At 36.0% G+C, this 144,179-nt stretch overlaps 2 protein-coding genes across 12 annotated transcripts; one reads left to right on the top strand and one right to left on the bottom strand.

Moving 5' to 3' along the window:
- Window positions 1-24,670: 24,670 nt before the first annotated feature.
- On the bottom strand, window positions 24,671-114,795 carry LOC131072990 (uncharacterized). 11 transcript variants are annotated; one of them, XM_058009325.2, is made up of 17 exons: window positions 114,658-114,790; window positions 114,016-114,168; window positions 108,520-108,945; window positions 101,619-101,806; window positions 101,325-101,353; window positions 96,565-96,667; window positions 95,839-95,916; window positions 95,531-95,633; window positions 73,811-74,005; window positions 71,612-71,769; window positions 59,423-59,702; window positions 45,773-45,987; window positions 45,569-45,667; window positions 44,883-45,454; window positions 43,791-44,596; window positions 43,498-43,696; window positions 24,671-25,178 (listed from the first exon to the last, which is right to left on the bottom strand). In XM_058009325.2, exons 4-17 carry the CDS (start codon window positions 101,770-101,772, stop codon window positions 25,017-25,019), a joined length of 3,153 nt encoding a protein of 1,050 aa, XP_057865308.2. In that variant the 5' UTR covers window positions 101,773-101,806; window positions 108,520-108,945; window positions 114,016-114,168; window positions 114,658-114,790; the 3' UTR covers window positions 24,671-25,016. The 11 variants fall into 11 exon arrangements, with proteins under 11 accessions (XP_057865308.2, XP_057865309.2, XP_057865301.2 ...); XM_058009326.2 differs by lacking the exon at window positions 95,839-95,916; XM_058009318.2 differs by lacking the exon at window positions 95,839-95,916 and having other exon boundaries at window positions 95,531-95,714.
- Window positions 114,796-139,209: 24,414 nt separating this feature from the next.
- LOC131072989 (uncharacterized) lies at window positions 139,210-143,679 on the top strand. The gene is made up of 6 exons (XM_058009317.2): window positions 139,210-139,347; window positions 139,436-139,720; window positions 141,346-142,332; window positions 142,415-142,494; window positions 142,836-142,907; window positions 142,999-143,679. The coding sequence occupies exons 1-6, from the start codon at window positions 139,306-139,308 to the stop codon at window positions 143,420-143,422; spliced, it is 1,890 nt and encodes a 629-aa protein (XP_057865300.2). The 5' UTR covers window positions 139,210-139,305; the 3' UTR covers window positions 143,423-143,679.
- Window positions 143,680-144,179: the final 500 nt, after the last annotated feature.

Raw genomic sequence — 144,179 nt, forward strand, 5'->3', positions numbered from 1 at the left:
TCTTGATTCCTTGTTGTTGAATCATTTCATTAAGGGTTTGATCGAGGAGAACGTGACCCTTGATTGACAAGTTCTTAAATGACATCTATAGACACCATTCTTCTTCAAATACGAGTATCACAAGTCAACATTCATTTCCACATGTCAAATTATTTTTACACTTTTAAAAAAACCTTTATAAATATAGATCTAAATTGCAATATAGAATGATCATTTTATATATTTTAATATGTTCATCTAATAAAACCATAAAATTCTAACATAATGACAAAACAATTTTTAATAACATATTTAATTTTTAATTATAATTTTTAATCCAATTTTGACTTTTCAATCTAATAATTGATTAAGAATTAAACTATTTTTTATTTATTCCATCAGAAGACCATAAATACATTTCTCTTTACACATTGAATACATAATTTTTCCTCATTTTTTACCATGTATAAGCATTGTGAGTATGCACCATTACTAAAGACAATTGGGGGACAAAAGCTGCAAGTGTAGAAAAATGCAATAATAAGATATGAATGTAGTGTACGCTCCATGTGCTTGGAAGGATAGGATCATATTCGTTTTCTTGCATTTTTCAAAAGATTTTTCTATTACTTTTGACTAAGAAGCTAGAAGGAATGATTTCCTTTTGGCCTGAAATTATTAATAAATGCTTTTAATTTTTTTTATTTTTTTTTGTTGTAAATGATATGCAATTGGGCACTTTTTGTTCCACAATATAAATTATTTACTTGTTTCATGATATTTATTTTTTCACAGTAAGAGATAAAGAGTCATTTGTATTTATGTATTTATGGATTAAGGATCTCTTTTGTTTCAACCTTATCTAATCATTTGTCTTATAGATTATATAAGATTTGGTTGGTATTTATTTTGTCTTGTTTTTATAGTTTAAGTGGTTTAAATAAATAGAAGAATTATCTTTTAGTTTTGAAAGTTGGGTCAGATCAAGTAATTATATGTTTATCTAAACATGTTTATCTATTGTATATATGAATTCATATGAAATAGTTAATTTTATGACATTTTGATGAATTTGAATATGATTACAAGTACATACTGTTCAAACAGAAATAAGTAAAATTAGATCAATAAAGTCTTTTCATAATTTTAATCAAATAAATTGCAAGTAGTAGCTAATGAAATTATTCTATTTTTATATATATTTAGAGCTAATCATGTGTTTGTCTAAGTAGGTCCACATATTAAATGTGAGTTCAAATCAATTAATCAATTCACCAAATCTTTTATTAATACGAGTTTGACTACGAGGCATCATAACAAAGTTCAATCATTTAAACATAATCAAGAAAAATGGACCTATAAAAGCCTTCTAATAATTTCAATTATATCAATTGCAAACAAGTAATAAAATAAAAATATTTTCTTCCATGCAAATAAAAAAAAATTTGCAAAAGTTGTCCAAGTTGTCATCCATGAAAGTGTTTACAACTACAAGTTATAAATAAGAACAAGTATATTTAAAATGGTATAATTATTGGCAAAAAAAATATTTAGTATAAATCTCTCTTTCATAATCTCTACAAGAAAATTTGGCAAGATGCAAACACTAAAATATTGTCATGACTATAATATTCCATAGCCAACTAAAACCAAGAATGTACAAATTAGAAATAAAATCAATTATTAAAATTGTTTTTGTACAACACTCTCAATTAATATCATATCCCTCCAACTGTGACAATGGCACAAAACTTGCAATACTAGAGGGTCAAGCCACTCAAAATAATCATGATAAAATTCTAAGGTAAATTCAAATTAGATCAAAACATATTTGGCAACATTGACATCATTATTGCACATATGTGTGTGTATGTGTTTGTGGATGTGTGTGTGTGTGTGTGTGTACACATACATACATACATACATGTATGTGTTGCCAGTTGTTGTCATTGATGACTGATGGTATGATGAAAGAATAAGGATCCGGTCAACTACTGAGAGGGGGGGGTGAATCAGTAGATAGAAAAATGATATAAACTTTCACCAATCTCATAATCAACCTCTCAAAGCAAACTCTAAACTGAAAAAGTAAAACCACTAAACTATAAATGCAATATCATTGTCAAGTTTAACCGATTGACTGTTATAGCAGATTAACAGGTAAACAACTTGAAACTTACAAACATCCAAATACTTTACTGACATAAGTAAAACCTCATTTCAGATTGTTGTCGATTAACATAACTTATCAAAGTGGATTAAGCAGTTAAGCAATTCAACCATAGTAAACATAGCCACAAAAACATTCACCACTTGACACAATTTTTTTTACGTGGAAACCCAAATGGGAAAAACCACAGTGAGATGAGACTCACAAGTTAACTATCTAAACTCTTCTGAAGTTCGCCCTATTAGGAGCCAAGCCTGTTAAAGCTTTACAAAAAGTCATGTTAAGAACAAATCATGTTAGGGACCACCCAGTTAAAGGATTGACGATAATGCCCTATTAGAAGCAATACCCTGTGAAGAGTAACCTCGGTAGAGGATTTGAAATCTAAGCTAATGGACCACCTAGTTAGAGGAATTGAATAACACTAAGCTTGTTAGAGCTTACCCGGTAGGGGATTTCAACTGTTGTAATTCTTAGAAAACAACAGGGGTTTGTTGATTTGTTTGAATAGCACTACACTTGCTTGTTCAGATCCTTTTCATGCTCCTATCTGTCTTTACACAAACTACAGATACATCATCCGATTCGGCAACCACGCTCTCACTCTCAACTACAAATTTGCCAACTCTAAAACAAAACAACTCATCGACCTTATAAACAAATCACTAGGTCGGTAACACAACAAAAATCTAATTCTCTATAGAGATTACAAATAAGTCGGTTCAAGTATGACCGTTGGATTACATAACAATCTCTGCACATCATTCAAGATAGCCTCAGCCGCTCCTTGATCACCACTTCATCGGACTCTGTAACTCATCACGTATTTTGAGTTACATGTAATATACTTGCTCATTCCCAAGACAAAAACCATTATCTCAACATGCCAAAAATACTTTGAAACTCTTCTCATACAACATGCATATGTGTCCTAAGCATTACCACTCATCATCATATCATAAACCAATACAACCAATATAACAAACTTAATTGGTTAGGGTTTATCAAATCAACAAGTAGGGTTTACTGGTTCAACTCTCCAATACTTAGCAATACCGGTTCCCTCCACAAACTCACCTACCGGATATAGTTCCCTTCACTAGCTCTTCCTACCGGTTACAAAACAACATTATAACAATATCATTATTGGTTACAATTAACATCAATGACAACATAACATTTCATTAATGCAATCTTCATGCAAATGCCAACAATGACTTGGTGTTGTCATTGATGTCAAACCTCAACTTCTATGCTACCATTAATGAAGAATGCAGATGGAATGATTAGTTGTTGTGGGAGAATTCTAATGGAAGTACATGTGTTATGTTGCAAATTTTTGATATTGATGTGTTGCAAGATAGTGCTTATGGATGTCCACCTTCTTGGAGTTGATGTCTACATTCAATATGTTGTTATTGTTAAAACTTGGTGAATATGTAGAAGATTGATGGAGATTTAGATGTTATATGTGCAATGGTACAGAGCCCGTGTTGATGATAGCATAGATGGTTTCGTGGTGATATCATGTTGAGATGAGGATTAGAAGCATGTTGACGAAGTGATCTTTTCTAGATGATCTTTTGCATGCTATAGGATACTGTAGTATCTTCTTTGTTGCTCCTGAGTGAGGAAATGTTGTCACAAAGTATTATGTTATTCTGAAGTTAATGGAAAGTGAGAATTGCAGAGAACTCTATTTAAGATAGTTTAGAAGAATTTTTTGCATTCCTTCGCATTTGGTTCTTTGGTCTTCCAGTTATGGATATATTGTCTATGTTTTGTGGATGTTGTACTCCTATTATTTCAAGTCCCCGATGTTAACATTAATGGTTCAAGCTAAGGTAATTTGTTGGTAGTACAGTGACTGGTTAGGTTTGGTCTGAAGAATGCTCTGCATTGATGTTTTCATTTCGAGACATGTTCATAATGTTTGTGTAGTGTATCAATTTAGATTTCAAAGGTTGATGTGCTATACAAGAAAATTTGTGATGTTTTGTTTCATGGCTCTCCGGAAATGAAGAATTTAGTATCATTTTGGCTTTGCCAACTTGTCTTGCCTTTAGAATGTGAAAGAAGTGTATGAGGATATTGTTAAGGGTTTATGGAACACCTCTATATGGTCAGCATGTCATCGATTGATTGGTTTGGTGCTAGATTATGTCTCGTGTTGGTTTTCAGGGTGTTTTGTAGCTATTTGGCCGACATGGCTTGTTCTCTTGCTTAGATTCACTTCTTGTCCTCTATTTCAACTGACCTAATTGATGTTTTGTGATAATCCAAATTATATATAGAAATGTAGAGACCTAAAATTGTCCTGGCGAAATTAAATAAATATTTTATTTATTTAATTATTTTATCATAGGCCTTCTAGCCTTTCCTTATTTAAATAAATATTTTTATTTATTTAAATTAGCCTTTCCCTAAATTAAATAGCTATTGTTTATTTAATTGGCCCTACTTCCCCTATTAATTAAATAGATCTTTATTTATTTAATTAATTAATTAGCTTTTCCCTCCATTACACTTCTCATTTATCTCTTGATTTTATCCTAACCACCTTTCTAATATTTTATCTTTTTCCCTACCTACCCTTTAATCCTAGCCGACCATTTATCCTTTCACATCGTAATCCTATCCCTCCATTTTCTAAGGTGTCTTCTATATGAGAGGATTCCTTCATCCTTGTCAACCCTAATTCAGCAATCTACCTAATCAATGATCAATCAATCTTGATACTATCAAGTGACTTCACAGCCACAATCTATTCTTTGTTGAGCTCTTGTGCACACATAAAATTTGAGAACAATCATATCAAACAAGATCAATGGAGATCTAACCCTACTAAGCATGTGAATGGTATAATCTTTCTATTTTGTTGTGAATTTGCATGTTTTAGGTTCTTCATTGGTGTATGGTGGATTCTTATTTGTAGAACTAAGGATTTATGTGGTTGGATCTTTATTGGTTTTACAATAGTTTAATCTTCCAAATTTCACCGCATACAAGAAGATCAAATTAGTGTGGAAGTGTGTGGATTAAGGATGATGTCAAATTGAGGTAGTAAATGTGTGTGCTGAAAGTATTGGTATTTAATTGTCAAATGGTTGCTTGAGGAAGTGAGTCAAGAGCAATTTCATTCAAGGGAGACTGCTAGATGTTGTGTTGGTGAAGTCCTATACTTTGTAATTCAGTTCATCTTTGTATCTTGTCTTGAGGCAGTGCATCTTAGCTTGCAAGTCCTTTGTATCTTGCCATGAGGAAGTGATCCTCGGCCTGCAAGTCCTTCTAGGAGCAATAAGTCCTAAAATAAATATTATATAACTTATTCATATAGTGTGAGTAAACTCTCACTATGGTTTTTCCCTTCTTGGGATTTCCACATAAATATTGTGTTCTCTTGTGCATGAGTGTTCATTGCTTATCTTTCATTATTGCTAATCATATTAAGGTTTAAAATTGATTTTGAATTATGGTATGAAGTGTTAAAATTTGTTCAAGACCGATTCACCCCACCTCATCCTTCGAGATTCTTCAACAATTGGTATAAAATATAAGTTCCTTTGTAGGAGCTTAATTGATTGAGGAAGGTCCAATATGACACAAGATGGATCTTACTAGATTCCTAAATTTGATGGTACAAACTATACCTTCTAGAAATTAAGGATGATTTCACATTTAAACTCTTGGAATTTGGAACTTAGTTAGAGATGGTCAGACTCTTTCGTTTGCACCTCCAACAATTGTGGATGGGCTCAGGTTGTATGAGAACAATGGCAAAGAAAGTAATGCAATCATAAGTGGCTTAGCAGATGCATTGAAAGTCTGCTAAAGGTGTTTGGAAGAAGCTTAGTAGTATCTATGAAAGAGATGACAAAGTAAGGCAGATCAAGATGCAGAATTTTAAATACAAATTTGAGAGCTTGAGAATGTCAAAATATGAACACACTAACAACTATATGCTTTGGGTAACTGAAGAGGTAAATGGAATCAAAGGTATTGGTGGCAAATTGGATGAATATGAAGTTGCGAAAAAGGTACTTAGGTCTCCACCCAAATCATATAGATCTAAAGTGTCTGCCATTGAGGAAAGAAATGATTTGGATAAATATACAATGGATCAACTGTATGGTGCTCTCATTACATTTGAGATGAGAGAGTTTGAGTTAGATGCCCCTAAGATGGAAGTTGTGTTCAAATCTAGTTAAAAATTAGAGGTTCAAGAAGTTGATTTGGATAATGATGACTTTGACAAAGTACTTTGTGACAAGCTTCAAGAAAGACACCAACAAATACAAAGATAAGTTACCTTTCAAATGTTAATTGTGGAAGAATTGGTCATTTTGCTTCTAAATGTGCTTTCAAAGAAGATATAAATATTAGAGGAGAAAGTAGTAATAGGAGAAGTGAAGAGAACGAAAAAAGAGAGGAGTTCAAAAGAAATCTATATTCCAAATATAGTAGCCATTCATCTAAAGATGAGGATTGTGATGATTCAAATGATGAAACATTATTTATGGCTATCAAATTTGATAACGCTAAAAAAATGAGTATGATACCCTACAGATTGGTAAAAACAATGAAAACCCAATGATTGTATGGACTGCCTTCCATGTAAAACAAGAACCAAATGCTTGGGTGATTGAAAAAAATTGTTTTGATCACATGACTGGTGACAGGAGAAAGTTCATCAATCTTAAGAAGTGAAATGGTGGAGCAGTTAAGTTTGGTGGTGTTGAATCTACCCAAATTTGTGGAAAAAGAAACAATAACAATTGATAGAAATAACAAGACAAAGAATCTATGTTAAAGGACTGAGGAATAATCCTCTTAGTGTTAGTCAAATGTTCAGCAAAGGATACAAACTCATATTTTATAAAGGTGGTTATAAAACCAAAAAAGGTAACTCGAGAAGATAGGTTACAAAAAGAAAGGACTAACAAAAATTTATATCATCTAAAAGAGGCTAAAGGAAGCAGTTGTTTGATGGCACATTCTGGTGAAAGTTGGCTATGGCAGAAGAGGATGGGACACAAAAACTTGACAACATGGTGAAGATCGGCTCTACATATGTTGTAAGAGATATGTCAATTATTATAAAGCCCATAAATACTTTATGCAAGGAATGTGAAATGGGAAAACACACAAAAAGAACTTTAATAACGAGTATTCAGCTATAAAAACTCTACAGCTAATACATATTGACCTATGCGGACCTACCAAGACAAGAGGACTCAATGGTGAAAGGTAATTTATGTTGTTTATTGATGATTATTCTAGAATGATTCCTTTGAACATGCTTTGTTCATAAGACCCCAACAAAGTATGTTCAAAGGAATCATTCAAAAGATCATATTATTGGTGATAAGAAATAAGGTGTACATACTAGGAGAAGAATTGCAAAAACAAGTGAGCAAGTGAACCTTTGTCCTCTCTCAAAGGTACATCCCAATTATTTTGCAGATGCTAGCAAAGATGAAGGATGTTTGAAAGCAATGAATGAACTTGGTCAGATTGAGAAGAATCAAACATGTGAACTAGTCCCTAGACTTGTACACAAAAATGTAATATGAACAAAGTTGGTGTTTTAGAACAAGCTGAATTAAGATGGAGAAGTAACAAGGAATAAATCAAGACTAGTTTGCAGGAGAGAAGGCATTTATTTTGAGAAGATTTTTGCTCTTGTGGTTAAAATGGAGGCAATCGAAATTTTTCTTGCATTTGCATCTCACAAAAATATTAAGGTATATCAGATGGATGTCAAATCAGCAATCTTAAATGGGGATCTAGAAGAATAAGTCTACATTAACAAGCCTTATGGTTTTTTAGTTGTTAGAATATTTAGAAATGGTGTGCAGACTCAAGAAGGAATTGTATGGTCTCAAGAAAGACCCCAGGGATTGGTATGCAAGGTTGGAAGAGTATCTACTTCAACATGGATTCAAGAAAGGTACCATTAATAGTAATCTTTACTTTAAGGTTGAGGAAGATAAGAATTTGATAGTTGTTGTATATGTTGACGACACTATCTTTGGTGGAGATGACAGTGTATGTAGGAGATTTGCAAAGGACATGCAAAAAAATTTGAGATGTCTATGACCGGTGAGTTGTATTTCTTTCTTGAACTTCAAATTTCTCAGCTAGAGGATGGTATCTTTATTTCACAAGTTGAGTATGTCAAGGAGATGTTGAAAAAGTTTAATATGGAGGATTATAAACTACTGAGTACCCCCATGGTTACTGGTTGTCATTTGAGTACAGATGATGAATCTTTGAGAGTTGATCAGACTCTCTATATGTTATGATTGGAGGACTATTATATTTGACTACTTCTAGACCTGATATTATGCATGCAATATGTTTGGTTGCCAGATATCAAGTTAATCCTATGCAATCTCAATAATAGATTGTTAGAAGAATATTCAAATATTTGAAGGGGACTCTTGATTATGGGTTGTGGTATAAGAAGGATGATGATTTCTCCTTGAAAGCTTTTATTGGTGCTAATTGGGCTAGTTGTGTGGATGACAAAAGAAGTACCAATGGTAGTGCATTTTTTTAGGGAAAGATATTGGTTTCCTGGTTCAATAAGAAGCAAGTTTTATTATCTTTATCAATAGTAGAGGTTGAATATATCATTGCAGCATCTTGTTGCACTTAAGTAATGTGGATGGAGCAAACATTGCAGGATATCAAGGCAGTGATCGATGAACCTATTCCAATCACGTGTGGTAATACAAGTACTATAAGCATTTCAAATAATCCAATGATGCATTTAAGGACTAAACACATTTTTATTCAATATCACTCCCTAAGGGAGAAAGTTGCAAAGAACAAGTCAAATTGGAGTATGTTCCCACAAAGGATCAGATTGTAAATATTTTAACTAAGGCACTTTCAAAGGATACATTTGAGTATCTCAGATTGAGACTAGGGGTTATTGCCCGCCCTTCAAATTAGGTGCATATTTTGGTGCATCTATCCAAGGGGAGAAATACAAGATACATATTTTTCTCCTAGATTGATTTATTTGTTGCTCTCAGGGGGAGCAAAAAGTGAGAATATGTGCAAGTGGGAAAGATTGTAGGTAAGAAAAATATAATCGTTTGTTTTGTCAAAAATAGAAACGTATTGAATGCAGAGATGTAAGCACAAGAAAAGTCAAGTGTAGGTGAATAAAGAGAAGGGGGGGAGTGCAAGAAGAATGTGAATGTAGATCAAGAGAAAGTAAAACTAATACCTTTGACCTTTTTCATCGATGTAAAAGGTAGAGAGAAAATATTGTGTTGTGTGGGTGTTGTCATCAATGACAAAGGAGGAGATTGTTGGCAATTGTTATTATTGATGACTTCATGTTGTCATTGATTTCAACCCCGAGCTTGTATGTTGCCATTAATGAAGAATGTGGATGGGATGACCAGGTTTTGTGGGAGAATGTTGATGGAAGTACACGTGTTATGCTAAAAATTATTGTTGTTGATGTGTTGTAAGATAGTGCTTGTAGATGTCCACCTTATTAGTGTTGATGTCTACATTCAATATGTTATGATTGTTGAAACTTGATGAATATACAGAAGTTTGATGGAGATTCAGATGGTCTATGTGTAATGGTGCAGAGATGGTATTGATAATAGCAGAGATGGTTTCATGATGATATCATATTAAGATGAAGATTAGAAGCATGATGATGAATTGATATTTTTTGGATGATCTTGTGCATACTATAGGTTGTTTTAGTATCCTATTTTTTCTCCTAATTGATTTCATAAAGTATTTTGGTATTTGGAATTTGATGGAGAGTGAGAATTACAGAGAAGTGTATTGAAGACATCTAGAAGAATGCTCCACATTTGGTGCTCTGGTCTTGTGGTTATGGATATATTGTCTATGTTCTATGGATGTTGCACTCCTATCCTTTCAAGTCCCTAGTGTTGTCATTGATGGTTTTGGTTAAGGCAGTTTGTTAGTAGTATGATGACCAGTTAGGTCTGGTCCGAAGAATGCTCTGCATTGATGTTTCTATGACCACAACTTTGGGGACATGTTAATATTGTTTGTGTAGTGTCTCGACTCAGATTTCAAGGGTTGATGTTCTTTGAAATAAAATTTGTGATGTTTTATTTCATGGTTGTGTTTCTTGGCTCTCTGAAAAAAGAATTCAATATCAGTTTGTCTTTTCCACCTTGCCTTGGCTTGAGATCGTGAAAAAAGTGTATGAGGATGTTTTCGAGGGTTCATGGAATGCCTCTATGTGGTCCATGTGCTAGTGATTGATTGGTTTGGTGTCAAATTATGTCTATGTTGGTTTTCAAGGTGGTTTGCAACTATCTAGCTGACAAGGCTTGTTCTCTTGCTTGTGGTGTATCTTTGGGGGTCTTTGTCAGCATGGGAGTATGTGTTGAGTCATGTTTGGGTCCTAATCTTCCATGTGGGGATTTGCATTGATTCATTCTATTTGGAAGATGTGGTTTAGATGTGATTGGCCATGTGCTACATGTTTTTGCCTACATCTCACCCTAATACCGACCTTGGAGGTTGTGCCCCAACATGTGTGATGTTTGGGAACACTTTGGATGATGTGTTATGATATTTTAGGTCCCTTCTATCTCCTAGGTATGACCACTTTAACCACAGTTATGTTTTGGTAGACGACTTGTTGGGATCAATCTTTGTTCTTTTGTTATGGTCAATCTTACAAATGTTTTGTGATAATCTAGATGATATATATATTGGTGTTGAATTGTCAAATAGTTACTTGCAGCAATTAGTCAAGGGAAACTTTATTCAAGGGAGACAGTCAAATGTTGTGATGTTGAAGGCTTATACTTTGTAATTCAATTCATCTTTGTATCTTTCCTTGAGGCGATGTGTCTCAACTTGCAAATCCTTTTTATTTTGCCTTGAGGAAGTGGTCTTCAGCCTGCAAGTGCTTTCAGGAGCAGTGACCTTCCTTGGGTAGTGATCTCTAAAACAATATTGTATGTTGTTCATATAGTGTGAATTAACTCTCGCCATGGTTTTTTCCTTCTTGGGTTTTCCATGCAAATATTGTATTTTGTGCATATATGTTCATTACTTATCTTTCATTATTGTTGATCAGATTAAGGTTTTAAAATGATTTTGAATTGTGGTACGAAGTGCTAAAAAAATTTCAAGATTGATTCATCCCCCCTCTCAATCTTGGGGATTGTTTATCAGTATGCATGTATGTGTGTATGAATATGTATGTTTTTATGTATATTTATATTAAAAAAATTCATTTTAAGTAATTTGAAAAGAATAGGGTTAGTTAAGTAAATTAAAATTATATTCACATTTACCTCATAGATGAAAATTGTCGTTATTAGTAGGATTGTAAGGAAGGGAGTTAGTCACAGTCTCACAAAAATTTTGTATGTGTATGGGTTCATTGTCCCCACCTCTCACGATATAGGTGGATTTGTAGGATAAGATGAATTCCTTCCACACAAAAATAACATCGTAAGAGCAACAAATTGAGGAATTGTTGAGGCAAAAAGAGAAAGGTACCAATCATATTAGAGGCATAGGAATTGAGGAGCCAATTAGAGATCTTGATGAGTCTACAAATTAGGTTTATGAAATCAATTCCAAATTTCCCACCTTTATTCATTTGCTAGAAGGGCATCAATGGGGAGTGGGAAAGGACCAATTGATTAGAGAACTGAATAAAATGTAAGCTTCTAAGTTTTATAGGACAAGGGGTGGAGATGCAACCAAATAACTGTTGATTGGGATGAATAAGTATTTTGGGTTATTGGACGTTAATTTTAATACTAAAGTGAGAACTATCATCTATGAATAGAAGGAGAAGTAGCACTATGATGGGATAACCTAATGGAGATTAAAAAGTATAATTTAAGAAAATACCTATCGACTTGTCATCAAGATCAAAATATGTTAGAATTTCACTTGTTTCACCAATGGGGAATGTTCGTAATAGAGTGTAACAATAATTTCATGGTTCTACTATGTAACATCCACTGTATGAAGGAAGAAGAGGATTATGTAAACAAATTTATCTTAGGGTTGGACAAGAACCTTTATTTGCAACCAAACTTACTCAACCCAAAAGCTTCAACTAGCTCATTGAAGTGCCTCTAGTTAACAAAGAAAATTAAAAAGAAAGCCTAAATAAAAGCAAAAGTCTCATTCAGCCAATTACTTTGATAATTAAAATTAAAAAAATTAGGAACCCACATCTATGGAGAAGGCTTCTTGATAATTTAAAAGAGGCCAAAACTATTTAAGGAATCAAGGGTCAAAAAGTCCAAGAAATAGGAAAAATAAAAGCCAAAAAACATCAAGGCAAGTGGCATAGTTTGATTCCATAATAGGAATCAAAGTCAAAAGAGTAGATGTGGTGGATGGATTTTGGATAACATGGCCACTAAAAATTGAGTTCCCACCCTAATTTATTCAATTTTTTTAGATAATCATCAAGCTGAAAAATCAAGCTTCACTCAGAGAAATTCAAGGCACTCTTAATGGTCACCCCATTTATATTTTGGAAGACTCATGAGACACAAATATGTTTATTTATCCCAATATGATATTAAAATGTAACATTAATCATAAAACCTAAGTTGAGAGGAGATGGAGGTAGAATTTAGGTCTAGTAAGACTCAAAAGATCAAATTCTACCTATGAAAAGTTGACTAAGGAAAAGCTAAGGATAACTCAATTTAGAAATAGGAATGGATTGGTTCCAGAAGCACCAAATCAAGTTATATTGTTACTATAAAAAGATAGTGTTTAGATGATCAAGGGAGATTAGTGATACTTCAGGAAATTCAATGATCAATATTTTTGAGAATGATATCTACCACGAAATCTAAGAAGGTAGTGAGGAAGAGAAGTAAACTTTATCTAGTAAAGGTAGAGGAGGGTAGTCAATACCCAATTCCTAGCATAGAAGATCACCCAAATCTCCAATAATTCTAAAATGTCTTTCTCGAAGAATTGCTAGGATTACCTCCTAAGCGGTGAATGGATTTTTTCATTGATTTAGTTCCAAGGGCTCAACCTCTTTCATTTAGGCCCCCTATAGAATGAATACTACCAAACTACAAGATCTTAATAAAACTAATGGGGCCTTGAGATTAAGAACTGACTACAGAAACTCGCTGGCAAAGCTCTTAGAAAATCCCTCAGGATGAAATCAAAAGTGGGTACCATAAAGGATCAATCCAAAGATGAGAAAATGTTAATCTAAAACTAGCAGTGAAAGAGAGCACTTGTTTAGGAAAAAGACACTAGGAGGAGGGGATGATATCTCTTTTGACACCAACATGGAATCCTTTAATAGGCCCATAGAAGACTAGCTAGAGGGATATACGAAAGCCTCAGTTGAGATACTGCAACAAGACACTAACCTAGATAGATTGGCAGAAATAGCTACCAAAGAATCTAAGAAGGTCATTGGGCAGATTATAGAATCTCCCCATGGTACTAGTGTCCCTCATGCCTCTCCTATACAACTTGGCCTACAATTGCAGTCAAATTGTGGAAGAAGATTTGGTAGTTGCAAATGTAGGAGAAGAAATGGATAGAAGAAAAGGCATAGTTGCAACAAAAGTTTGAAACAGAAAAGAAAAAATAATGAGATTAATAGACTAAGGAATAAGGCATATGTCATGAGAAACATGGTACCCTAGGTTATCAATTGCAGACCTCCAACTAGGGTATATACTCTTTTTAAGAGAGTAGTTCTCAAGTTTTCAACTTATGCAAATCTATTGTGATCTATCATTCTTATCGATGACTCAAAAGAGTTTTTCAATATTTTTAGCTCATCCACCCTTAATTTACAAAGAAAAAATGTGAGTTAATTTAGATGATTTTTTTCTTTCTTATGATCCTTATTGGAATCCCTTGTTATACATTGATGACTTGCAAGTAAGAGCATTATGTTTTTAACTGAAAAATGAAGAGAAGTGAGGTAAGCAAATTAGCAGCTAGATGGAGATAAAAAAATCAATGGTCTTGTCTCTAAGGGTTGAATCCAAGAATCTCGATGTCATGTTAAACAACTAGGTCATCCTAATGAACATGCTGCTTGTTCAACAACAAGTATTGAAAACTAGGTGGGATAGTTATGACATGTATGACAAATTGGCAAGCTCTATTGATAGAAATGTGTTTGGATTTCTTGCAAAAAGGTGACGAGCTTATAGATGAACTAAAGGAGCTGCCATATTAGATTAAAACAAATAACTAATAGTGTAATATTCCTAACACCCATCCTTATTACATCATTTTCTAAATAGGATATGTGGACTAACAACAGTGGATGAACACATTTAGTAGTTCATCAAAAACACAAGGTATGAGTAAGGACACAAACATCTACTAGTGACAAGCAATATTGAAGCTTACCTCACCATGCTTCTTCAGTAGGATTAACCTTCTTACCTTTATCCAATGATAGAGACAAATGCATTTACAAATGTAACCAAGGATATAGAGAAACATATCTGTTCATCATCAATTATGAGCAAGGATGCACACTTATATTTGCAACAATTATGACCACAAACTAACACATCTAATCGCTAATAAATCTACGATGGACCTTAATTAAACCATAGAAATTTTGAACTTTCATTTTTTACCATCAACATCCCTATCCCTATGATAATCTTCTCGTCCTACTGAATTGCATGGATTATCAATTGGTGCAATCACGAAGTGTAATAGACTCAAATCATTACTTACAAGGTTCACTTTTTTTTTGTTGACTTAAAGTTTTTATTTTCTTTAATAGCCTATGACAACTCAAAGCGTCTTCAAATCTTGAACCAAATGTACATCATGTGAGAAAAGAATATATTCTCCTCCCTTAAATGTTAACTATAGTGTTGAGTACCATCGATGTAAAACACTATTTTATAGAACTTTAGATGATAACTTTACTAAAAATGGCCATACATTTATCTGCCAAATTGCAAATGGTTGAAAAATTATACCACCAAAATGTGTGGTCACTAATCAAACACGCAGAAAGCCTCGCTAATAAATTTTGGAATCATGGGGGCAAGTTGATTAGTAAAAGAAATCTACGTCAAGTTTCACCAAATCGACAAAATATCAGAAGAAAATCCTTCTTCTATCCAACTAAAAATGGCACGTTGAACTGATGAGATAGATGTAGCATCAACAAGATAAACGAGAGCAGAACCCTTGGAGCAAACCTACTACTTATCAAAGCCCAAGGGCCCTTCTTTGCTGAGCAAGTGATCAGCAAGCATATCCATGGGAACATATTTTTTGTATATTTTTTGGCAAATACGTCAATATAGGGCTAATTGTGATGAGAGGAGCCAACAGAGGCTACGTGTTGACAGTCATGTGGCCACTAATCTCTTTTGTGTTGTGCTCCTTGAGGGTGTTGAGAGCACCATCCATGTGCTTCAAGATGACGAAGTTGTAGACCTTGCTCTTGCTACTGTTCTTGTCCATGATGGCAATCTCAATTTACTTCTAGGTTTTATTTCTTGGATTGTTTAAAAATGGAAAACCCAAAACTATATATATGTTGCTCACAGATAATTTCCTCATAACTCGGTGAGAGGATAATCTCACCAACCCGTATCTGTGCCTTCAACCAACTCTGATGTCATATCAAAGAATACAATGCTCCGATTTTATTATTTTGTTTAATAATAGATAATACAAACTTATGGGACTTACACCTCCTATGTTATAGGTAATCTATATGAAGCCTTGTAATATAGTCCCAACCAATCTCTCACATTACAAAATAATTCTTCACACGTGTTATTTTAATGTTTATACTAACAAACTTGTTGGTGTAAATAAATATTCATTTTGGATATTATTACACTTACTTAAGTTAACTTAGGATAATGCATCTCATCGTATTTTGGAATTGAGACACTTAGGGAAGTGTGCACTCAGGGATAGAGCCTGTAGGAGAAATTCCACCTTTTGTGGTCTTATTTTGCTGTTATACTCCACATTCGGTGGGTCATCCACCTCTTGTGGAATATTATATTATTTCTCCTACCTACCCTTAGTATTTCTTACCTACCCTTGTTTTTCATTGAGCCACATGTCATATTTGTGTGCTCATACATCCATATGGCCTTGCCTATATAAGCAGGCCTCTATTCATTGTATTGGTTAATCCAGTTGATCATTTTGTATATTAATGAGAATACAGTTTGTTCTTGTCATTCTATTGTCTCTTTTATGCTTTTCATTGTGCCTTTGATCTTGGCAAAATCCAACATGGTATCAGAGCTATTGGGGCTTCATTGATCAGTTTTTGGAGACATCGTGGAAGGCTTCTACTTTCAGATTTGGGGATCTTCATTTTTTGGGGGCATCATACAGTGATTTGGACATCACCGTTGAATCCGGGAGGCCATTTCCATAAATTTCGACTATAAAGTCGACCTACTTTGGTGAGAAAAAAAAATTTCCCCATTTTGGGTATTTTCGTACGGATTTCAAAAAAAAATTTACAAAAAAAAAAAATTATTTTCAAAAAAAAAAAATTCAGAAAAGAAAAAAAATTGAAAAATAAAAAAAAAAGGGGTTTTGTTTAGGGGTCCGCAAACCCCCCCGTACACAGTACCCGCTGTGCGCAGGTTTGCAGGTACGTACCTGCATTGTCTGAATGTCGCCTGTACCTGCAGGTTCCGCCGTCGCCGCCGTGCTCGCTGCTCGTGCCTGCAGAGCCACTCCGACGCCGCGCCACCGCCTCGGTTCCCGGTGCCTCCCTCGCCCACCGGCTTCGGCAGCTCCCGACCGCCACTGCTCCATGGCTCCGGCCATCTCCACTGCCCCAGCGATGCACAGACTCCCGCTGCCGGCCAAAAGACTTCCGACAGTGCCACGCTGACGTCCAATCAGCAACGGGACCCCACCACGTGGCCCAAAACAGCCCTCTGTACGCCACATACAGCGCCACGTAGACCGTACCGTCTGCCACGTCACTGCGGCACACAGCCAGTCCGTACAATGCCACGTCATCCGTACGGCCTGCACAGTCACTTGTACAGTCAGCAGTCCATCCAGTACGAACGCCCAGTCAACAGAGAGGCGAAGTTTTTACGACGGTCATACGACCATCAAATTTAACACAGTGACTTGCTGACGTCAGCGCCACATCAGCATTTTTTGAAAATTTCTTGACCCCTCTCCATTGGGCTTTTCAGTTTTGCAGTCCAACTTTGGAAGGTCATATCTTGCTCATTTTTGCTCCATTTTTGGTGCAATTTTTTTTGAAATGGGCTAAAATTTCGTGATCTTCGCAGTGGTGTGGTTATTTTCGGATTTTGGTGCACAGGTTTTTCGGAATTTTCGGATTCTCTCAGCTGTACCTGTCCAATCCTCAATTTTGCAACTTCAAAGGCCTCGTTTGAGCTCATACGACCTCCTTTTCAGGTGCCGTTTTTTTTTAAAGTGCTTATTTTTTCGTCTACTTTCAGAATCTATGATCAGAATTCAAAGATTTTGAGTGAAAATTGTACTTTCAGATATTGGTCTTATTTGGCCTATTAGGTACTTGTAAATTGCTGGATCTTAGTTAGATCTCTTGCATTATCAGTTTGAGACTCTTTTGGCCTTATTGAGGCAGTTGTAAAATTGTAAATCAGAAGTCCACTTTGCCATCTTTTGCAAGTGGCCCATTGTATACGCACTAATTATAAAGTGTCAAATCATCACATTTGGGGGGGGTTCTTTGATTGAGTGAATTTGGGGGGGTGTTTTGTGTGATTGTGCCTCTCTTTGTGCTTTTTCCATTCTTGTTGCAATGAGTCCTAATAAGTTTCCACCATTAACTCCACATAATTATGCATCATGGAAAATTAAAGTATGGAGTAAACTAATGGAAAAGGGTCTCACACACTACATAGATGGAACAATAACAGCACCACCTGATCCTAAGGCTGATCCAAATGCTCAATTAGAATGGCTCACAAAGAATTGCATGGCTCTTGGAACCTTACGCAAGTATGTATCAGATGACCTCATTTTCCACATTGAGAAGTGTAAAACAATTAAAGAGGCTTGGGATATGTTTCAGAAATTGTATGAACAAGTTGATGAAATCAGAGGCTATCAGATTGATAATGAGCTCACCAACTTAGATCCCAAGAATTTTGATACAATCCAAGATTATGTAACCAAAGCAAATGAGCTAAGAGCAAAGCTAAAGGATTGTGGAATTGACAAGAAGGATGCTCAATTGATATTCAACTTGTTGGACAAGCTTGCACCAGAATATGCAGCATTTCTATCTAGCTTCCAAACTCATCGTTTGACAGTGGGGAGTTCTTATGTTATGCCTTCTTTTGATGCTTTCACAGAAATGTTGATATTGGAACAATCTAAGTTGTTGAACATGGAGTTTCTCAAGTCTTCAAAGTCCAAGGCTTTGGTAGCAAATCAAGGAAGTCAAGGCAAAGATTCCAACAAGAAGAAGCAATCCAAGTCTAAGCCACACCAGGAAAAAGGACAATCATCCTCTCCATCACAAGGCGATTTTACATCCTCTTCCAAGAAGGGGACACCACCTAAGAAGGATAAACCAACTTGTGCATATTGCAAAAAGTATGGTCATGATGAGCATCGATGCCACGCAAAGCAAGTTGATGAGTTAACCAATCTTCTCAAGAAAAACAACATCAACTTGCCATCCGCCTACACAAAGAAGGATTCAACTCATTCCTCTTCCTCACAGTCTAAGGGAAAAGGGCAAGCATTTGTGGCTACAACAGGTTCTTCACAGCAATGGATACTTGACTCAGCTGCCTCATATCACATGGGTTCTACAAAGGAGCAGTTTTCTTCATTGGAGCCATCTAAGGTACCTCACATTTACATAGGTGATGACACACAAGTAGAGGTTGAAGGGAAAGGTTCAGTTGACATGGATGATGGAACATTTGAGAATGTTCTCTATGTTCCTAACTTGTCTACCAACCTTCTCTCCATCTATCAAATCACTCACTATGGGAATGGGAAAAAGGTCGAGTTTACCCCAGATTCAGTTGTGGTAAAGGAACTTGATGATGATGTTTTGGTAGCAGTGGGACAAGTCAATGACAACTCTAGACTTTATTCATTCTCCCACTTTGTGCCAAGTTCACCTTCTAGGGCCTTGCTTACTCATTCAAATTCAGAAAGTAAGCTATGGCATGAGCGGTTTGGTCACCTCAACTACTGCTATCTTCAGCAGCTAAGCACTAAAGACATGGTCACAGGTCTTCCTCGAATCAGTTTTTCAGAGGGTGTATGTTCAGGTTGTTCCATGGGCAAGCATCCCGAAGAGAAGTTTGATAAAGAGAAAACTTGGAGAGCTTTGGAAGTTCTTCAACTTGTTCACAGTGATGTAGCAGGTCCATTTCCAGCACCTTCATTCAGTAAGGCCCGCTATGTTCTTACCTTCATTGATGACTACTCCCGCTTCACTTGGGTCTACTTTCTCATTCATAAGAGTGAAGTATTTGACAGATTTCAGGACTTCAAGACTCGTGTGGAGAAGTAATCAGGGAAGGTGGTTAAGATTCTTCGCACAGATAATGGAAGGGAATATGTGAACAAAAGACTTGAGGATTTTTGTACATTTGAGGGGATTGATCTTCAGCATTCTGTTGCATACACTCCACAGCAGAACGGGGTTGCAGAACGCAAGAATAGAACTCTCAAAGAAATGGCTAGTTGTATGATACATGCACGTTCTCTTGATCCCGCCTTTTAGGCAGAGGCTATCAGTTGTGCCACACACATCCAAAATCGGGTTCCTCACAAAGCTTTGCAAGGTATTACTCCTTTTGAAGTTTGGGCTGGTAGGAAACCGATTGTGAGACATTTCAGAGTCTTTGGGTGTCCAGCATGGGCTCGCATACCTCCACAGAAATGCAAAGCATTGGAACCTCAGAGTTGACCTTGCATATTTGTTGGATATCCTGAGGGTGTTAAGGCATACAGATTGATGGATCCAGAGACACATGAGGTATTCATTGAGAGGAGTGTTCACTTTGAGGAAAGCTCTCCTAGCTTAGCCTCTCTACCTCCTCCACCTTCCTCCATTGTGGATAGTGATGTTAGTGATTCTGATGATGAGACTACCTCAACTCCGACTTGCAGGGTTCCACCTCCGCAGGGTCCACTTGCAGTTGAGGAGCCTCGTTCTCCACCTCCACCTAGACCTCGTTGGGCTCGACAGACACTTGAGTCCGCGGGTTCTCTTGTTGGGGATCCTTCGGATACACGGAGAACTCGATCACAACATCAGGATCTTCCACATGCATTCATTGCTACCGCTTCCGATCCAAAGACATTTAGGGAAGCATCAGGGGTTCCTGAGTGGGACCAAGCTATGGAGGAAGAGTATAGTTCCTTGATGAGGAACAACACATGGGATCTAGTCCATCTCCCTAAGGGGAGAAAGATGGTTCAATGTAAGTGGATCTATCGGACCAAGTTTGCAACGGATGGTAGTGTGGATAAGTATAAGGCTCGGCTTGTTGCAAAAGGTTTCTCGCAGGTTGCAGGTGTTGACTATACTGAGACCTTTGCACCCGTAGCCAAGATGAACTCCATTCGTTTGACACTTGCTATTGCTACAGCTCATGGTTGGGTTGTACATCAGATGGATGTGAAGAGTGCTTTTCTTCATGGTGATCTTGATGAGGAGATTTATATGGAGCAGCCACAAGGTTTCATCCAGGATACTTCCTTGGTTTGCAGACTAAGGAAATCTCTCTATGGCCTTAAGCAAGCCCCAGGGCTTGGTACGCCAAGATGGATTCCTTTCTTCTCTCCGTCGGGTTCACCAGGTGTCATTCCGATCCGAATGTTTACATTTTGCGACAGGATGACTCTCACTTGATACTTGTGCTCTATGTTGATGACTTGATCATTACAGGGAGTACTTCATCCATCATTAGCAGGGTCAAATCTGCTTTGCATGACATATTTGCTATGACTGACTTGGGTCTTTTGCACTACTTTCTCGGGATAGAGATTTCACAGTCACCTTCCGGGATCACACTATCGCAGCCCAAGTATGCTCTTGATCTACTTGCACGCTTTCATATGGCTGATTGTAAGCCTGCTCCGACTCCCTTTCTTTCAGGAGTCAAGCTTGAGGCTCAGTGTTCTTCTCCACCAGTTGATGCCACTTTGTATCGTCAGCTTGTGGGTAGTCTCATCTACTTGACTCATACACGCCCTGATATTTCATTTGCAGTTGGCATGGTTTCCCGCTTCATGCAGGAACCACATAAGCCTCATTGGAAAGCCGCCAAACGCATTCTACATTACATCCAGGGTACACATCACTATGGGATTCACTATGCAGCAGGCACAGGACTTCGCTTGGTTGGTTACACAGACTCCGATTGGGCTGGCGATCTAGTTGATCGTAAGTCTACTTCTGGTTACAATTTTCACCTTGGTTCGGGCCCCATTTGTTGGCAGAGCAAGAAGCAACATGCTATTGCTCTCTCTTCGACTGAGGTTGAGTATCGAGGCGTTGTTAACGCAGCGACTGAGACCATTTGGCTCCAACAGATTCTCCGAGAGTTTGGTTTCACCACTCCATGACCGACAGTTCTACATTGTGACAATCAGAGTGCCATTGCGATCTCGAAGAACCCGGTCCAGCACCAGCGAACCAAACACATCAAGATTCATATGCACTATATCTGAGAGCTCATCCAGGTTCAGGTCATTGATTTGCAGTATTGTCCTACAGCAGAGCAGGTTGCTGACATATTCACCAAACCTTTCACCGAGAGTAAGTTCCAGTAGTTGCGAGCTCTCTTGGGGGTGCGGGATGTGTCATTAGGGGGGGTCAGCTGACTTCTCCTTCCTCTCTTATGGGGGGGACTTTTTCCCCTTTGAGGTTTTGTCTTTCTTCTTTGAGAGTCTTTTGTACATTCATCTCTCTTTTGGGGGGGAGTTTTTTCCCATTGGGTTTTCTCCCTTTCTCCGTTTGTGAGAGATTGCATTGCATAGTTTTGCTTACATTTGCATATTGTACATGGGTACCTATCATGGCCTAGTAGCCGGGACCCATCTTGCATTGTTGACTTGAGTCTTCATTCCCCTAAATTGCACTTAAGGGGGGGTGTTGGTGTAAATAAATATTCATTTTGGATATTATTACACTTACTTAAGTTAACTTAGGATAATGCATCTCATCGTATTTTGGAATTGAGACACTTAGGGAAGTGTGCACTAAGGGATAGAGCTTGTAGGATAAATTCCACCTTTTGTGGTCTTATTTTGTTGTTACACTCCACATTCCGTGGGTCATCCACCTCTTGTGGAATATTATATTATTTCTCCTACCTACCCTTAGTATCTCCTACCTACCCTTGTTTCTCATTGAGCCACATGTCATATTTGTGTGCTCATACATCCATATGGCCTTGCCTATATAAGCAAGCCTCTATTCATTGTATTGGTTAATCCAGTTGATCATTTTGTATATTGATGAGAATACAGTTTGTTCTTGTCATTCTATTGTCTCTTTTATGCTTTTCATTGTGCTCTTGATCTTGGCAAAATCCAACAAAACTTATCACAGATCAAATAACTAATGATTTAATATTCATTATAGTAGCAAGCCACACAACTTAAATTGCAATTAGAACATCTAAAAATGATGAAAAACTTGTTCTAGCGACAAGCTTTCCAAAACAGTTACAAAATGTATATGAAATGCAAGAATGCTAATACAAATGTTGCTAATATTTGTTAATATTCAAACTTTTGAATGTTAATATATCACAAATAATGTTCGGACAACTTACATGACCAATGATTGGAGCCATTTTCTTGAGTTTGGACATACAACGACATAGAATAAGCGTATTTCAGTAGAAGTGAAGATTTGATGGTATTGATATTTTGCAGTCAACTCTTTTCAAATAGTACGGCCAATTCCCAAATGTTATATTAAAATATTCTCAACAGCTACCCAAGTTGTACAGCAAGCATAACGAGCATGGTAGCTACTAGTTGGATTCCGAACACTACCCTGCCCTCCCTTTTTACAACACCCAAGTTTAGTAAACTTCCTTTGAACGTGTACAACAAGGTTCCATATTTCTCCCAAGCTGCAAACAAGACTAGCTAAAGTATAACAACATTTAACAATTATATTCTACAGCAATGAAAATTGAGGAAGGCATAGTAGGATAATGGAGAGTATGACCAATGTCAAAATAAGCAATATAAATGTATGGCACCCAAAATCTCTTCAATAATTAACATTCAAAACCCTCAATAGCTTCCTTTCAATATATATTTAATAGTATAAAAGAGCATGGTTGCTACCAAATGGTATGGCCTATAATAATAGATGATTTACCACCGAACAATAATATGAAACTATAAAATTATCACAAATTTAATAACAAACATGAAATTCATAAACTCAGTGACATCTGCAATCACCAAACTGGAACTTAAGAAAAACTCCAGCCTTCCACACAGCTGTGATCTCTGAATGAAACTACCATGAAGTTGGAAATTTTATCCTCCAATCCAAATACCTCAAGTTCAGATACGTGAAAACTTAGCCTCATATTTCCACAACTTTGAGAATTTAATAAATCAGCCAATAAGTAATCACTAATCAAAAAATAAGGACCAAATATCCCAAAAAAATGTGAAAAATTAGCCATTAGACCCACGAGAAGTCCTAAAAGGCAAATTCTCTAGTGGTGCCCAAGCTAACTCAAGAAAGGCACGCTGCTGTGCTCATCTCAAAAGTCATTATGACAATGCAGAAAACCTGGACGCACAAGAAGTTAATGGAGAGAAAAAAAGATGAAACACAAAATTGATGGGAAATTTCATAAGCAGCAACAATCGTCATATAGACTGTGTACGTCCACAATAAGTACTGATCACAATCTATGCCAGATGCATCCAGGAATGGAGAATAGGAAGTATAACTATAAGTACTGCACAAAATGGCCATTATAATTGAATTTTACAATGTCTCCTCTCATTGCAGGATTAGCACAGAACCTATCTACATGGCAATATTTGCATACAAATGAGCCAAAAAGCTGAGGATAAAGAGGTGTCATGCTGTAATTAAAGTAAGCTCTGATTTTTTCTATCTCAATGAAGTGTCAACGGTATGCAATAAAAGGAGGCCTCTAGCTAAAAAGGATACATCATGAAAAATGAGGGCCCTATTTTCACCTAATTCAAGAACACTTAGTTGGATGACCAAGTTATCATCGTCTTGACTCTGCACTATAGATATATGTGCAATAATATAAACCATCTTTGCAAAAACATAAGTGCAATTTACCGAGAATAAATTAGGCACCTTTAAAATGGCAGAGCCAATGGGCGGCACAACATTTGTCACCCTGCTCATTTAAGACAGAATCCAAATCATTGGCTTCTTGAGAAAATTAGCATCACTTTTTGGCTAGTACTCTCGATTGGAAAATAAAATCAACAGCAAAAGAGTAAAATGCACAAATGACAAATGTATAAGCATTGAATTATATACACAATCAATAATTTTGTGCAAAATGAGCTTTACATTATAATTCCGAATAGCAAAATCTCCTATACTGCAGCACTAGAAGTTCAATGCGACCAAATATTGAAAATATTGTAATATGCTGCAGACCAAACTGCAAGTAGCATGTCAGAAAAATTTAAATTGCTCCGAACAATTGTACATGTACAAATTTGGCGATTCGTGCAAAGAACAAATGATGTGACTCACATGAATAAATTTGCAAATGCTGCTAATTGAAACTCCCATGAAGACACATATGAGTAAATATTAGAATCATATTGTAGATTGCAAATCAAAGCATGTTCAATAGTGTCACATTTGATTGGATATTTTAAATCCTGGCAGTATGACAGAGTGTTTTGGTACATTATTAGATATATTACCACGACCAACCATAGATTCATCTATAGATTTCATTGACCTGAAGGTTTGAAAAGCCATCTCTGAATGAAGTTCTACACATGCCGTAGCCATCTGCAAAAACACAATTCTTTAGATACCATCACAAAGTTGAAAAATCTATTTCAGAAACTTTAGGTAAAACCAATACCAATCATAATAGGAAAAAGTAATAAACCAGTGAACCAAAAGATTTTGAAAAAAAAAACAGGACTTAGTCGAGAAATCAGGAATCCAAAAAATGTAGAAAAAACTAGAAAAAAGGTGAAGAAACTGTTATTTTTTAATCTAAAGGTGATGTCATTGCATATAGATAGAGAGGGTGAGGAGAAATGAGAGTATGGTTTACAATTTATCATCTAAAAATAAATTTTATTTAGAATCTTGAGTGTACTTCCCTTGACTTAGGAAGACTTCTCTTGTACCCTACCACACCTCAAGACCAAAACAAGTAGTACATCTCAAGACTTGATTTCAAATGCCAACTCCTCCTTACACCATGCTATGAGTTTCTCACTGCTTCTTGTAAAGATCAAGTGATCCACATACAAGACTAAAACCTAAGTTACCGGTTTGGGTTCGGATTCAGGTACGGATTCGCGGATTCGGAAAAGAAAAAAAAAAATCTTGGGTACAGGTACGGGTTCGTCCGTACATATATATACTATGTCACAAGGTTCAAATTTGAACTCGCATTCGACAGCCATGAAATTCGGATGAAATTTGACAAGGGAAAAATTCGAAAAAAAATTCGGATAAAATTCGCCTTCTATAATTTTGTTTATTTTTAAATATATGTATACTTCTAATAAATTATCAGAATAGCGACCCTTATTGGAGAAAATCCGAGGGCGACCCAGCAGTTGCAGACACCCATGACCCAATAGATACAAAGCATATACAAAGAATACCCACGACCAGCTGAGTTGTGTTTAGAGGCGGATAGCAGTGCTTTATAGAGGAAATTCGATTTTTTTTTAAATTCGATTAAATTCGAAACTCATCCATGAAAATCGCCGTATCCTGTGACTTAGTATATATATATATATATATATATATATATATATATAGAGAGAGAGAGAGAGAGAGAGAGAGAGAGAGAGAGAGAGAGAGAGAGAGTAATTATATATATATACACATATATTATATATATGTTGAATATATACAATCCATACAAAAATAAAATATGCAATGTGACTTTCCATACATAAATCATAAATCATAAATCATAAATCCATAATTGCTAATGCCAATAAATATTCATATATTGCAAATGTAATCAGTAAACTATTAACTAAAGTCTAATATCATATTCATAATTTGCCAAAAAGATAATATTCAAGTTTCAACTGATTGAACTCTTTTTTTCTTGTTTTTTATTCAAGTTTTTTATTGTTTTTACATTTTTGTTGTTTTTTATTCAAAAAAGATAATTTGCAAAAAAGATAATATTCAAGTTTCAAGTCTTTTTTTATTGTTTTTTATTGTTTCTTTTTACCCGTGGGCCCCGTTTTTGGGAACCCACAGGCCTGGGTTCACGCAGGTCCTCCTAGGTTCACCCGGGCCCTCCTGGGTTCGACCTGGGTTCCATCTGGGTCCTTCCCAGTTGGCCGGGTTCCCTGTGGGTCCCAGGAAATTTATCAGATTTATCAAATGAATAATAAAGTTTAAGATTTGCAACAAGTTTGGTGAAGCCCAACTATAACAAGTACTCATCATTTCATGAGTACCAAGCAAATGATGTTTGCTTCAGCCATACAATGCCTGCTTCAACCTGTATGAATGGGTCTCTTACTCATGCATCTCCAAACCTTCTGGGCAGATTTATATGCGTGGCTTCCTCTATATTGCCATTTAAAATTGTTGTCTTTATTTGCATCTGATATAAAGACCAACCAAAAGAAGATGGAACTAGAGAAGAAGTCTCACAATAATCAACTTCCTCTTTTTGAGAGTGCAACAAAATTGGTCTTGTACTTTTCTATACTCCCATATGCGGACGCGTCTATTCTGGCTCCAAAACGGCAGTACGGATTGACTAACATGCGTGTTAGTCGTGCTTTTTACACCGTCAATTTTGCAATAAACGGCTGCGATTGACTAACACGACACTATCACGTTGTATGAAAGGTCTGTTTCGGAGCTAGAATAGCTTCAGCCCCCATATGCTGCATGCTTCACCTTGTACAACAATTAATTATTGACTTTCCAACTAGTCTTGGAACATCTCCTAAACATCAATCAATATAATGGAGTTATACTCCTCTGTCATAGCATCTCACCACACTTGCCTTAAATTTGCCTCTTGAAAACTAGAAGCAGTTGCATTAATGATGGACGACATCAAAACAATATAACTTGGAAACTACTTCAGTAGATGACTCTATTTAAAGTTATATGTGCTATTTATTCTTGTGCCTTTTATTTAGCTAGCACTAAGGAATTTGCTATCTACTAGAACTTTGTTGATCTGGAGTTGGTACTGCTGTATTTTGCAGAAACTTTAAACGGCAACTTATTCACGTTCATCAACCTCCATGGGAGACTCCTAAAGCTTAAGAGGAGCAAACATCTTCATGAAATTTCACATCTCGGCTAACATCTATCTTTTGTTATGACTAAACATAGATCTTATAAACCTTGGAAGACTCATTGTATGCCACAAAGACACCACTTTGGGGTGGAGGATTCAGCTTTTGTTCTTTTCTCCTCTAGAAATGATGTAAATTCATGTTCTACGAAAAATCCAGGACAGAGCAGCAGGAGATAGTAGAACACATTTCTGGGAGAGCTGGGATGGAGGACCTTTTTTCAGGGTATGGCAGGGGACAGCAATTAAATTAATAGGGAGAATTTTTAAAATATAGGAAATTTAAATTATTCATATAAAATATAAGGTAATCATCATGTACATTATAGATTCATGGTCTTGTGCCCAATGCATGAAATACAAAGCAAAAATAGCCTTGGGATAGAGTACTTTTTCAGTGATATATCTGAGATCCAGCCTAATCCAAACCTCCCTAAACAATTCCATATGCTGAAGAGTGACACAAAGCAGTCCACATTGGATTGTGAGTTTCCTAGAGAGATCCTAATCTGCCCCATGCTGTCTATTGCAGTAATGCAGACTCCAAGTCCACATACTGCTGCAAGAAAAAAAAGATCCATGAAGCCAAGCTCGTCAGAGCCTCCATTACCATGTGATCTTCAACTCAAGGCAATGACCTTGGTGGTTTCAAATCTCCATGGCCTTGTAGTTCAGGTACTCCATGTGCAATATCATGGCACGAACCAATATTACCTTACTCTTGGAGTCAAAGCATGGTGTAGGCCTCCTTTCAGAAGATTTGATGCTATTTATAGGAGAATTAGGACGTTGTAACGTAAATTCACACCCTCTTTCCAAAAATTGGTGATTTTTCCACATGATGGTATAAATTGATACACTTTTTCAAAATTTCTGACATGTTGTAAGATCAAAACTTCTACGTTGTTTTACAGACCTAACCACCACTCTCAAGAGCAGAAAGATTATGGCAGTGGTTATAAATGTCAAAATGCTATTCCCAAGAACATGAACCCAAAATTCTCAAGCAAACTGACTTTTTCTTTTCTTTTTCTTTTGGTAAGAATTTTCCTTGGCTGGGCCACAGGGGATGACTGGTTATCCCTGGGATGTCAACTTATCCCAAGGATGACCAACTACCCCCTGCTATTCCTTACAATTTTGTTAAGTTTCCTAGCCATTTTTATGCAATTTTTATTTCCTAGCAGCTCTTAGGACATTTCCTAGCCATCCCTGTACTCCCAAAACATCCACAATATAGGGACAACTGGAATTTCCAACAAGACACATCCATATGGAAAATATATGCAAACAAGACTCCCAAAGGCCTAAAAATGAAAAAAAAGATCAATTGCTCTCCAGTGAAAACTTCCTCTAGAGTCTTGTCATTTAAAATCTTGAGTGGATACTTGTTTAACATGTACACAACACAATTGCATGTCTCTCCTGCAAGAAACACGTGTAAATGAAAAATCTAATTCATCAATCACAGCCTTGTTGTCTCTATAATGGACTTCTTCTTCCTCTCTGCAACCCTATTCTGCTGATGGTTGTAAGGCACAGTTAGTTCCCTCTTGATCCCTGCATCTTTACAAAAGGCATCAAATTCCTTGGAGATATGCTCACCTCCACTAACGAACCTCAAAACCTCAATCTTCTTACTTGTCTAATTCTCCACAGGAGATTTAAACTCTTTAAATTTCCCAAAGGCCTCATCTTTGATCTCCATTTAAGTAAATCGAAGTTTTCCTTGAAAAATAGTCAGTGAATGAAACGTAAAAAATGTTTCCTACCACTGAAGCTGCTAACATAGATCTCAATACATTTGAATAAATTAGATCAAGAATCTCTCGAGCTATGCTCACTAGTAGGTCAGGCAATCTCAGTGTGCTTGTCAAATGCATAGCGCTTGCCCAATTTTTCAAGTACCGAGTAAAGGTAAGCTTCAAGCTCATGAACAAGCCAGCTTAAAGGGAGATTATCAGTCCATTGACCACACCTTCACACTCTCAGCTATGAGAGAGCTTGTAATTGCTATTCCACAATATTTTGTTGTTTCATTGTTGTTTAATTGCTATTCCACAATATTATCAGTCCATTGACCACACCTTTACACTCTCAGCTATGAGAGAGCTTGTAATTGCTATTCCACAATATTCTGTTGTTTCAACAGTTGCACGAGGTCAATATTTCCAATTCTCTCACTGCCATTGCATGGAGACTTTAGAAGACAATTATTGGACAACCTCATACTTCTCATAGTCACTCTGACTTTGTGAGGCTAGCATTGGGGTTAAACAAGGGTATTCTCTTTTCAAGCCTCTTTAGCATCCACATTAACAAATTTGAGGAGTTTCTTTGGCTACATACAATGATAGATGCAATTTACATGAGGTGGTTATTGATATTCTAATTTTTGCTAATGATGTTGTTCTCCTCTCATTCTTCCAAAAGGTTACAACTGCAACTTGATGTCCTTGCTCTCTTTTGTTAACATCACCAACTTGTGGTTAACCTTATTAGTAAAACTAAGGTCATAATTTTCAACATCTCCAAATGTCTTCTTTCTAGATTCCAATTCTTTTACAAAGAGGCGGATTTGGAGATCACGTCCACTTACAAATACTAGAGGGTCCTGTTGATGGGTGTTTTATGACCACACCAACACAGAATAAAAATGCCAAAGACACTTTATCCTCTCTTGAGCAAAATCGCCTTCTATGCTAAGATTGCAAAAGTTCATAAAAGTGATTCCAAAGTTCCTACGCGAACTTGTGACTTTATGATGGATATAGCTCGTTTTGGCTGCTTGTTGTGACCATTTCACACATCGCCCCATTAAAATGGGGACCCCCTCTTTTTCGCTTTTGTTTTGCCTATTCTTCTCTCTGCTTTTAGGGTTTTGAGTGAGTGAGTTGTCTGTCTGGGCTAGGGCTAAACCTTAGGGGTTTCTTTTGGACATTATTCAAGCTGAGTCCAGTCAAATTTTTGAAAGTTATTAAGCGTCCTTCCGAGGATTGATTATTGAAATCAGGTGAGTCTGTCAAGAGGTCAGATAGGTCTCAGGTTAGGTCTAGATTCAGGAATTTTTTGGGGTAAAATCAAAATTTGTCTAAGTGTTAGCATTTTGAAGATGAAATTGTGTATTCTTGCTTAGGTAAATTTTGATCAAATTTTGGAGGCAAGATGATACCTGAATCAAAGAAATCGCCCCTGTCCTTCACTGGAGGCCCAGGGTGAATTTCATTCTAAGTACAATTTCTTGTTTTGTGAGGGCTTGCTAACTGATTCCTGGCCTTGAAGATGACCTAACTCTGCCTTGTGAAATGTTTGGAGACTTGAATTTTGAATATTTTAGCCAGAAAGGACAAAGGCGCTCCTGTCCCTCACCCAGGGACCAGGGCGAAAATGTTATTTAATGCATATTTGTCACTGACTTTTCTATTTTGTTTTGTGCAGGGTCTCCTGGAGTGATGATCGAACGTGACTTGATGTTTCTGAAGATGTTTAAGGCATGAAAATGGTGAATTTTGAAGGTTAAAGGGAAAAATCGCTCCTGTCCCTCACCCAGGGTCCAGGGCGAAATTTTGAATTCCCTCATCTTGCAGTGAAAATAGGCCGAGTGTTGGATATGAATGGAAAACAAGTGATTTTCTCCACCCACCTGAAGAGGTTTTAGCTTGGAAAGGTGAAGGATTTTGTTTGAATCATCAAAAGTGCTCCTGTCCCTCACTGAAGGACCAGGGCGAAAAGACTTATTTGAGTCATTCCTGGACTTGTTTGGTCAAATTGAAACATCAAAGGCATGGCGGACGACGAAATGAACATGATAAAGCATCCTGACTTGATTAAAAACAATGAAATGATGGAGTTTTTGCCTAGAAGGTCAAAAGCGCTCCTGTCCCTCACTGAAGGACCAGAGCGATTTTCTTTATGTGCACAATTTTAGACCTTTTTTTGGACATTAACTCTTATTCATGGCGTGTAACAAGATGATATCTTCCTTAGCCAAGGCATTTCATGATGAAAGATGAAGCATTTTGGCCTAGAGGGCAAAAAGCGCTCCTGTCCCTCACTGAAGGACAGGAGCTTGATTTTCAAATTTGCACTGTTCTTGCAGGATCAAGACAATTTTACGATTTGAAGAGGTCAAGGGAAGCATGTTTTGTCCATTGAATATAATTTAAGTGGTCCACAAAGGAGTAAATCAACCCAAGTGACAATAGGCGCTCCTGTCCCTCACTGAAGGACCATGGCGATTTTTTCAAGTTTCTCCTCTTTGTTTGAGATTTTATGGCAAAACTTGACTTGGATGGGAAGGACGAATGATGTTTTATGCCTTAGATGCGATTGAGGGTTTAAAAGACAAGGAAATATTCCATGAAATAAAAGGCGCTCCTGTCCCTCTCCAAGGGTCCAGAGCGATTTTCCAAAAAGTGTAAATTTCTTGCAAAGCCAAGGCAAGTTTGTGATTGAAATGAATGGAAGAAGACATGATTAGCCCATTGAAGATAATTTGGAAAGCTAGCAAAGGATGGATAAGCTTGAAATTGCAAAAAGCGCTCCTATCCCTCACCAAGGGACTAGGGCGAAAAACATATTATCTAGCTTTTCTCTCCAAATTTGGACAAATCTAGGCCAAGGCGCAAGTTTGAAATAATGTTTAAAATGCTTCGAGGTGGAATTGAGATGCAAGATTTGCAAATTTTGATGGCAAATGGCAAAGGCGCTCCTGTCCCTCTCCAAGCGACCAGGGTAAAATTTCCAAATATGCCCATTTACCTTATATTTTGAGATGCTATTTTTGTTTCCAAGGCTCAAGAAGGAATGAAATGTGATATTCTACGCCTGGAGGGTAATTTGAGGATCGAAACAATCAAGAATTTGCACAAGGACTCAAAAGCGCTCCTGTCCCTCACTGAAGGACCAGGGCGATTTTTATGAAATCAACAATTTCCCTCCGAGATTATGCTAAGGCAAGGTTGTGCGAGATGGGAAGGATCTTCTAAAGCATGATGAACAAAGATTTGACTTCAAAATTTGAGAATCCTAGCCTAAAATACAAAAAGTGCTCCTGTCCCTCTCCAAGGGACTAGGGCGAAAATCTTTGGAAAATCAATTTTGCCTTGCAAAAAACAAGTTAAGCATGCATGGAACAAGCAAAAGAGATCATTGCTTACTCCACAACCAAAATTGGCGATTAAAAGATGAAGGATTGAGGACAAAAGTGAAAAGGCGCTCCTGTCCCTCACCCAGGGTCTAGGGCGAAAATGTCCTAAGGCACGTTCCTCCTAGAGATCAAATGAATTAAACTCAAGACTCCAATCAAAAATGCCATTTTAAAATGCCTAGATGAAGTTTTGAACGTGAAAATGAGGAATGCAAAGCCTAGATTGAGAAAAGCACTCCTGTCCCTCTCCAAGGGACTAGAGCGAAGTCATTGGCATTCATTTATTTTTACATTATTTCAACGTTAATATCCTCCAAATCGCATTAGATGCCAAAATTACCAACTTCGAAATATTTGAAAAAATTAATTAAATTGGCATTTAATAAAGGCGCATGGCATTTAATAAATTAATTTTGAGCCTCAAAAAATCGAATTTTTTATTATTAAGGCATTTAAAATTAATTTTTTATTAAATTAAATTGAAAATGGAGTGCTTGAGGTATTATTTTTATTATTTTATTAAGTCGGCCTCTCTTTTTTTTGCAAATTTATTTATTTTTTGGCCTATTTTGCCAAGTCGGCCTATGGGGAGGTGAAGTGGTGAACGCCCTATATAATAGGGGTGTTTTGAGCAATTTTAATCAATCATTCATTCATTACTTCAAGTGCGATTTGAGGAGCAAGAAGAAGGTGCGAAAGCTGGTCTACTTAGAGCGAATTTATCTCAAGTGTTGAAGACTACAGGTGGTGGAGTTGATGCTTGTGAAGACTAAAGGAGGCTCCTTGCTAAAGGAGGGACTTCGATCTACATTTTGCCTGGCCAAAATTCACCTTATTTTTGCATCATTTTTTAGAATTAATTCTCAATTGGAGGTATGGCGAGATCATCCTAGTCCCAATGTTGAAGTTTTGAATTTTGAACTTTAAGTTTTGAAAATTGCGTAGTTAATTAGGAAATGATAACTCAAGATTTATCATAAAGTTTCCTAATTAAAATCTTAAATCTTCCTTTCTACTCTATATTTCTACGTTGCAAAATATATTACTCATTATGAAATGTTGTGTAGGTGTCAAGATGGCGACCCCAAAGGCAGGAGCATCTACTAGTCGTCCAGCTCTCATGAAGGAAGATCAGAGGAATGAAGAATTGGAGACCAAGATCGTGTCCAAGTGGAGCAACATTGGAGATACCAACTTGGGAAACTTCAGTGTGAAGAAGTTTCGAGAGGTCCCTTACATTGGAAAGCCATCACCTATTGCAAAGAGAATAATTGAAAGTGGCATCATCAAGGCGGTTGGTTTCCCTCCAGCAGTCCAGTGCCATGAGCTGATGATCGAATGTGCTCGCCATTATGACCCACAGTCAAGATCAATCGTATCCAAGGAAGGGAACACTTTGGCGTACCTTTCGGAGGAGGCTATAAGTGAAGCTCTCCATCTTCCAGAGCATAAAGATATGATTTACAAAAGCCTAGAAGGAGCCAGGTCAATGTATGAAGATGATCCAGACACTTGCTTGAGCATCATCAATAAAAATTGGTTACTCAAAAGTCATCCTCGCCTGAGCAAGATTCCCAACACACCACATAGGATCGACTTCCAGGAGGAGTACAGAGATTTGATAACTTTGCTCAATCGAGTTACAGGGGCTCCTCAGGCCTTCTACTTTGAGAAGTGGATGTTCTACTTCATCCAAGTGATAGTTCAAGGAAAAGGAACAATTCATTGGGCTAGAATTATTAGCCATTGCTTGGACGTGCAGTTAAGAAGACTAAAGCCTACCAAGTCATTTCACATGAGCTCATACGTCACATATGCCTTGATCAGGAGTTTCGAATATGCAAGACTACCTCACAGAGGAGTGATCGAAGGAGGACCCAGAGAAGTGAGAGTTTGTGATTCTTATGTTCATTTGCATCATCCACCTGGGAGTAACTACAAGTTAGTCAATGATACCTTCACGATGAACATCACCAGGATATTGCAAGGTGGGATTCACAATCGACTATCTCTGGATGCGCAAGAGCTTGTAAAGAGGTATGGTGCTTGGTTCATCCAATTTCAAAAGTTTACTTATATCAGAGTTCATGGGTGTCCTTCACCTCCCTACATGTTGCCGAGGTATCCGACAGACAGGATAGTGCTACTCGAGGTGACTAGGCAGTTCGCAGACTATGCGAAGGCATTCAGACACAGGCATAGAAATGGAATTCCCGTGCCCATCATATTGGGGAATTCAGTTGAGGTATGTCCTAATGCTCTAGCCTTGGATGATGCAGAGAGGGAGTTGGCCTCATATTCATTCATGTTCTTTGCCTTAAGGGAGAATTTTGATCCTTATGGGTATATAGAAGAGACATATGGTAGGAAGTACAAGCACGAATTTCAGGTAGAAGACTTTTGGATGAATCTCTCAAGTGATTTAGAAGTGAAAAGAAAGATGCATTCCAGATTACCTTTAGATTTCATCAGGAAATGCAAAGTCTATAGAGTGGCCGATCAAGCTCAGGACAGTGGCAGACATCTCCAGTCATCCTATGACAGAGAAGACAAAGCAGTGAAGATAGATTGGGACAAGCCTGAGATTTCAGACTTGAGAGCTTTGATGGCCCCAGTTTTGTCATGTACTCGCAGATGGGTAGATGTACAACATCAAAAGTTAAGAGAACATAACGTACCAATGACTTTTACTTTGGAGGAAAGACCAGAAGAAGGAGGAGCAAGCGCAAGTGAAGACAATTCTCATCCTAGAGGCGCAAAGAGGAAAGAAAGACCCGAGAAAAGGGAACCCTCCAAGAAGAAGCAAGAGGCCAATAGAGATCGCTCATCAGGCACATCTTCTCGACATGAAGAAAGGACAAGTCAAGTTGAAAGACAAGAGAAGAAGATACCTGAGGTTGATGAATCTATGGAGTCAATGGTACAAAATGATAAACCTGAAAAAGGGAAGGCCCCTCAGCATTCGTCAAGTCGATCTCCCCAAGCCAATGAGCTACATGAAGACAAGAATGATGATGAAGTGACATCTCCTCTCCGAGAAGACGAACCATTGCCTACAGAAATACAAGTTAGAGAGACGAGATCTGCCATTCCAGATTGGTTGAAGGAGAGACTGACAAGGGTGATTGTGATTGAGGATGAAGATAATGTAATTGACTTAGAGAGCCTTGTGGGAAATTCTCAGGAAGTAACGGAGAAGAAGAAGGCCACCAAGATGTCCAAGATGATCAGAGATGAGACAGGGTCCAGGAAGTTGCAGATAGCTACACCAATAGTGGACAAGTATGAAGGTGAAATTCTCGCAGAAGAGTACGATGTAGAAACATTTGAGCTTGGTCCACTCACTGTTGAGTAGGCACTGGATGAGGCAACCGAGTCATTTGAAGTACTTAAAGACAAGCTTAAGGAAGAAATGGAAAAGAATAGAAAGCTTGAGAGAGAGAGAGGTGCTTGGAGAGGCTACTTTAGCCATCTCAATCAGCCCTTGGGACGTCAGGATCCAGCAGTGTCTCCTGTGCAAGCACTTCCCCTTGAATCAGTTGGCGAGGCAGAAAGAGTCAAGAGCTTGGTTCAGCTTATGAGCTCTTGGATTGACAAATCCCACACAGTAGCAGTTGAATTTGCAACAAGAATGATGCAGACAATCCACCGAGCTATTCAAGTCCTTGAGATCGTCCACAACCTGATGATAACGGTAGCCGCTTTCGCTCACACTAGAGATGTTATCATCCATGTTCTGCAAGTAATCAGGCAAACATCAAGGAAGATCCTAGCACAAGAAAAAATAATGGATGGAGGAGCTCATAATTTACTTCAGTGGTCAACTCTACTTCAAATGAAGGAGGTTCTTTTCGAGGACATCAACACCAAATGCAATCAAGTTGAGGGCGTCATCCATCCAATTCAGGACAAGGTGTTTGAGGTGTTATGTACCATTCTTGGCAGGAGGATCGAAGTTGAGACAGATGTAGACCTTCAAGAGTTGGAAGAAAGAGTCAAGGTCATCTTTTGCAAAGATGAGAATGTCATCACAGATGAACAACGAGATCTAATGTTCACTACTATGCTCCTGATTGAGAAAATCAAAGAACTCGAACCTGGATGGGATGCGGCTCTTCTCAAGGCCTTTGATCAGGTTATCCACTTGGAGGAACGCATGAGGAATCTTCCCGAAATTCCTATTGCTGAAATTGAAGGAATTGTGTCCAGATTCATTGCATATGCTAAGAAAGAGCATTGGAAAGGGAATAAGGTTCTAGAAGAGAGGTTGTTATAAATGATGTGGCATCTTAATTATCATTGGTCTATGTTCCCTCGATTTTTGTGCCAATTAAATATTTGGCTATGCATTTAATAATGTTCAACTAAAAGGGGAACTTTTTGTAACAAACCCTAATTAGGGTTTAGGTGTCAAAATCTCAACCGTTGATCTTCTTTTGATCTGGGTCGTTCATTGTAATTGAGGATGCTATATATACCCTCACTCATTTTCATTTTGTCATTAGATAATTAGATATTAGAGAGAAGCAGTTAGAAATTAGAAGATTAGAGCTTTTGAAGAGAAGAAAGTTATTTTGTAGCAAGATTGAGCATTGAAGAAAGAATTTCAAGCAATTGTTGTCTATTTTGGCTTTGAGATCAATAAAATATTGAAGTTATGGTGTTTTATTGCAATTCTTGTGGCTATTTTCATGGTTGTTTACCTTCTTGAATCATTCTCGGTCGAAGTAGCATTTTAGTTTGAAGGACTAAGTGTTGGGCTTGATCTTTGGTGAGATTCACGTTCCAAACCACTAGCTTCTTATTGATTGTAAGGACGCCTTGTGTGGTCAACTGGAAATATCCATATTGCTTGAACCTTCAATCATTATTGAACTATTGATATGTACCTTCATGGTAGTGTCTATAACTCTTGATGGTTTGAAAAATCACTAGTCACCTTAGAAGATCGCATCAATTCCAGTAGAGTTGTAATTCCTTGGCAATACTGAAATTAGTAGAATTTTACCAAGTCTTGCCTACATTGAGTCATTCTTAGGATTAGATTAGAATTCATCTCTTGCAAACCCATCTTTTGATCCTTTTTTTTTAAAGAACTTGTTAGTTTTAGGAAATTTCTGTTCCTGCAATTCGAAAACGTAAGGCCCCTTGAAGAAATAGCATTTACAACGACCACTGGTGCTTATCCACACGTAGAGATCCTACATCGAAGAACCTTGGAGTCATCCTGATTGATCCTTTTTCGCGAAATCTTCAGCAATCAGAGGCTTTACTCAAGAAAGGATAAGGTACCCTTGGGTATTTTATTTTGTGTTTGATAGTGTACAAAATGAAGGAGGCATGGAGGATTCACAAATTTCATTGAATCCTCCACCAAGTCAAAATTTCGCCCAAGAAGAAAAATTCCAAGAAAGTGAAAAAAATTGGCATTGTGTCGGAAATTCCTTCCTTCAGGACAGAATTCCAGGAAAGGTAAAAAAATGACTAAGTGTTTGAAATTTCTTCCTTCAGGACATAGTTCTTGGAAATCATGAAAATTGGCTAAGGCATGAAGAATTTCCTTCCTTAGGGTAAGGAACAAATTCCTTTCCAAAGGATAATTCCTCCACAACAAATCACACCCAAGGATGAATTGAAGATAAAATTTCTAAGGCAAGGAAGGAATCAGGGATGAACTGAACAAGAAATTTCCCCCAAGGGAAAATTTTGAAAAATCCATTTTTAGGGCTCAAATGAACTCCAAATTTAGAATTTTTTGAAGATATGGATACGTGAGAGAATTCTCTCTCTCCTGGACCAAAACCCTAAAATTGTGGAAATTCCTAAAAAATAGGAGATGGTGGAGAATTGTTTAAAATCTCCTCCAGAGCAAGGAGAGTTCGAGAAACTTAAAGAAAAATTCTTCATGGATCAGATTCTTCTCTCCTGAAGTTCTCTCTCCAAAGTTTTCTCGCCAAGTGGCAGCCGAGTCAACGGACGTTGAATTAATGAAGCATCTCTCTGCATGCAGCCGTCACATTTATGGCATTATGACATATTCCTTTTGCATGCAACCGTCACATTCAGAAGATGATGGTGCATTTATGGCATCACGGGTGATTTTTGCATGAGGGTACATTCATTGCATAGTGGGCACTTTTGGAATGTAATTAATTGTAATGGGATGGAATTAATTGTATATGGGCATGATGGGTTATTAATTGGAGATTCCCACCTTGTTGCATCTTGAGTGGAGAATCTTTAGGGCAAACCCTAATTAGGGTTTTGCATGTAATCATGGCTTGAGGCCTATATAAAGGGTTGACCCCCTCATTTGTAAAAGGGAGGGAAACTTGTATGAAATTGTTGCAATGTTTTGAGATAATAACAGTGAAACATTGTTCTCTGATGGTGTCCACTTAAATTATTTTTTCAAAGCTTGCATGGTTTCACCTTCCTCACTTAGATTAGAAATAGTAAAGTGCTTTGATTTCAATGGAGAATGTAATGGTGTCTGATGAATTTCCATGGTTCATACTTTTTGCATCTTGTTGATTGTAAGTTGCAGTGTAAAATTAGTCTGAGCCCCCCTAAATTTGTGCTAAGTTCGATTGTGGATAGTCATTTGGATTGCGTCGTTTTTGGGTATTCAAATGTACTTTCTCGTTTTGAAAATCCTCTAGCATCCCCAAAAGATTGCACCGGTTCTTGCGGAGTTGTAGTTGATCTTGGCGAAGCAGAGCTTGGTTTATTTGGAATTTGTCCACCAAAGCACTATTCATTGTTATCACTGCCCTTAGGAGTAGATTTAGATCCTTCTAAACCCTTTCCCTTTTACTTTCAATTCATTTTAGTCCATTCGAAGCGGAAGCATCGCAGAATTGCCATATCAGATGATGGAATTCCAGCCAAAACAGAGAAGTGAAAGGCCCCTTGGATTACCAACAATCACATCAGCCAACTAAGTCACGTCCGTAGCATAAAGGAACCTTGGAGTCGATTGTTTGAACTTTTTGCAATCTTAGCATGCAATCATACTTTGATCAAGAGAGAGTGAAGTGACCATTAGGCAACTTTATTCTGTGTTCGACGTTGTCATAAAAAAACACGTCAACAGGTTGCAACTAGCATTAGTGATAAAAGGTTAGTTGCAAGGAAGTCCAATGAATACATTGAATGCAATGCATCCACTCTCAAGAGAAAAGAATGTCTTAAAACCTATGCTACCCCGAGTTTCCGGGACGAGGGGACGGGGAAATGGGTTTCCGGGACAGATTTTTTTTTCCCAGAGTAGGGGACAGCAGGGGACGGCAGTGGGGACAGCTATATAAAAAATAGGGAAAATTTAAAATATATAGGGAAATTTGAAATATTCGTATAAAAACATGGATAAAGCATGCTTATAGACACTATAAAACCTTAACATATGACATTTGTGTTAAAAAAATTAAATTCAGAGTTTGCATGAGAGTGGAAGTCAAACAAATAATGAAAATTCAATCATTAATTTTATGGGACAGCCAGAGTACAGGTTTTCGAGTTTCCGGGACGTCCCCGTTTCCGGGATGGGTCAAATTATGCCGGAAACGCATCCCCGGGTAACACTGCTTAAAACCCTTGAGCTCTCTCTGGCTCATATGAGAAGTTGTATTCAGCAGTTAGTCCAGTTTGGGCTCACTTCTCCTTTTCTCTCCAATTGGACAATGTTGAATGAAGAACAGATAAGGCAGTTGCTGGATCAAAGGCAACAAGATCAATCATACTTGCAAGCGCTAAGTTCCAAACCCACTATGGCAGAAATTGAGCAGATATTGCACCCCCTCGCTCAACTAAACTTTTGCTTGGAAGCTTCACTTCTTTCTTTAACAAGCATCTCCTTTCAAGAGATGATTGATCTTAATCAAGCTTATGAATCTTTGTAACTATTTCATCAGCCACCTGATGAAGACTGGGCACCATTGCAGTCTGTGTTTCAAAAATTATAAGCTTTCTCTTCCTCCCATTTTTGCAGTTTTGGTGCAGAACCAGAGATCTTGAGTTTTTCTGCCCACAAGCAGGGAGCCCTAGAAAGTCGCCAAATCTATAGACTCATCTACAGTGGTTGCAGGTCATTCTATAATTTTATCTATTGATTCTAAGAGTTGACCAGCCTCCCTTTTATTTCTACTGTCCTTGTGCTTTATTTTATTTTTGAAGTGATTGGCAACTCGTGCTTCGAGGACACTGGGCAGTAGGGCGGAATTTTGGAAGGTCTGCAGTCCCTTCCCTCTTTGAAGGCGCACGGAGCCGCCATTTATCACCTTCGCACATTTTCATCTGGAATAGGTTCTTGCTTCCAAAGTCTCTATTGAAATATGCCACGTGGCAAATCCGCAGAATTCTGAATGAGTAGAAAGTTGAAGTCTCGAGAAAAGCCAACGAAGTGGCACGTTTCGAAGGCGATGAAAGCTAAAAGGAATCAACAACGCACACGAAGATTATGAAACATTTTCAGAAACAAGCAAAAAGCTTTTCACGATATCGGTTCAGCTGTGACAGGTGTTGAAAGGGAAGGTTTGCTCGCAAAATGAGGATTTGCATTCAAACAGTTACAACTGAAAGTGATGGACAACCAGGTGGCACTTTTTCTTGCCTGAAGGAGAAACTAATGATGGCGTTCAATCATGAGCTCAAACCGTTGCAATAGACGCCATGATGATTAATACATGTGGCTAATATGCTAATGTTTTCTTGTTACACTCATTGATTGCAGTTAGTGCTTCTAATCTATATAAGCCTACAGGTTTTAATTTGTAGGGGGTTCATCAATTTTATCAATTCTATGGGGACTTTGTTGTTTTACTCAGAACTTTAATCTTAAGTTCATGAATAAATGAATAAAACATATCAGATTGTGCCAAGTTCGCCTTTACTATGTTAGATTTCATTAATGAATGATTTAATATTCTGTGTCACAATGAGTATAACACATGGTCTTAATTTCTAGCTCTTATGATCCCAATTCAATTGCGTAAATTTCTAAATCATGTGTAGTTAAACTCCTTTGGTAATTTGTGATGTTTTGATTTGATATCATATCATGCTATTTGATGAACTAAAAGGTCAATTAGATATACTGAAGCTGTTGAGAAGTGAGTATTTTGCTCAAGCCTTAATAGATGCATCTCATGAAAGGATCTGAATATTGTATCTTGTCTGCTTGACCTTATATGCTTTGCTCTCTTTGCAAATATCAAGAGATAGTGGCGTTATGTGTTTATTTGTTGAGATATCATATTTCTCATCTTCTAATTAATTTTCAAACATTTTTGACATATCGCCTTAAGGTTAGATTGTTCTGAATTAATTTTTATTTCTATCCCTTTTCACCCCCCCACCCCCCAATATATGAAGAGCCGGCTTCTAAAAGCTTGGAGGTCGTTTATAAAGTGCAACGTGTGTCCCCATTCATTAAACTTCCCATAAGGTTGTTCTTTCATACGTGCAAACCTTAAGATCAACAAATACCATGTTAACTTTCAAACCATGGTAAGCAAACTCTACTCAAACAAATAATCCTAACTGCAAACTGAAACTATAACCAAAACAGACACTGCTCGAAGCATTAACACTTACAAAACTGCTGTGTGCTTTTTCTGCATCTTGATTGTGTGTTTTTTAATGTGTGTTTTTTAATTGCATTAAAAAAACACACATTCAAGATCCAGAAATAGCGCACAGCAGCATTATGGATTGTGGAAAACTGATATCATTACTTTTAAAACTGTTGTTTATAATAAATGAAACTGAATTAGACTAGAATACTGTTCTTCTGTACTCTGTTATTTTTCCTTGCTGCTAGTTATGTACCCAGGATTAGTTATGCACCCACAAGGTCATATACATGTTTACAAACCCCAACAGACATATATGCATTTGTAAACATCAACACAAAGGCCACTTTAACAAGTGTCAGCCCCAACCCAAACATGTGGGTTTGTAAACATGCAAAGGATCTAACATGTTATACTTATTTTACAGTTTGAATAGGAAAGCTAGGTTTGCAAAGATGTATATGACCTAACATGTTCTTTTACAACTTTGTTAGGAAACTACAATATAGCAAAACAGCAGAATTGAATAATACAATATCACAGCAATGTACAGGAATAACAGCAATTGATAGAATATACATGCACCACTTATTATAGCATGATATTGTCAAACCTAAATTGAGCATGCCTATAGATATTGAATACCAAGGTTATTATTGAACGTATCATCGCCATTTGAATATGGATGACATCAAATATGATTTTGCATGCAGCTCACTGTTCTGGAGTTTTTTTTCGGTTGTCATCCCAAAAGATATAAAACAGTAAATACAGAGTACATATTTAATAGGTATTATTCTCAGTCGCTTTATTTCTCAAAGGATTAAGATAATAAATGCTAAAGGCCATGCGATTCAAAAAAGTTTATATTTCAATACATGCCATTAGTAATGAAAGTCCTCCTTTATACAGTTATGTACTATTTAAAATCATTAAAACATTTTCTTTCAGTTTGTCAATCAACAGAAAGTGAACTAGGCAAAGATTGTCATGAAATATAAGGTGTAACTTATACAAAAATTATTTAGAAAAGACTAACTAATAATTCAAAAACAGTATACTGAACTTAGTAATGGTACATACCGCAGAACACTCAAAGTCGGAATCAACTTCAGCAACACGAAGAGCCCAATTGCGAATCCATTCCAGCCCTTTTGCAATTTGAGCATCACCTCCACTTAAAGATGCTGCTATAAATGATGGATGGAGAGATATCAATATGCGAGAGGCTGCAAAAAGAGCCGATCTTCTAACATATGCTTCTGGGTGATTAGAAATCTCCCTGCACATGCAAGCAACCAATTAACACAATATTCATCACAAAGAGCATTATAATTATTAAATTTATAGAAAATCCAAAACAATGTAATCCCTACCGAGAACTCAGCATATCCAGAAGAACGGGAGCCAATACTGATGCTTCTGGATGCAATGCCACACACTCCATACAAACTCCAAGCATGTATATCAGTTTTCCAAGAACCACAAAGTCTCTTCCAAGGAGATCAACACCATGTCGCTTCTTATCATATCCACTCATGACTGGAAGCATGAAAGCTGCAGCATAGGAAGGGAATCTGTTTATTGACCATGTTTCAGACTTCTGAAGTTGCCTCTCCCTAAGTTGCATGGAATGGTGACCCCATATCCTAGATTTCCCAAATTTTTTCTTTCCAGATATTGATGGAAGCTCTCTCTCGTAACGACTAGACCAACTTAGCATTCCTTTTGAATCAGAAACTTTCCTCCAAGGACCAGCCCCAGGTGGTGATATTTTACTACTAGGTAAGTACCATGGGTTGCTGCCAGATTTAGTGGGCAGCTCGGTAATTGTAGATAAGCTGCCCCCCTCACTTAAATTTTCTCTTTTAAGATCTCTACTGTTAGAAAGCTCCTGTGCTGCATCTGCCATGACATCAAGTATCAAAAGCCGTTGACTGACATCAACATTTGGTGAGTACAGTTCCTTTGTAATGACCTCCACAGAGCTTAACGGACATGATACCAGCAATGCAACAAGAGAGCAATGTCTTTTTCCTTCTGCAGATTCCTCTTCTCCCTCAACAGTTACATCACTACATCGAACATGGACAAGTGCTCTAACAAGGTCAACCGCAACAATGCTAAGTTCATCTGGAACTGCTCTTACAAGCTTTTCAATGACCTCAAGTGCTCCCTCAACCTGAAATTTCAGATTTAGCTAGTTTAATAGCTAATCAGACTAAAATAGTACTCTCCTTGTCAAAACATGAGAAATAAAATAAATCTGAGGTATAAGAACAGCCACTGCAGTTGATCTTCTAGATCACCCAAAAGAGCTTAAAGTGTTCTTCAGAAAATAAGATAGAATATAAAACCTAAAATTTTGTATTTACTCTATTCTGAATGGGAATAAAACTAAACAGAAAGATTCCTTTCTTCGAATAAAATTGTAAAAGATTCGGTCTTCAAAAAGTAAAATGACTCACAGCATCTGGGTTGTCTGTCTTCCTCAATGAAGCCACACATTCACTTAAATGTGAGGGGAGTGTTTCTCTTTTCAAGTCAGATTCATCATCTGACATATCATAAGGCTGTAGAGAAGATTCACTCTGATTTTCGGACTCCACACTTTCATTGTCATCTTCATCAGTCCAGTCTTGTCTGTTTAAGGTCGCTAGGTCAATAACTTCATCAGGGTCATCCACCTTAAGTTCATTAGATTTCCTTCTATTACTTTTGATATCCAAGGAGTTTGTTCCTCTATTGTCCTCACTCAAGCTGGTTATCTTCTTGTTATCATTGCCATTATGAACACCAGCATTTTGATACTCCAGGATAGGTATCTTAGCATTATTGTCCTCACCAACTGGAGGATGAACAGCAATATTTGCCCTCTTTTTTCTTGTTCCAGCTGCTCCAAATTCCCAATCAAGAATCTCTTCTGCACAGTTTTCATCATCCAGAAAGAGAGGGTTCTTTGCATCAATAACTTGAGAAAAAACCAAAGCCACACAACTTGCCATCCTACGCACTGGAGAAATTGGGCTTTCTAGCCTGCCTGCATGCAGTATCCATGTACAAGGTTAGCAGGTATCATTTTCACATATGTGAACCTCAGGAAAGAAATATCTGAAATTGTCTAATCTTGCTTCATGTGTACAAGCAACCATACAACTAACTCCTTGAAGAAGTGAATGCAACAGCTCTCCAGATGATTCCAGTTCTTTTTTGGTCATTTTCTGCAGTGACATACCTATTGCTGCTGTAATATCTGTGCGAGGTAAAAGAAAACTGAATTCTCATGAATTAATATGACATAGAAATGTAGGAATGCATCTTAGAACTCACGACGTTTAGCAATTCACCAAAAGGATACATGACTGTTGTTCCATGGAAGTCGATTGAATAAAGTCCCTTTTGGCCCATATTTGAACAAGATGTCTCACAATATTAAGTTGAATATTATTTGTGTCCTCTTGGGAATGCTCTTTTGATGCAGGTGAAGAACGGAAGACAGAAAATTGTAATATCCACCTCAAGCAAGAAATAGGAAACACTTTCCAAAGTAAAAATCTCTCAGTAAATAGCGCCCTGGAATGCAAATATAAGAACAAATCAAATAAAATCTACTTTTGCTTGCTGGAAATATTCAGCCATGTTCATCTCCCTCATTATCACATTTTTCACTCACAGATAGCATTTGACTTGACATTGACGAATTGCAACACAACAGCTTCTCAGACTTTCCATTACATTGTGGAAATTACAAAAGGAAATTATTTGAAAATGTGCACCACACAGTTTTAAGAATTATTTATCATAAACAATTTGCTTGGTATGTGAAAGGAATGCAATTCTTTATGAAGCAGGGCACTCTCTAAAATTGCCACAACCAAATAGAACAATTTATACCAAAGCTAATATCGTCCAGCTTACTCTGATGAGAATCTCCTTGATAATTCTTTAATCAACTCCTTGCTTAAGTTAAATAGCAACAAAAGAAGAGACTTTCAATATACAGCATAAGTCCAAAGTAGGCATTGTAGAACACAGAGGTACTATTGAGAGGGGAGGTTGAATCAGTGTTGACGTGGCTAAAATCGTATTACTACAACTCTATCCGGCCAATGCAAAATAGAATGATCTCACCGAGTATCCTATCCTCTCTTGTATAAGGAAGCCCTAATGTTGTTTAGTTGATCAAAGGGGACAACCTCAAGGTTCCAAATGTCAGTTCTTGACTGCAGGATAACTCAGTGATTGATGTGTTTTGCTGGAAACACAAGGGGACTTACGTTTTGCAAAAAGTTGGTCTGCTGCAATTCTCAAACTGGGAAATAAAATCAAAGGAGAAGGGTTTAGGAGACCTAAAACTAACGAGATTTGTATGCAGGTAGACGGATTCAACATAACCAATCCTTGCTTGGCCAGAATGGCTCACAACCTCACAAGAACGGTGCAATCTTCAAAGGGACTTGGAAGATTTTCAGACTGCAAATGCATGACTAAGCACCCAATTCTGGCGCAGCTCAAACGGACACCTGCAATTCAACTAAACGCAATTAAAGGCTCAGGCTAACCATACACAAGAACATACAATCAGTATATCCTCAATGGTATGAGCCTGAATCCATCAAATACCTGCACACCCAAAACAGAAAGATCTATCTAAAATGCTGAAAGAAACCATGCAAACAGAAGAAAACAAAGACAATAAACACCATATTTCAATGTTCATATATTTGCTTCAGCTGCCATTACAACAATTTCTGCAACATCTCTATGCTACTGCTAAAATTTAGCCTTCTACAATCTAACCTATTCTAACAGCCTAAAAATCTAACTATATTCTAACAATCTAACTAGAGTCTAACTATCTAACAATCTCTAACCCTTTACAAAAAAAAGGCCTCTGCCTTTTATAGAATTTAAAATATGAACCGGTGGTCAAGATTGACTGCATCCAAGGGTTGCAATCTGCCTTCCAAAAGCTTGGCAGCCTTAACCCATGCCCACTCAATTTTCAGTTATCTACCCAACCACTATCTCAACTGCCTACAATTGTTTGGCTTCAATTCAGTCCTCCTGGTGGTTGGGAATAGCTGTCCACAACTGACCTGCGTTCCACTTTGTTTCAAAATATCTTGAGCAGGACCCACAAGCAGCTTTACATTTAAACAATTTCAGTTTTTTAAACCGAATTTCTGGAATTAAATCCAGTTGTGCATTTCTCGAGAATGCATACTTGCTGCATTCTGAATGTTCTTCGGTCTTTGGTCTCGGTAGTGGACTTCAACTTGGGATCCAGCGGCACTCTACCCAATGCTCGAATCTGATCTCGCACTCCTGCATGTTCTTCTCCATCTTCCAGCGCCTGGCTTTGATCTTGCGCTAAGCCGTCACTTCAGCTCCTCTTGATGTCGTTCTCCTGCGAACAATCAATTTCACCTTTAATCAATCAATTTGAAAAATCAATTAAATTAATTTGACAAATATCAAATTTTAAATGTCCCCTAGAACTTGTGACGAAATATCGGCCACTGTGGTCGAAATGCGAACTTTCATTTTGACTAAGTGAATTCGACTTTGCACTTTACCACTTTGTTGGAGGAAACTCGACCCTTAAGGTGAAAATACAAACACCTTTCAAAAATTCGGCTTATCATGCCAAAATGCAAGAACTTTAAATGCCAATGTGAATGTCAAAATCGGGTCTCCTAGGCAAAGTGATAATAAGTCGACCCCCCCCCCCTCGTATTCATTTCATCCTATTACTTTGTCCTGAAATTCAATCGTCCTTTTGGGAAATTAACGTCTTTTCTGATCAAAAGATGTTTGGCGATTTTCGGGGCTAAACATCTTAACTTTTTCGGCCTATTGAGCCTTTTGGCAGGACTTTAAACTCATTTATCCTTTTTCGATCTATAAGCCGAATTTGAAAGGTTTTGATTTTCGGGTTTTATTGAGCTTTTCGGCTTAAAACAATATATTGTGCGAGTTTGATCTCCCCTTGAATGATTTCGTGAACTTAAAAAAGGGTTAATGACGCGATTTCTATTGTTTATTTTCGGCTTGAAAAGACATTTTGTTAACTTTAAACGCTTTTCTTTTGTGGGCAAGTTGAGCCTTTTGCAATACACGATTTTGGGGAAGAGAATGAATTTCGGGCCTTACAAGAGAAATGCCCAATTTAGACTTTTGTAATTTTCGGCTCAATGAAGCCATGCTAGCCAATTTTGGGAGATTGGTTTACTTTGTGAGTTTTGTAATTTTCGGCCTAAATGCCGATTTCGCGAGTATGGGGGTTTTCGGCTCAAAAAGCCTATTTGCACGATTCTTATTTTTTCCTTTCGGTCTTAGATGACACTTTCGCGATTCTGATTGATGCCATTTTCGGGTAAAACTTGAAATGCGCGATTTAGACTTTTGTTTTTGGCTTAGAAAATGGTTTTCGGCCCGAAGGGCCAGAATGCACGATTTCTCCCTTTGCTTCTGCGATTTCCAAGTAATGAGGACGCGTTTTGAACTTTGCGATTTCTCTACCTTCTTTATTTTCGGCATAATGGGCCAATTTGAGGGCTCATGTTTCATATTTCGGCCTCTTAGGCCAATTTGAGAGCTTTCAGTTTGCATTTCGGCCTTAGAGGCCAAATTTGGCTTTTTGGCTCACGTTCTTGCTCACGAAGCTGATTTGAGCTTTGTCAATGATTTCATTATTGTTTAGCATTTTGCAAGGCATTTGGAAGGTCCTCATTCTCCTACTACGCGGGCAGACTTAGGTCAAAAATGGGGGTCCCTGTCCAGGACGGGGATGGATGTGCAATACGCACAACAATCAGTAGTACACAAAACTTAACCAACCTTAATAACTTTAAAATGTTAAACTGAAAACTGAAAGACGTAACAGATGCAGCAACAGAAATGAAAAGAAGCACCAGGAAGACCACAATGCACAAGATTTTACGTGGAAACCCAATGTGAAAACCACAGTGAGAAATGCCACTAGGATCTACTGTCCTAATCCGGCCTCACAAGGAAATCTGATTACAAAGCACCAAGGGCACCAACCCTTTCAACAAGAGCACCAAATCTTACAACATTAGCACCAACTCTTCAATATTCAGGGCACCAACCCTATCAACTTCCAAGAACTTAAACTTCTTAAAGAAGTAATACAATAAAATGATTATCAATTTGACAGTTTAAGCCACCAAATTCATATATTCATTTATAGAACAAGTATACAATCCAAGATTATATGATATTAACCAAATGATCAAACTCTATCACCAAAGACTTATGTATATCTTCCAGAATCTGAGTTACCGGGTTCGCCTATATAGGCCCCCGTATTGCAACTCCTGTAGCTATACGCTACGTCACAGCATTTGCCTAAAATTCGTAGGGTTTTAAAGAGTTTTTTCTGTAATAATATATTTGATAAAAAGCCCTTATATTTGCGTTTTTTTCCACGTCAGAGGAGAAGAATTGCTGGAATGATTCCTAAATTTCTTGTGGTGGCCAGTAGCGAGGCTGTTCTTTATCCACAAACAGCAGTAGTTGCAAGTCCAATTGATTCGAGGGGGAACAATACACAATCTATCTACTCTGTCTGCTCCAGCAACAGAGAAAATGAATGCCGTAATAATAAACATTTGGTTTTATTTAATCTTTAGGTTTGCTTTATTTTAAATTTTTCTTTTTAAAATAAAACATCTTTAAATTTTATGTTTTATTTTAAAACTATGTTCATTAGTTATTAATTTTCAAGTTTTTAAAATCAAAATTCAATGATATATGTTGTATTATTATAATAGATATATTATTATATATTGTATTATATTATATTATATTAAAATATATTTTATATGTTATATTATTATATATTGTATTATATTATATTATATTATATTAAAATATATTTTATTATGTTATATAATATTATAATATTATTGATTTGTAATTTTATTATAAAATATAATATATATTTATTATTAATTTTATATATATATATATATATAATTTCTACATTGTTTTTGTACTAACAAACACAAACCCCTTTTCACAATTTTGCCGTACCGGCGTACAGGTTCTTCAAACCTGAACCGGCAACTTAGTCCAGAATAATATTCTGATATCAACCTGAGATGTCTGTATGTCAGAATGAATCTACAATCATCTTCATATGAACTTTCCGAACACTATTAGAAAAGCTCACAACACTGCTGTTAGCATATCTGGTAACATGCATGCTGTGTCTGAAAGTAATATAAGTTATGACAATAACTGTTACTTTGTTTCAAAACCTGAGACTTCAAAAATACTATGAAGTGTGCATCTATATCTGCAAGTATAAATGTTTTCTGAATATACTTATTAGTATTCTTTCAAAAGAGCAAACTTCTGAAATAAAGATATTGTTACTGATTTTTCAAAACACAGATTTCTGAAAAAGATTTTTACCCAATATTATCCTTGTCACACGATGATATAATGCTTGTTCCGGTAACACCTTGTAGAATAAAAGTCTACACCACTTTCTGCACTGATCTTCCCGACATTTCACGTCTTTACATTTCAACCTTCACACTGATAACTCTTTTTAGTTCATACGTATTATTCTCTCCTTCTCGCCAGATTTTCAAAGAAAACTCTCTCAAAATAACAATCTCCAAAAAGACATCTTATAAGAAAGCATATAGTTCGAATTGGTTGGTAGTTATTGGTTAACTTCTTAACAAAAAAACTAATCTTCTTTCAGTTCAAACTACTTATCCAACTGATTTGTTTACAGAACAAAAAAACTAATCCTTTCCAGTTCGAACTACTTCCAATTAAAGCAACCAATTCTGAAACTTTTAGTGTGCAATCGAACCAATTCTGAAACTTTTTAATAGCAACTGGCTTTACAAAAAAAATGCTATGCAGATTAATTAAGTGTATGAAAAACTATCGCTGTGCATACATTTTCGTAAAACCAATCATTATCACTATAGTTAAAACCGATTGCAATTCTGATAAAGCTGTTCTCCAACCCAGTTATGCACAGAGAAAAACGGATTCAGGATGTAAGCAGATTAGAGGTAAATTCGTCATTATTTCTATCGAAAACTGTGTATACTTAGCATCCAAATCTGTGTATGCTTAGAGGTAAATTCATCATTATTTCTATGCTTCTGTGTATGCTTATCACCAAATCTGTTGATACTTCTGTGTAGGCTTCTTTGTGACAGCGAGAACTACTGGAGACATCAATGACAACTCTGACACTAACAGGCATCTCTCAATCAAGTCTCTATCCAATAAGCTCTCAAGGTCAATAACCACACTACACAGTGATATCACAAACATTCAATGATAATGCTTAGCTAAAAGATGGAACTCCTATATACAGAAACAGTTACCATTATTCTAAAAAAAAACACACAAGGCCTCTCAATACAGCAGTTTCATCAGCTGTTTGAATGATCCATGAAATTAAGATTTTGACTCAATCAATGTAAAGATATTAATCTATCCAAAAACTAAACTAATATTGCAACTAAAATTTACTCTCTACCGGCATCTCTACTGCAGCAATGTAGCAGCATAACAAATGAAACTTGATGTCTAGCGGGAGCAATAAATTGACTTTGAAAACAACAGGAGACATGTCTAGTATATATAGTTACGACTAATGTTGAACCCAACTCTTGATCCATGAAAACTCCTACCCTGAATGTTTAGAGTCTAGTAAAAACTCGGAATTGTTTGTATTTTTCCTCAAATTTTTTTGATATATCATATAATTTTCTAGTGTGAAACTACACCAGATCTGCACAAGATTGAAGTTGGTCTAGAGGATTGGCATGGAGCAATACCTTGGCACCTAACAGGGGTGCTAGTGCTTGGATAAAAATGTTACAAGACAAATCAGTACTCCTTCCATTCACTCAGTCAGACTTTTGGTGAAGCAACATTACCATGAATGCAGCATAAGAGCAAAGGCTGATGCCAAAGTTGAGTTTCGAAGAAGAGGTTGCACTAATATTGCAGTGTGCTACTCAAGAGCTCAGCACAACACATTCCAATAAGATTACCATACCATTGAAGAGCCTTGTGCTAACAAAGATGTTGGCCAAAAAAAACCACATAGGCCCATGTATATATAATACACCAACTGATATATAATTGTTGCATGTACTCATGCATGGACTGAAGCCTGATCAGAATGGACTGATGACAACTTTGTACTGAATACCAAGCACTGAGAAAAATCATTATAAAAGACAGCTATGCAATTGTCCAGTTCCTGTTAAATGATTTGTTGAATCAAATTACTTGTACAAAATACTTCACCAAGATAAGTCCCATGTCAAGCTATTACTGGATGCCAATCAAGCCAATAAATGTGGGTAAGACAGCATTCAGGACGAATGAAGGACCATTCAAATTGTTGCTCATGCCATTTAACATGACCAAATACACCCATGACATTCATGAGAATGATGAACTATGGCCTCCAACCCCTCACACTCACAGTATGGGACGAGAATCTATGGTATTTCAATAGGCCTTTTACACCTTACATTGAAACAAGCTATCATCCTTGGCTTCCTTCACATTGCATAGCTCCCAAACCAGGTGACAATGGCACAAACAAGGGTTCAACAAGCTTAAGGGCCAAGTCTAGTCAAAATCATTCCTCATTCACAAACAAGATTTCAACTTGACCCCAGACATATATAAGTAATCTTGACTTCACTAAAACATAGCAAACATCGGCTAATGGCATAGTTAAAAGGAGATGGGTGTCGCTAATATAATCTTTAAAGAATGTTAAAGAATATTAAATACAGAAATGCTTAAAATTAAAAATAAACTAATATTTAAAAGTATATAAATATATTAATTATATTTATATTTGATAATCATCATCAAGATAGGAAAAAAATATATTTGAAACCATAATTATTTCAGATGACAAAGAAACTAGGAGGGGAATCCTATTATTTTTTTAAAACATAGTATGTGCCATGAGAGACCTTGGAGATGACTGTATTTTCAATTTTTTGATAAAATTCAATACATGTACACCTCTTAAGCCTTATTATTGTTTCACTTCATATTCTTATATATTTGGGATTTAATAAAGAAATTTTCTACCACCAAAAAAACTTGTAAGCTTTATGAAAATAATACAAAACTACAAGTCTATTAGTGAATATGTTCAGTTCTTTTAACTTTTGTCAAACATATATTAGCACTTTAAGAAAATCCAATGTAATTTATGTGATAAATATCTAAGAAATCTCTATTGCAATTTTCCTTGTTTTCAAGGGATGCTTATAGGAGACGTACAGGAAATGCAAAGAAACTTCATCTGAAGCCTCCTAATGACTCCATATGGGTCTTCGAGATGGGAGCAGGTTTCCAATATGGGAGACGAGTACCAAGGTTCAGGGTACACATCGTCTAGTAAACTATGGTTAATGATAAACAACATTCTAAATTTTACTGGCTGAACTAATTTCCATCATAGAAATGTCTATATATACCAACAGCCTACAAGTGAGCATCAAAGATGACATGAGGTTGTGAATGACTAGGATAAACGAACATGACTTTTTGAGGAGGATTTGTTTTGATGAGGTGAATGCAGGAGATAGTTCCCCCTTCAAGATTGAGAGAAGAACCTGCATCCTATAAATTTGCCAAGGATGCTACAAGTCAGCTACTTGTGGTACCTGTTGAGACATGGACCAGCTAAGACTCGAACCTAGGACCTTCCATACGCTGCTGGAGTGCTCTACCACTGAGCTACTGGCCCAGTCCATCGTCGGTCTGGGTGTGGCTTATTTCCAACACCAACAGTACCACAAACAATTTTCTAATTTCCCAACTATGCCACATGTTACCAACTAAAGACCATAAATCAAAGTTTGCATTCATTAATATCCCCAACTTGAACTAGGGAACTAACATGGAAAGTATATGCAAACACTGATATCTCCCCTTCAAGTTGACTCAGGAATACAAGATGGAATGTTTATATACACATCAACACCCGCCTCAAACAGAAACTCCAGAAATAAGATGCAAATATGTAACTATAAAATCTACCCTAATGACAACTTTCCTAACAACACAATTTCCCAAAATATAATGGTGATGAAAAATGTTAGAGCCAAATTGATCTGATGATGATGCGTAAGAAAAAGACAACTCAATAATCCAAGCAAGTTTGGAAGGCCATCGGCTCTTCACAAGGGGCTTAAGCCCCAACAATTTATTCTGCAAAAAAAAATTCAACCTGAACATTTTCAGCCCCCTGAATTAGCAAATCAGCCCTGGCATTATAGTCAATCTGCATGTCAATATATGTATAAACTAAAATTTGTAAGAAGGGCTATAGTGTTTATTTATAAAGATTTATAATTGAGTTCAGGAATTTAAAAAAGTCTTGGGTAAACACTTCCGATGAATCTGTTCACAGTTTGTATAACAGAGGAAATCCCTTCAAACCTGTTCAAAATCAAATTAATAAAAAAATATTCAATCTGTGAAATGAATAAAAATAATAAATAAAACTTGGAAGATGTAAGCAACCCAAGGAAAACTATGCCATCTTCTTTTCGACTCTCTGGTTTTCTATTGGTTTCTGTTGATGTGTTTTTTAGACACATCTAACACAGAATAGAATACCAAAAGTATTCTATCCTCTCTTGATCAAAATCACCTCGGATGCTAAATGATGTGATCAACCGAGACGACTATAAGGTTTCTATTGTCAAGTCATGACGTATGGATAGCTCAATGGTTTGATTTGTTTGCTGGTAATCCAAGGTGACTTACGTTGAATGCTTGAATGTTGATCGTTTAGATGTTGTTGGAACATGAAAATTAACTTGATTAAAAAGGGCAAAAGGATAGGGTTCAGGAAGACTACGCTACTCCTAAGAATGAAAGAGACAATGAACGATTGGGTGAGATTCAACTAAGCTCTTATTCGCCATCAACAAACAACTCCACAAAGCTAGTGCGATCTTCTAAGGTAAGCATGTGATGTTCTAATCACCATTAACAACAAGGATTACCATCAAGGTGATGCATATCAAGGTATGAATAGCAATTGAAGTTAAGCTCATTTGAGGATTTCAGTTGACCACACAAGGCAAACGTACAATCAATATATCACTACTGGTATGGATAACCATTAATCATTCATAATTCCTTTCATTCATCTAATCAACATAAAAGCCAATCAAGACGTATATATACCATGCAACATGTCGAATTAACATAGAGAATTCACAATATCTTCAATGAAAACAATATGTCTATTACAACAAGATCTGTATAGATACCATGCAACATGTTGAATTAACATAGAGAATTCACAATATCTTCAATGAAAACAATATGTCGATTACAACAAGATCTTAGCAACAATCTTTGCCTTCTCCTCCTACTGTACACTAATTGCTAACTGTTGATTGCTTCTATTCTCTATTGCTCTATTCTTGTTAACCTTCACAAATGAGAGATTTGAGCCTTTTATAGTGCTCTCAATACAATTCAATGGCTCAGATTGATTCACAAATCAATGGCCAAGATCTTACAGTAAAACCCTAATTAGGGTTTGTTACAACAAACTCCATTCTGGCCAATGAAATAATTACAATATCTGGACACATGTCCATCTTTAAATGTGAACCAATGAAATATGAGGTTAGATATCTCGAGGTTTGTGCCTCCATGGGTGAGTCAAGTACATTGCATCTAGACATCCTGATGTGGAACCCTTTGATTGGTTGAGTGATGATTGGGATGCCACCTCAACTTGCTTGTACTTGGTAGATCAACACAAAGTGTTTGAGCAATATCCCTTGACATTCAGCATCTCCAAGCTTGGTGTAATGGTGATGAAGGCATCACCTAAACATGGCCAAGCAATCCTTCTAACTTTGCTTAGTTCTTCTATCTCCTTAGAAATGAAAACTATTTCCTCTTGATTATCTTTCTTGCCTTGATCTTTCTTTCCATCATCTCATTATACCTCGGATGTACTTGACCTTGACCTTTTGGATTTCAAAGAAAATCAAAGCTAACTAATCGTTCTATTTACTACTCGAATAAAAAAAATTAATGAATGTAACTAATTTTCAGAATCAATAGATTAAATTAATGAGTGGAGATTTAATAAAGAATTAATGTTAGCTAAATTAGAACAAGTGATTATTTAAATACAATTAACCTAATTGAATAAACAATATTATTTGCTACCTCTCATCTTAAAGACTTGACCATTTATTTTCCATATAATAAATCTATAAGGACGACCTTTGCAAGGTCCACCATTCAAGGTATCTCACATAGAGACACCAAGTCCCACTTAAGTTAACCCTCATTGAAGAGTGTGCAGAACGGATTTCGCAACACCCATTCGTGTTGTATCTCTTCACTTATCTTTGGGCAGCCTATTTGTGATGGTGTTGCACGCGCAATGTCTACAAGTGCACTTTATTATGCCATGTTGACCATGAAAGAGACGGCGATTGAGTACGTCAAAAAAAAAAAAGAGTAATGTGCTCATGTTCATATGTGAAAATTGGGCATGACACAAGCTGCATGTAATCAATAGCCAGGCACAATCCAAGGGAAGCCATCTACAATCACATACCAATATTGAGCAAATAAGTGATGAACAAAGCTGTCATCGAGGAGATATTGCAACAAGAAGCATGACCAATGATATTCCTCCAAGAATTATAATAAGTCAACAAATGCTTTAACATGTCACCATCAATGCATGTGTCTTCCATAGTGCTCATGTGTGACAAACACAAAACAACCAAAAGATATCAACATTATAAAGAAGAGTCTAGTGTAGGTGGTAGCAGCAATGTGATAAACATGAAACAACCAAAAGACATCAATACTGTAAAAAAGAGTGGAGTGTAGCAATAATGGAATCTGATGCATGCATCATCTACCTTGGTAGCTAAGTGACTATATTGTTCAATATTCATAACAATATGATGTCCTCAAACAAGAGCTCAAAAGTTGCTGTGACTGATTATCAATCAATGTAATCCATTCATATCAATCTTGGCAATGGGCACATGTCCAAGATTCTATAAACTATCCTTCTTCATCACCAATCAATTAGCATAGTGGCAGCCATACCAAGATGCTTGATGACAAGAATGGTGGTAGCCAGATTGAGAGCAAGAATGCTTCTATCTTGAGAATACAGATGTCAATATGGCTTTGCTATAGCTGGTACATGCTGATTTATGTGAATGATAAGTAAAACTATTTAGTCTTCGAATAAATAAATATTTTTCATGGATTGTGTGTGGACAATTCATTGAACTTCAACTGCATCTTAGGCTAATTAAGACCTACCATCTGGACTTACCTCAGACTGAATAGGAACAATAACACATCCATGTTTTTCATGTCCACCACAACCTGTATAATCCTTTTGTTGAAACAACATCAAACAAACACCCTATGTTTTTTTCTTAGAGTCACTAACGCCAAAACAAAGATTGCTCATTAATAAAAACCAAGGTAATCTTGAAAAGGTGCACCAAAAGAAGCAAAGGAAATATCATCAAGAACTAGAACTTCCTATTACATTTTAACTGGAAGAGAGAATTAAATCAAATTCCCCTTGTGATGAAGTGGATTCTCCACTATATCCTCCTACAGTTGCTCAAGAAATCAATTAAGCTCTTAATTTTCATCCAAGTGCTTCTCAGATACAAACTCGGTAGTCTATTTTAAACTACTACTATCACATTTATTAGCTGCAGTTCATATTTTTCTCAACGATTGACATGTTCAGAATTTCAATCTTAATCATTCCTTAATTGAACAATTTACTTCACAAGACATCATTTAAGTTCTTGGAAACCTTAGATAGACTTGTCCTTCTCAACCAAGGCCAAAAAACTAAGTAGATTTGTCCTTCTCTACCAACTAAATTTTTTCAAAGGCCTCACATTGCCCACATTTCTCTTACAGAGGAGCCTTCCAAGAGTATCTGCAAATCTTTAGGCAATCCTAATTTTTGGATAATAAAAATCAATGGCAATGTAGTCTAAGAAATGTAAATTATAGATGTCAAAAAGATTATTTGAACTCTTAAGAGTTAGAGAGATATTAAATGATCAAAGACACTTCCTTGCAAATTATCCTTCTTCAGTCATAAATTTTCCTAACCTGTAAAAACAAGAAACAGTTCAATCTAGGTGATTGAAGATCCTGACAATAGTTCAAGGACCTATAAACGCTTTGTAAAACTTTACATTAGCTAATACCCTTTCTTGCACATAGATTGAATCTGAAACTTTTCTGCAAAATGTTTCCAAAAAACACCAGGCAAAAAAAAATGATTAACTTGACTGGTTATAGCAATAGAGGAAACCTTGTTTTGCTTATAATTTTGTTATCTGAAAGTGAAATTTCACAGACAAATACTTTCTGGAAAGCTCTTAGAAAAACTAAACAGTAGTGAAGAAAAATCCAGAAATAGATAGCAAATTGTTCAGAATTATAAACAGAAGTTGTGCTGCCCTAAAATTTGAGAAGCTAATAACTTTGTACAGGGTTCCTGGTGATGGATGATATTCGTAGAAGTTATGATAATATGATGCTCAACAACCATCTCTTTGTCAATGTTGATTGTCATAGACCTAAATTGGGAACCTTTGAACCTATCACATCAAAGTTCCCAAGGTAAAGCACTAGAGAGCTTAATTTTCACAATTTTGTTGAAATATAAAAATGGGCATAAATGCATTTTTTTTGCGCAAGAGTGAGTGATAATTGCACTGTTTCTTCTCTGTGGCTACGATAACGGTGAATCCTTGACTAATTTTAATTTCAATGGATACGAAGACAAACTAACTTAAGATTATGTGTCTCAAAGTCCAACTTCACAAGCAAGGGGCTATAATACCAGTAAATACAAAAGCTGACAGGAGAGGGAAAAAGTATAAAAAATATTCAGTTAGAAAGAGAGTAAGACAGATACCTGATACTTGCTTGATTCATAAATATCTTGTCAAATAATGTCCAAATCATCCAATAAGCTTCTTTGTCATCAAGATTTAAAGCAGCCATATGTCGTAGTAAAGCTTCAGTCCATCTCTCCATTGCATAGGAATCTTTTATAGCTGTAGTGATAGCTTGCCAAAATGTCAACCCACAACCTGTCTCAACTGATTCTGTTGAAGCATGCATCACATCTTCTGCATTTATGCATTTCCTAACATGTTGAAGAAGTGTCGGAACCATTTCAGATGCAACAATATCTGTACAAAATAGTTTAAGTGTAAAAATGTCTCCCACGTTACATCATATTAGAGATAGTGTTTAAGTGAAACCAAGAAAAAATCCTTATCGAATCTTTAGAGGTTGTTCTGTATAGAAGACCTATGAATCTAAATAAAAGACAAAAAAATGATTTATTCACTACAGAATCACAATTAAAATGTTTGAAATTGCAGGATTCTTTTAAGGAGATCAAAATCTTACCAAGCTCAATCATTAGCTGTCTTGGCAATTGTTAAACAAAGTCAATGCAAGAGACTAATCACACTGTAGGCATTGAACCCCACTTTCATGTTCACCTTTAGCATGTACTCAATGAGCATAAATCAAAACTAATATCGTATATTATTCATCTTATGTGATTGTGTCCCTTATAATAATCATAATGTGTCTGCATCGTTTACAAGATGTAATTGCAAAAACACCTAATTTCATCACGTTTGTTTTAACTTATATACATGCTCATTTTTTGCATCACCAAAAATATTCCACTACAGTTGTATGCAAATGTCGAAGCTCACGCTGTACATCAACACCAATTTTCCACTACAGTTGTATGCAAAATAACTCTATTACATGTTTCTATACTGCTGATCCATTCTTAGCGGTGCTGATCCTTCTCCCCCTTTTCCTCATCATGGTCCTCACTCTTTTATATCTTGACAGTCCCTTTGAAGAGAGACAACTGCTTTGGAGATGGCTGCTCTGCTAGAAAGGTCATACCCCTTTCTTAATCGTTGTCCCCATTCATTCCTTAACCTGCCTAAGAATCTGTAACCGCTGAGTTCATTAGTTGATGCTTATGCAAATTGCTAGAATGACTTAATTGTTGAGTTTATTAGTTTCTGCTTGTACGTTGGCTAGTGTTAACCCTTGATCACTGGCTCCTAAGAATATAAAATTTATGATGTCTTATAAATAAGACAAATTTTCTGTTGATTAGAATAAAGTTTATATTACTTCTTGGGTGGGGGCATGACAGTCCACCCTTCCCAAGATTGCTTGCCCTCAAGCAATTTTGAATTTGAAGATTTCACCTCCTTTAATTTGAATGTGAGTTATAACCAATAGTTAGAAACTGGCAAGATTTAATTTACGACAAGTTTTCTCTCATCAATTGTAATCGTAGGAACTGTTTGGTTGGCCCTAGGGATATCTAATCGAGACAAAGCAAGGGCGAACTTCCCATATACTGAGAAGAGGATTAGAACCATGACACACATCTATGATCTCAATTGTGAGATCATCATGTTGACTATACCTTATAAAATGGAGACCTTTATGAATTAGTTCACTGAATCTCATTGTTTGTATGGTAGTCGTACCCTAACACAATTGTTCGAGAGAGGGTAAAATGTTATAACATTTGTAAAGAAGGTTGATATCATTCCGCACGACTATATTCAGTCATGCTCTGTACAATTCCTGAATATGATTTTAGTGATGTTTCTCAACATGTGATAAGTATCGTTACTTATGACTGCAGCAGTGAGGAAACTCTAAATGATGTTTTATTACATACGGTACATGATAAGTATACATATATGTCTAGGTTTCTTGCTTTATGAGTTGTTGGATGGTTATGTCTAAGTCAATAGATCTTTGACAATTGGTGAGATAAATTTCGCAAAATTGTGTAGGGTCCGCATCATTTATAACAAAAGTTTGTTCCAAATAGGTTTAGAAGATGCTGTGTGTGATAACTCATTTTGATAACAATACTGTCCATATAAAGACTGTTTGATACTTACTGAATTTCATGTTGATACCTATAACATGACAGAATTGCCATCTAACTTGGAGACTAAGATGTCTAGCTATGGAGAAGAGTTTGGAAATGCCCAATAACTTCCCTGTATGTATGACAACAAATTCTATAAGCTTAAGGTTTCAACCAGGGGGGTTTCAAGAGGGGACTACTAAGTCCTGTGTTGTAAACTTGTCACGGGTGTTCTCAAGAGAATGGTACTGTTATTATAGCCTGCCCCTCACATGATTTTATGGCTATTGCATTGTCTATCATGGATATATTGTGAGTGGTTATTATTCTCAACACATCTACCTATTATACTTATTAAGTTCTTACACCCTCACTTTATGGTGCTTGAACATTAGTATTTTCTACATTCTACCTTCCTATCCTCTGGCATACACCCTATATTGTCTTTACTAGTGTCTTCTCAATTTTATTTGTAGACAGAAGTGTCTTGATAATCCAAAACATGCAGCCTATTTTAATTTGGATTGCACAAATATATCCTTTGAAACATTTATAAGCACTCATAAAACACTCGTGGAATAATCTTGTTGGGAGACGCATCAAGCATAAAGTGTATACATAGTGAAGCAGCCATGCTAAAACACATTAGACATGAATCAAGCATGTAAAGCATGAGGTATGCATAAGGCACAAATCATACACACGAATACATGTAGAGCATGAAGTATGCACACGAATACACATAAAGCGTAAACATAAGGATTGAATCATACGCATGAATATATATGAATACATGTAAGGCATGAACCATATACGCAATGCATAAAGTAGGAAGTATACATATGAATACACTAAGGCATGAACCATATACACGCAATGTGTAAAGTAGGAAGTATACATATGAATACACTAAGGCATGAACCATATACATGAATACACATAGTGTATGAATTTACTTAAGGCATTAAGCATACATGTGAATACACAGAGCATAAAGCATGAATTCACTTAAGGTGTGAAACATACACATGAATACACGTAGTGCATAAAGCATGAAGTATAACATGAACACACTTGAAGCATAAAGCATACATGTGAATACACGTAATGCATAAAGAATGAAGTACACACACAAATACACTCGAAGCATGAAGCATACATGTGAATATACGTACCACATAAACACACTTGAAGCATGAGACACACGTGAATACAAGTAGTGCAGACATATGAATTCAATTAGGTCATGAAGCATACATGTAGCACATGAAGTATACACATGAATACACTTAAAACATGAGGCATACATGTATAAAGCAAGAAGTATACACATGAATACACTTAAAGCATGGATCATACATGTAGCACATAAAGAATGAAGCATAAAGCAATATAGATACATGCAAGACACAAAGCATAAATACATGTAAGACGTGAAGCAATATGTAAGGCATAAAGCATCCACATAAGGCATGAAGTATCAATTCACATAGGGCATGAAGCCATAACAATAGATTCAATACACGCCAAGCATGAAGCATACATTTGAAAGGCACACACATATGGGAGTGCAATGTTGACCTATTTGATTTTAATCCTCTTAAGAATAGTTAACCCTAATTGTATGGTGGTTAAGTAGGTTTGTCCTACAGGCTGGCAGGAACGGTGTTGTGATACCATTCGTAATGTCCCCTTACTGAATCACTCTCTATTTTGCCCTAAATTCACAAAATCAAATGAAACAAGGCATATAATATAGTTAAGGATACATTTCTTTACCTAGGAATAAGATGAACCAATTCTATTCTAGAAGCCTGCAATCAATTAGGTAACATTGCAAACACAGTTCATGAAATAAATCTATTATTATTGCAAGGAAATCATATATTCATCGTTACACAGAAAGTCTGATTTGTATGTGAATCTCAGTCATAAAAGATATGGAACAAGGAAGCATGGTTGGGTTCCTTAAGACAACCATTCTCTCCCTTCATGCCATCCCCCTCCAATCTTCCATCGCTGAAGAATCTTGGGTTCATCAACAATCTCTCAACGTAGGGGTTAGAAGAGAAATTGCAATAGGGTGCCCTTAGCCGTTCTCTCCTTTTCATAGTCTAATAGGGCGCCCTAATAGCTGTTCTACCTACTTGCCACTGTAGCAGGGTGCCCTAAGTTGTTCTCCCTTAATGCAGATTTCCTTCCTTCCCTTTGGTGACAGACTCTTGCAGTGTTATATGTATATTTTAATGATTATCAATATATAACAGATATGTGCAATAAATTCATATATGAAACTAAATAACATTCTCTACATTACCACAGTGGTTTGGAATAAAATATTATATTCTGATCTGATTATTAAAGTGTTCAGTGTTCTGTATTCATCTCTAATGTTTGATGCTAATATTCCTTATGATGTATTTTGATTGATTGCTGATATATTAAGAAAAGAGCTTCTTTGTGAATAAGAATAGAGCTGCTTTGTGAATATTCATGCTTGTTCCTATCTGCTCTTCCCAGATTAACTCTTCTGATCATATCTGCCTGATCACTTATGTATATATATATTAGAAGCTGATCCGTTCTTAGCAGTGCTGATCCTCGTCCTCCCCCTTTTCCTCATCGTGGCCCTCACTCCTTTATATCTTGATGTCCCTTTGAAGAGAGACAACCGCTTTGGAGGTGGCTGCTCTATTCGAAAGGTCATACCCCTTTCTTAATCGTGTCCCTTCAATGATATCTCCTTACCAAGTATTGCCCCTAATTATTCCTTAATCCGAATCCTTAATCGCTGAGTTCATTAGTTGATGCTTATGTGATTTGCTAGAATGTCTTAATTGTTGAGTTTATTAATTTTTTCTTGTGTGTTGGCTAGTGTTAACCCTAGATTGCTGCCTCCTATGAATCTAAAATTTGTGATGTCTTATAACAACAATCTTTACTTTTTCAAACTTAATACCATAGACTTATCAATCACATAATAGCAACATAAGATGCAACAATTATGCAACACAAGGAAAACATGAGATTTACATAGAAACCCTTACGGGAGAAAACCACAGCAAAATATTGCTTTATATATAGAAACTTTTTACAATCTTTGTAGGCACCAACCTACAGGGGACACCAATCCCCTCATTTAGTAGGCACCAAACTGTTGGAGGCACCATCCTCACTGCTTGATCACCAACTCAATAAGAGACATCAATCTCATTGCTATGAGGCACCAACCTCCAATTTTTGCTTCAAATCAGATAAAAGATCTGCTCCAAATCTGATTCAACTCCTGCACGAAATCTGTTCCAAAATATGCTTCAATGCTGCTCATAAATCTGCCATAATTTAACTCATATATCTGCTTATGAAATCTTCATAAAATCTGCCTTCTATTTGTTTTCTTCTTTCACAAGTCTGCTACAATTTGCATCAACAATTTTCTCCTAAACTCCTTTCAAATCTGCTCATACACTCTTCAACAAGCTGTATTTACACATCTTACAATTATCTCCACTATATATCTTCAACACCCTTCATACTATATAACTTGATATGTCTTTTGCTACTTTCTTCATTTTATTTCTCCAGATCTGCTTAAATCTGCTCTTATTCACTTCATTATTCTATTGATACTTTCTTCATATATTCTGATATAAATCTGAATTGTCCTTTTTATTCTCTGCTGTAGATCCGCTTGTTATTGGAGTGATCTCCCTTTTTGTACACTTCTCAATCTTACTTCCCATTCTCTTTTTATATCTTCATATCTGTATGAAGAGACGCATCTCTTTGAGAAAATAGCAACCTTTTGAAAGAATATGACTTTATGTTAACCCCGCCCTCATAATGATAATCATTGTTCCTTATGATTGGTGCCCCTTATCATATTAAACTTCCCATTCTCTTTTTATATCTTCATATCTGTATGAAGAGACGCGTCTCTTTGAGAAAATAGCAACCTTTTGAAAGAATATGACTTTATGTTAACCCCGCCCTCATAATGATAATCATTGTTCCTTATGATTGGTGCCCCTTATCATATTAATTATTGCTTTAAACAGATCATTGTCTTTATTTTGCTGCCTTCTGACTATCATTACTTCTTAATATTAATCGCTGCATATTCAATAGTCATATGTTTACTTATAATCGCTGCTCTTTCTTTCTTTCTTTTTGTCTTACTCTTATTTTGTCTTGTCTAGTTTTTGTCTTATATGACTTTTGTCATATAATACTTTGTCTTACTACCTTTAATGATTCCTTCACAAATTCTTAACCGTAGCCTTCTGTATTGACTTTGGCACTAAAATGTGGTCAGTTAGCTTTGATAAAAAGCAATTTAGATAACTACAAATTAGTTAATTATTCCTTTGGCAATTAGTAATTCTTTCTGATTGTTCTCATTGATCTTTCTTATTCTAGCTTTAGCTATTTCTTGTTGCCACTACGTTGTCTAATTTACCTCAAATAGACTTCTTTTCATTTTGGTAAGGTGAGCATAATGCCTTTCCTCATATGTATCAAGCTTTCTATCTACACTTCGGTGATTGTGATTCCATTCTTCTTCCCTAAAGCAGCCATTTTGTTCACTGTCATATATGTCATGTATGGCTGTAGTTTTACCAAGCAAGTCTTTTCAACAAGAATGTCAATTTTTTTCTTTAAGTTCTTGTGCCAAAGAAATTCTAACATTTTTGACCAATACTAGAAATAGGTAAGTTGTGCATTTCATGTAAATTTTGTTTAGTATTGATTGGTATTCTCCTTGTCAAATCATCTTCAGTGGAAACCTTTATTTGATATTGGTTATCTTGTGTGCCTCCCACATTGTTATGATTATCACATAAGTCTGAAATCGCAAGTAAAGAGACCAAACCAAATCACCATTGTGTTCTATATGACAGTTCAAATCTCTTGTAAGTTGATCAATGTATTGGCATCACAACCTTTGTGCAAGTATTATTTGAAGCATGTGCAGCACCTGTAACCTGGTCCATTGCAGTTTCTAAATTTTGCTCCAATTGCTGCTCATCAGTATTGTTGGTGTAAATTATGAGCAGCAATATGTAGAAACTTAATTTTTCTACATTATTGTTGGTGTAAATTATGAGCAGCAAAAATGTAAATTATGTTTCTAAATTTTGCTCCAATTGCTGCTCATCGGTATTAATTTTTTATTTTTACAAACAAATCCAGATCTAATTGGGAAAAAAAATGGGTTAGGTTAGGGTTTGGGAGAAGTAGAAAAATAGCTGCAAATATCAAAAAACCCTGAAACCCTAAAATTCCCAATTTAATCATGATTTGTGATTTAATTGTGGTTTTTGTGGTCAAAACCATGGACCATGCCCTAATGAGAAACTGATGATTTTCTTCTGCAAAAAATAATTTTTGGGGCCAATTTCCAAGTTCTTGTAAGAAACCATGATTTTTTATCTTTTTTTCCCACCTTTTGCATCTATGATTGCAGCTTCCACCTGCTATCATTGCATCTGGTTTGAAACCCCTAATCGAATAGTTTAAGCAGCTTCTTGGAAAGAGTGCAACCAAGGTCCAAATGTAGACTCCTTGCATTTATGGAGAGACCCACCAGTGGACTATTGGAGAGTGCTAAATGAAAAAAAAATGAATGATTTGTATTGTCAACATACATCTGATGTGATTGTTTTTGCTCAATTTTTGCAACACAACCAAAACTCCATTAAAATTAGAATTGCTGAAACAAAACCATTACATGTTTTTGCACCACTTCCAATATTGCAGTCATTGACCAAGGATACATCCAGTATTTCGTCAATCTAAATGTTCCAGAACTGAAAAGGATGGGAAATGCTAAACCCAATTTGTACAAATGTGGTAAACACCTTGAATCAATCTATTTCAGGGCAAGCAGAGGACATCAAGCTTGAGGAGTGACATTGGAGTACATGGCTCATCATGTACTGCTTTTAAGATAAATTAACGTTTCATTTTCAGTGATGGTCAAGTCATCCTCATGGGCTCCTGTCTCAAAAAAAGATACATTTAATCTTCCACTGATTAGACTTTATGTTATGAAGTGTTTTCAATCCCTTTGCCCAATGGATAAGGCATTAGACTAGGATTTTGCTTCACCAATTGATCTTCATGTATCATCAAGTGACCTAAGGGTCTTATTGTCACATTAATTGATCAAAAGTGTAGGGAAGTATTACCATATACTTGGTGTCATCAAAAGGGTTCACTTTAATTTATAATTTTATATATGTATTTTGACATAGTTTGATTTATTTAATTCTTTTTGGAATTAATAAACTATAAAAGTGTGCAAAGCTATTTCATTTATGTACCAAGGACATATAAAACTTGTAATTTGTAATTTTTCTTACCATGTACTAGTTTTCATCCAAAAGATCCACTTTGAATTGTATTTGTCTTCACACATAATTAGATTTATTTAATTATTTTTGGAATTAATATATTATATAAGTGTGCAAAGCTATTTTATTCACATGCTACGGACATGAAAAAATTGTAATTTGTAATTAAGGGTGCAACTAGTGAAAAATGTGGAAAATGTCACACAGTATCCTACGCCATATAAAGAAAAGCAAAAGTGGGGAGTAATTATCAATCTGGGCATTCAATAAATGCAAATCTTGGCATGCAACTTGAATTTTCAACTACAGATTCAGCTATCAACAAGGAAAGTGCATAATAAGAGTTATTCCTTCTGTTTCTAAAGATGGCTTATGACAAAACTTGTCAAGCTAGAGCCCAATTCAAGTGGAGGACATATCCACTCAACAACTTTGAACGGGCAAGTTAAACAAGAAAGAGATTGGAAAATGATATTGTAAGCATAGATAAAATAGAACTAAGGATGAAATTTAAGATGACAAAGTTGAAGAAAACAAGACAGATGTAAGCCAAAAGCTATCGCCATGAATGAGCTCATATACATACAACCAAAGTTTTAAAACTCAGACTCGGCAAACCAAAAAATTGGACTCGGACTCGGACTCGTGACCACATTAGGCTTGCCATTATGTCACAAAAACATTGTGACCACGTAATAAATTGATAATGAATGACACTGTCACCTCATTAGCACTAAAATTTCATGCAATGGTTAGCCACCAAAGTGGGCTTCAACATCCTCACTGCATCATGTCAGACTGCCTGTACATATGGTTCATACTTGAATCAATATTTTATAATTGTATATGATATTATGAAGATTACATTAGATGGCATCATGTATGTGAACCATTGGATATGCTTTGATCAGAAGACCATGCTAATACTTGCACTCGCACTAGAACAAAGTATCCCTCTCAAGTTCTATAATCATATTACAGTATGCTGCATGATGTTAGGGCTCCAAGTAGACCTACATTCAAGAGAACTGATCAAATACATTTTCTAATTACTTGAAGTCGCTATACAACAGAAATGATGAGAAATAACAATTCACCAGAGGATGGCTAATGACATCATCATTACTGTTTATGTTACAACTCTCGAATCACCATTATTCTTATTCATTAAATGTCATAACTTCAGACTACAAACTAACCTATTTTCCTCTTCCAACCAAGGCATTTAATTACAAAACTAATCAGAGTGAATTGCTGACTAGGTTGATTGACTGCCATGTTGATCCTGGGAATTAGCAATTTACATGTTTGCCTATCAATAAATAAGGTTTCATCAGAAGATTATGATAATACTTGAGTACAATTTTCTGCATTATGTTAAGGCCCAAATAGACCTACATTTCAGACAGAAATAGCAAAATGCATGTGTCAAGTACTAGAGGACAGTCTGTGACAGGAGCAATGAAAAAAACATATTCACCCAAGAACAGTTAATCAAATCACATTCCTATCTATGACATTGTTATCAAATCATTGTCATTGAGGAATCACGAATTGTAATACAAAACTTTTACAGTATTCTACCAGAACCATTCTAAGTTTTTAATTTCTAACTCTCTGTAATAAAGTTGCTAAATCTTTGACCATAAACTACCTATTTTCTCTCTCCTGACCTAGACATTTAATGGCTTCATTAATTATGGGAAATGCTGACTATGATGGTTTGCCCTATGTCAGTCCTAGGAATTTGAGTTAATAACTATACCTATCAATAAACAAGCAGAATTCTAAAGAGAAAAATTGCATTTCTCTCACAATTACAAAATGCAGATTTTGAGGTGCAGAAGTGTACTGTTGACGTCAGAAGAATTGAAAGATTGAACCTCTTACTGTGTTGAGGGGCTTGAGAAGATCTTTTCATAATGGGCCCACTAATTATACTTGAGAATTTAAAATGAGTTTTAATTAATAATTTATAATGTCTAAACTGCTAAAACCCAATGTTGTAAATACAAAGATCTCACATTAGAATATACAAAGACACTCTATTATGAAAAATGATGTCTAATTAGAGTGATTCAATATTTCATGTCTAGTTATTCCAAACTGTGGTGTCTTCTTGTCTCAAATATCCAAGCATATCGTAAGATCCCTCATTCAATCTTAACTTTATAGTTATTCTAAGTATCATCCTATGATCACTTTAAGATTACCTAAATCCTCACTACAATGTAAGCTTTGTTAAAACTTGAACCAGAATATAGAAAAACTGAGAACAGAAAACAAAGAAAGAAACACAAATACACAAGTCCTTATCCTGGGAAAACCCTCCACCTGAGGGTGAAAAACCCAGCCCACTCAAAATGAACTTTATTATATCTCAGAAAAGAATACAACTGATGATAGTCTCAGATTATTATCAATCACAATAATATGAGTTTGATTCTCTACAAATCAATCATAAGAATGAACTCAGATGATACATCTCGCGTACAATCTAAAAACCTTCATATATCTGAAAACTCTGGATGCAGAAGGAACACATAATATCTCTGATCTGTCAGACACAATCACACGATTTTTATGAAAGAGAGAAGCCAATATTGAAACTGCCGAAGAAGAAGAAAACAAGACAAGGAAGAATAATCAATATAACATATCGGAATTTCCAGTGAAGAGTCACACGAAGGGAGAGGGAAAGGCACGGACAGTTACATCTGCTCCGACAGCCTCATCACCTTCACCGGCAGCCTCATCACCTTCATCAACAGCCGTAGCAACATGAAGAGTTGCCGACAGCAAACAAGGCAAGAAAAAAACGGAAGCTAAAGAGCCGATACTAGACGAAATAAATAAGGAACACTGCATTGATGATCTCTATCGCAGCTATATCTTCAACAAGCTTTACAATCATTTCAAAGTTCAATGGCTCCATGTACTTCCAAACCTCATACTAATGTTATCTAATGCACTATACATTCATTAAATGTAATTCTATCATCCTTCTAGTGCCATGTTCATTATCCTTATTGAGTTTTCCATTCACCCTATGTATGATACTTAGCCTGATATAAATGCATCCATTCTAATTTGTGTGTTTCATACATACATAATCACCCAGCATCCTAACACTGAACTTAAATTCCCACAGTTACAATGTATCCTAATCCCTTGGCATCAAACCATGAATTATAAAGAACATTAAAGTTAGCATTATGAATAGATGACTTCAAAATAGCCCCCAGGAATTTGATGACTAATGGTTTGTTAGTTTAGCGGCTTCAGCCAACCAGATTGCAGATTAACCCAATCTGACTTGAAAATCTTAATTTAATTAGTTGCCTTCAAATCATCTATGTTATTTCTGAATGCATGCAAGTTACAAATAATCATTATCCAGATATGATTATTCGATGGTACTGTATCAAAAGGGATATTTATTTTGATAAAACATATTAAAGAATTCTTTTGGCTTCTTTAAGCTCCATTTTATGTTAGAATGGCATTGCTAGTTTGTGCTTTGCTGCAAAGAGTTGTGCCACATTTTTCCTTCAAAAATTTCTAGTTTCCATGAGCTTAATCCTAACAAGAGGAAGAAACTCGTTAGAGTAAACCCTGTGGGTTGGCAAACCACACCCCTATCCACCGATATTAAGAAAGTTCCTACCCCTACCTTGTATATCATTTACATCAGCCATTGATACAACTACAGGGTTAATTAATAATCATCCATGGATAAGGTGAGAGTTTTAGAAAATACACACTCACAAAGAGAGAAAAGGCATTGCACAGCTAGGATAGCTACGAAATATACCTCCATGCCCACGCCTACAAATCCTTGCAAAAGTTTCACCAATAAAGGTAAGCACACCATCACCCATGACTATATTTGAAATTTCATTTTCAGACATTTGCTTATATCTTTCTTCTGCTGCAGCAAGTAGTTGAGTTGTGACCTGCTTGAAGAACTGGCTGCAAACTACAAGTCAAGGATAAAAACCTTTCTAGGGAGGAGCAATAAGTGATCTGTTCAACATAGAGCCATAACAGATAAAGTAGCATTTAAACATTAATAAATGATTTTACTGCAAGATTTAATGAAATTTTCACAGTTCTAGGCCAATTAAAATAGATCTACAAAGAAATATTGTAATTTAAAACCAACTATACGTACTTGCCGTTCACAAAGTTAAAACCAACTGTAAGTTAGGAATGCTTCCACAAAGTTCTACTGCAGTCATTTCAAATAAAAAATTACTTGTGAATGAAAAGTCTCTTAAGGTTCACAGGAGGAATTGTTTAAATGGAAGACTTGCATCAGACAACTTTTAGAGATCATTTTCAGCCAACGGTCAATCTAAAAGATTGCTAATTTAATTAAGCATAGTATATCTCCTCCTCAGGACCTATTGATATCTGAACAAAAAGATTGATCTGCATGGACATTCTCACTCAAGTCTCTGATCAAAAACAGAATAGACATTGCTCAGTTTGTGCTTTATTGTGGCAGAGAAGAAATTTGTGGCAAGTCAAAATTTTGACAAATTGTGTCATCGATCACTAGACAGGTCATCAAGATACTTACTTGACTTATGATCAAATGTTTGCAACCTTATTTATTTAACCTTCTATACAGTTGGTGTTCTATCAGAAAGATGCATTGCAAGTGCTACTTCCTTTTGAGGAGTTCCAAACAAGAATACAAACCTTTTCAATTTTTCAGTTCTACTTGCCTCTCTTCTTAGAATCTCCTGGTTTTCGGATCTTTCTCTAGCTAACCTTCCATACCATTTTAATCACTCTTTTACTTCTCCATGTGTATTTACTAAAGTTGCCATTTATTCCTTGATAACATTCACATCCTTAGAATTGACAATTCTGTGAATGAGATGATTAAGAAAATGGACTTTAGATACAATACCTTTGCAAAATGGACTTCCACGGGTTGGTAGAAACATGTTGATGGATGCTTTCTGATCAAGTCCACTTCTACTCATTCAAAAATATGAAGCTTCATAATGAATGCTCCTCTCTTGTCCCATCAGGAGACAAAAAAACAGATTTAATCTCTTCTAACATATCTGCTTGAAAATTATGATACTAAAGCATATTGTAAAACTCTCAATTCAGAGTAGGTAACAATGCTGTATCTTGTAAAACTCTTTTAAGAGTAGGTGACAATTTAACATAAGCATTAGCACCAACAACAATTTCGATACCAACATCTATTTTCCCCAACAGTTGTGAAAATGATCTAGCATGAATTAATTTATACTAATTTTAACAAACATTTATTATTGGCTTTATGTGGACGATTGCTCATCTTTTGTGAACTATTACCTGCATCAAATTTATAATGGGGTGAAAAATCTTAATAACTGCCTATAAAAAGGTATAATAAATGGATATAAGTTAAGACACAGACAACAAGATGTCAAAAGGCATCCAGCTTCTAATGGCTTGAGGAGACCAGATTGAACCATTATTAAAAGGCAATGGGCCAAATGCAATCTATCTAGCTAAACATTACCCAATAACTGTTCTCATCAATAGGCATAAGTATCTAACCTGTGATCATAGATTGATTTAGAGTAACTTTCTATCTGATATTAAATGCAAAATTGATCCAGTGAAAACTTCACAAAGTTTCATTACCCTATAAGTATATAACAATGTTTTGTTTCTCATACTGAATAGCTCTTTTTCTTCCAGATCTGAAGAGTTCTGTATGTATAAGATTAGATATGCTCACAAATGAAAGATACTTAAGTAAAGTTAGTATCCTTGACATTAATTTGTACAGAATTTTTTTCACAATATGGACATGGATCAGTAAGCTGGGTTTCTAAGGTTTTATGGGCTTTCTGTAGAAACATGTCATCAATTAAAAATTTAAAAACAATAACAAGCATTAAAAAAGAACCTAGGTCAGTGTCATTATAACTGAAAATATAAGAAACCACATCATGTATGAAGCAAGATAATCTGCAGGAACAATTTGGGAGAAGGATACTGAGCAGATAACACCCTTGGGGCTTCCAATCTCACTTTATCAGGAATGGATGCTACCAATTGTGCCATTCTTGAGATCTCCATAACTGTAATCTCTTCCTTGTTCTCTTGCTGTGTTTTGAACTTAAACAAAGTGCTGAAATCTAGAGCCATCCTCTTTATCCCATCATTCTCGACAAAGCAAAGAGCCAAAATCCTGTTGCAATTACAGACATGTAAGTAAAAACATTAACATTTTCTATGCCAGTAAGATAAAATAACATAAAATAACATTTTCATTCCAATTACATGATAAATAGTTATAATTTCATTCTGGTAATCCCAAAGGTCTGCAGATTAAATATGCTTCCTAAATTAGTCGATATAACTTACATAGAAATCATGAGCACCCTTCAAACTCTGAATAACCTGTATCTTTAATATTTCACTATCCGCAGACAAAGAAATCTGGAAGCATGTATCAGAACATTGGACTGAACTTGCTTATCCACAGGTTTGTACAAGCTACTCGAAAACTATCTACTTACCCAAATCAAATTTCCAAGAAAACACCACTAAACTCAATACCATATAAAGTACAGGTGAAAACAAAAATATCTGATCAATGAATCTAAAACCTTTTTCCATTTTAGATGAAAATCTACAATGAGAAAAACAACAGAGGAAAAATGCAACTTATTGCCATCAACCCATTGTAGGTTTAACAATGGCATGCACCTTATGGTTCAACACAACGTTACCAATTTGGGTTCAGGTTTCAGATCAGGTTTGGGGGTTCAGTATGCGGATACAGAAACAATTTTTTAGGGTTGGGTTCATATTTTGACTTCATCTATACAAAAAAATAATATATATATATATGATTTAACATGTATAAAGACTTAATATCTTCAATTGTATATGTATTGAGTTATTAACTAATGATAATATTGACTAATATTGTATCTTTAATATAATAACATATATTATATTAAAGATTAAGCAATATCATAAAATTTAAATATATTCACTCAAATCTTTAACCTATTAAGTATAGTTCTGTGCGATATGAATGTGACAGAAAAAAAAAGTGAGGCAAAATAAATATAAAGCACACAGGAAGAAATGGAAAATAAAAAATCAATCAAAGACATCTGGATAGAATCAAATAGTTCCAGCCATCAAAGATAGGAACATGGCAAGATAGAATCATGTAGCCTTGGAAAATGCAATGGTTGCCACTTGCCAATGCCAAAATACAAAGTTGCAAACTGGACATCGTTTAGGGAAAGACAAAAAGAAAGGATACCAACAAGGGCATTACTAGAAAAGAAATAGCATTATAGAACATAATAAGCCAATACCTCTGTTGTGCATCTACGCAGAATATGTTATTAGACTAATGATTTAGTCCCTAAACCAATGAATGGCCAAGTGACAAGTTAAGTAGACTTTCCTTTTCCATTGAGTATATAATTAGGGAAAACCTTCAAAGATGTATTTCTTCAATCTTATATTGTTAATACCATAATTTGCAAACTTTGAGTGTAAACTCTATTTTTTGCTCCGTGAGTTTTTACAAGTTTAACTCACAAGTTTTTATAGACATAGGAAAAACATGCGTAAAAAAGCCAACAAGGGTAAAACGCTGGTTAAGATGCATTTTTCACTTTTTTTTTGGTTGGTAAACCATGCAATTCCTCTTTTGAGATGTCAATTTTAATTTAATACATTTTGATTTTGTAATTGAATTTTGCAAAAAAATATGTTTTTTAAGAAATTTAACTTTTATTACTTTCTAAGTTGCCGAGTATTTGCTGACTTTTGATTGAGTTTTTTGTCGAGTTTTTGCCGAGTCAAAAAATTTGGGCATGCCTAGTACTCACCGAATCTGAGTCTGCAAACTACGGTTAAACTTAATACCATACAAGGAAATGTTATGACCATTTCACACATCGCCCCATCAAGATGAGGGCCCCCCTTTTTTTTGCTCAGGTCCTAGTCTCTTAGTCTAATATCTCCCTCTCGCAGGTGAAATGAGTGAGTTTGTAGCGTCATAATATCATGGGAGTCAGGTCAATCATAAGTTCAACCGAAGAGTGTGAAAGACAGTTAGTTGGTGATACTTTAAGTGCTCAAGGTTGAGGGCAAAAGCTTCAAGTGCTCCTCATGAGGAGCGAAATTCACTTCGAATGCCCTTAATTGAGAGCGAAGTTATTCCATCAGCCTTATCTTGCAAGTTTGAATGGAAAGAGTGAAGCAAGGTGAGTGAACAAACACTAAGCGTTCAATTTCAATCCATTTCATGTGTGTAGCATTTGAAGCATCATAGTGAACATAGCATCACACATCAAAGTTGAGAGAGTGAGTGAAAGTGTGTAAAGGTGAGTCAGAGTTCCGATTTGAAATTCACTTCATGACCAAGGCCAAGGGAGTGAATTTCATGTTCAAGCCTACAAGAGCGAACTTCAGGAATTAAAGGAGTGGAGCGAACTTCATGATTTGAAAGAGGAAAACAAATTTCATAAATTGAAAGAGAAGAGCGAACTTCATAAACTGAAAGAGGAGAGCAAACTTCATATTTGGAGGTAGGAGAGCGAATTTCTTTGGTATTTCAATGCACTTTAAACACTAATCAAACATTACTTTGGCGCCCCTAAACAAAATTCAAATTTAAACAAAAAGAGGTAAGTCGGCCAGCATGAAAAGGTAATTTATAATTTTATTTTTTGCTAGAGCAAGTCAGCCTTTATAGGGAAAGACACAACCTTTGCCCTGACTACCTATAAGAGGTAATTTGAACCTCTATTTCAAACCATCAAATCAAACAAACTTCTCTATCTCGTGAGCGATTTTAATCAGCAAGCAGCGAATTTCATCAGCAAAGGCGAATTTTATTAGCAATATTAGCAATCGCAGTCAGCATCGAAAGAAAATTCAATCATTGGAGGTGCAGGTCCAGCAATCAAGCAAGGCAAATTCCATCACTGAGCAGGGAAATTCACCAAAGAGACAGCGAACTTGCTCAGGGAGGAGATATATTCACAGCAAACCACATCAATACCACACCAAATTCGTCCTAAAGAGAACTGAATTCACCCTTCACAAGGCGAAATCATCCATTTATAGAAAACTCCTGGACATTAGCATTCACCTCATTGATCAGATTTTAAGGTCAAATATCAGAAATCAGAGGTAAAGGCATCATTTCGATTGATAAAAGATTGGGTACAGGTCTGATTAAAGTCAGAAATTAATTCTTTTTGGTAAATTAGACCTCCTCAATTCGTTCAATGCATTGAAGAAGTGCAGATAGGGTAAAATCAGTCTTATTTAGCATTCAAATTCATATTCATTTAGACATAAGATTGATTTAAATCAATATCATAGGAAGCCTACTAAGCAAATAGGCTTCATTGTATCAACATTTCACATACCTTTCACCATTATCCTAACTTACATATCTCTTACAAGTGAAAGATGGTGGCACCTAAACCAAGTAAAACCATGACCCGTCAAGCACTCATCAAGGAAGACTCGAAGAACGGTGCATTAGAAACCAGGATCACATCTCATTGGAGCAAAATAGGAGACACCAATCTCGGGAAATTCGACACCAAGAAGTTTTGGAACCCATTGTACACAAGTGACCCTCCGCTACGGCAATGAAGATGATTGATAGAGGTATTATAAATGCAGCTGGCTTCCCTCCTGCGGTGCAATGCTATGAGTTAATCGTTGAATGTGCTCAACATTATGATTCTCCCTCAAGAAGAATAGTGGCGAAGGATGGAACAGTACTTGCATATCTCTCGGAGACAACAATTAGTGAAGCATTTCATCTACCTAAGCCTAAAGACATGGTCTACATAAGTGTGGAAGGAGCTAAGTCCGCCTACAACGATGATCCAGAAGCTTATTCAAAGATCATCGACAAGTTTTGGTTAAAGAAGAGTAGAGGTGGTAAGAGCAGGTGGCCTAACAAATTACATAGGGTGGATTTCAAAGATGAATTCAAAGACTTCATCACCCTACTTCATCGACAGGTGGGTGCACCTAAAGCTTCATATTACAAGGACTAGATGTTCTGCTTCATAGAGACGGTCACTCATGGCAAGGATGCAATTAATTGGGCGAGGCTGATCAGCAACAGTATTGATCTGCAGTTAAGAAGGCTGATGCGCACTAGAACATTCTACATGAGCTCCTATGTCATATACTCTCTTGCAAGAAATTATGAATATCCAGGACGAATGTATAGGGGTATAGTTGGAAGGAGACCAATAGAAATAAAAGTGCATGAATGTTATACGCAGCTTCATCATCTGCCTAAACAACACTATAGGAGAGTAAATGATGCATTCACTATGCAGATCACAAGCACACTTCGGGGTGGGCTTCAGCAAAGACTCTCTCCAACAACACAAGCATTGGTTCAACAACATGGTGCATGGTTCATCCAATTCCCAAAGTTCACTTATATCAGAGTTCAAGGATGCCCTTCGCCCCCCTACATGTTGCCACGCTACTCAACAGACAAAGTGGTGCTACTTGAGGTGGTGAGGCAATTGGTGGCATATGTCAAGACAAATTGGCATAAGCATGGAACCAGTGTTTCTTTTCCCATTACACTTGGAGATTCTACTGAAGCGTGCCCTTCCTTTCAAGAAGCTGAGGACGTCGAGAAGGAGTTAGCGCTCTACTCACTCAAGCCATTCACTCCCAGAGATCACTTCGATCCATATGATAATGTAAAAGGAATTTTGGGAAAGAAGCATGGACAACAATGGCAGTTGGAGGATTATTGGATGAACATTCAAGATGATGTGGAAGTGAAGAAAAAGATGTATTCCAGACTACTTCTCGATTTCATCAGGAAATGTAAGTTGTTCAATGTTGTTGATCAAGCTCAGTATAGCGGCAAATATCTTCAATCAGCCTATGCCAAAGAAAGCAAAGAGATCAACATCAATTTGGTTGACATGGAGGTCGTAGATTAGAAGGAGCTAAGGAAACAAGTCTTGGAATACACTCGCATATGGATAGACATACAACATCAGAAACTAAAAGAGCAGAACATAACAATGACATTCCACTCAGAAGCGAGGAAAGACAGTGAAGATGAAGCAAGCACAAATGGGAGTGCTTCCCAACCATCTCACTCAAGAGGTTCGAAGAGAAAAGAAGATCGTGGAGAAAAGAAGTCCTCAAGGAAGAAGTTTAAATCAAATTCCAATCATCCTTCCTCCAGGCGCAAAGAAGAGTTAAACCAAGATGAAAGACATGAAGAACAAAGAGTAGAAAAAGAATTGAGTCAAGGAGCAAATGAATCAATGGAATCCACAGTTAACAATGATAAAGGCAAAGAGAAATCATCACAAGGACAAGAAGATCTCACTCATCACATTCAAGAGATTGAAGGAGATGAAGAAGAAGACAATGATGAGACAACTTCACCACCTAGAAATGAGCAAGTGCGTGAAGAAGCACAGGTTCAAGAAGGAAGATCCTCTATTCCTGAATGGCTAAGGAAAGATTAGCCCAAGAAGTGATAGCCGTTGATGAAGAACCAACATACGACATAGGGAGCCTTTTGAGTCGTACTCGAGAGGTCACCGAGAAAAGGAAAGCTACAAAGATGTCCAAGGTGATTAGAGATGATTTGGGATCTAGAAAGTTGCAAATAGCTACTCCACGGGTTGATAAGTATGAAGGTGAAATCACAACAGATGAGTATGATATGGAGACTATTGATTTGGGTCCACTCACTTCCAAACAAGCCATAGGTAATGCAAACGATTCATTGAAGGCAGTTAATGATATACTAAGAGTTGAGATAGAAAAGAATAGAAGGTTAGAGAAGGAGATAAGTGTGTGGAGGAAATATTTCCAACAATTCTAGGAACCATTGAGACATCAGAGTCCAGTAGCTACACCACCACGCTTGCTTCCTGCACAATCAGTTGATCATATGGAGAAGATGAGGAATTTGGCACAAGTGATGAACATAGATAGAAGACTCATATACCAAAGTTAGCAAATTCATGAAGGGCACAATGAAGACACTTGACATAGGCATAAAAGTCCTTGCAAGAACTCATGTTCTCATAGAGGCCTTCGAGGCATTTGCTCATGCTAGAGATGTTATCATTCCACTATTGCAAGTAATAAGGAAAACACCCAAGGAAGTGTTATCAAGAGAGAACATAAGAAGAGAAGGATCTACACCCAACTTTCTACAATGGAGTAGTCTACTTCGCACAAAGAAGATCATTTTTGAAGATATTGGAAATGGATGCAGTCAAGTTCAAGATGATATGCATTGTATTCATGATAAGATAGTGGAAGTAGCACAGATTGTTTTGGAGAGAAAGATTGATCCCGGGATTATCATAGAAGCTAGAGAGTTGGAAGAAAGGGTGAGAGTTATCTTTCATGGGACTGATGGAATGATCACCAAAGGACAATTGGATGATATGCTTGAACTCATAGTATTAGCCAACAAGACTCAAGAGCTCAAACCTGAATGGGAGAATGCCATCGTCAAAGCTTTCGACAAAGTCATGCACATGGAGGAACAGTTGAAGTCTCTACCTAAAGTTCCGATGACTGAGAGCATAGTGACCAGATTCATTGAATATGCCAAAAGGGAAGGAGAGAAAGGAAACAAGATTCTAGAAGACAGCTTGTTATGATCCTACTTGGCAATTCATTTTCTCCTTGTAGGATGTTTCCTTGATTTTCGTGCCAGCACATGTTATTTTCTCATTGGTTGATTTCATGATAATGTTTATCTAGATAGGGTTTCATTTGTATCAAATGCTAATTAGGGTTTAGGTGGCAAAATCCTGGCCCTTGATCTTCATCTGATCTCGGCCCTTCATTGTATTTGGGAGTACTTTATAAGCTCCACTCATTTCATTTGTAAAGAGTTAGAAAGTTAGATATCAGCTAGAGAGATTAGATGTTAGATATTAGCTATAAGAGATAGAATTCAAGAATGATAAGAGGACTTGAAGAATTGTTGTTATTTGGCTTTTGGATTAATTAAACATTGAAGTCATGGTGTATCTATTCAATCTTTGAAGCTTATTGCATGGTTTTTCTTCCTCTTAAGTCAATCTTTGATATTACTTTGAGTATTTAGATTGAATTATGGAATGTTGCACTTGATTTATTGTGAAACTCGTAGTCCATACCACTAGCCTCTTGCTGATTGTAAGTACACCTTGTGTGGTCAACTGGAATCATTGAAAGTGCTTGAGTTCAATTGTTGCTCAATCATGGGTATGCATTCAAGTGATGGTGTCTATGTTTAGTAACGATTTGAAAATCTCCAAACGTCCTTAGAAGATTGCACTAGTTTTGGTGGAGTTGTTTTTGCATGGCAATGCTAAGACTAGTAGAGTTTCACTTATTTCATTCTTCATCCATTCATTCCTAGGATAGCTTAGAACCTCTCAACCCTCATCTTTTGCCATTTTGTGATAAACATCTCGTAGTAGTAGTAAAGAACTTCATTGCATATCATCTGCAAACCACTTCATAAGTCTCTTCATGCAAAAAGGCCCCTTGATGAAACAGCAATCACAACAACCACTCATGCTTATCCACACATCAAGACCTGACATTTATAATCCTTGAAGTTGTCTCAAGTGATACTTAAGCCAATCTTCAGCATTAAGGAAGCTTTGTTCAAGAGAGGATAAGATACTTTTGGGTATTTTATTCTGTGTTCGCATGTGCATGAAAAACACATCAACAGGAACACAATTGTGTGAAAACTGTTGTGTTCAGAGTCAGATTTATAAATGCAATCCAACTCTGGTAAACAAGTGCCCCATTTATTTGTACATTCATTTCAATATTTGTTTTTAGTGAATGGGGTTTTTCACTGCCAAAATAGTTTAAGAACAAAACAGGTGTTATTAAAGCTTCAATTAGTTTTCCCTGCCAACACAAAAATGCCGACAAAGGAACAGCTAGTGGGGCTGCTTACAAAGCTCACAACAAAAATCAAGGCATTTATCTCTTCTAGAAAAAAGTGAAAGGATTTAGAGTTTGAAAATGAAGATGCCAACCCTTAGGGTGATCTTGATCCCCTCAGGAGAGCCAAAGGGCAAGGCATAAGGAAACCAACAAAATCTTCTTATAACTTACATATGAAGCATGGTTCTAAAACTCAGCTGGTATTCCCTAGAATTTTGAGTTTTTATGCTGGGTGAGTAACTTGCCCACAACTCACAAGTTGAGTCTGCTGAAAAACTCACAAGTAATTCAGTGAATTTCTTGACAAGATTTGTAGGATTTTGCCAAGATCAAGGGCACAATGAAAAGCATAAAAGAGAGACAATAGAATGACAAGAACAAACTGTATTCTCATCAATATGCAAATGATCAACTGGATTAACCAATACAATGAATATAGGCCTGCTTATATAGGCAAGGCCATATGGATGTACAAGCACACAATTATGACATGTGGCTCAATGAGAAACAAGGGTAGGTAAGAAATACTAGGGGTAGGTAGGAGAAATAATATAATATTCCACAAGAGGTGGATGACCCACCGAATGTGGAGTGTAACAGCAAAATAAGACCACAAAAGGTGGAATTTCTCCTACAAGCTCTATCCCTATGTGCACACTTCCCTAAGTGTCTCAAATCCAAACTACGAAGAGATGCATTATCCTAAGTTAACTTAAGTAAAGTGTAATAATATCCAAAATGAATATTTATTTACACCAACACCCCCCCTTAAGTGCAACTTAGGGGAATGACGACTCAAGTCAACAATGCAAGATGGGTCCCGGCTACTAGGCCATGATAGGTACCCATGTACAAAATGCAAATGCAAGCCAAAACTATGCAATGCAATCTCTCACAAACAGAGAAAGGGAGAAAACCCAGTGGGAAAAAACTCCCCCAAAAAGAGAGATGAAAGTACAAAAGACTCTCAAAGAAGAAGGACAAAACCTCAAAGAGGAAAAAGTCCCCCCCATAAGAGAGAAAGGAGAAGTCAGCTGACCACCCCTAATGACACATCACGCACCCCCAAGAGAGCTCACAACTGCTGAAACTTACTCTCGGTGAAAGGTTTGGTGAATATGTCAGCAACCTGCTCCGCTATAGGACAATACTGCAAATCAATGACCTGCTCCTGGATGAGCTCTCGGATATAGTGCATATGAATCTTGATGTGTTTGGTCCGCTGGTGCTAGACCGGGTTCTTCGAGATTGCAATAGCACTCTGATTGTCGCAATGTAGAACTGTCGACCATGGAGTGGTGAATCCAAACTTTGTGAGAATCTGTTGGAGCCAAATGGTCTCAGTCGCTGCGTTAACAGCGCCTCGATACTCAACCTCAGTCGAAGAAAGAGCAATAGCATGTTGCTTCTTGCTCTGCCAACAAATGGGGCTCGAACCAAGGTGAAAACTGTAACCAGAAGTAGACTTACGATCATCAAGATCGCCAGCCCAATCGGAGTCTGTGTAACCAACCAAGCAAAGTCCTGTGCCTGCTGCATAGTGAATCCCATAGTGATGTGTACCCTGGATGTAATGAAGGATGCGTTTGGTGGCTTAACAATGAAGCTCATGTGGTTCCTGCATGAAGCGGGAAACCATGCCAACTGCAAATGAAATATCAGGGCATGTATGGGTCAAGTAGATGAGACTACCCACAAGCTGACGATACAAAGTGGCATCAATTGGTGGAGAAGAACACTGAGCCTCAAGCTTGACTCCTGAAAGAAAGGGAGTCGGGGCAGGCTTACAATCAGCCATATGAAAGCGTGCAAGTAGATCAAGAGCATACTTGGGCTGCAATAGGGTAATCCCGGAAGGTGACTGTGAAATCTCTATCCCGAGAAAGTAGTGCAAAAGACCCAAGTCAGTCATAGCAAATCTGTCATGCAAAGCAGATTTGACCCTGCTAATGATGGATGAAGTACTCCCTGTAATGATCAAGTCATCAACATAGAGCACAAGTATCAAGTGAGAGTCATCCTGTCGCAAAATGTAGACATTCGGATCGGAATGACACCTAGTGAACCCTGCGGAGAGAAGAAAGGAATCCATCTTGGCGTACCAGGCCCTGGGGGCCTACTTAAGGCCATAGAGAGATTTCCTTAGTCTACAAACCAAGGAAGTATCCTGGATGAAACCCTGTGGCTGCTCCATATAAATCTCCTCATCAAGATCACCATGAAGAAAAGCACTCTTCACATCCATCTGATGTACAGCCCAACCATGAGCTGCAACAATAGCAAGTGTCAAACGAATGGAGTTCATCTTGGCTACTGAAAGATCCCTGATGGATCTCTTTTACCAATCTGCTGTAATTTTTATTTATTTAAATTGATTTTTCCTGCTTATTAATATTTTCTTTCAGAAATAGACAGAAGTTGCAGAAGGGTTGAATTCTTTTTGTATTTTGATGATTTTTCAACAAGTAAATAATGAAGTACAAGTACATGAACAAAGTACTGAAAATGAAGTTCATATACAGCCAAAACAAATTCGATTCAAGGCAGATTTCTGAATATAAAATCAAATATTTGACCAGATGAAGATTTCCAATAATTTCAAGAAGATTACAATCAGGAATAATTCCCACCTGGATGCTGAAAGAGTAACATAACTAGGAATGAAGTTGTGGCAAGATTCCAGCCCTCCAAGTGCTGCACGTGGGAAGGAAAGTGGCTGCCAGGTACAGCCGTACGGCTGCCAAGTACACCCAACTGGTTAGAAACCCCAAACCCCACGCTGAACTCTGTCAGAATTGCTGAACCTCCAGAAAGAATGCCGTACAATCTCCAAGATGCTAATAGCTGCAAACAAATCCAAACCACTGTATTGGGGGCTACGTCCCAAACAGGCAAGGCATTGGGGTTGGCGTCCCAGATGCTGAAAAGCTCTTCCAGAGCCAAATCTCAAATCCAAGATGTAAAATGTGTAAAAGATGATAAGAATTAGGTCTCAACTTCCTTATAACACCTTCCCACTAAGCTCAAACCCTAAAAGTGACTCAATGGGGCGTTTAGGGTTAAAATGTTATATTTCTCATTTTAAGTTGTCAAGTGCATAGAAAATGACCTTTTTTCAAATATAAAGAAATCCGTTCACCGAAAGGATCTGAGTCAAAAGAGAAATATTTAGAAAAGTCCAAGACCTTTCCAACGAGCTATCACACCAAGGGATACGCATCCAGATGAGGCCAAAAACCCCTTATCACTCCAAAATGGCTATAAACATAGCCTTATTTAAATAATTAAACGCTAACTTAAGAAATATTTAAATATATTAAAAATATATCCCAAATAGCTGTAGAAGGCTCAAATGACTCCAAAAACCTGAAACGGAATTTGCCACCTGTCTGTGACTGAAGTCGGAAATCATGGATCAACTGGCAGTCTCATCCCTAAAATCTAGGGATGCTCCTAGAAACTAGGAAACACACCCAAATCTCCTGAAACTGAAACCATCTAAAAGGTCATGAATAACCTCACGACTGGCAACTGTCACGACCTCCTAAAATTTAGGGATACCCCCTAAAATCTAGGAACTGCTCCAAACTGGCTCCAAACTGCCTGTAAAGCCAAAATCCAATCACTATATGCACTGAATGAGTCCCAATCAACCTCTGCTAGCCTACGAGACTCCAATGATAGGCCAACTCCTCCGTCTCCGATGTCCACTCTAGAAAGGGGACATGACAAGCCTCCCCTCTCGGAGTTGCTTGCCCACAAGCAACTGAAACACCAATCCTCCACCATCCCAAATAAGATGTAAACAAATCATTGCATGTAACTGCTGCTCATCTCTAATATAAACAACATGCAATGCCCCGGTTTGGAATGGCTCCTCAAAATGCTGAAGCACCTGTGCTGTCAAATCAACACTGTCTGGGTCCCAGAGCGAAGCATAGCTCCCGCTGAATACCTCAAGTGAGCAATGGAAAACTATATCATCTCCATAGATCAAATATCCATAAATGCCAAGACCACTAGTGTGTCTGTGATCACCAACATGCATAACATCCGTCATAATATCCAATGAATGCCAATCCATGGAAGACCCTCTGTGATCTGACCCCATCTGACACAAGTGACACACAACTGCCACACACTGCTGCTGATGTGCCGGAAGATCTAATGCCAACTCACTAGACAATATATAATACTGACTAAAATCATCACTGTCCAGGCTGGCATCTAAAAATATGTAATCACCAACTAGCAATGAAACAATCACCCTGTCTAGAGAATCAGGTGAAATTGCCACATCAGCTGGCTCAAAGTACTCACTAGGAGTAACATCACATAACTCATCCACGCCAGCTATCTGATGACAATCAACCTGTGGATCAACTGTCGTCCCACTCTGCTCGATAAACTGAGATGGATAGTGGGTAAACTCCAGCTCCATCCTCGTGATATTCCGAACATACCGTCCAAGTGTCAACAACCATTGTACACCCACGACTACATCTATACATCTGAAGTGAAGCAACCCATGTAGGATCTACGAAAGGAAGGTACTACACATGTCTATACCATGATCCCACACAAACCACCTGTAGGACATAAACTGCTCCTGCTGCTCTCCTCTGATATAAGTGCCATATAATCTTAATATCTGGAGCAACATACTATAATCCCTATAAGACGTTGTATCAAATGAATCAACACCTGGATCCCAAATAAAACTAAATCCACATCCATCTGTCATGAAGAGACAATGATAGTAAGAGGCATCCTCGATACCGTGTCTCTCTATAGCCACTGTGAAACCATAAATACCACCAATCTTCAATGTTGAAATGGACCCATCAATAAGACAATTTCCAACAAGCAAAGTGTGATGGAAACCTCTCCAAAACCTTTGATCAGCGGCTGCAACTTGCCCAATTTCTCCACAAGTTAGTATGTCTTCATTGGAGGATGCCAAATAAATATATTGTTTAGCCATGCACCAAATATAGTCTCTTACACGCTGATCTTCATAGCCCACTATCACATCTAAGAAAACTGAGTCACCAATTAATAAGTACATCGCTGCCCTATCATATGAAAGAGGTGACAAGTCCACAAATGAATAGTAGATGTTTTTGTTCTGCAACATGGATAAACCTTCAATGGCTGGTCCACTATGAATGCCACCTAACAACTCATAAACTTCACACCTAGTCTTCCCAACTTGAATGTTCTCAATGCAAGGTTTCAAATTTGACTCATTAGATGAAGGAAAATTGCTGATCAAACTCAGAAAATCAAACTGATTTCTATTTCCATTCAATATATCTTCGCTGTCCTTTTCTTCCCTTGGAAGAAATAAAGATCTAATGGATGATTCTCTTTGTATCCTTGCGTCATCTAACCGATTGTGACGCTCTTTGACTCTTTGGAGGTGGTGTCTTGCTTGGGCAGCAAGCGTTTTTGCTTGGGAAGCTCTATGTAACCAATCTTCGTTCAACTATTGGCAATGTTTTATATCAGCTGCCCCAAAGTACACAAAATCAGACTTATGGTGAGTTGTATTATTTGCATCAGCATAACCCATGCTTGTACCATAAGCACCCGCAAATGTAGAATGCAAATCTCTATTCTCTTCATGACCAAAGGCTGTCATATCTTCAGGAAGATAAGTTACGTCACTGCTGTTATGGACTTCAGAATTATGATCATACTGTGGTGACAAATCTTTGGATTCACTACACACCATTAAATTTCGACTTTCCTCATGGTCTTCCCAATTGAGAAGAGGAAGTAGTGTGACAAATGAATCCAAACTTACACTGTCCATTTCAACCTCATGTTCTACATCAATTGCTGATTCAAAATCAGTCTTTGGGCAATCTGAAAACTCATCAAACCTCTCATGAATGTCTTGTGTATTGCTTGAAGTTACAAACTCTTCCTTCACATCTTCCACCAAAAATGATGGGACAGCGTTGTAACCAACCAAAGAGGCACCAATTGGATCTACATGTCTCTCAAAATCTTCAAATAGTTCCCTACCAATCTCACTGGTAAACATCATATCTGCTCCTCTTCCTTTGCTTCCCTTGCTCTCAATTGACTCTTGTTTTGTTCTTGGTTGATGATGTGGACTTGAAAACATCAAGTCATCTTCAACTGGTACACCCATGAATTGTGTGAAGGAAAGGTGGTCACGTATCTTTTTAGGAAGAGAGCAATACTTATCATAGTTGTTCATAACTATATCATTGAATGTCTTGGCAGCAGACCTTCTCCTTGTACTTGTTGAAGGAGTTGTACCCTTAGACTGTCTGGAACTCCTTGAAGGTGTTTGTTCAAATTCTTTTCCTGCTTGTTTATTTCTAAACAACCCTGTCATGATGTCCAATTTGATTTTCAACCAAACTAAACTCAAATCTGAATTAGAACTCTTGATCTTCACCCAACAGGCTGGCAAGATCAAAGCTCTGATACCACTGAAAGATCCCTGATGGATCTCTTTTACCAATCTGCTGTAATTTTTATTTATTTAAATTGATTTTTCCTGCTTATTAATATTTTCTTTCAGAAATAGACAGAAGTTGCAGAAGGGTTGAATTCTTTTTGTATTTTGATGATTTTTCAACAAGTAAATAATGAAGTACAAGTACATGAACAAAGTACTGAAAATGAAGTTCATATACAGCCAAAACAAATTCGATTCAAGGCAGATTTCTGAATATAAAATCAAATATTTGACCAGATGAAGATTTCCAATAATTTCAGGAAGATTACAATCAAGAATAATTCCAACCTGGATGCTGAAAGAGTAACATAACTAGGAATGAAGTTGTGGCAAGATTCCAGCCCTCCAAGTGCTGCACGTGGGAAGGAAAGTGGCTGCCAGGTACAGCCGTACAGCTGCCAAGTACACCCAACTGGTTAGAAACCCCAAACCCCACGCTGAACTCTGTCAGAATTGCTGAACCTCCAGAAAGAATGTCGTACAATCTCCAAGATGCTAATAGCTGCAAACAAATCCAAACCACTGTATTGGGGTCTACGTCCCAAACAGGCAAGGCATTGGGGTTGGCGTCCCAGATGCTGAAAAGCTCTTCCAGAGCCAAATCTCAAATCCAAGATGTAAAATGTGTAAAAGATGATAAGAATTAGGTCTCAACTTCCTTATAACACCTTCCCACTAAGCTCAAACCCTAAAAGTGACTCAATGGAGCGTTTAGGGTTAAAATGTTATATTTCTCATTTTAAGTTGTCAAGTGCATAGAAAATGACCTTTTTTCAAATATAAAGAAATCCGTTCACCGAAAGGATCTGAGTCAAAAGAGAAATATTTAGAAAAGTCCAAGACCTTTCCAACGAGCTATCACACCAAGGGATATGCATCCAGATGAGGCCAAAAACCCCTTATCACTCCAAAATGGCTATAAACATAGCCTTATTTAAATAATTAAACGCTAACTTAAGAAATATTTAAATATATTAAAAATATATCCCAAATAGCTGTAGAAGGCTCAAATGACTCCAAAAACCTGAAACGGAATTTGCCACCTGTCTGTGACTGAAGTCGGAAATCATGGATCAACTGGCAGTCTCATCCCTAAAATCTAGGGATGCTCCTAGAAACTAGGAAACACACCCAAATCTCCTGAAACTGAAACCATCTAAAAGGTCATGAATAACCTCACGACTGGCAACTGTCACGACCTCCTAAAATTTAGGGATACCCCCTAAAATCTAGGAACTGCTCCAAACTGGCTCCAAACTGCCTGTAAAGCCAAAATCCAATCACTATATGCACTGAATGAGTCCCAATCAACCTCTGCTAGCCTACGAGACTCCAATGATAGGCCAACTCCTCCGTCTCCGATGTCCACTCTAGAAAGGGGACATGACAGCTACGGGTGCAAAGGTCTCAGTATAGTCAACACCTGCAACCTGAGAGAAACCTTTCGCAACAAGCCGAGCCTTATACTTATCCACACTACCATCCGCTACAAACTTGGTCCGATAGATCCACTTACATCGAACCATCTTTCTCCCCTTAGGGAGATGGACTAAATCCCATGTGTTGTTCCTCATCAAGGAACTATACTCTTCCTCCATAGCTTGGTCCCACTCCGGAACCCCTGATGCTTCCCTAAATGTCTGTGGATCGGAAGCGGTAGCAATGAATGCATGTGGTAGATCCTGATGCTATGATCGAGTTCTCCGTGTATCTGAAGGATCCCCAACAAGAGAACCTGCGGACTCAAGTGTCTGTCGAGCCCAACGAGGTCTAGGCGGAGGTGGAGAACGAGGCTCCTCAACTACAAGTGGACCCTGCGGAGGTGTAACCCTATGAGTCGGAGTTGTAGGAGTCTCATCATCTGAATTACTAATATCACTATCCATAATGGAGGAAGGAGGAGGTAGAGAGGCTAAGCTAGGAGAGCTTTCCTCAAAGTGAACACTCCTCTCAATGAACACCTCATGTGTCTCAGGATCCATCTCTGTATGCCTTAACACCCTCAGGATATCCAACAAATATGCAAGGCCGACTCTCAGGTTCCAATGCCTTGCGTTTCTGCGGAGGTATGCGAGCCCATGCTGGACACCCAAAGACTTTGAAATGTCTCACAATCGGTTTCCTACCAACCCAAGCTTCAAAAGGAGTAATACCTTGCAAAGCTTTGTGAGGAACCCGATTCTGGATGTGTGTGGCACAACTGATAGCCTCTGCCCAAAAGGCGGGATCAAGAGAACATGCATGTATCATACAGCTAGCCATTTCTTTGAGAGTTCTAATCTTGCATTCTGCAACCCCGTTTTGCTGTGGAGTGTATGCGACAAGATGCTGAAGATCAATCCCCTCAAATGTACAAAAATCCTCAAGTCTTTTGTTCACATATTCCCTTCCATTATCTGTGCGAAGGATCTTGACCACTTTCCCTGATTGCTTCTCCACACGAGTCTTGAAGTCCTGAAATCTGTCAAATACTTCACTCTTATGAATAAGAAAGTAGACCCAAGTGAAGCAGGAGTAGTCATCAATGAAGGTGAGGACATAGCGGGCCTTACTAAATGAAGGTGCTGGAAATGGACCTGCTACATCACTGTGAACAAGTTGAAGAACTTCCAAAGCTCTCCAAGCTTTCCCCTTATCAAACTTTTCTTCGGGATGCTTGCCCATGGAACAACCTGAACATACACCCTCTGAAAAACTGATTCGAGGTAGACTTGTGACCATGTCTTTAGTGCTGAGCTGCTGAAGATAGCAGTAGTTGAGGTGACCAAACCGCTCATGCCATAGCTTACTTTCTGAATTTGAATGAGTAAGTAAGGCCCTAGAAGGTGAACTTGGCACAGAGTGGGAGAATGAATAAAGCCTTGAGTTGTCATTGACTTGTCCCACCGCTACCAAGGCATCATCATCAAGTTCCTTTACCACAACTGAATCTGGTGTAAACTCAACCTTTTTCCCATTTCCATAGTGAGTGATTTGGTAGATAGAGAGAAGGTTGGTAGACAAGTTAGGAACATAGAGAACATTCTCAAATGTTCCATCATCCATGTCAACTGAACCTTTCCCTTCAACCTCTACTTGTGTATCATCACCTATATAAATGTGAGGTACCTTAGATGGCTCCAATGAAGAAAACTGCTCCTTTGTAGAACCCATGTGATATGAGGCACCTGAGTCAAGTATCCATTGCTGTGAAGAACCTGTTGTAGCCACAAATGCTTGCCCTTTTCCCTTAGAATGTGAGGAAGAGGAAGGAGATGAATCCTTCTTTGTGTAGGCGGATGGCAAGTTGATGTTGTTTTTCTTAAGAAGATTAGTTAACTCGTCAACTTGCTTTGCGTGGCATTGATGCTCATCATGACCATACTTCTTGCAATATCCACAAGTTGGTTTATCCTTCTTAGGTAGTGTCCCCTTCTTGGAAGAGGATGAAAAATTGCCTTGTGATGGAGAGGATGATTGTCCTTTTTCCTGGTGTGGCTTAGACTTGGATTGCTTCTTCTTCTTGTTGGAATCTTTGCCTTGACTTCCTTGATTCCCTTGATTAGCCACCAAAGCCTTGGACTTTGAAGACTTGAGAAGCCCCATGTTCAACAACTTAGATTGTTCCAATAGTAACATTTTTGTGAAAGCATCAAATGAAGGCATAACATAGGAACTCCCCACTGTCAAACGATGAGTTTGGAAGCTAGACACAAATGCTGCATATTCTAGTGCAAGCTTGTCCAACAAGTTGAATATCAACTGAGCATCCTTTTTGTCAATCCCACAATCCTTAAGCTTTGCTCTTAGCTCATTTGCTTTGGTGACATAATCTTGGATTGTATCAAAACTCTTGGGATCCAAGTTGGTGAGTTCATTGTCAATTTTATAGCCTCTTATTTCATCAACTTGACCATACAATTTCTGAAACATATCCCAAGCCTCTTTGATTGTTGTACACTTCTCAATGTGAAAAATGAGGTCATCTGATACATACTTGCGCAAAGTTCCAAGAGCCATGCAATTCTTTGTGAGCCATTCTAATTGAGCAATTGGATCAGCCTTAGGATCAGGTGGTGCTGTTATTGTTCCATCTATGTAGTGTGTGAGACCCTTTTCCATTAGTTTACTCCATACTTTAATTTTCCATGATGCATAGTTATGTGGATTTAAAGGTGGAAATTTATGAGGACTCATTGCAACAAAAATGAAAGAGCACAAAGAGAGGCACAATCACACAAGACACCCCCCCAAATTCACTCAATCAAAGAACCCCTCCAAAAATGATGATTTGGCACTTTATACTTAGTGCGTATACAATGGGCCACTTGCAAAAAATGGCAAAGTGGGCTTCTGATCACAATTTTACAACTGCCTCAATAAGGCCAAAAAAGACTCAAACTAATAATGCAAGAGATCTAAACTAAGATCCAAGCACTTTACAAGGACCTAATAGGCCAAATAAGACCAATATCTAAAAGTACAATTTCCACTCAAAATCTCTGAAATCTAATCATAGATTATGAAAGTAGACGAAAAAACATGCACTTTCAAAAAAAACGGCCCCTGAAAAGGAGGTCATATGAGCTCAAACGAGGCCTTTGAAGTTGCAGAATTGAGGATTGGACAGGTACAGCTGAGAGAATCCGAAAATTCCGAAAAACCTGTGCACTAAAATCAGAAAATAACCACACCACTGCGAAGATCACGAAATTTTAGCCCATTTCAAAAAAAATTGCACCAAAAAAGGAGCAAAAATGAGCAAGATATGGCCTTTCAAAGTTGAACTGCAAAACTGAAAAGCTCAATGGAGAGGGGGTCAAAAAATTTCAAAAGTCTGCTGACGTCAACAATTTACGAGCTTAAATTTAACGGTCGTATGACCGTCGCAAAAACTTCACCTCCCTGCTGACTGGGCGTACGGACTACTGATGTGGCGGTCTGCATCAGCTCTGCGTGGTGGGTGACGTGGCAACTGATTGGGCTGCGTGTGTCCCGCGTGGCGGGGTCTGGGCAGCTGACTGGGCTTCGCGTGGCAGGGACTTGGCAGCCTGAGACCTGGTGCCGGCGACGAGTTTGCTGCCGGAGGTTGGGTGCCAGCGGTGTGTCTTGGCGGCCGGCGGGAGTTTGGGCGGCCGGCGGGAGTTTGGGCGGCCGACGGGAGGTGCACAGCGGCGGCGGCGGCGGCGGCGGGAGGCTCCAAAGCTGCAGATCGCAGTGGCCGAGGAGAGTACGGGGCGGCAGCGAAGACCATGGACAGGGTACGACGGTCGGCAACGGTGGACGGCAAACCTACAAAGCCTGCAGCACACGCAGGTACGGAGAGCACGGGGTGGGGGTCTGCGGACCCCCCAAAAAAAAAAAAAAATTTTTAATTATTTTGATCGCTGTTGTTTTTTCCGAAAAAAAATTTTCTTTTTTTTTTGAAAAATAATTTTAAAAAATTTCAAAATCCGTACAATAATAGCCAAAATGGAGAAAAAAAATTTCTCACCAAAATAGGTCGACTTTATAGTCGAAATTCATGGAAACGGCCTCCTGGATTCAACGGTGATGTCCAAATCGCTATACGACGCCCCCAAAAAATGAAGATCCCCAAATCCGAAAATTGAAGCCTTCCACGATGTCTCCAAAAACCAATCAATGAAGCCCTAATGGCTCTGATACCATGTAGGATTTTGCCAAGATCAAGGGCACAATGAAAAGCATAAAAGAGAGACAATAGAATGACAAAAACAAACTGTATTCTCATCAATATGCAAATGATCAACTGGATTAACCAATACAATGAATATAGGCCTGCTTATATAGACAAGGCCATGTGGATGTACGAGCACACAATTATGACATGTGGCTCAATGAGAAACAAGGGTAGGTAAGAAATACTAGAGGTAGGTAGGAGAAATAATATAATATTCCACAAGAGGTGGATGACCCACCGAATGTGGAGTGTAACAGCAAAATAAGACCACAAAAGGTGGAATTTCTCCTACAAGCTCTATCCCTATGTGCACACTTCCCTAAGTGTCTCAAATCCAAACTACGAAGAGATGCATTATCCTAAGTTAACTTAAGTAAAGTGTAATAATATCCAAAATGAATATTTATTTACACCAACAAGATTCATTCAATCCCAGCAAGACCAACAAAGATACCCAGCCAGCACAAATACAGAAAAAAAAAAAGCATTTTAAACCCTAAAAAGCTGACTTTGTTATGTTTGCCTTCAAAAATTTAAATCTCAACTTTGTAAGTTGAGAAAGATATTAATCAGCCTAAAGGCTGAAACCTTAGCATATATTTTCTAGAAAACTTCTAATAATATAATGGTTATTTCTAATGTTAGTTTTGTCCCCTTCTTTTGGGAGAAGTTTAATAATTACTCATTTTACATTATCACCCAACGAACCTTTTTGGATAGCCTCTTTGTAAACTGAGAGCAAATCCTCATAGACCAAATCTTTATTAGATTTGTAGAATTCACTAAGTAGTCCATCAACACCAAAGGATTTCCAATTCCTAAAAGTTTGGATAGCTAGCAAAGATTTCATCAACTTATGTCTCTATCCAAAATTGTAGCCTCTTAAGAACTAAATTTAATCGGAATAGCATTCTTACAAAGACTTTGGGCATATTTACATGTGCTAGATTTATCATCAGCCATTAGTTGATCATTATATATTTTGAACTAATCCTTGCTCCTTGAGCATTTTTATTTTGCAATCTTAAGTTATGTCTAATCCCCCCCCCCAAATCAACAATTAAATCAAGCTTGCAATGGAATAGCTATGATAGATCTGACAAGACAAAGCTGTTAAGCTTGATTTTTTTAATAGTAAGCATTGACTTACTGTTGAGTTCTGTTTCACAGAATCGTTAGTAAGAAATCTGTACAAAAACAATTTTATAATCCAGCAATTGAACAATTTCACATTCCTCGATACAGTGTTGAAAAAACAGATCAATTAGAACTTAAAAGAGGAATTTAAATGTTACAAAAGATCTTATATAGTGGCACATTTGTTTTTTCTGTAGTATAATATATATAGGAGACTGTATTCTCAAGAAAAAAGGTAATAAATCCTGCAATTACATGGTAAAGGTACCACAACAACAAAACCTGTTGAAGAATTTCCAGAGTTGATCAATTAAGTCCCTTTACCCTCAATATATCTTGTTAACTATATTACTATTCACAACGTATTGGGTATATTATTATTCAAGTCATTTCTTGATTCAAGAATAAAGTTCAGCTTATACAGTTCAAGTACACACCTTTCAGCATTGGAACTAACTGCATGGACATCAATCTCTTCATGGCTGGCATTACTGTGGTCATGAGGTAGACTAAGCATCAATGCTTGCAATGCCTCACTTGCTGGTGCATATAGAAAAAACTTGTCAAACACTGACACACGAGCTGACAAGGGGAAGCAAGCTAACCAATTCGAAGCAACTTCTGCAATTGCAAGTAATATCGATGTAAGAGGGGCAATAACAAGAAGCCACGCATGATGTCAGGCATAGACTTTTTTATCTCCTAAACTAAAAAGAGAACATCCTAAAAGAATAGATCAACTCACAAACTAAAGAAGGTATTTCTGCTACTGTGAACATCAAGAAAACTTTACCCACCAAGAAAACTCTACTCCAGACCTCATCTGAAAGTGTAGAAAATTGACACACAAGGTGGCATTTAGCAGGCTCTAGGGAAATAAAGAATTCAAATATAAACTTGAGACTTCATATATCTGGAGAGCTGTAGCAAATCAGTATGAAGAATGAAAATATATGTGTAGTGTATTATAATTTGATTGGGAGTCATGTAATGTATAAATGAATGCTAAAAGATGATCTGCCAGCTTTTTTGCTGAGGTAATTCACAATCGCAAAAGATTTCCTTGAGGAGTGATTACAAGTTGGTTTTCAAAGTCTCTGAGAATAATTTATTCTATTTTGGCAAGATCCTTGGGAGCTCCCCCTTCCAATAAGACTGACTTTTAATATGGAAAATATGATTACATATGACAGCTTGAGGGGCCTTTACTCTTGAAATTTCTTCCAAGCAACTATATGATAAACTCTCCTCCCCAAATGTTTTCACAAAGATTAATTCCAACTAGAGTTTAGCTGATACTATTAGGAGATGGATTGATAGGTTGTAACAGTATTTGGTCTTCTTGTATTGAACCTAAGAACACTTGTTTAGATGGTTGTCAATGTGTCAATAGCTTGTCATTAGGTCTACCGCAGTACTTGTGCAGGAATGAAAGACAGACTTCTCGTTTTCTTTCAAAATTGTAACTTACCGAAAAGTAACACTTTTGACAAAGTTGGAAATGCAACGCCACTATAGAAGGAATGTCTGAAGGCTTCATGAGCAATATCTTTCCAGCTTTGAATCCCAACTGCCTGAACATTAGATATTGCATAAGTTCATTTGGCAGCTTCATAAAACCCCTAACACCTATAATTATTAGCATTACAACTTCTTAAGTTCAATGAAAACAAAAGGAATTCATCCAAAATAAGTTTCAGAAACACATTTTTAGCAGTAAGTTATTTCAAATGTTAGGATATAAAGCTATTATTCAACCACAGATAATCATAAAATCAGTGAATAATTTAGAAGCAACAAATGTCAAATGGTATCAACCTAGATGTAAAAACAAGGTAAAAAGAAATTATACAATACCTTTTAAATTATCAGCCTGTAACTCGTAATAGGTCAAACTTAAATGAGACTTCACTGTAAAAGGCCAAAAACTCTCAACAAGACCAATTTCAAGAAACTTTGTGTGAATGTTACAGTGTGGTGGAAAGGAAGTAGGCATTTATAACTATTCAATAAGAGTAGTATCGTGTTACAGTAAAGTTAGGGCATTTTGAAAAAGGGGTAACAAAGCAAAAAATATGGCAGCCAATCTTTCCCAAGATCAAGCACATTACACTAACTCACTAGATAGATTCATGATTCATATCCTTAAGGGGATTTTAGTAAATATACAGGATATTTAGAAAATATCATGCACCAATGAAAGAATAAATAATTTCATCACCCTTTTTTTCCCTGTCTTTCCCTCCCTCTGAGATCTTGAATTAGAGAGTTTTCACTCTGTAGGAGTTGAACCAAACAATAGAGCAGAGACAGTAGGAAATCATAAACCAATCGAGTTATGAGTCCAATGAAGGTATCAAAAGGCCTGTTGCCCTCTGATCTGATTCTCACAGTATATAAGTTTTCAGCTTGTTGCTTAGAACTGGTGTAGAGGGGGGAGGAGGTGGGGTAATACAGTTCAGGTGAAGGGGAAGAGGGAAATGGACAAGCGATTGGGGGCATGGGAAGGATAGGAATTTAGAACTAATGTAAGTAGTATTTAAGTTACAAGATTTGAATTGTATGGGACTGCAACTTTCAAAACTCAAATTTTAAAATATAGCTACAGATTTTTCCAGCAGGTGACCAATCCTAACTCCCATTTATTCAACTAAAAAAGTTAGAATATAATCCATATATTTAGCTTTTCTAGGAGGAAAACATAAGACCTGTCCCTGTCCAGTTATAGGATTTGGGGAAATTCAGTCTTCTTGTTTCCTTTCTGATTTCCGTAAACCCAACAGAACTACATAATTGGGGGGAATAATCTGAAGGGTTGGGTTTCATTTTAGCCTAACCCTTAGCTTAGTGGGGTAAATCACATCCTAGCATACCCTTGCATTCCAAGAGTCTAAACCTGGTTTTGTGCTTGATCTCTATTTTCAGGTATTTTCTATATGCTTCCACATTCTGCAGGAAATTGTTTTTGATAAACCTGCAAAAAGCTATTGTTTATTCAATTTATGGATCTTCCTACCCTGTTCCACAGTACTATTTTTAGAACATGCTGGAAGGGTGCTGACAAAGGTTGATGAATTTGGTTTTACTTTTGTCAACTGCATCTAAGTAAAAGTCCCAAGGACCTTTTCATCGAGCCCGAATGTCGCATGCCTAACAACAATTGCAGTCTATGTATCAGAGAATACAGAAGGGGCTGACTTTGTTATTAAGAACACTAAAGGTGATATGACAATGGAGGAATCTAAATATATTGGTAGGAAATCAAGCACTGGGGCTCTCGTAGCGGGATTGCAAGCAGCATATGTGGCTGGGTATAGAAAAATTGAGATTGAAGGTTACTCAACAGTGGCACTCACAGTAAATAAAAAAACAGTCCTAATTGGAGGCTAAGATTGTATTTGGAGGAGGTATTAAGCTTGCTAGCTAAATTTGATCATGTGTCCATATCCCTTAGCTATCAAGAATTGAAAAAAATACAGTGGCAGAATTCGTAGCTAACCAAGGTGTTTTTCAAATTGAGTTTGTTATTAACTTATTGAAAGTAAAGATGTAAAAGAGTGTGACAATCTTGATCACATTCTTCTTCTCAATCAATCCCCTTTAGCACTTCCTTGTTAATGTGAGAAGGATACTAATGAATCGTATTGGAAGTAGTAGTTAATGTATATTGTGAAACAGTAATGTGATCTGCCGCTCATATATGGGGATTCATTTATTATTTTCATTAACACTTATGGAGTGATTGGTACCAATGTTAGGTGCGATGCTTGTTATAAGTCCAAAGGCAGCAATGTGCTACAATAGTGGATGGTTCTTTGTATGTGTTCTTAAGCTGTGTTTTGTTTTAGGTTTGCTAGGTGTGTTTTGGTGGATGGCTTCCAAAGGAAGTGCCAAAGATCTTTTCTGCCGTGGGCAGGTCTCTAACCATCAATTAAAGAAGAGCTTCAATTGTTTGTTACCTGGCACTGTAATGTCCCCTTTTTAGCGCAACATGATATGGGGTGTCGTTAGCCTATTCTGACACAGTCCCGAAGGCTAACAAGGACATTGGTGGGATCCTGAGGTGTTTTGGCCTAGGTGTTTTCAGTTTCAGGCCAATCGGTGCTGCTCTGACAGGGTTTCTAGACACTTACTATTTATAGTAAGTTAGTCTCCAAGCAGTGACTTGAAATTTTTAGTGTTTCCCTGGTTGGCATAATTATCAGTAAAAAATATTTGAAGGCGACAATGATTTAAAAGGATTATCAACAATATTTTAATATTTAACGATAAAGTGTAAAGTTAAATTAAATATTTAACTTTATCGTTATATTATAAGGTTGGGAATATAAAGTAATGTTTAAAATATTAAAAGTTCCCTTTAATGTGTACATTGTGGGAAATAATATTTTATTCTAAAATGTATTATCCCACATTGAGGAAATGAAGTGTTTGCATCCAAGAAGAAGATATAAATTGAGGTTGCGAGCTCTCTTTTGGGGTATGCTGGGATGAGATTAATGTTATGCTGTTGGATTTCATAGAGATCTGATTATTGGGCTTGGAGGACGGAATCCCTCTTTGCTAGCATTCTCTTCGTTGTTGAAAGACACAGTCAGGAGGATTAATGGTGTTTTCATTCAGGAAACACATTGAGCTTCATCTAGTACTCTCGCATGAAGTTTTTACAGGGGTTTGAAAGTGCAGATTTGAAGATAGTGATTTTGCTACAGTACCCGCGTGAATAGTGTTTTTGCTACAGTACCACGTGAATAGTGATTTGCTACAGTGCTGCGTGAATAGTGATTTGCTACAGTGCCGCGTGAATAGTGATTTGCTACAGTGCCGCGTGAATAGTAAAAATGCTACAGTACCGTGAATAGTAAAAATGCTATAGTGCATGAACAATGTTGGTATGAAGTTTACTTGTTTTTCCTGCTGATTAGAAGTTTGGAAGGCTACCATTACATCTGCAGACCACTACAACATTCAATTCCAGGTTTTTTCTATCATATTTTCATAACTAAGCATTGTAATTGTTGAATACAAACCAGAATCATTGTCGCAGCCCATAAGGCAGTTGAATGTGCACATTGATATTGCAAATCAGTATTTAACAACAAATAAGAAGTTTCAGGTTTGCATATATTGTTGTATGTTTGTCAAGTGTTTGATAAAATGCCATGTTGATTATTAAGCAATTTAATTGATATCACGTAGTAGTTTGCAAGTCTCTTTCAAAATGAAAATAGGGGTGGTCTTTACAGACACCCTCACGGTCATCAAGGCAAATCTAGGACCAGATGGACTACGTGACAATGGTATTGTTTGATTGCATGGGTCTAGCCATGCAATTGAAATGTAGAAATTGGGCAGCAAGAGCTCAAGAGGGAAGCAAGAAATGTAGAAATTGGGTCTAGCCTAGAAGAGTTGCTTCTTGCCCTTGGTAGGGAGGAGGAAGAAATGTCTCGAGAGATGAAATCAGCTTTTATCTTTGCCAGACATAATAAGGAAGGAAATGTGGAGGACAGGGTATTGATTTGCAGCTTCTCAATGCCCAGGTATTGGCTTTAATGGAGTATGTCCGCTCTTCGTATGCATACAGAACAGATTTAAATCTTGTTATGAATAATTTCATAGTATCCCACCATATGGGATTTTAGGGATTGTTAGTGGTTTTACATTATCCATACTGGAGGAGGATAGAATTGTTCATGCAGAACTACTCAAAGTGATAAAATTTCATGACTTGGATAATGCTGCTGGTCCTCTAGTGCTGCCTGTGGAACCTATCAACGTATCTAGCATTAGTGTATAGCCATATGTTTGACCATTAGAAATCTCCTCCAAGGGTTGTGATCTTAGTTCTCTGGGGAGCGTCAGATACTCTATAACCCTTGATTGCTCATTTAGTTTCAAATTTTTGCAATTATTTCGTAATGTGCTATTGCTATAATGCTTCTACAGTAGCTGTCTTTCCTGTTCCTTGTTTCTCTAGCTGGTACGCCCATCTATGGGTTGTTCATGTAATGTTATTTATGTAGTTGTCTATCTATATTTAGAAGAGAGGAGCCCCTAACTAGAACCCCATTATCATATCCCAATAAATATAAGATGCATTCCTCAGAAATAAATAATTAGCATTCAGAGCAAAACAAAAAACTCTCTTCCACACCAGGGACCCCATTTGCCCCAAATATTGTAATTATTTTTTTTCAGAGAGAAAAGAAAAAAGGAGGACAGAACAATCACCTGCTTTGCATTGTCTTGCACAATATAACCTGCACATAAAAAACAAACAAGCATCAAATTAAATCTCGAAAGTATTTAGTAAAACTATGAAGACAAAAAATCGTAAATTTAACATTCAAAATTTACAATGTATTCTAACTAAACTGGTACAAACTCAAATCCTTCTAAGAAAAACTCGATTCCTATAAGATTTTTCTTTCATAAATTTAACAACAATGATTACGAAAACTATTCAAAATGCATATCATGACCCGGTGAAAAATTTTACATGTTCACAACCAAAAAAAAAATCACCTGGTTGTTTTTGAACATTGAATAGCTTGGATGCCAAGGGCTGGAGTGCACATATAACTTCATTGACATGAGTTGCAGAGCCAACAGTGGTATCGAGCTGTTTAATATATTCCAGAATATCTGCTTCTAATTCCTTTGTATTTTTGCTTTCCATGGCTAAATAATGTCCCGATTCTTCACAAGTTCATCTGGATTTTTCAAAGTCTTAGTTCAAAGCTTACAATTTTGTGTAAGGTTATAACTAACACTTCACTGAAAAGAGGTATAATGGTTACATCAATTATCATTTATATAGAATGTCTTATAAATTTGACATGAGCTATATTGCAGAATTTACAAGTACTTTATTAAAAATGATACAACATTAAAAGTTTATATTAATCATTATTAATTATTTATTAGTCTTCGTACAACATTAAGGTGGTGAATCTTGACATGAATCATTGTAACAATCTTGGATGTCATGTTCATCAACATGTTGAACATTGATTTTTGTTGAGCATAGAATTGAGAACATTGAACATCATCTAGATGATTTTGCAGCAACGGGTATGATAGAGTTAAAGTAGAAAAGGAAGTGTAATCCATATATTTATGTGTTGTGAATTCATGTAATTGACAAATATTTTAATAGATTTTAAGTGCAAATACTTTTGTTATGCATAAAATAACATCTAAAATTATTGTTGATCATAAAAATATTATTGAAATAGAAAAATTAAATTTACAAAATATTTCTATTATATATTTGTTTGTAATCACTAACCATTAACATTTGTTACTTATGGTTGATGTTGATCTTTCATAGATGAGTTTGTCATGCAACACTTCTTTATAATTCATTCCATTCCTATGCTTTCTAGTAAGATTTTTTTTTTGAACAGAAAAAAAATTTAACTCATTTTATTAGAAAGCTATTTACTGTGAACAATGAAAAGTTATGTTATTTAAAATGTGAAGTTATTTTTTTCGGAGTAATGTAAATCAACTAAAAATAATATAATTTGGATGAGTAGGACAAATCTCTTTTTATATTGGGTTGTGACTTTTAAGTGTCCACCTAGTTCTGGTTTTATCAGACAGTGTGCTCTATTGTCAAATTTTAGACTATTTTGTGATTATTGTAATGATTGGTTGCAAAATTGATTTTTTCTCTTTTCCTTTTTTCTTTTTACCTGGTAATTGCTAACGGACTAGTGGTGCTAATATTGGACAACATTCTTGAATTTTGTTAACATTAATTTGATATCAATGTAATTCTCAATTGTAACGCCACAACATTACAACATGTTTGTTAGAATTATGCATCTTATTAGTAAAATACGTGGTTTGAACTACTCTCCATACCACAAACTTGTCACAAATGTGTGAGAATTGAATTTATAGTTTGAACTGTCACACTCTTACACATGTCCTCTAGTATTTTTACACCACAAACCCTTACGCTGAGTTGGTTTGTTTTTTTAAATAACATACTCTATTTTGTTGGACTTAATGCAATTTGGTTATCTAGGGTCTTGTACAAACAAGCACTTGTGGCATGGAGATTACCGTTGTTATGTAGGAGACATTTTTTCATTCAAATACTGTTTCCAGTTGTCTTTCTCTAATGCCAAATAAATTGGCGGGGCTTTTATCTAGTTTTGTTGAATTTGATTTTTACTGCAGGCTAAGTATGAATAAAGGCAGCAAACAGCAAGAGTTATTAATAAATATTGATTTTCTTATAATGTTGGGGATTTGGATACTGTTGTTGAAAAAATTATAATTTTGGATTTTTGCACAAACTTGGTTTTGTAGATTTGTATATGGACCAACTGATATTTTACGGTTACCAATAGGATTGATATTCTTAAATAGTAATTTGCATTCCCAAATCATTGTGCATAAGTTCATTTTTGTTCTGAAGTAGGAAGTCACTTTCCCAATTCAATAAGTGTTTCTGTCCAAAGGATTATCTACTTCAATACACTATAACTCAAGCAAATCTAAAACGAACCACAAAGAATGATAGCTGCTTAACAGGGAACATAATATATTTTCAGAATTTGAAATTAAATTGAATTAAAACCACAGAATCAGTGCTTTCAATGAATAGATAACAACAGAATAGTTTTAGAAAGAAATAAAACACAGTAGAAAATGAACAAGTGACTTAATTCAAAAGATTCTGCACAAATTGTGTTGTGCTATCAACCATGCCGGTGAGAAAAAAAAAATGGGTAGAATTTGCAGAAAAATATTACAAAAGCCGAAGAAAGCAACAAATTTATAAAAATAAGATGAACCAAATCCAATCTCCCTGCAGCTGCTGCTCAATCTATTGACAATAAACGAAAAACAGATCAAAAAATATCGGTGTTTCGAAGCAGGTAGATTCTTGAGCTCGAGATAAAATTCTTACACTTTTGCAAGTCAAAATGTGTTATCGGGCATGAGGTAAGGAATGTTTCCTGCCGGGAAAATTCAGTGTGGGAAAAAATGAATTCTCACAAATGCCCACACACTATAGTCTATTTGCTAAAAAATTTGAATTAAAATTATTATGTCGAGAGGCATTTACAATGCATGTTTCAGTTTCTCTATAAGTATTATTTTACTAGCACTTGCAGTCATAGGAGGTGCAAGGGATAAGACGATAGGTAAATAAGGGAAGATGTAAATGAAATTTGATATTACATAATGAATTATATTAACATATAGGTATATACACATGCATCACTGTGCAATAAAATTGGATATATATTTTTGTAAATTTCTTCATTGGTTTGATAGAATTAGATTCCATTGAATCTATTAGCATCTAATTTGGATGAATAAAGATTATACAGATCTGTCTTTTTTGTAGCTCCTCTTCTAAAATCCTGACATTCAAATGCATTGAAATTTGAAACAAATAAGAAATCCATTATTTGTAAATTTTTTTATTATTCTATAATGTTTAGAAGACTCAATAAAATTAAAATTTAGCTCTCATTTCCTCAAAATCAAAGATCAGAAAACATGTTTACAAACATAGGAATTTTAAACTTCTCTCCTGTTCTTAAGTGTCGTATTAGTTAATTCAAAACCCCAAATGCAAAGGTCATATGTCTTAGTATTGTAAATACTACTAAAACTATTTACCAACAAACATTTATCAGATGTTTTAAAGCCAGTATGCAGAGATTGGAATATAGACAATAAATTGAGCGAAGCAGAGCAGGCTCCTCTGGCTTTTCTGTTTCTTCAACAGCTGAACAAGTCACATAGGGAATAGATGCAACAGGCTTAACAATAATTGTCACAGGTTCTTCAAGTGGAATTGTCACAGAGACAGCTCATGTTCCTGCACTACAAGGTGCCCAAGTAATTGCAGTAGTCAGAAATGTAGATACTGGTAATACTATTAAAGAATCAATTGTCAAGGAAACGGAAAATGCCAAAGTGGATCTATTAAAGAATCAATTATCATGTGTTATGTGGCACTGAATCGTAAGTTTAAGGGAGTCACTGGAAAGTATTTTTTTCATAGCAATGAGTTCACCTCTAGCAAACATTCCACAAATCAGGAATTGGCAAACAAGACTAAAGGCCATGAATGAAGGCTTGGTTGAAGTAACATATTACAAATGACATCTAAAAGATGGTTATGACCCCCTACTCAAGAGATATTTTGGCAAGGAATATATGAGAGAGAACGTTGGCAACATTACCACTTAGAGATGTCAAAGGAGGAGGATGTGCATGATCTTTTCAATGCATTGCTTGATCGAGACCTTGTTTTATAGAATGCAATAATTGGAGATATATACAGAATGGATTTGTCACAAAGGAGATCTTGAAATTTCTAAGTAAATACAACTACCTTGGGTATAGCCAAATTCCATAACCTTTTTGAGCAGTCCTCAAGCCCTTCATCTATTGAAAAGGTTTATAAACTTCAAGCAAATGTAGTGATTAGGTAAAACGTCAAATTAAATAATCCTATCAGCCTTTGCCATGACCTAGACTAAAATGAGAACTTAAGAGTAGAGTATGGATATCCAACAGACAAAGGCAGGCATGGAAAGAATTATAGCTTGTGACATGTTTGACAAAATGTTCACAAAAATGTCATAGCAAACTTCCCAATACTTGTGCTGCTTGTACGTCAAATAGTGGTATAGTTTGTAACAATTGTGGTAACCAAAGGAAACAGAATGAGGACTGTTATGCAAACAATTCTGTAAAGGAAACCAATTCAACTGTTACACTGAAACAAGGCACTTGGAAAACACATCTACTAAATCACAGTCTAGAATTATAGTTATTTAAGGTGATGTGCTTCTAGCTGAAAAGAATCGTACTAGAACAAAGCTAAATATGTCCACAACTAAGAATTTAAATTCAGACTTCTGTGGAACAGTTGGTCAAAACCATTTGTCAAAAAGCATGGCAAATACACTGAATCTATATAATTTGTGTAGAATTAAGCATATCAATGGGACTGGAATCATGAAACCACCTTCTCTCAATTGTTTGTTTTACTGAACACATGGAAATTTTGTATGAATTCCATCAGGTCCCAGATAGTTTAAACTGTTCCAGAGGTATCTCAAGTTTATGAGTATTTAACCTAATAATTTTGAATGTGCTAATTAATATTTTTGCAGAAAATCTGATAGAAGATGATTTATATTTTTTTCAGATCATAACTGAGTGCAACAACATTTCAGTCTTTGGTCTGGCAGATTTGGAGTATGTTGCCTTTTGATGAGATTTGTTTCTGTGTTCATGCTGATGTTTACAAGACTTCAACTAGAACCAAAAAAATTGATTGGTCAACACATTTAATTTTATATATATGTGATAAAATTGAGTATTCCATTCCTCATAAAAATACGGGTGTAAAAGATTACTCATAAGTGGAGATGATTATAGAAATGAGGTTCTTTCAACAATTAGTTTGGTTGAAGAAACGACAATGACTACCAAAACTTTGGTACCTTGCAGTATGGCATGGGCTTATTAAAATGTGAATGTATAAATGCTAAATAGAAACGTGAATAGTTGCCAAACTGAAAAAGAATGGGAAGAATGTGATTATAAGGAATTAAGGATTATTTTATTGTATTTTTTTTCATTGTCTTGGGGTCAACTAATAACTATATTGCAATTTTCTTTCGGTTTTATGTGTTTTGTGAACTTAATATATTGTAAAAAGAAGAAGAAATATAATATATATATTTTTGACAAATAATTAATTTCTTAAATTTTTTAATAGTCTGAAAGACGGAACAAATCTCAGAATAGGAAATTAATAAGTTAAATAATTCAAAATATTTATGCATTTCCTTCTGTCAAATCTTTTAACTTCCAAAGATTTGAGAAAAATTGACAACAAAAAGACATCACGATCTGTACAAGTTACAATACACTTTATGCCTCTCTTTTTTGAACTTAGATTCAGAAGATCAAAACCCTAGCTAAATGTGTTATGACCCTAAGTAGTTAAGTTGAAATAGATACCCTGGCCATTCCGAGCACCAAATCTTTTAAAATCCTATGAAGATATTGGTTACTGGCTATGTTGTTGATGTTGTTGTTCCTCATAAAATCTTTAATCTATGGTTGAAAATAAAAGAAATAAAGAATACCAAGAAGGTCGGCCTTGAAATGTGGCATTAGGGTTTCCCTCCAATTGATTTGTGTATTGACTATAGCGGCCGCATCTTTTCCAAAATCTATTGAGCATCTTAAAATATCCCTGAAAATTGAGGAATCAAAAACTTGAAAAGGATCTCACACATACTGTGAAAATGGATCATGCACAATTTAATTTCTTCTCTCGAAAAGATTTGGAATCATCAACATTTCGTAGTGTTTGGGAATGAAAGCATTTGAATCTAGATTTTATGCTTAATGATTTGTGCTGTGGATTGAAATGGGTCAAGTAGGGCGGTGATAAAGGGCGGCAGCATTCATAAGCATCCATTGACTCTTTGGCTGAAAAATCCCACGACAGAAAAGAGAAAAAATTGATGAGTGAAAACTAGAATAACTAACAGTTTAACGGCAGCAGACAGGTTTGTCGGGCATTCATACACTCGCAAGCTCACGGGGAAAGCCTATCAGCTAACAAGCTGAACAACTGGAGCAACTATAAAATAATCCCTCATTGGTCTACCAAAGCAGTGTTGGGCAAGTTTGACGAAACTAAAATACAAGTCAATACACTGCAACTGAAATATAATATGATCATCAATTATTTGACACATGTATAGCTGTCAAATATCGATTAACTTGATCCTCCAGTTATTTGACACTACCAAATTCTACTCACATAAGGCCTTACCTAACTAAAATAGAAAAGAATGTGTTGCAAGTGGAATGTAAATGGACATAAACAGTTAGGACAAAGATAAACTTAGACAATGAGACCAGGGGCGAGTTTGGGACTTGTGACTTCCATGCACAAAGCCTCGAACCCTTGGAGCATCTAAATCTAACACTTTTTAGAAATTAAAGACCATAAGAGACCAAATTTGCACCAAAATGATATTTACCCTTAGATCAACCAAGAAAAACAAAAAAACGGAGAAAAAGAATAATTCTTGGAAGCGTTTCAAATAATGGAAAACGTGGTTTAAATGCAGTCAAGCCTATCGTGCTCTCTTCCATTCAAAAGACAAAGCCTAGCCCCCGAAAACCAAGAAAGCTACTGATAACTTTATTCACCGTGATTAAATATTCAAATTCATCAATAAGTTTTATGATTATTGTTTTAGCGCAACGAAGGTTCCTATCGGCTAATTATACAAAGAAAAATAAATAAATAACTCCACTGCTAAACACCAAACAATAGTGTAATGAAGTGTACCTGTGTCTGTATATGAATAATCAGAACACAAATATATAGGGTTTGAATGAAAGAACAAACCTTAATTGACCTTGTAAACTCCTGGGGTTTTCCAGTTCCCCTCACGAGCTCTCCACGAAGTAGAGCAATGTTATGCACATATGAATTTGATTTTCCATGCATATTTATACTCCTTCTAGCTACCTAAATTCCAACCTGCAGCCGCTTTGAAGTCGTTTACTGGTTGGGCTCTTTGTTCAGGTTTTGGGGTGAAGATTCAAACCTGCCACATAGCGGTGACCATGTTGAGTTGAACTGCTTGTGATTTCAAGCTGCCATGCTTAAGGAATCTCCTTTTACTCTTGATAAACATTCAACCCAGAAGTGGGCGGCGGCACTTCATCTCTGATCCTGGAAATGGAGGCTACATTATTCGAATTACTCGATTTTAACCGCCCTTTTAGAAATGTTGAATGCCACAGATGTTGACGGTTGCTGAAAACATCCCTACGAAAAATCATAGAACCAGTGCCTTATAGATATAAAATTGTCTCATAGATATAGAATTATAGTTTTCACTTCAATTTATACATCAAAATATTAATAAATATTTAAATAACAAGAGATGTAAGTTCCTGCCGTAATGTTTGAATTAGTGGTAGAGATGTAGTGAGAGAAGTAGATTGGGCAAGGGAGGGTGAAGAGTCTGGATATGTAAGGTGGTCATAAGTTGAAGACAATGAAATTATGGATAGAAGTTTGCATATATGTATTTGTCATTTTAGATATAATATCAAGATCAAATTTGGATGGAATTGTAACTATTGATGTGATTACAAATTTGAAAGCATTGCAAAAGGAATAAGATATCTGATTGTGAAGGATAGCATTGAATAAAATAAAATTGTAAACTATGGTAATGATTATTTTTTGTCATAGTGTACTAACAATCAATTAATCAGTAGAATAAAATAGAGAAATTAAATTTCAAGTTTAATTCTTGATTTTTAAAAGAGTTAATTAAAATTTCATGAATTAAAATTATTAAATAAATAAATTTGTAGATATTTTTAAAAATTAAATAAAAATAAGAAGTGTTATATAAAACCTTGAAAAAATTATTAAAAATATAAATAATAAAATTTCAATATAAAATACATTATACCATTTTTTTAAAATAAATTGTACATGTAAATTGTATTTAGAATTATATATATATAACTAATAAGGGTTTGAAATATTAATTCTCCGCCATATTTAGGTATATCTATATGAATTTAAACAAGAGAACATCTGTAAAATTAAATGTATCTGGAAAAAAACACGTGGAGAGGAAAACAAAAAGATTTAAACATGCACGCTGGCAAGTGGAGAACTACTTCTTCAGGAATGCAATGAGATGATACGACTACTATAGAACCATAAGCACCAAATCTGTTGTTTTCAGTTCATTGATCTGGTTTGGGAGGAAATTTGCTAAAACCGGGTCAATGGCGAAGGATGAGGAGAGCAATTGGAGGCCATGTAACGTAAGGATTGAATCTAATTATCCCAACATTCCAATATGTAAAATTATCTATTGCAGATTTGTGTTGTATGGTTGATCTGTTAACAGAAATTGGAAAGAAGGCACAGGGCCTTTTGTTATGGATTGAGAAGTATTTTGAACTGGAATATATTGATAAGTGTTGTTTCTCATGCTCCATGATAATGAATGCTCTCTAGAATAGTTTTGTGTTGTTGTATCTCACAGTTGTTTTACTGATATAGTTGTAATTAGTGTCAAAATGTAGAGATTGGTAGTTTCTTCTAGAAGCACATGATCCGGTTTATTAAAGGAGTATTTAACTAAGTATTATTTTTATCTCACTTGAGAGCTTCTATGGTCTATGTTTCAATCTATGTCTGTTATATGGGAGGTTGCGGTAGAGGATGATTTTATCAGTCTGTCTGTTTACTATCTATTTTTGGTGTGTATTTTTGTTTTTTAGCTGGTGAGGCTAAGAGTTCAAATGCTTTTTAGTATGCTTAAGTTTAATGTGCAGTCGTGGAATCTCCATTTTCGGTATATGCATGAGTGCCCAATAGCTGGGGCGATCTTTGGAGCCAAATTAGCCATTTCTGCTGCAATTTTGAAGAAGTAGAAATGGTGGGAGAAACTAATTTAAACATGATTTGCATTTATTAAGTCTGTTTAAAAAGCTGAATACAGAGGCAAAGTTATGAGTTGCGTTTTTAGGATGGTGATTTCAAAGAAAAATGATTCATAGCGACCGAGTCAATTTGAATGTAAATTTCGCGATAAATTATAGTGTTTATGGGGCTTTCATAATGGGTGTTTTTTTGTTTCAAGCTAGCTTAGTTTTGAAAAAAGAGACATTGCATTAGACTGGAATTTGTAGGCAGATTTTGATCATGCTTGAGACAGAACTCTAAATCAGCTACTAGGGTTACTTACTACAAATATGCCCTAATTTTCTATAATTTTGATGCCCATAAATGCATTCATAAAAAAATTTATGTGCCTATTTTTATTCAACAAAATTTTGTTGTGGGCCTTTGTATTCGGCAAAATTGTGATTTGGGTATTTACGATGGGGTGTTTTAATATGTGTAGAATTTTGCGAAGATCAAGAGGCAATGGAAAGCACAAAAAGAGACAATAGAATGACAAGAACAAACTGTATTCTCATCAATATGCAAAATGATCAACTGGATTCTTACAAATACAATGAATATAGGCCTGCTTATATAGGCAAGGCCATATGGATGTATGAGCACACAAATATGAAATGTGGCTTAATGAGAAACAAGGGTAGGTAAAAAATACTAGGAGTAGGTAGGAGAAATAATATAATATTCCACAAGAGGTGGAAGACCCACCGAATGTGGAGTGTAACAGCAAAATAAGACCACAAAAGGTGGAATTTCTCCTACAAGCTCTATCCCTATGTGCACACTTCCCTAAGTGTCTCAAATCCAAACTACGAAGAGATGCATTATCCTAAGTTAACTTAAGTAAAGTGTAATAATATCCAAAATGAATATTTATTTACACCAAAACCCCCCCTTAAGTGCAACTTAGGGGAATGAAGATTCAAGTCAACAATGCAACTAAGCAATGCAAGATAGGTCCCAGCTACGAGGCCATGTTAGGTACCCATGTACAAATGCAAATGCAATCTCCCATAAAGCGGGGAAAGAGAGAAAAACCCAATGGGAAAAAACCCTCCCCAAAAGAGAGATGATGAAAGCACACAATGCTCTCAATGATGAATGAGAAGAACAAACTATGTCCCCCCCATAAGAGAGAAGAAGAGACCATGAAGCCCCCCCTCAATGTCGAATCTCCTGCAAAGATGGTCCAATGATGATGACCAAAATACCTCCCCATAAGGAAGAAAGAGAGCCAATGTTGCACCAATAATGTCAAAGTGTGACAAAACCAGGTACCAAGTCGATGACGATGAATCACTTGTTGCAACAAAAAGAAGATCATGCATGGAGACAACCTGTTGTGAGCATCATCTGGATAATCAGAAATAGCAGAAATACCGGTACAATCCAAGTCTCACGGGAGCCATGCACAAATGTGTACAATCTAAGTCTCAACTGGAGCCATGCACCAAGTCTCACAAGATATTCTTAATCTATGTATACAAGAGGATTACATCAAATATGTCAACAATGACAAGATACAAAGAGGTGTGACACTTTATGATAGTGTGAGTACAACATTGTTCATGCAAGAGCATGCAACATGATAGTGCAAATCTGGAAACATGAAGATGATGCCACTAAGAAGCCCTGTAGTATACTGCAGAAAAAGAAGTCTCCGATTGGGATGTGGCCAAGAGATATAAAGGAGCAAATCAACCCCCCCCCCCTTGACTGCCGGTTGGAAGCATTACAAGACAGGTGTGAAGTGACAAGAAAAAAAGTGTTCCCAATTTGACTTATTAAATGATGTTTGTGTTTTTAAAAGATTTTAAAAATCTAAATAAAAACAATTATTATGTCATGCAAAAAAAACTTTATTAAAAAATAAACAAAAAACAAAAAAAGGCGAGTCATTTTTTTATTTTTTTGAAAAATGAAATCAAAAAAAACTTTAATAAAAATTTATTAAAGAAAAAAAACTTTTATAAAAAAGTTTTGTTTTTTTTAATTATTAAAAAAACTTATTTAAAATAAATAAGAAAAAAAGTTTTTTTTTTTTTTTAATTATTAAAAAAACAAATTTACGAAAAAAATCTACCTGCAGGTAGCCTGCGGTACACGCAGGGACTACCTGTGGGCCGCAGGTTGTCTGCGGGACCCGCAGGTACCCTGCGGTACTGCGAGGCCGCAGGTGGCCTGCAGTCACCGCAGGTACACCTGCAGGCCGCAGGTTGCTTGCGGTACCTGCAGGTACACCTGCGAGCCGCAGGTGGCCTGTGGGCCAATAAAGAGCCCCCCCAAAAAAAAAAAATTCTTTTAACCAAAAAAACGCCCCCACCTTTTTGATAAAAATTAAAATTTTTAATTTTTTTTTTTAAATTTTCCGAAAATAAAAAACGGAAAAAAAAAAAAATTCAGACTTGTACCTGCAAGTCCGTACAGCGCGTTGGGAGGGGAGATTTTTTCAACTCGGGGTGACGGAGGCCGATTTCGACAAATTGACAGTCGATCTTGGGGTTTTTGGGCCTTCTGAGTGCAATGGCGATGACGGTTTTGACCAAAAATGCTCCAAAATTGCAGATCGCTGTCGGGACAAGTCACCACCCTCCACCTTCAAACGGCTTTAGATTTGGCCTCGGATGTCGGATTTGGACCAAATAAAAGGCAATTCTTACTTTCTCGAACCTCCTCAATCCAACGGTGACCTCAGATCTGACCCAACAAGCTCCAATAATAACCTGCAATAGAAAGCTCCAAAATGCAAACCCCAAAATTCTCTCAATTGGCAAACCAATGGCACTCTAATGGCTCTAATACCATGTAGGATTTTGCCAAGATCAGGAGGCAATGGAAAGCACAAAAAGAGACAATAGAATGACAAGAACAAACTGTATTCTCATCAATATGCAAAATGATCAACTGGATTCTTACAAATACAATGAATATAGGCATGCTTATATAGGCAAGGCCATATGGATGTATGAGCACACAAATATTACATGTGGCTTAATGAGAAACAAGGGTAGGTAAGAAATACTAGGGGTAGGTAGGAGAAATAATATATTATTCCACAAGAGGTGGATGACCTACCGAATGTGGAGTGTAACAGCGAAATAAGACCACAAAAGGTGGAATTTCTCCTACAAGCTCTATCCCTATGTGCACACTTCCCTAAGTGTCTCAAATCCAAACTACGAAGAGATGCATAATCCTAAGTTAACTTAAGTAAAGTGTAATAATATCCAAAATGAATATTTATTTACACCAACAATATGACATTATTTTGAAATTAAGGTATTAATGTTTCATTATAATTTTGATTCATCATTTGGGGGATTTCGATAGAGGGGAATTAGGTGACAATAATGAGAACAAATTGTATTTATGCAATACTTGCAAGGGTTTCAAGTTCTTTACAAGATATCGAACAAGAAGTGGCTCTTGAAATTTCATCTTGGTCGTTGCTGGAGTCCATCGCTCTGCAACATTATTCTTGGCCATAGAAATTTGTGCCTCTCCTTCTCATGCATAATGCAAGCAAGATAGAACAAAGAAGTTGTTCCTGCGGATCTTGAAACAGACAAAAAATTATGACTCAAGAATTGAAAAATTGAAGATGTCGCTTCATACAAAAGCAAAAAAAAACTAGTGAAATGAATGTAACTTTTTTAACGGCTTGGTTGTATGGGAAGAGTGCTCGTTTCAGCCTCCATGGGTGTAAGAAATTAGTCAAAGCTATAAGATTGTTAAATCTTTACAATTTGTGTTTGTATTCAAGCTAAACGGTGTGGTTAGGCTTCTTTCAAGCAGGAAAGATTTGTGTTCGTATTCAAGCTAAATGGTGTGGTTAGGCTTCTTTCAGCGCAGGAAAGTTTAGTATAACTGTACAAATATGAGTTTCCCCTAAACCTGAAATCCTAATCCATACTCTGCTCAAATAAAATCGTTGTAGTTTACAAATGATGGTTGTTCGACAATACAAATATTCATCATAAGGTTTTGCAGTAGAATAAACTTTATACACTAGAATTACAAAACTAGAAGGAGGAGGTTTTATACCTTCAACACCTGCAGCAAGCTTGAGGACCTTTCTCTTGTTGCTTTCATCCTCCAAAGACAATTTGTAGCTGCGCTTTTGTGATCTGAGAATTTCAAACAAATTTGGGTTCTCTTGGATGTTGATTATCCTGGCCCTTCCAGAAGTTTCTTTGTAATATCGGTTTTATTTTTTATAAATAAAATTAACGGCAGGCACCAATGAAAATTACAATAAATAATTTTATGTGAATTATTAAATCTGTTTAAAATCAAAACATTGAAGAACTAATAAAATTTTGAAAAATACATTGCTCTCATTGGCCAACTCAAATTAATAAATGCATCTAACGGAACCTGTCGGCACGACAGGAACTAATAATCATATCATTTAATAATAAAATAATATTTATATAAAATATTAAATAAATAAATAAAAATAAAAATAAATTTGATTTTTTTCAAAAATTACAATTCTTTAAATTAAAATAAATAAACAATGTATATAATATATATAAAAGAACTATTACTAATATTATTATATATAAGAATAAAATATTTATTTTTGGTATAAATTGGATAATGTATGTTACATAAAATATAGTGGATGTATTTTTCTTGAAATAATTAGATAATTTTTTAATATTTAGTATGTCTATTGTTTTAAAAATATGTAAAAGACATCATAAGATATCATTTTTCAAGTGCTTGTTTCACTTATATATATAAAAAATAAAAGTTAAAATTAGTAAATAAGGTTGGAAACAAAGCAATCAATAGTATAAGAATTAACATGAATAAAATTATCAATAATATAAATAATTAGTATTTTTTTCATATATGTTTGTGAAAAAAGCAATTAATTATAAATATGAATAAAATAGTTGATGTGGATAAATAAATCAAAAATTAAATAAAAAATAAAACTATGTTAGTAGTATGGGTCAAACTCATACCATATTTCATGTAGTGGTTCACACATATGTATATCTTATGAGTAGCAGTAAATGTGTTTCAATTGGAGTAGTATTCCAATGTGTGGTCTTTTAAGAAGTACCAATGTGAGCTCCACCTAGATGCAATGAGCTCTAAGTGTAAGTGTACCATTTATTATTTAGCTTGTTATTTCCCAGGGTCTGGTGTATTTTAAGGAAGGTATTTGTGTAAGTTATTATTTTTTTTAATATAGAAATATCTACTAGGATTGGGCGATTATTTATTCAACACTGTGCTAAAGTCAAGCATCATATTAGCATTAAAATACTTTATTGCTTCTAGCTTGTATTAAAGGTTATTTTGGTTTTTTAGATTATTATTTATTGTATGCTCGACCTTTTGGTGACGTGAACATAACTGTGATAATACTTTATTGTAAAATCCTCTTTTGCATCATCAAATTTATAGGACTTACACTTATGATCATGCATTAACATCATTGTATCATTTGGATAATGGATTAATAAGAATGTACCTGATCATGATCATCTTGCACATATAAAATCAAATCTATTTAGAGAATTAATTGCATTGGAGAAGCCTCCACATATACTAGTACAATTTGGTAATAATATTATTGATTTGCATTTGGCTAATATAATACAAATGCCTAAGATTATGTGACAAATTCAAATATACATACCCATTTCTCTTAATACTTGTCACACTCCTTACTTTTCCTTCTCAATATTGGTCTTGTATTGTCTCATTTCCATGTTCCTAGCCAGCACGTTGATGATGCAAATATTGTTTTAGCGGTGCATTTTCATGCAAGTAACTTTGAACCTGTGTTGTGTTCCTCATATCACTTTTGCATTATCTTTTCTATCATTCATACTTTATCCCTTTTCTTATGACATACATGTTGTGATCCTCCTTGATTGTTGTTTCATTTACCTTGTATGTCCTTACATATTGGCCTTTTTCTTATGCCATATTTTTTGTGTATCTCCTATTCTAGTTTCATCTTCTATCTTATGTGGCATGCCTTGTTTCTCCACTTCAAGGTATCTTTCCTTTTTATTCTTCTATAAAACAATCATACGATTTTCTATGTTCCTTACATCCCACACTTTTCTACATGTGTCTTGTTTGCATCCTATATGTTCTCTTTATTTCTATGATTAACACTTAAGTTTTAACATTTTCTATGTTACATGTTTATGATTCTTTTATGCTTCCTATATTTCATGGTTATGATGAGTAATTCTTTTGTATTTGTATGGCATGTTTATGTTTCTTATGTTTGTTATATTCCAAATGCTTAGACATGCTTGTGATATCATTCTTACAAACTTATCATGTTGCATTCCCATCCATATTATGTTTCTATTATATGACACTTAAATATATTGTACATGTTTATGATATTTACATGTTGCTTGTTTTTGTTATCTTTTAAATGCTTATGCGTACTCATGATATCATTCTTACACGTTTATCATCTTACATTCTCATCAATATTATTTTTCCATCATATGATACATGTGTGATACATAAATGTGTTACATGTTTATGATATTTACATATTTTTTAATAGTAATTACACTCATATCTTGTGATCTCATGGTATACTCACACACTTATCTCATAGTCGCATGCCTTGCATGGTATGATGTATACCATTCTCGCATCTTATGATTTATAGCATTCTTGTACATTATGATTCTATGTCATGATCCTTATCGTGATTATATATTTTAATTTTTGTTATGAACTTTAACATGCTCACATATTTAAAAACTTACTTTTGATTACATGATCTGTATCAGAATATACGGTATCTTTCTCTTGCTATTCACCTTGATTATGGGGAAAAGTAGGGGTGTACCATTGTAAATTAAGCTCCCTAATGGTACAAGCCCAAATATCATGCTTGATTTGTCACTTTATTTAGTGTCCATTACCCTAGTTAATTTTAGGACCATTTCCAACCTTGGTTTTATCTCCAACTCAAGAGATATCATCTACACTATCGTAAACCTTTATCACCCCACACTTAAAGATTTGTCAAACACTAAATTTGGGATTATGTCCTAATTCATGGGCTCCCTAACTTGTTTCTCTTGTTTGAATGGAAATTTTTATGTGGAAACTAGCACCCAACACTAATGTCCTGCCAAAAATGCATGAAAAAGTAGGATAGTTTGAGGGTCGACCTTGCCTTAAGCAATATGACCTTTATTTCAACATTTTAACATTAAGTGTTAGTCTACACCTAAAAAATCCATGTAATCTCTATTTAAGAATGAACCTTTGTCATTATCAAATAGAGAATGAGTTGAATCCTATGATGAAGCCTTGTCAGAATGAACATCTAGCTTGACAAATCTAAAAATTGTTGTTGATTTGTGAACAACATATAATATCATTGACCTTCATGTTTCTTTGGTTGAAGCTCTTCAGATGTTGCAGAATGAACAAAATCATTGACCAATGATCGACTTGTAACTCTCCTCATGGTTTGGTATGGTTCTTGGTTTGTTCTCATGTTTTTAGTTTTGATCACCTAATCTAATTTGTTATGATATACTTCCCTTGATCATATTATTTTATCTTGGGTTGGATATTGCACTACCTTGTTTGAGGCATACACTTATACACTCAAAATCACTTGAGTAGGGTTTTTATTTTTATTATGTGGGGCCATTTGGAGGAATTGATTATGTGTTGCATTAATGTTTTATCATTGATGTCAACACTAGTTGTTTTGGATGCTTTATCGGCACCCTTCTGGTCTCGGTAGGTTGTGTGGTTTCTAGTTGGTTTGGATCTGGCATGATCTGACATGCTCCAGTATGATTTGGTTATGGAATTGGCTTATTCATGCTACACATGTTCATATTTAGTCAGTTGGTTTTGATTTGGTGATCAGATGTTATCATGTTTGCTTGGAAGCTTGGTTTGTGGTTCTGGCGAGGGTTTCACCGACATAGCTTTGATGAAGATATTTGATGATATGCATAAGTGGTGTTGGTGCAGCTTCTGGTATGGATTTGAGATGTTGATGGTGATCATGTTCGAGACTTGGCAGATTGGGATCATTGCTTTAGTGTGTGGACCTATATTGGGTCCTGGTTGATCTAGGTTATGGACCGGCTTAATGTAACATGTGGATTGGACCTCTCGATGTGTTTCTGGGATGTCTTATGGATTGGGTATTATTTGTTTTGTCTAAGGCCGACATATTTTGTAATTATGTAATTGGTTTATTGTCTAGTGGTCGACCTGATTGTTTATGGTCGAGGGTTTGTATATATATGATGTAAGATCTCATCGTATATCATGGTCATGGTATGGGATGTGGAAAAGTAATGTGTGAATAATGTAATATCATTAAGGAAGAGGATTTGGTCGATAATTGGAGATCGAGTTGGATTTATGTAAGAGGATTTAGTCCTCCGGTGTTGAGCTTAATTGGAACTGTACTCAAGCATAGTAGATGTTATCTTTGCAGTTCAGTCCTTTCTCCATATTGTAGTTTGGATTTCTACGTAGTCAGTGAGACTCCTTTTGTGATGAGCAGTGTTCTCTAGGTTGTTGGCCTTCCTGCAAGTGCAGGCCCCTCAATTGTAATTCACATACTTACTACAAAAGTATTATCTGATTGTGGGTAGGCTTCCCACCATGGTTTTTCCCTTTACCGGGTTTTCCACATATAAATCTTAGTGTCATGTGCATGGTATTTATTCTCTGATTATTGTTTATGCTTAATTGGTTTAACTGCTATTCTGGTATTTGGTTTAAGCATTCTGATATTATAGTTTTAATTGTTGAATGTTTTAGTAATCTATGACAACTGATTCACCCCCCTTCTCAATTGTCTTTCGGTTATTTGAACTGTCTAAGAATTGGTATCAGAGCTCTGGTCCTCTCTGGAGAAAGCTTAACTGCTTGAGGAAGATCCTATGGTGACTAACAGTTCAAGTTCATCTAGTTCATCTGGAGCTATCTTTCGGAGAGATATTCCTAGGCTTGATGGAACAAATTACACAGTATGGAAGATTCGAATGGAGACTCATCTGAGATGTCTCGGCAAAGAAATTTGGGAGATCACACAGAATAGTGTTACACCTCATAATCTGGCATCTGGAAATCCTCCTCTGACAAATTTGGATAAGGAGCTTGAGAATGATTGTAAAGCAACAGAAACCCTCTTGTGTGCACTTTTTGATCAGCAAATAATGGGATTAACTGAAAATCATCTAGAAAGGCTATATGGGATAAGTTGGAGACTCTTAATGAAGGTGACCCTACTACAAAGATTGCTAAACTTTATGGTTATCGAGTGAGATATGAAAACTTGAAGATGGAAGAAGATGAAAGGATTACTGCATTCATGAAAAGGGTAAATGAGATTGTTATGGGAATTCAATGTTGTGGTGGAACTCTGTGTGAAGATGAAATTGTTTCTAAAGTTTTGAGAGCCCTACCACTGGCTTACAAGATGAAGGCTACTGCAATTAATGAATTGAGAACAATGGCTAATACTTTTGTCAACAAAGATACCTTGGTTGGGAAATTATCTGCTTTTGAGCTTGAAGAATTTGGACCTTCTGGGGCTATGAAGTCTGAACCTTCTTTTCATGCATCTGCATCATCAACCGGTAAGAAAGATTGGAAAGCTTTATATGCAAAGGAATTGGATGATATGAAGAGAGAAGATGACGAGTTTGAGCAACTTGAAGCAATATTTGCTAGAAGAGTACCTAAAGGACCGGTAGGAAGTAAGTATGAAGGAAAATCACCTTTTAAATGTTTTACATGTAATAAGATTGGTCATTTTGCATCTAGATGCCCTGAAAGGAATTCAAGATTTAAAGAAAGAGTGAGAAGATATTTTAAGCCTAACCCTGGATATCAGAACAAGTATAAGTACAGGAAAAACAGAGATAAATCATGCTACATAGTGGATGAGGAAGGTATTACTGAATATGATGATAAACCGACATAAGACTCTGCTAGTGGTTCTGGCAATGGGGATGAATGGGTGTTCTTGGCTATCAAGGAAGATGTTCCGGCACTGGAAGAGAATGTACCTGAAGAGAAGGCACTTGCTACTAAAATTGAAGACAAAGATGAATGGGTAATTGACAGTGGATGTTCACATCATATGACTAGAGATAAAGGGAAGTTTATATCTTTGCAAGAATTTGATGGCAATCTCATTAGATTTGGAGATGACAAAGCATGTATGATCAAAGGAAAAGGAACTGTATCATTGGATGCTAAGAACAATACTGATAATGTTTATTTTGTTGAAGGTTTGAAACATAATCTTTTAAGTGTAGAGCAATTGGTGGATAAGGGATTTAGATTATAGTTTAAGGATGGAAAATGCAAAATCATTAATAGATTTGGTTTGGAGATTGCAACCAGTACACAGACAAAAGGTAATATATTTCATTTGAATTTCGGTGAGAAGACATGTTTGACTGCACAAATTGATGAGAGTTGGCTATGGCATAAAAGGCTATGTTATGTGAATTTTGATTGCATTGTAAAGATCAGTTCAACTAAGGCAGTTAGAGATATACCTAAGATTGTGAAGCCCTATAATCTGGTATGTAAAGAATGTCAAATGGGCAAACATGTCAGAACCTCTTTTAAGAGTATACAAGATAATTCTAATGATATTCTTGATCTTATTCATACTGATTTGTGTGGCCCTACTAGAGTTAAAAAAATTCAAGGTGATAGATATTTTATGCTAATCATTGATGATTATTCTAGAATGATGTGGGTTACTTTTCTAAGGGAGAAATCTAAGGCTTTTGAAAAGTTTAAAATCTTTAAGGCTAAAGTGAAAACTTAGATAGGATTGAAGATAAAATGTTTGAGGTTAGATCATGGTGGAGAATTCACATCCGGTGAGTTTAATAACTTTTGTGAGAAGCATGGTATAAGGAGACAATTTTTTGCTCCCCGGACACCTCAGCAGAATGGAGTTGTGGAAAGGAAGAACAAAACTATCTTGGATGTTGCTAGAACAATGATGATGGAAGCTAGTCTACCTCATATCTACTGGAGAGAAGCAGTGAGCACAACGGTTTCTACATTCAACAAAGTACATATCAAAGGAGAAATCGATAAGACACCTTATGAATTATGGTTTGACAATACACCTACAGTTAAGTATTTTAGAATATTTGGTAGTAAATGTTATATCAGGAGAGATGATATCATAGGAAAATTTGATCCTAGATGTGATGAAGGCATATTTCTTGGTTATTCTAATGAAAGCAAGGCATATAGATGTTATAACAAGAGATTGCAGAGAATTGTGGAGAGTGCTAATGTCAAGGTGGGTTAGCTGAATAGAAGTCAAATTAGAGTTTACGAGCAAGAATCGGTGGTGGAAATGATTATATCTGAACCAATAGTACCTTTACCAAAATAAAGTGTTGAACCAGTTACTCCAGTAGTATTAGAAAACTCAACAGTAACTAAAGAACCGGGAAGAGGGACAAAGAGTCAAAAGACTCCTAAGTATGCGAGATTGAATCATTCAAAAGATCAAATCATTGGGGATAAGAACAATGGAGTGATGACAAGAAGAAGACTAGCAACGACTAAGGTATGTTTAATTTCTCAAGTTGAACCAGTATCAGTAATTGAAGCATGTAAAGATGAATGTTGGTTGAAAGCTATGGAAGAATAATTAGATCAGATTGAAAAGAATAACACATGGACTTTAGTTCCTCGGCCTAAAAATAAGAATGTTATTGGAATTAAATGGGTTTTTAAGAATAAATTAAATTAAGATGGTCAAGTTAGAAGGAATAAGGCTAGATTGGTTTGTAAAGGATATTCTCCAGAAGGAAGGAATTGATTATGGAGAGACTTTTGCACTTGTAGCTAGGATGGAACCTGTAAGATTATTTCTTGCCTATGTTGCCCATAAAAACTACAAGGTTTATCAAATGGATGTTAAGTGTGCATTTTTGAATGGGGATCTTGATGAGGAAATTTATATTGAGAAACTTGATGGTTTTTCACTTTCAGATGATACAAACATGATTTGCAGGTTAAGGAAAGCTTTATATGAATTGAAACAGGCACTTGGAGCTTGGTATGCAAAGTTGGATAAATATCTTTTGAAGCTTAGTTTTACTAAGGGTAATGCTGATAATAATTTATATTATAAGATCACTAATGATGATATACTGATTATTGAAGTATTTTTTGATGACATTATTTTGGAGGTGAAGATAAGTTGTGCATGGAATTTTCTAAGAATATGGAGAAAGAATTTGAAATGTCTATGATTGGGGAAATGAAATTTTTCTTAGATTTGCAGATTACTCAGACCAACAAAGGTATTTTCATCTATCAAACTAAGTATGCTAGGGAATTGTTGAAGAAATTTGGTATGGGAGATTCTAAACCGGTAAGTACTCCTACGGTTACAAGCGAGAAATTGACAAGGAAAGATGTTTCTCCACCGGTAAATCCTAAAAGATACAAATCTATGATTGGAGATGTTGATTGGGCTGGAGATGTTGATGACTGGAAAAAGTACTTTTGGTGGAGCTTTCTTTCTTGGAAAGAAGTTGGTTTCATGGATCAACAAGAAGCAATCATGTACTTCTTTATCTACTGCTGAAGTTTAGTATGTTGTTGTTGCTACTAATTGTATACAGGTTCTATGGATGAAGCACATGTTGAAGGATATCAAAGTGCATTGCGCTAGACCGATAGTTATTCACTGTGATAACTCTGTTGTTATTGACATATCAAAGAATCTGGTATTTCATTCTAAGACAAAGCATATATCTATCAAGTATAACTTTTTGAAGGAGAGGGTGGAAGAAAATGAAGTTAGACTGGTTTATGTGAACACTAAAGAGCATATTGTAGATATTTTCACTAAACCTTTGCCTAAAGAATCATTTGAGTACCTGAGAGATAGGTTAGGGGTTTCTGCCCCTTCGACAAAGAACTGATTGATGCTTTTTGGCATCAATTCACTATGCATTATCAGAGATATTATTCATTTCAACACTGATGTGGAGATGCTACTGCTCGGGGGGAGTAGTTAGCTTTGTGTTTTAGTGGTTTATGTTTTTTCTTTGATATTTATGACAGATTTATGGCATTAATGTCAAAGGGGGAGAGATATTGATGTGAAAAACTTAAGGAGTTGTATACATTAGGGGGAGAGATACTTATGAAAAACATAGCTTTACAGAGATATCATTCACAAGGGGAGTTTGGTCTTTATTTCAGAACTTCATTGCAATATCTTTATGTGGGAGATTGTTGGTTGTCTTCCATTGGGGGAGACTTGTTTGGCATTTCTCGATACTTAGATGTTTTTCACATCTAGTGTTGCCATCAATGCCAAAGGGGGAGATTGTTGGCCACTTGGAGGAATTGATTATGTGTTGCATTGATGTTTTGTCATTGATGTCAACACTGGCTATTTTGGTTGCTTTATCGGCACCCTTCTGGTCCTGATAGGTTGTGTGGTTTCTGATTGGTTTGGATCCAACATGATTTGGCATGCTCCGATATGATTTGGTTATGGAATTGGCTTATTCATGCTACTCATGTTCATATTCAGTCAGTTGGTTTTGATCTGGTGATTAGATGCTATCATGTTTGCTTGGAAGCTTGGTTTGTGGTTCTGACGAGGGTTTCACCAGCAGAGGTTTGATGAAAATCTTTGATGATATGCATAAGTGGTGTTGGTGCAGCTTTTGGTATGGATTCAGGATGCTGATGGTGATCATGTTCGAGACTTGGAGGATTGGGATCATTGCTTTAGCATGTGGACCTATATTGGGTCTCGGTTGATCTAGGTTATGGACCGACTTAATGTAACATGTGGATTGGACCTCTCGATGTGTTTTCAGGATGTCTTATGGGTTGGATATTATTTGTTTGGTCTATGGCCGACATGTTTTGTAATTATGTAATTGGTTTATTGTCTAGTGGCCGACCTGATTGTTTATGGTCGAGGGTTTGTATATATATGATATAAGATCTCATTGTAGATCATGGTCATGGTATGGGATATGTAAAAGTAACATGTGAATAATGTAATATCATTCAGGCAGAGGATTTGGTCGATAATTGGAGATCGAGTTGGGTTTATGTAAGAAGATTTAGTCCTCCGGTATTGAGCTTAACCGAAATTGTACTCAGGCATAGGAGATGTTATCTTTGTAGTTCATTCCTGTCTCCAGATTGTAGTCTAGATTTCTATGTAGTCAGTGAGACTCCTTTTGTGATGAGCAGTGTGATCTAGGTTGTTGGCCTTCCTGCAAGTGTAGGCCCCTCAATTGTAATTCGCATACTTACTGTAGAAGTATTATTTGACTGTGGGTAGGCTTCCCACCATGGTTTTTCCCTTTACCGGGTTTTCCACGTATAAATATCGGTGTCATGTTGATGGTATTTATTCTCTGATTATTGTTTATGCTTAATTGGTTTAACTGCTATTCTGGTATTTGGTTTAAGCATTTTGGTATTAATGTTTTGGGTTTTGGTATTAGAGTTTTAACTTCTAAATGTTTTGGTAATTTGTGACAACTGATTTACTCTCTCCCCCCCCCCCCCCCCCCCTTAGTTGTCTTCAGATTATTTGAATTGTCTAACATATTGCATTGTTTCTACTTGCTACAATCTTAGATACACTTAAGATTCAAAGCATACACTATTATATTTTATCCACTTGGATGTTTGTGAAGGTAAGAATACCAAAATAGGGGTCTGACTAAGGAAAGCTCATATATAGTCACAATCATCCTTCTCTCTCTTTGTGCTTGTGAAATTTCATATATGGGATTTACTATAGGTAGAAGCAACAAGAAGGTAGAATCAACTATAGAATAGATTGTCAAACAAAATTTAGTCCAAAACCTAAGGACACTAAAACTCAATGCTAATTTCTTGCCAATTCTACCTTATTTTTTAGTGAAAGATATACCTCTAATGAATCCATTCCCATTCATGACATCAACTTTTACAATGTCCGGACACAAGCACCTTGTGTTGGTGTCCTAATAAGTGACCTCCTAATTTTTGTGCTAGGTTCATCTATGTATCCTCTTTTAACAAGATCTATGTCTATTCTAGTTAAAAAAATTATATTTTATCTATACAATTAATCATTTAATAGATTAGTTACTAAATTTTCTAGGTTTAATTAAATAACACAATTATGAATTTATCCTCTTTGCACCAAAGGAATAGAACCCAAGCATCGTGGCTCTCCCTTGAGGATAATAGTCGAGCATAAATACCTTTGGTCAATTCATATTCTAATGTTTTTTGGAGGAAAGATTGATCTAGGATAATTTAGCAATTAGTTTAGGATCATTTTTCCCTTCAAACATTTTGGTGAACCCAACATATCTTATACTTGCACATATTTTATTTTTATTGCATATATTCTTTATCTCTATTGTGTTTGATTAGTTGAATAATTGATTAGACACTTTTACATTTGCAAAAACATTGTATGTTTAGTTTAGAAAACATAAAACGCTTAAACAAGTTTTTATTTTCTTTTATAATAGAGAACCAAAACTTTAAACAACTTTTCTATCCCTTAATCAACATTTGTCTTCTTTTCATCACCTTTCTTCTACTTTTCCTATCTCTTCTTCTTTTATATCTTCACAATTTTGGAGAAAGTGAGATTATTTGATCATGTTAGATCTCTTTCTACAAACTTTTGATGCATTTGATGAACCATTTAGAAGTGATTATTTTGTTATTTGGGTAAATCCATTGATGAATTCCACTCAACAGAATCGTCCTCTGCAACTCCTTAAATGTTTGTTTGTCAAAGATTGGTTGACACAATATATTTTCAAGTATACAAATGAATATATGAAATAAAAAAATACTATGCATCTTCATCAAGTGTTCCTTGACAACAAATAAACATATTCAAATTATTCAAGGTGTTAAAAATCAATACCGACCCCTAGTTACATTCTAAACGTTGCAAAATAACTTACTCGAAATAATAACTTTAAACAAGTGTGTCGTAGCATTCTTACTACCATATAATTTTTCACACCTATATCACTCAAAATAACAAGCAATATCACCAAAAATAACAAACAACCTAAACAAATACCATTTATTTCATCATCTCAACCTATGCTTCCTCTAGCATCGCATCTTTCTCAACATGTTGGAAAAGAGTATGATCTTGTTGAGAAAATTCACACTACTTCAACTAAGATATCACTCTAAGACTTGATACAAACTTCTATCGCATACCACATAATTCTCTAGGAGGCATTATAGAAGATAGTTGTCCCACCTTATGTTAGATCGAGAATGATGTGGCAACACTATTAGATTGTATGGATATGATAAATTTGGGAATTGTCTTCCCACGATGTGACTTACCTTCTCTATAAGTTCAATAATAATATGATTTTCTCAAGATTTTAGTTGTCCTTAATTGAAATGAAATAAAGCATACTATAATTGACAATGGATCAAGACTTAATGTTTGTAGCATTGACCTGATATATAAGATTGGTGTAGATACATCCACCATTAAACTTGAATCACTTTCTATTCACAACTTTGATAAAGTGGATATATAGTCATTAGATAAAATCATGCTAGTAGTTCAAGTAGGGTCTATGACTTTACCTATGCTCATCCAATTCATGCCCAATGTTTCTTCATACAATCTGCTTCTTGGTAATACCTTGGATTCATACGATAGGGATAATTCAATCTAATTCTCATACAAAGATAAAGTTGATATATAACAACAAGCTTTATATATGATTGAGTTTGATGTAAATATGGGAAGTTGGTTACAAGAAGAGATTGCATGTCAACCACCTATAGCTACATCTCTTAGCACTTCCATTTCATCTTCAACAAGAGTGTATCTACCACCTACTGTTAATAATAATACAATGGATAAAAAATGTAATCACCTATGAGTGTACTCTTTGGAAATTGTTAGATTCATTAGATTTTACACCTTTCTTTACTAGAGAGTATAAAGTTTCACAATCAAATCCTAAGAAACCAAACATTGTTTCAGTGGTGTCTACACACTTTTCTTCTTATTCTTATTCTTATGAATCATATAATATCAATACCCAACTTTTTCTATTTCAACAAATTCTATTAATTATGCAATATACTTTTGACTATACCACTAATGGTGGTTCACCATCATTGATAGAAATGACATCCCTTTATGGTTATGGACTTAAAATATTATTTTAGTTTGTGTTAAAAGGAAACAGGTGTTGAATAAATGAGAAAGGTATCAAGGTGCCCTTAGAGCCTAATCCACATGATCCTATAGTTGGCCTTAGATGTACCACCCGTCAAAGCTCACCAAAGATTCTTGTCAACCCTCTCTTAATGAAATATGATATTTACATCGCAAGATTCTCCTATACCACTTAATCTAATTCATCTTTAAATGATAGACACAAGTTTCACTTATAACACACCTTCTTTTGACATTTTCACAATAGATGAGTCTTTGGTTGAGTTCGTGAGAGTTTATGAACACCTCTCTCAATATCATCATGATTGTGGATTTCCTTATTGTATAAATATTGAAGTGTAATTTAAGAAAGATTCTTCTTTATTAGATGGTAATGTGGAGACACACCAAGAATTCCCTCGTCTAATTGATATCCTAAACCATAGTATCCTCCTTGTTTGAGATATTGTTGATGCCTTGATGGACCTAGTTAATTCTGAGAAGGTTATTTAAATTAGAAAATGCTTATATCTTAATGAACAAGGTGAACATTCTTCTCTCTTACATTTATTTAATTATATCTTTGATTAGTCATATTCACATATGCCTAGTATTGATCCACAAGGTGTGAAGTGTGATGCACGTTATTGTATTACATCCCAATGTTGAGCCTATAAAACAAAATATCTAAAAAATGAGCCCAAAGGTGAAATTGTTAATTAAGGTTGAGATTGAGATGCTTCTAGAAGATAGCTTTGTCTACCTTATTAAATATTCCCCTTGGATATTGAATATCATTACTGTAGCTAAATCCAACAACCATATTTGGATGTGTATTAATTTTTCATGATATCAACAAAGCTTCTTTGAAACACTATTTCCCTCTTCCTAAAATGACAAAAAATATGATAAAGACCAGTATGGATGGATATTTATTGTCTTTAGATTTCTAATGATATCTTATTCGCTAAATTTGAAACTCGAAGCAAAAGATATGAATTTTTGAAAAAAATAAATTTGTCTTGCAAGAATGGTCTTTCTAGCAAAAACATTTTTCTTTTGATTTGATATATACTTAATACAAAAATGATAAAAATCTAGAAACATTTTGATGCTACAATCAAAATTTGGAAAAAAAAATTATTTTCGACAAGGAAAAGATGAAAAAATGATGTAAATTCAACTTGTAGAAAAATGGACACATTACGCTTTTTGGATTTTTTTTTTTCAATATCTGATTAGTATCTACAAAATCTAACCGATAACCAAATGGTTTTTCATTTTTTAAAAATAAAACTAAGAAACATTTTTTCTACTTGACTTGCAAAAGATACAAATATGATGCAAAAATGAGAAATGCCTCTGATAAGAAATAATATTCAAACCCTTGCCACTGATTTTTTGTGCTTTGATTTTGGTGAAATAAAAGACAAATATGTCTTTCTTGAGCCTTCTAAACACTATTGAATAGCTAAAAATGCCACTGGGATTACCAGAATGCTACAAACACCCTAATTTTACAAAATATTTGAACAAAAAAGCTCCAATAGTTAAATTTTCCCTCAAACTTTTATGATTCTTTAGTTCACCCAGAGATTCAAGAGAAGAGTATATTGTAATTTTAGGAAACCTACAAAACACTTATTAGCCCCCTCTACCTCAATCTCTCAAATAAGGAAACTAAAATGTATTCTTTCCCTAGAATAGCCTTGTGTTAGAATTTAATAGATGAATAACCCAAAATACATAGTGCAATTGAAAAGAAAAGAAAACTATGAATGTAAATGACCTAATTTGACTCATTTAATAATATATTGCACCATTCAAAGTGCATTCAAGGTAAACTACTGGGTCTCGCTCTAAAAATGGAATTCTATGGGATACTTAAGCTAGTGGATCAATAACTGGCTTTCGATCTATAACTAGAGGATCTAAGACTGTTGGTGGTGATTGTGTTGCTAGTGATAGTGCAACTTTAACCCCTGCGATGAGGTAAACAATAGGTTGTTCTGCCAGATTGAATATGAAGAGGATGAGGAAGATGTTGGTTTATTCATACTGTTCCTAGTGGTGTTGTTCTTGATAAAATAATGTTCCTATGTTGGGTGCTACTTTGTTCCTTCTTCCTGACTGGGCGATGTGCTGGCTCTTTAAAAAGCTATAAAACTTCAATAGATGCTTCTGTATTCCGATTGGTAGCTAGACTGGGAGTAGGGGGTTTGTGTTTTAATGATTAACATAGAGTTAGAGAGAAATGCAAATGTTGCAAAATAAAGATAGCATTAAGACAATGGAAGAGCAAATAGCTACAAAATACAATGCACTACAATTGCCAAGACTAGCTAGGAGGTGAACATATATAGAAAATGAGAGAGGGGAGAGGTCAACAATATGACTAACCAATAGAGAGAGGCCACCATAATAGCCTAAAATAGGCAAGTGTAACTCCAATGGAAGATTTTGACACCTTGAAATCACTCACATTCATACACACATTATTAATCCAGCAAGGTTTTTGATTATAAGTAAAGGAAAAACTTGGGAATAGGAAAATAAATAACCAAATAGGAAACAAAAGATCTACACTAACAAAATAACCTAGGTAGGTTGGCTCTCTCTTGAGGATAGTATCCAAGCAAGAACACCTTTGGTAAGTTTGTGTTCCTATTTTTGTGGAGGAAAGATTGATCCATATTAATTTACTAATCATCCTAGGATCAATTTTCCCACCAAACAATGGGTATGTTGCTTTCCCTTACTAAATGTTCTTTATGATCACATCTTTCCTATATGTTCTTAAATACTTGTCATATGATGACACACCTTTTATAATTTCTATCCATTTTATCACATGATCATCTTTTTACACCTTACCTCCAGTTATCTATATTATATGTTTTAAACCTATTGTAGGGGGCATATATGTCACTTACATTTTTTTGAGTTAATATTTGCAATGAAAAACTCATGATTAATTCTATCTAGATAGGCATTTATTATTATTCCTACATTGTTAGTATCCTCTAGTTAGTGAGAACCACTTTATTCCTTAAGTAAAAATCTCTTACCCTTCTCCTTTTTACTTTTATTAGTGAATAATAATTTTTAATAAAATTAAAGTTAGTGCCAATTTTACATGTGTGAGATGCTACCCACCACACACATTTTTCTATTTTGTAGGTTTTTAATGGAGTGCTCATTGTGAGGTTACAATAACTATGATCCATATTTGTATCTTTTGAGTAGTCAAAATATTTAATTTTCAAGGTAACTACTTGTTTTACCTTGACATGCATATTCATAATAATTTGATGCATATCAAAATGGGGGAAATGTAACGGTAAAAGTCACATATATATGCCCTTTTCCTTATTTAGATTCCCATTTTAATAAGGGTAAGGAAGTTAAGGTAGTGGAACAACTTCCTACACTAACCTTGAGAGGAGGTTTATGTAAAAAGTTTTCAGATCTTTACAATAGTTACAAAAACTTGATAGATATAAACATAAATACCATGCATACCACAACATAGTGATTTACATAGGGAAAACCCTTTTGGGAGAAAAAACCCACACTCCAAAAGCAACCCAATACATTATTCATAAATCAACAAAAATATATAATATACTAATAGAGAAAGCTTCTCACAAGAGTATCACCATCTAGAGATCTAGAGGTAACTTAATACCTACAAGACTCCTACACACAACCTCCATCTCATGCACCTAATATATAGGAGATACAATACATGAAATAGTCAAACAATATTACAAAATCATGAACTAAAATCACCCAAGAAAGTGCGCCCAACTTATTTGCAATCCAAGAAGCCCTATGATGTGTAAAACACACAACAACACATGCAATTCCCTTTTACAACTCATTTACGTGTCTAACATGTTTTTATGTTTCCCATTTTTGGAGACCCAACTTTTGGAGGTCATAACTTTTGATCTCGGAGTTTGGTTGACAAACCATTTGAAGCGCTAGAAATCTCATGAAGTGCTCTATCAAGTTATGACCCAATACACTTACATTACAACTAGTTTTAGAACCAAAAAATACCTCTGAGACATTCAAATTGACTTAAAAAATTTTAAATGAAACTTTCAAGAGCATAAACTTTAATATCTTCAAATCTAGACATGATCTTGCAATGAAAATTTACCAACATGCTTATTGAGCCAATCCATAACTTTGAGGATAATTTCAGACCAACCTGTGCTCAAATGAAAACTTAAACTTATTATAAATAGTAACCTTATGTAAATGCAAGGTTGAGACACTAGTATCTTATCAAAAAGGTTTTTGTTTATGAATTGATTAATGTGCATGTTGTGCATGGATTTTGGCAAATAAAATTATCCCACACTCATTCAATATCTACATATGTCATGAGTTCAATCTCCAACAATCATAATTCAAATATGTAAAACAAAGTCTTGGGTTTTTAAGATGTTCTAAATCCAAACTATTCCACCTAATATTGGATCTTTCAATGCATTCACCAAAATCAATAAAATTTAAAATAAATAATAATGCATAAAATAATATCCTAAAGCCTTTTAGATATAACAACTAACCTACTTTTACTTAATCAAAACAACTAACCAAATTAATATAAAATTGATAAGGGAAATAAAGCACAAGAGAGAAGGATTATTAATCCTTTTGAGCATTAAATATCAAACATGATTGAACAAGAAAGGTGTAGGAATCTTGGAGTAGGCTTGTAAAATTCAGAGTCTCTGTGACCTCTCTTGGATAGAGTACCAATATTTTTGGCACTAGAGTATATATCAAATGAAGTAGGATATTAATGTAGACTTTAGAGTTGATCTTGGGTAGTAATGTTTATGCTAGTGTTATATTTGGGTGCCAAAGTAAATAGAAAAACTACATATGGGTTCTAGGGACCTCTTTGAAATGCTTGGCATGATACATTTTACCTCCTAGGGTGCTAGAGCTTAGGAAATGTGAAGTGGGTAATCAGAGTGGACACAAAGCCATACAAGTAATAGATTTTTTTTCTCTACATCAATCTTTTGAATACACGTTAGGAGAAGGGTTTGTTGCCCGAAATGGAGATTGGCTTCATGTTGTCGAGTTTACACCACCACTAAGGTCATTCTTGTTACAAAGTGTGTCGAGCGACAAAGAGGAGCATTGAGTTGAAGCCCTTGTGGGCTAGAATTTTTTCAAATATTATCTTTGTGACATTGAGCAAGAAAAGAAGTTGGGTCCTGGAGCAAGGAGGAGCACAAAAAAGCATATGCAATTTCAGAAGGAGGACTACTAGGTGAGCAAGTCATTGCAAGACGAGAAGTAAAATCTTTCCAAATGAAGGTTTTTTATATTCACAGTTCTTTTTTGGAGAAAAAATCGATTATGTACATGCTTTGTATATTTGTAGAAGTTAAAAGTTATATTCTTTGTATGTAGTCATAGGTGGTATAGTGTAGTTTCAATTTTGCCACATAGAATTGTTTCCATTTTTGTTGAAGTCGAAGTGGGGTTGATTATTTTAAGGCGGGGGTGTGGGTTGCAGATAACATTTCTTTGTTTTCATAGTGACATGTCACAAATATTTCTTTGAGTGAATGTATGAAATTATGTTTTAAAGTAATATACAGTACAAACCTTTACTGATAAAAAAAAATCTTTTGAATACATGATTTTATTCTAAAGTGCCAAACCTAAAATATAAAACTACCCACTCATGCCTAAACTAACCTTGCAATCGATGATTGTCTCCTCTTCTCAATAAGCTTTGTGCTATCTCAAGAAGTTAGTATTAACCATGACTATAAAGTGGCTAACCATTCCCAAATGGTTAAATGAATTGTTATACAAACATTCAAGTCTAAGTAAATAGAGATCCTTGTGGTGGCTTGCTTGCTTCCAATGATGCCAACTTTTAAGTCATCCCTAATCTCATACACTTCCTTCATTATTAAAACTGTTAGTCATAAAAAAATTATGGGAAATTTGGATGAATCTCATAAAAGTTCTCAACTCTCTAGGCACTCACCTAGTCCTTCTAGTGAGGAGGAGCCACAAATGAGTGATGTTGATGGAACACACTTTTTGAGTTCACTATGAGATTATGTTTGAACTCATCAACATCCTCTATTGGAGAACCATTTTGTCTTTAAAAGATGAGGATGATTCCTCATTAGATAAATGCATGGAGAATCCCTCTACATCATTATCTCTTAAAATGTTAGGGACATTACATTAAATTCTCACAAGTTTTTGTTACAAGCTACTCGCTAATAATTAGTATTGTTTGATATTATTTGTTTACAAGAAATTAAAATTATAGGATTTGTATTTAAAGCCTCCCTAAGATTATTTGATATCATTATTTTTTGTATTTCCACTCTCTATGAGAATGGTTTTAGGGATACATTCATACTAATTTCCCTTAGCTTACACTTTATTGTCACTATATTTAGAGAAGCACCTAACCATTGTGTCATTCAAAAACTTTAAAATTAATGCAAGAATATTATGGATTACAAACATTTATTCCCATAAAGATGTCCCCATAATAGTATTTTTTTAGCATTGTTTGGTTGACAAATTTGCCTATTTTCAACTATCTTATTTGGTAAAAGTTTAGTGTGGTGGACTCCCTTAAGCATAAAGCTATCTTTCTAACAATGTGTTGGTGCATTAGGTGATGTGAATTGTGATGATTTTATTTCAAAAATTGACGAGAGTTGGTGAACCCAACCTCCTCAAATGACATTCTACGTCAATCCCTTAGTTTATGTTGATCAAATTTCATGTTAGTGAATATCACATTATTAAACACCTTGATCATATTTTTATTCGGAGCAACATTTGTTCATCCTTTCTAGTTCCTATTTTGATATTTTGTTATGTATCTAGATATTATATTGTTATGCATCTAGATATTATATTTTTACTCAGAGCAACATTTGTTCATCCTTTCTAGTTCACATTTAAGGTCGAATAAAAGTTTATGCCCATGTACCATTCACATAATTTTTCATGAACAAATAATATTTGAATCACAATAGAATCATCCGCCTTGATGCCATTATCTAAATTTAGAGCCATGTATCCCTTACTCAACCAATTGAATTATTTGGCAAAATTTTGTGATTTTTCACACCATCAACTTCCTACATTAGATTGGAAAAAATTAGCTCACACAATGTATCAAATTTGGAGTGTGAGAAAATAATTTTTTCATATTTCCTATGAGCTTGAAGGTGATCCTTTCAATCCTTAGTTGCAAATCTAGGCTAACAAACTCTATCACTAGCTCAATGTTATTGAGGCTCACCAAGCTAAAGGTGCTTAGGTTTGATTCAATTGTATTGGATAAAGTTGAGAGACAAGGCCTCTAATGAGTTGTTCAAATCCCTAAGTCTCAAGCATTCCTATTCATAGGTCCATACTCCCTATTGTAGAAGTCGATGATACAACCACAGGAGCCAAGAACCATCTACCGAGCAAAACAACCATTACACAAAATATCTATCAAGCAGAGATAATATGTTCAATAACAACCTAAGAATTTTGTATTAGTGCACACACAATAATATTGGAGATAAAATTACAATGAATGAATGGATCCTTATAAAATGATGAATGTAACCCTAGATGCAAAATCCTAAAGGCTAGATTAAAAGAGAGCTTGACAAGTGTCCACGTCATAATGAATGAGACAACATATGCTAAATAAAGGTCAATCTAATAAAAAAAAAACACCAAAATTTAGATTAAGTGAAAAACTAATTAAAGGACCTAATTAATAAATAATTAGATAAATGTCCTAATTACTTTAACATATTTTCCATGATTTATTAGAGCACTAGAATCTTGTGTTTCAAGCTCATGAAGATTCAATATACTATCATGTGACTCTTTAGTAATATCTTGACGCTATTTCCCCAAATCAACTAGGTAGCTAAATTAACTTGTGACACTCCAAACACTATCAAGAAGTTGAATGTTATAATTATGTCTAATTGGATGGGAAAGGTCCTAGCCTAGATGGATCACCTCTCAATTTTTTTAAAGCTACGTAGTACTTCAAAAGATTGTTTTTTCTCCAGGTTTATAATGAATTCCTTCAAAAAGGCTCCCTTGCATCACCAATCAAATTATCAATTATGACATCATCAAAGTCATACTCAAAGACAAAGATCAGAAACTTATTTGTAGTTGGTGCACCATCACCTTACTTAATGTCTCCTACAAAAACCTCAAAGCCTTTTACCTACAAACTTTTACAATTTGTTTCTTTCCACTATTCAACTAGAGTCGATGGAATTTATTCATAATTTACGTAGTCTTGACAATATTCTTGTTGTTTGGGAATGCATAGAGTAGGAGTGAGCTTCTTGCCAATATATCATTTTTTATAAATCTTAACTTTGAGAAATCCTATGATTACATTAAGTGGCATTTTATAATAATGATGTCAAGAGCTCTCAATTAAACAAAAAAATATCTAGACCATCACCACCATGTTTGTAGATGATTAATATTGTCTCTTAATCAATGAGTGTGTCTTGGAAAGCCTTGGATTCATTTTATCTATCTAATCATATTATACTTTAGCTCTAGCTTTGTATTTTCTTGTGGTATAATCCTTTCGCCACTTGTTGGCTCATAATGCAAAGTAGGCTCATAAAGCTCCACTTAGTTTAGTCACATGTATCTCTCTCTTATTTTCCACCCAAAAACTAATTAATGTCCATACACCACTTTTTTAATGAATCATTTCTCACAAGGTAGAACAATATGTACCCCTTTAGAAAAAAATAGTGCTTATCTTAATACCTTTTTTCTAGCTTCTAAATCCAAGTTACAATGGCATGAACCTCAATGTTATAAACAAAGCCTCTCCCCCTTAGGGGTTTAGATTTCTAAAGGAGGAGTTTGTGTTTTTGAAAAGACCCTTTTCTTTTGAAATGTCTCTTGCCATCCATTAACAAGATGTTATTTAAAAGTTTGAAAAAAAAGTTCCATTCCAAATCTCCAAGTTTCTTTATTTGGCTAGGAAATTTTAAATTTGTAATACAGTCCTTGTGATCTCTCATGTCTACGATCCAACTTACAATGCCTCATCTAAATCTACCTAAGATCAAATTACTAAGTTTCTTAAATATTCCTTATGAGAAAATGTACAATAATCCCATGGTTTTCATTGTGACACTTGGGAAGTCTATTGTTTACCTCAAGATAAGGGTGACATGAGTATTATTGTATTGATTGATAAAGCCAAGTATTTTGTGCCAAATAGGTTATTCAAGCCCTTGATAGTGATGACTTGTAAAAATTCTTTAGCATTATGTTGATAATGGCTTGCTTATGACAAATAATGATAGAAGAGAATTGGTCTATATATAAATATCCTCATCACTACCACTCCTAACAAAATCAAGGGTTCATTTATTGCTTAAAGCATCTAGAAAAATGTTGAATGTTGAATCATTTATTAAGTGGGTTGATGATGGATTGCATGCTAGTTTCTCCTTGATGACCACAACCTCTTTTGATCTCTCCTCACGAATTCCTTTAATAACCCACTTGCAAAGACTCCTAGGATCAAATATTTACAAGAAATTTATTCACACTATTTGAGATCTCATCTCTACTCAGGATTGGACCCCTTGACCAACATTGCAATATGATTATTAGCTTACACCAACTGATCTTCATTTTATTTAATGCATTTAGGAGCTCACCCTTAATGTTATACTACACAAGCCAAGGTTGCAACCTCTTCACGCTTGGTCAAAATATTGACATTATAATCATTATACAACAACACTGCTTTACTAGAGTATTGGTCCATTTTTTAACATTTTCTAAGCTTAATTTGCATTTGGGATTTTGCTCTTCTCTCACACTTGGCTTTTTAGGTATCAAAAAAATAGGAAAGCTAAGATCAAGCCTAAAATTGTGTTTTTTATGATGCTTATGTTACCAAGGTTTTCCCTTACTTAATGACTTCTTCAATTTGGCCTTTCTCAATCTAGATGTCCAACTTGCTATTAGATGGAGTCATTTAAGCATACCTTTTGGTCTTGCCCTTGTACCCACTTTTGATGCCAATGGATTCACAACCTCTTTATCCCCTTCCACCCATAAATATTTTCATGAAGGGTTGTTATTTTTGTAAGATATGACTCCTTAGCCTATTTATGTTGTTCTTCTATGGAACCTTTTAGAGTTCCAAATTCTTTTTTAATTATAGAAGTCTAGAACCATGCTAATTTTTCTCATTAGAATATCGAATCCATTTTTTCATTAATTGAGAAGGTCAATGTGGTTTCTTCTATTTACTTTTAGATTCAAGATAACAAAGAACATGACATTGGAACTTCCATACTTACAAGAGGTGCTCAACAATTTGGGGAGTACCCTATGCATTGAGTTGGGTAGCTGGTACCAATGACTTCTTGGGGCTCACAATTGTAGATATGACCCCTTCCACAGACTTGACTACTCTTGGCATTGCTGGTGTAATGTGAGTGTTCTACATCCTCTCATGGAAAGACATGCAACTTCTGATAGGGCGTAGTAATGATTTCACCTATTGTAATGACAATGAAAACTCCTTTTGCTATGGTTCCACATAATGTTATTGAATCTCCAATTATTTAGGGGTGTTTTAACCACGCTTGTTATGCAAATCATCTTACTTTGTATGATGAATAGGGGCGTCATCTATGGGGCTAATAGAATGCATCAACACCATAGTGTATTTATAAATACACTAAATACACTATGGGGCCAATACATTCTATTGGCCCCTTAGCTAGAACCATGAATAGGTGGCTCTATTGTCATCAAATGAACAAACATAATAAGTGGTTCCACAAACAAATAACCCTTTACTACAACCTCGATGAACACTACTACATATGCTTGAATGATTTAATATTTATATGTTATCATAAAATTTTATGAATATACAATTTTTAAACCATCGAAGCTAACCACTTTTTATTATTAACCTCTTAAAAATATATTCTTAATTTTTTTAATGACAAGTATAATATATTAAAAGTTGTTCCCACTTATAAAAAAATATCTAACAAGTGAAGGCCTCTAACATTAAATTAGCCATAGAGTACTTAGGACATGAACGTTCACACCCCCTAAATAATAGGCCTTTAAAAATACGAAGAAAATAAGTTGAAATAGCATAAAATACTGAAGTGGGCCCACAACAAAACAAATCATCCAAAATGAAAATCCTCCATCAAGGCGTGGGTCGCTCCAACGGCTCCAACGGCTATCTTTACCTCTTAGACGTTAGATCATTATTTTTTTATTTTTTTAAGAACATTTGAATTTGAAAATAATACTTAAAATGGTTTTTTAATCCCTGCGTCTGAACGAGCGTCCTGTTGTACCTTCTCTATTTAGAATATGCTACACGTGTGTGTCTCAAAAAAAAATTGCTCTCAGAAACAATGGCTTTTAGCAGCTTACCTCTTTCTTACAAATCTTTGCAGGTAAGCATCCTTGCAATTTGAATTTCTTCATTGGGATGGTCATGCATCGTTTTTTCTTGGTTTATTTGAGTGATTATTGTGGTTTCAGGAGAATATTTCGTCCATGTACAAGAAAAGCATGAATCCCTTCTCCTTCAGGAAAATGGAAGAAGAGACAACAGAGCAGAGATGTGCAAAACAGCAATCTGAGAATCTGAAATGGCAGCAGGATATGTTCCATAAGATCTTGAAAATGTCTGGACTACACAGTGAAGGCATTATATCAGAAAAGGAGCTGAGTGCTGCTAGATCTGAATTGTTGGATACCCTTATTGCCTCCCCTGAAGATGGAGAATGGCCTGCAATAACCAGGGACAAGTTACTATTTCTACAGGTCAGATCAAGAATTTTATTTGCTTTTTGCTTGTTTTACAATAGATTAGAAATTTCCGAGGGAGTTTTTCTAGTTTATTTTGAGCAGTGCATGCCAAATTTTATAAATTCTTCAGGGTTTTGAAGGAGAGATAGAAATTTGTTAGTCTTAGTATTTCTGGATTTAGTTTTTTTTTCTTAAAATTTGCAAAACTTAGTTTAAATCCCCATATGTTTTCTAAGAAAAAAACCCTATCTTAGGATTTGTCTGTGAGGGTTTTACCACTAAATCAAAAGCTCTTCATTGAGACAAACCTCTGTCGAATCAAGAAAAAGGAACAATCCTTTTTAAAGAACACAAACATTTTGTACTAGCTAGGATTTTGTTATTACCCAGTGATCCCATGTGGAGGCCTCCTAAATTTTATCAGCGGGTACTTCTGATTAAATTTTGGGGCATTTTGCAGCAATATGTTCCATGGGATATGGAATTTTCCACTTGGCTGCAGGTCTTTCAGAACCTTCAATTTAAAATTACCATAAGCTAATGGTTCCATTTAGGCGGTGTACTGGAAATTTAGTTGCGGCCCACGATTTCAAGAGTGTTATTGTTAACAGAATGCTTATAATGTCTTTACACAGTCTAGTTTAAATGGAAAAATAATGTAATAAAACTAACCATATATATCCTGCTAGTTGATAACTAAGCGCATGCCAAAACTTCTGTGCACCGCTAAATCTCCTCACGAAGTTATAGCCACTTCAATTCCCCTGCTTAATTGATTCAGTAGGCTTACTAGAAAGTTTCCGATGTGGAGAAATTTGCCCTACGTGGGACTCCTTTTGGAGGAAATTGTTGGGATATTTTTTCCATTCAGCACGTGCTTCAGACTTTTAATCTACCTCTTTAGCAGCATTTAGAAATTCTTTCTAAATTGCAGTTTCAAAATTAAGTTTCTTGGGAGCATGGAAATTGTAGTGATGCTCCCACCTGTGGAACTTTGATCTTAGGTTTCCTACTGACTCTACCTATGACAGGAATATGTGTCTTGTAATAAGTAACCTAGGAGTATGTTTCATTGGTTCTACCTGTGGCAGGCAGAAAGTGGGGTTTCAGGGTATAAGCTAAAATTTCTGAGAAGGCGCTGCAAAGAAAGTTCAGGATTCTCTTGCAGGGGCTGGACAAAAAATTTCATCAAACCATTCAATGTCCTCTTCATAAATTGTAGACACTGATTCTTTCTGGCTAAAGGTTTGCAGCTTTTCCGATTGAGCATGCCTAACAAGACCATTTTAGATGTAAAAATAGGAGCTATAGCTTTCTCCACGGGATGCCACCCTTAGCATCTTGTATTTGTTGTGTTTTGTTGTATGCCAAGAAACATTGCAAGGGCTTTGTTCAATATCATGAATATCACCCTATTCTTGTGACAGATTCTTGTTATGTTTCGGATGTTTTCTATCGGCTTGTTTTTCAAATTCTTTCTTTGGTTATGGCTAGAAAAGGTTCCCTCACTGGCCAAGAACTATGTGGGCTATTTAGTAGAAAGGGATTTGGACATTCTTTCCCCTTTTTATTTCTTATCAGTGATCCTTATACAAACCTTTTTACTTCTCAAGTACGTCTCTTTTTGGATCATGGAGCAGGAACTTTTTTACTCCAAATGTATTTCGGAAGAAGATTACCATCTTTCAAAGAAGCCTCTTCTGCTTCGTCTAGCAGTACAAGGGGCGGAGATTGACTCCAGGGATGTATTATTGAGAGGCAACTCCACACCCTATGCCCCATTTACTGTAAGCACTGAGCCTGATGATGCCTTGCAAGCATGGCCAGAATCCTTGAACAACCAAGCAACAGAGTGGTCGGTGGTGGAGTTCAAAGAGGACCAAAGCATGTTGAAGGATATGCCAGCCCAGAACACAGGTCATCACAGCAAACAGAAATCTCCTATGAAACAGGTCATAAATGCAATATCTCGCCTCAGCTTAACTCCTTACAAAGCAAAAAAGTCCAAGGACAAGCACCAATATGTAACTGTTCCAGATTCTCTAGATCTTCTAAGTCCCAAGGATTGCTGTCCTGCAAGGAACACTTACACATCGCCGATTAAAGAGGGTTACAAAGGGCAGGACATATATATAAACCCCACTGAATCATTCAGTGAAAATCCCTTTTGGCATGTAGCTGGGTTGCTTGATGCTCCTGAAGCAGCAGCGAAAAGAACTTCAGAAGAACCATCTCTTCTCGAGCAGACATGTCATAAAAAGGGGGCTACTAAAGGCAAAGTTAAGAAGGCTTTTAATCAGCTGCTACTTAGAGCTAATAAAGACCAATCTAAAGAAAGCCAAACAGAAGCTTCACACTCATTTCATATCAGTGGTTCTGACTCTGAGAATGATGAGCAACGGTTGAATCCAGTGAAGAAAACATGGGGATTAGACTTGTTCAAGTCTCCAAAGAAGATCGACACTACAGGAGAGATGCCACATCTTCCCCTTATTGGTAAAAGTTCAGAGGAGTCTCTATCACATTCCAACTTAGTAGTGAAACCTTTTGGAAAAGGGACAAAGACAAACAAGAGCAGGAAAAAGAAACGTTCAGATGGTGCAGCAACAGACTCATCTATTGACAAGGTACCAATGAAGCCTATTTCTTATTTTCATCCTTCTTAGATTTTTTAGGAATGTGAACACATGCTCATGTTGTTTATCTCAGGTTTTGGGGGAAAACATAAAGAATGAATTGTCACGTATACGTGCTGAGATGGGTACTACAAATCCCAGCCCAAATTTTACGTAAGTACTTCAATTTTGGATGATGTTCTTCGTTTAGGTACATTTTATATAAACAATTGATAAAACTCCCGCACAATAAAATGTACAATATATAAAATGAATCTAGTTTCTGAGACCTTTGAGCTTGGGGTAAATGGCACAAACATATTCCATAAATGCTTTTTTAGGTTTTCTTTTGACTGTCATACTTTCTACAAGCCCTACAAATTTCTAGGGACAAAATGCTTCAAAGTAGAACAAGATGGACGATGAATAAGTGTTAATAAATTTACCAGTCTGGTGACTTCTTTTTGAGGAGCAAACTGCAACATATTGATTGTTCCTTTTATTCTGCCTTACAGAAACGAACAGATTGAGGCCATTGCAACACAATTGCCTGTTGACAAAAATGAACTGACAAAGTTTTTCCCTAAGTAAGTTATCATGATCTCTTCCTCAATTTTCTATGATGTATTAGAAGATTGAGATAAGAATACAGAGTTCTAACTGATTTTTCATGTTCAGGTCTTGGTGTGATCGGTATGGTGATGTTGTATTGGATGTGGTTAAGGAGGAGTTCCAACATCATGTTGGGGGAATGGAGAATATGCGCAGAACTGATCAAGAGAGGTTTAACAATACTGCTAGAAAAGGGGATCTAGAAGATCGGGATGTGAATTGTCCAGTTACCAACAAAGCTAGACAACGAACTCCCAAGAGTATGTCAAGTGATAGTGTGAATGGGTCCTTAAATATGCAAGATGAGAACTCCCAGCCCAACATCTCAGCCTTCAGTTGCCACCAATCAAAGTCACCTTTTCCATTTCATTCTCCAATTTCTAAACCATCTTCTCGTTTAAACCAAGCTCCTCATCCTCCAGCTAAATCACCTCCTCCTTTTAACCATATTGAAAATCGTGAGTCTCCATCATCACCATTCTTCCAGTAAAATTCTTAGGACCATCTTCACGAGAGTCCTTGGAAAACCAGTTGAACGAGAAGCTTGAAGCAGAGGCTAAAAGGATGTTTGCAAGGAAGTCTCCCTCATTTGTGTACTTACATTTCATCATTATGATATGCTTAGCTGTTTTCTTTGTTTTATGACAAGCTATGAATGCTGATTATTATAATTTTATTCATTGTGGTGCTACAGAGCTTTCTGTTGCATCAGAATTTAATAAAAGCACCAGTAGCAAGTTATCAGGACGGACTCTGCTGGCTTGGTAGCGGTAGAATTAAAACATGTTAATGTTTTGGCAGTGACCAAGGGCAATATGTTTACGTCTTCCGCCTTTCAAAAATGTATTTTTCCATCCTGACTGTGTTGAGTAATTCATTGCAAGATGATTATATTGCATAATTCATTGCAGAATGTTTTGCATCTTCTGATGTACAGTTGTAAATTGTGTAATAGTTTCATAATTAAGGACACCCAATCTAAAATCCATGCACGCAATCAATACAAATAATAATGAGATACCCTGATATTTTTTCTAAGGATCAAATAGCAAGACTTATTTTGTTTGCAATAGAATATATTGCCATCTAATGAAAAATTCATTTAGAAAATATAATGGGAAGAGGACGTTAACTGAATTTATTCCCATATCCTTATTTCTATGGGAAGAGGACATTTACTGAATTTATTCCCATATTCTTATTTCTTTCACTTGAATGGCTTCCATTTCAACATTTATAAGTCAATT

This window comes from Cryptomeria japonica, chromosome 9, assembly GCF_030272615.1.
Source record: "Cryptomeria japonica chromosome 9, Sugi_1.0, whole genome shotgun sequence".
Classification (NCBI taxonomy): domain Eukaryota; kingdom Viridiplantae; phylum Streptophyta; class Pinopsida; order Cupressales; family Cupressaceae; genus Cryptomeria; species Cryptomeria japonica.

Coding starts and splice junctions, on each gene's coding strand:
- LOC131072990 (XM_058009322.2), bottom strand. CDS start 101,772: ATGGAAAGCAAAAATACAAAGGAATTAGAAGCAGATATTCTGGAATAT. Junction 71,770..73,810: donor CCAAGGGTGTTATCTGCTCA/GTATCCTTCTCC, acceptor TGTAGTTTGCAG/CCAGTTCTTCAAGCAGGTCA. Junction 45,988..59,422: donor ATGAATCAAGCAAGTATCAG/GTATCTGTCTTA, acceptor TTTGCATTCCAG/GGCGCTATTTACTGAGAGAT.
- LOC131072989 (XM_058009317.2), top strand. CDS start 139,306: ATGGCTTTTAGCAGCTTACCTCTTTCTTACAAATCTTTGCAG. Junction 139,721..141,345: donor ACAAGTTACTATTTCTACAG/GTCAGATCAAGA, acceptor ATCATGGAGCAG/GAACTTTTTTACTCCAAATG. Junction 142,495..142,835: donor AATCCCAGCCCAAATTTTAC/GTAAGTACTTCA, acceptor TCTGCCTTACAG/AAACGAACAGATTGAGGCCA.